The 143,210-nt window shown below is 47.0% G+C and overlaps 3 protein-coding genes across 8 annotated transcripts in view; 1 reads left to right on the forward strand and 2 right to left on the reverse strand.

The window, feature by feature from the left end:
• The first annotated feature begins 9,807 nt into the window (after positions 1–9,807).
• znrf3 (zinc and ring finger 3) lies at positions 9,808–92,469 on the forward strand. 6 transcript variants are annotated; one of them, XM_064353687.1, is made up of 9 exons: positions 9,808–10,343; positions 53,532–53,654; positions 80,018–80,092; positions 82,037–82,168; positions 83,933–84,040; positions 84,868–85,035; positions 87,414–87,516; positions 88,485–90,224; positions 90,932–92,469. In XM_064353687.1, exons 1-9 carry the CDS (start codon positions 10,119–10,121, stop codon positions 90,985–90,987), a joined length of 2,730 nt encoding a protein of 909 aa, XP_064209757.1. In that variant the 5' UTR covers positions 9,808–10,118; the 3' UTR covers positions 90,988–92,469. The 6 variants fall into 6 exon arrangements, with proteins under 6 accessions (XP_064209757.1, XP_064209756.1, XP_064209758.1 ...); XM_064353686.1 differs by having other exon boundaries at positions 9,811–10,343; positions 83,930–84,040; XM_064353688.1 differs by lacking the exons at positions 9,808–10,343; positions 53,532–53,654 and adding exons at positions 75,339–78,728; positions 79,282–79,463 and having other exon boundaries at positions 83,930–84,040.
• A 2,343-nt stretch (positions 92,470–94,812) lies between these two features.
• coq5 (coenzyme Q5, methyltransferase) lies at positions 94,813–100,406 on the reverse strand. The gene is made up of 7 exons (XM_064353692.1): positions 100,157–100,406; positions 99,015–99,164; positions 97,828–98,049; positions 97,352–97,458; positions 96,896–96,984; positions 96,108–96,219; positions 94,813–95,626 (listed from the first exon to the last, which is right to left on the reverse strand). The coding sequence occupies exons 1-7, from the start codon at positions 100,356–100,358 to the stop codon at positions 95,525–95,527; spliced, it is 984 nt and encodes a 327-aa protein (XP_064209762.1). The 5' UTR covers positions 100,359–100,406; the 3' UTR covers positions 94,813–95,524.
• A 4,809-nt stretch (positions 100,407–105,215) lies between these two features.
• Positions 105,216–143,210, reverse strand: part of kremen1 (kringle containing transmembrane protein 1) — a 56,693-nt gene continuing 18,698 nt past the window's right edge. Inside the window, exons 2-9 of the mRNA XM_064353693.1 lie at positions 136,059–136,221; positions 128,889–128,980; positions 112,563–112,687; positions 110,918–111,071; positions 110,105–110,437; positions 107,797–107,985; positions 107,202–107,286; positions 105,216–106,923 (exon numbers count right to left, since the gene is read on the reverse strand). Coding sequence (XP_064209763.1) covers positions 106,767–106,923; positions 107,202–107,286; positions 107,797–107,985; positions 110,105–110,437; positions 110,918–111,071; positions 112,563–112,687; positions 128,889–128,980; positions 136,059–136,221 — 1,298 coding nt within the window. The 3' untranslated portion in view covers positions 105,216–106,766. The remainder of the gene's footprint in view (positions 106,924–107,201; positions 107,287–107,796; positions 107,986–110,104; positions 110,438–110,917; positions 111,072–112,562; positions 112,688–128,888; positions 128,981–136,058; positions 136,222–143,210) is intronic.

Here is a 143,210-nt window from a genome sequence, read left to right on the forward strand (position 1 = left end):
ATCAGAGGAGCGTATAGCAATCACGGAACAATGCAGGTGTATGAAACAGCAGTTCACAGAAACAGCTGCAGTTCTGCTTGCATTTACATACTAGCCCCTCTAGCACTGTTGCCGCTGTTGCCTCGTAAGAAGGGGGCTCCGGGTTCTAGTCCCATCCGGCTGGATCCTCTCCGTCGGATCCTCCCCGTGTTCATGTGGGTTTCCTCCGGGCACTCCGGTGTCCTCCCAAACCCAAAAGCATATCTGTTTGTTTAGGTATACTCCTGCAGTTGCCCTTGACCAAGGCACTGGTCTCAGAAGTGGAGTTGGTGCCTGGAGGCTGCCCCCCTGCTCTTAAGTAGCTAGGATGGGTTTAACACAGAGGACAAATTTCCCCCACGTGGTTCAATAAAGTGTATCTTACCTCTTAAAATTCTGTCTTGACGCTGCTGTCTGGACCTAGTTCACAGCCATGTCTTATGTTGTTGAGGAGAAGCTTGTGAAGTGTCTTGGCCGGCTCCTTGATTCTATGAAGAAAAGGTCTCCTTTCATCAAGCTTCCCCTTCATCTTTTCAGATGGTTGCTATGGTGTTACTGGCCTTCAAATATGACATATTATCTTCCCTTAATGACCAGAAACCATCTTCTCAACTAGACCAGCCGCATTCATTGGAGAATCGGTCTGTTTCCACAGGCCGAAAAAAAAAAACAGCAGGACTGCAACAATACAGTATCTGCTGCCTTCTATGGTTGTAATTACTCAGAGCTGGTTGCAAGCCTCAGATTATATGGAAATTACACAAGGATGAATCGGGGCGTGGAGCGCAAAGCACAGGCATGGCCGTAAATGAAAAGGATGCATTATTGATTCTCAACCCCCCCCCCCCCCACTCCTCCACCCCATGCCATCGATTTCTCTGGAAAAAAAAAAAAGAACGATTTGCCCTGGATAGACCCTGATTGAGTGGAACTAAAAGACCGTACGGCATTTATCAGCGAGCCTATCCTTGTCTATCTGTTATCCGTCTGTCTGCTCCTGGGACTGGGTGTGCAGTCAGACCTGCTGTAAGGACCTGTGTGGAGCGCATGCATTGAGAGTGGGTCCTCCTGGGATGATGAACTGACTGTCTGATGTTAATTCAACTTAAACAAGTCCTGTAGGGATCAAATGTATTAAATCACAGTAAAATTCACTCTATCAATGTATGATTTCAACACCGAACATTTTACCATGTGCCACTCTAAAATAAAACCCAAGATGTAGTCTGTAGTTTTGTGCTTGTGATCTGGTGATCTGTTATCAGAAGTTGTAATATGGTCATTTATATTACCTGACCAGGAGTCTCACAAGCACGCTGGGTCTGGTCTGTCTGGTTTGCTCATTGGCCGAAAACCCTGTGGCCTATATGTACAGTACGTCGTGATTGTATGTTCAATACAACCTGCTATCTCCATAACCGTTTTTCACATGAATTACATGAGCGTGCACTTCAGTGATTCAGGCTGAGTACTTGCAACTCAGAGTTGCAACATCAATGCCGCGCTCAGGATTTGAAGCGAGGAGCTGGGTTTCTTTGATTCGGGTGCTCAGCTCAAGAAACTCGAAATTATTAAAAAGTCTTTTGGGTGCCGGGCGCCTAGGGAACTGCATCGGAAAAGATAAGACCCTGCGCTTGGCCAATTTCAAAAGAATATTAAGCTTATTTCACACTGCTCCGGCACTGTCTGGAAATACCACCTCCATCAGCAGATTTTTATTTGAGTCAGGATTTGAACCTGCACGCTCTCTGTTTATAGAAAGCCTGGTGCTGCAGCCTTACTCATTTGTGGTTCTCAGAATACTCCTGGAACATTGGGGAATTTAGGGTAAACATTCCCAGCACGTAAATTAGCCCAGTTTCCGGGATGTTCCGAGAATGTCGTCTTTAAATCACAAAGACGATCGCATTTCTGCAATTAATACGAAAAGAATCGTTTGAACTATGGACGCTCGTTCATGTTAATTTTAGCAGGAATGTTAAAAATGTTAAACAAGTCTTCTTTTTGGCCATTCCAGGTCCTTAATTTGGAACGTTCTCAAAATGTGCTTAACGCATGTTTTCTGCGATGTTTTTTTCTTTTTCACGGAGAAACGATAACCATCCGAGGATGCTGCCAGTGGGTTTGTACGCGACATGCTTGGAATATCTTTCTGACTTTGACAAAACCTGGCACAGCACAGACACGTTCTGAGACCGCTTAGGTAACGTTCTCATCGTAAATTTATCTCACGACCAAATGGAAATCGAACCGGAACGTCCTTCAACGCTCCTGACCCATTTTAAGTCCTCTGAGAAGCAGTGGGCGTCGCTGCTTCCTTGTGTTCATCCTGCGTTGGTGTTGACAGTTATTTCTGACTGTATTCATTTCGGAATTGGTTCAGTTCACGCACACTGTGCAGTTCTTCTCCAGCCTTATTCCCGTTCCCTTCTTCCACATTTTCCCCTATCTACCCTATATTCCCCATCCCAGAAAAAAATCCTTTCTCTACCTTCCCTTCCACATGTTAATTCTCGTGATGAAAGGATTACCTATTGCTGGGGAGTTGTAGCCTGAGCATCGCGCTCTCAATAATCACTGCTTGGGATGCTGGTGATTTATGAATCTAGGCCTTTTCATCGTTCCCACTCATTGTAATTCCCTGTGGAGAACGGCATCATCTAAAATGTAAATGTAAATATGAGAATGAGGCTTTAAGAAACAAATGATTGGCACAGAGCTATTGTGCCCCATGCAATCGGTGACTCATTGAGGTGAACCATCGGTTGTGGAGAGCAAAACCTTTTGATTGGCTTAAACAAGTCAGTGATTGACAGCTCATTGCAGACCCGCCCATTATGAGGTAATTGAAACTACACTCTTCTATCACTACTGTTCAGCAAATGTTCTATTGCAGGGGTGTCTGGTCTTATCCAAAAAGGGCCAGTGTGGGTGCAGGTTTTTGTTTTAGCCCAGTGCTAACACACCTAAATCTACTTATCAAGGTCTTGGTTGAAGATCATGATTAGTTAATTAGCTGAATCAAGTGTCATAGTGCTAGGCTAAAACAGAAACCTGCACCCACACCGGCCTTTGTTGGACAAGATTAAACAGCCCTGCTTTAGTGGAATAATAGATGTGTGAAACATCAGGCTTATGTAAAGCATTAGCCACAGTGCAGTCACGAAGAGGTCATTGATGCACACACAGAATGTTCAATATCCACCCTTGGGCAGTTTGGCATCTAGCTGATTTCATAAATTTGTCTTTTTGGAAAAATCTAAGTTGTTCAGGAAATGTTTTCCATGGGGGTATTTTCAAATCCAACCTCCCCCCTCCCCCCCCCCACACTTCCCCTCCCCCCTTTTAAGAAATTTCATCCAGAACTGGTGCGATGCATTATTTAACAACATGAATAATGGCTGACCTGGAGATTTTAACCAGGTGGTGAGTTCCGAGAGGTTAAAAGCATGTTTAGTGGGCTGGAATTTTCCTGCATTTCCTGTTGCCTTGTACCAGTATGCTTCGGTGCGGTGTATAAAGGTTAAAACATTTTCCACGTCCTATTTATAAAAAAAAGAAGATTTGCATATGTGTAAACAAAATAGGTTCCATTTTAAAATGCACGTAGCTTTTACTTAGCGGTCTGTCGCTAACAGGATGTGTGCGGACCCTGTGGAATTGGACTGGACGCGGGCACAAACTTTTAAATTCAGAGTGCCTTTTCTTTCTCTCAAACGGTCAATGGGGCAATGTCTGCAGCGGGATGATTTTAGCCCCTTTGGCTGGCCAGCTGAAAAAGCCTTGCCTTGTGTCGAGAAATTTGCCCGAGTGGTCTGTCGTTGATCACAAGGCGGGGCGAGGTCCGTCTGAACGCAGCGGTCTGGTCCGGTCTGGTCTGGTCTGGTCTGGAACGGGACCGGCTTTTCGGACCGCCGCCGTCCCGCGCGACGCCCTGGTCTGGGACCAGGAGGAAGTGCAGCGGGCCCGTCCCGGAGCGAGACGCTGAAACCGAGTCTCGGAGGTGTCCAAGATCAGCATTCCGCACCACCGCTCCGTCGCGGCCTGGAATCCGTTCGGGGGGAGGGGGGGGCCTGGATTACCAGAAACGGGCTGGGGAGGATTTCTATTCATAAGTTCCTTTTCATGTACGCCCACATCAAATGCATTTTTTTATGCGTCATGTGCTTTTGATGATTTTATGAAAAGTGGGCTGGGAGGAGGCTGTTTCACAACTGCTTTTCCTCCCTCTTTCTGTCTTTCTCACTCCTCCCCTCTCTCTCTCTCTCTCTCTCTCCATATATGTATGTACTGAAATGTATGTATCATCTTAGGTTTATCAGATGATCCTTTACTTTGCGTTTGTGTGTGATCGGGGGGGAGTGGAGGACATGCGATGGCCGGCGGCAGTGAGGCTTCGTGCTCGCGCCCCGCAGTGAGCGCGCGTCTCGCGTTGGGCCTCGTGTCGAACAAGTACAAATGTGGGAAAATGAAAATAATTGATTGGATGGGGGGCGGGGGTGGGGGGGGGGTGGGAGAAACTGTACTTTGTAATTATCTGGGCTTTATTTCCCCACCACCCCCTCCCTCTCCCCAGCTGTGATGAACCGGAAAATCTTAACCAGCGACGAACCACATCTGGTGCATACCAATAGGGCGAATCGTGGGGCTTACCTGGAGTGTGTGGCAGTGCATTGTGGGAAACGCACGCGGTCACTTCTCATCATTCTAATGGTTACTGATTGAATGGGAGAGAGAGACTGGGAAATTTCAAAGTTGAATGTCAAGCGGCTTTGGTTTTCTGCGCAGTGGAGTATAGAACTCCTGTCGTCGAGAGCTTTAATGCAGAATGCGCAATTTCCTCGCCAAATCAAAACGCGCAACTTAGCGCTCAATTTCTAGTGATGAAATGGCGGTCACGCTCTGTGTATGTTGTCTGGAACGTGGAAAAGGCCGTTTTTCTTCCAGTATTTAGTTAACTCATTTTTTAAAAACCAAACCCAGCCACCACCACCTTTGGCCTTGTTGATGCGATGACAGATCTTCCAGTTATTGACTTAGTATGTGAACATGTAAAAGACGGAGGTGGCACTGGTAAGAACTGCCTGACGAAGTGAGGTGATCAGTAAGACCTGCGTTTACTACAGTCAACTGCATTGTCAGTAAATCACTGTAAAATACAATGTAACATGAGTGTGAAGCGCCTGGATAAGAGTCTAAATGCCGAATGTAAGTAATAAAAAAATGGCCAAAGATTAACGATGATTCCAAACTAGTCAAATGTAGTGTATCAGAACGGCCTTTGTGGTCGCTTTAAATAAATCAAGGCATTACGCTACTGCTACAATTTAAGATTGCCAGGAAGCCGTTATAATATTAGAATGGATTTGCTAGAGCTCCTTTTAAAAATTAATCGAGCTATCTGGTGGAAAACTCAGCCGCATCCCTAAGACTTTTATGAGATGATTGAAAGTTGAGCCTTCAATAATTTAGTAACTTTGACTAGAACACTGTCGTCTAATGAAAATGTTCAAGACTTCCAAATTTTACAGTTGTCTTCGGTTTTCACACAGTGCAAATAGGAACGCTGTTTATCTGTGCGAGCAGCTTGCTCCTGCTTTTATAAGTCACAGTAAAATAAATACTACATACGACTTTGCTTGGAAACACAGTGTCGGCTGTTAGTGTAATTCCTAATTCAGGCGTGCAGGTTGTGTCGGGTTCGATTTAAAACGGGCTGCTGTATGTGACTTGATGTGCTAAAAGGCCACTTAATTGTAATTTTTCCACGTTCGGTTCCAGAATATGGTTCTCGTACACGTGGGCGTACTTTGAAGTGACGCAGTGTTTTCTCCTCTTCGAGTGGTCACATCCTCGGCAGCACTTCAATGCCACAAAAAAAAAATAAACTGAGGCAGTTACTTTGAATTCTCTACCCCTTGCTTCAGCTGAAAACATTACATATGCATGTCACCTGTCATTTCAGAATTCACTCGTGTGCCAAAATGTATGTGTTGTTTTTTTTATATTCTGCAACTGTCAGTAAGGAAGCAATGGTGCGTATCTTCTGCTGGTAATTTCGTTTGATCTTTTTCTTAGAATGTGCCAGGCTGACAGTTGATGGGCGTCTGTGGTATCGCAGACCAAGCTGTATTTGTCAATCAAAAAGATAACCTGACGTGATACGAATGTTCTGTTTTTACTGGGGCTTTGTGGTCATACACACACACGTGTGTGTGTGTGTGTGTGTGAGCATGTGTGTATGAGCTTGTGTGTGAGTGTGAGGGTGAAGTTCTTCCGCTCTTGCTGTGTTTGAATTACACTCTGGCTTTCCGGGGGGTCTCTGAGATCAACAGTGGATTGGGGGTGGGGGGTTAAGTATGGTTAATTCATCACCATTGTAGTGACCCCCCCCCACCCAAACCTGAGCTTTACTTGCAGTGGAGCTCAGGTCTCTCAGGGGAGCTCAGCTCCCAGTGCCTCCCCCCCCCCCCCCAAATTTGAGCTTGTGCTTTCTGGAGGTCCATCTCCATCACTCAGACTAGATAGCTCTCCTTGTTTTCACTTAGAGACTTCTATAGCGAGAAGTATGGAGGACCCACAATATGGTGGAAAAGAACGAAAACATATGGAGCTGATCAGCATCCAGAACTTGGGGTTGACATCACTGAAACATGACCTGCGAATAATTGATATGCTAGAGGCACACACACACACACACACACACACACACACACGCACACAGATTCCTGCTTGAAATGCAGCTAGCCCTTTTGAATAGTTTCGCCCAAGTTAACATTCTCAATCAGAACATATGGGGACCATTTTCAAGCTCCTCCATTTTTTTTTTTTTTTTTTTAACAGAGCGCCGCATTCTTGGCCTAAAAAGGCCCCGCAGTTGGTTTTCATAATCACCACCCCAGCTGACAGCAGCTCAAATCCACCGATGTTTTCAAGTGCCTGAGAGAGACCCCTCTACATCGCTAATGTACTGTAAGGTGAATTTCAGTTCCCTAACTTGGCTGTATGGTTTTTAAAAAAAAATTTTTTTTTTAAGTTGATAGGGTTCCAATAAATCATACTAAAAGGTGTCCAAAATACCAGGTGAAGTCTACATTTTTTGGAATTTCTCTCAAAGAAAATTTCTATTCGCCCTTCACCCCCCCCCCCCGAAAAAATATTACACGCAAGTGTTGGTTTCATGTCTGAATTGCTTTGTGTGGCACTAATGTTAACAGCTGTTGTCAGTGTGATAGAGTTACTGTAGTTGGGAAGCTGATGGAGAACACCAGTGTCCTGAAATACAGCTTTTACACTGTTGGCCAGTGGGAATCTCTGAACAGTGTGGGAAAAAAAGCATGCATGCATCCATAATTCTCCAGGTACACACAGAATCAGTGATTAATCTTACTGTTTGTCTTACTTAGGAAGTGACAGTGTTTCCCACACCATTCTGTCTCCACGATTTGTTTTTTTTATAGAGTGAACTAAGTAAAACATAACTGACACATATGCAGTGCAGACAAATGATAACTTTCAAAACTTGAAAACTTTTTTCTTTTTTAGATTGTAAGGTTTTGATGTGTCTCAGAAATGATGTGTTAGGGACTGTGAATGATCTATGTTTTTTTTTTGTACTGTGAATGATCTATACCAGTGTATCGCTTTCTGGGGTGGGTGAGGTCCACCCTACCCCAGGCCCAAGGTCACTGCGTGATGCTCATCTTGTAGCATCTTAAGCCTCAAGAGCCTGAAGGACCTTATGCAGTATTCAGGAATCCCAGACACTTAAATAGCCTGTTTATTCTTAGGGTCCGTAAGCATAATCCCTGTACTGGACATGCAGAGCTGCCCATCACAGGACCTGAATCTCCCTGTCACCAATAAGAGCAGGGCGCTATTTTAGTTTATAGAGTCACTCTTTTCATTATTACCCCATTATTTTTATTTTTATTTTTATTTTTAAGGGGTTGGGGAATAATGGCCTCATTTTTCTCAAATTGATATAAAGTGGATTTTTTTCCAGGTGTCCTGATTCCCACTGAAAAAACCGTCCATTTCTGAAAACTTTTCGTGACGACACGTTAGTAAATTCCGGAGTGCAAAAGTAAGTTCAGTATTTCTTCAGCGTGCGGTAGGTGTCCTTGTGTACGTAGCCTACGACACTGCGCCCGACCAGAGTGACTCTGCCACGCAGAGCTGAAGTGTTTGTTTATTTCACCGCGGGGTTGCATCACCCGGGACAATGATGGCATGGTTCGGCCGTTCCAGGCCCCCGCTCCGTGCCAGGACCCGAGAGCACAAATGAGTTCCACATACCGAAGTCTCCGGATGCCTCGCAGGACCTTCAGCCAGACATGCCAGGAACTTCTAATTCCAAAAGGCTTTTATGTTTCGCACAAAAATATCTTTGTTCCGTGAAAAAAAAAAGAGAAAAGATTACAAATACGTGCTTCTTGGACAATGAATATTTGCCCTCCAAAGGCTGAAAAATGAAATTTTACAATATTTTGTTTGCTTGCTTTCTTGCCTCCTCTTATAAAGGTTTTTTTTAAAAAAGAAACTAACAATTGTTTATTTCCAAGACAAATTGCTCCCAGTTTGCATTAGAAAATAAAATCAGGAAAAAAAAAAAAGCGTTTATGTCAGAAAGGCCACAGAGGCGTCAGCTTTGCCAAAACCTGCTGTTCCGAACAATTAACGCCAGTCTGTCAGCGTGCACGTTAAGATATAATTTCTTAAAACCGCAGGACAGCATTACTTGAGAACTGGTGAAATTATGTGAAATTAGGCTGTCAAAGCTCCCGTTGGAAAATGCAAACAGTGTGGCATTGCGGACAACTGCAGATTAAAATGTTAAAATTTGACAGTGAAAATTACTTCAAAAGTAAATTATAATGAGAAAATGTGACAAAAACAAAAGTGCATGTGTGTGTGTGTGCGTGTGCTTAAACATTACATAGATGGTCTTAGTAAGTTACATATTTTACGTTATTGTACTTAAAATATCTACTTTTCATGTTGATATTTATATTGTGTGCGTTCTGTTTCATGGTTTCTGTTTAATATAATGCATATGGCATCTATAAATATATGGGACAAACAGGTTATTCCGATGAAAATTCATTATTCAAGAGATCTCACTTCTGAAAACGTGATGTATTGAATGTTGCGCGGCGTGGATTCTACTTAATTAACTGTTTTGCTCCCCAGCATTAACAAGTCAATGCGTCGGTGCTTTGATGTGAGCTAATTCTTCAGAACTTCAATGATATAATTGTAACTGCGGAAAAAAAAATACTTCGAATCGGGTTTGAAAGTTAGGCTGCCTGACCTGAAGGATGTTTTGAAGAGGGTACGTCTCATTTAAGGTGGTTTACATCCAAATTTGAGAAAATATTTTCACGGTAAAAATAAATAAATAAACAAATAGCGCATGCCAGAGCGTAAACAGGCGGAAATCGTATTCTGAAATGTTTGTTTGTATGTAGCCGATACAACACTGAAGGTTGAAACAATAATGTATAATTAACTGTGGTTGTTGTATGTATAGACCTTGATATACTTACAATTTATGTATACTAATATAATGCATATTACATAAAGCACACGGCAACGAAATCGCTGGCTACTACGACGCAGGAAAACTGTTTTAATTTGTAACTGAGCACGTCTGTTTATCGGAGACACCGTACACATTCGCGCCTCCTTAAATGCGGAATGGCAGCCGAAAACTGGGAGTGGAAAGTAAAGGGTCAGGAAGATCGGTGGGTGGGGATAACCCTTTTGGAAAGAAAAAAAACTAAAAAAAATCACGTGTTTAGAGATCAAAGGAGATCCGCTTTGTAGAGCTGGAACGAGAGAGAGAGAGAGAGAGGGAGAGAGAGCGAGAGCGAGAGCGAGAGCGAGCGAGCGCACACAGCCTTGTAAGTGACAAGGCTGCAATGGTGAAATAAACACGTTCAGTGCTCGCCAGAGTTTTTGTTGCACAATCCAGAAAAGGTTGCGCTTCTTCAACGCCGCGTTTTTCCCCACTGAGATTTAATTCCACAACCAGCCAAGGGCTTATCCCAAAAAAACCTGGAAATTATGTTCCGATCAGCGCTGATCCAGCCGGCAAGATGATTTTACCAAGGAGAGGGTCAGATTGTGTAGCCGATTCGGTGGTCTTGGTGATCCTTGTGGTCACTACTTGGGGAACCGTCTTCGCTAAGGATACTGCCTTTGTGGAAGTGGTGCTATTTGAGTCAAGTCCCACTGGAGAATATAAGACTTACACTACAGGTTTGCAAGGACGATTCTCAAAAGCTGGAGCCACTATCAGTGCGGAGGGCGAGATCGTGCAGGTATGGGAAAATAAGAGCAATCGCAATATTTGAAGTAATTGGGTGGCTTCGGTGTGCGATTACGCTGCAAATGTCGTTGTTACTTTTATCGTTCTCTTTACTACTTTTTTTGGGGGGGGAGGGGAGTAGAGGGGAGGGGGGCACTATTTATGTGAGGATGGTACTAGCTTGCTAGCTATGTGGTCACAAGATGGCTTCTATCTTGTAGAGGCAGCAGTGGACTTCAGTTCACAATAAAACATGCACATTGCGACTTGTTTTGCAACGAAACTTCGGAGTTGAGTTCTGCACTGATAATACAGAGTTATATAAACGTGGGGACATATTTCACCGTCTAGATGTGAACTTTGTTTGAAATTCTGGTTTTACAGTAATAAAAAATCGATGTGGTACTCTCTCACACTCATAACTAAATGATATGCAACTCAAAAAGTAATAGAAACTTGTTCCAAGTGGCTAGATTCAGCAGGTTACCAAAATTCCTTGGTTTTATTAAATATGACAACATAAACATTTTCCATTTAAGTTCACTTGTAAGATGTTGGATTTAATACACTCCCAAGTTTGTAATGTAATGGAACATGTTCGGCAATACTGGAAATCATTCATTTGAAAGATCTGACAGTGGCCTGACACAATGACGAAGGTTTATCTCCCGCTTTGCAGGGCTTGTAGAATACAGAGTATTGCATTTTATAACACTCCTTCTGCGGCGAGTACTTTGAAGTTTGAGCGTAGTCTGGAGACGGAATTTTTCCTTTTTCAAAACTCAGATGGCCCAAGTCTCTGTAGGCTATCGTCTACGCTGTAACACGCGCACTCGTAAATCGAGGTGGTCTTTCGGTCTTTGATTGAATAAATTCGGTTTGATTAGCTAATTCTTCAACAAATTGTTATTATTTTTATCGAAATTACAATACAGATTCCGTAAATATTTATGAAATTGGTTAGTGGCATTAAATGGGCACCTGATATCCGAAGTATTTTTGTTTTTTTTGTTTTACACGTGCACGTTTACAAGTGTTCTGGAAGGCTATCCAGTTCAGCAGCGTTAATGTAGACATTAGGCTACACCCCCTGGCCCCCTCCAATCATTGCACATGAAAACGGAGAATGCGGGTAGATGTGGCGAGCATGATTAAAAGCAATGCCGGGAGGAACAATCTTTCACAAAAGAATTTGCCTGGAAGATAAAAGTTGAATTGTTAACTGGCAAACGTGCACTGCATGCAGTTGGAGAGCTTAGGAGTTGGGAATTTTCAAGGTCAGCTCGTTATCGGAGCGCCAGAAAAGCCCGCTTGTTGTGTATGATCTAGTTAAAGAGTCCGTTCTGTTTCCCTCTGATCTGGAGTATGAAGTTTTAACATAGACTCAATATGGTTTTTTTTTTTTTTTTTACCAACTATGTATTGTACACATCGCTTGGTAACCGTTTCAGTTAAGCCACTTGGCTGATCCGTTTGCGATTAAGAGCACCTTAATGGTGAAGAGATTCAAAATTTAGTCAACTTTAAGTAACGTGTAGTGACTTTTAATGGAGCTAAAATATACCAGACTTATAAGAACACGCATTTCCTATCTATCTTTATGCATAATATTTTAGCAGTATAGGCCTGCCTCCTTTTATCGTCTTATGAATCAATTCAAAACTTGACGGATTTTGATTAACTGCGGTGTTACCTCAGCTGTTTTTTTTAGACCAAGTACATAAATATTTATCAGAAACATGTTTTATTTTTAAGTACATATGATTCATTCAGCTTCAACAGGCTAGTAAATAATATATACTTGGATATTATGCAGAAAAATGCAAAAGCAGGGTGCCTGACGAGCATTGAACTGATGATGTTCTGCACCCTATGTAGAATAGTTGTAAGTTATATTAGTTTGTTACTTTTATTTGTTGAGGTTTATCTCTCACCTTGGACCACATCTGTTTAAGGCATTCTGGGCCAATGCATGGGTTCTGACCCCACGAATTGAGAGCAGGTAAATTATAGATTTGAATGCATTCTGAGTTGTACCTATGGAGTGTGCATCACTTGTGCAAACTTGTGCATCACTTGTGCAAACTTGTGCATCACGTGTGCAAACAGGTTAACTTAATAGTGCCCCTTTCAGTGAACTTTCAATGAAGTAAAGGACAAACTGAGGGGGTTCCCAGGTTGACAGGTGTACGGTTGTAATTATTTGTGTTCACTGATACCTGTAAGCAGACGTGATAAGTTTGTGGGGCTGTGAGACGAGACTTTTATCCTCCATCTTTAATCCCTGGTTTTTTTCAGCACTTCATGGTTTCCCCCCTAAAGACAAGAGTTTATAACCATAAAAGGGACACATGGGTGGGGGGGGGGGGTCACATTATTCCATAATTGACACAAACTAGAGGGCAGGATCTGAACCAAAGGAGAACAGAAATATGTAACCCGGTCTCCGGTCTCGTTTATGTATTTTGTATGCTTAATTCAACTTCTCTTCGTAAACCACACCAGGAATGTCCAGCCTCAGCTGTATGTTGAAGACCACATCTATTTATGTGCGCTTTCCTCAAACTCAGAGGCAGCCTTTTTTAAACATGGCTTCAGCTTTCGGGGACCGAATCACCGGTCGATTGGTTTTCGACGGGACCGTTCCTCTTAAAGTGTTGAGTGGATCTTGTTGCCATTTTCGGTTGGAATTTTTTACAATGTGCTAACTGTGGTTTTGAGTGCCAGTTTGCAGGGTTTACCCATGCCCATTCTTTAAAAAAAATGTTTTTTTAAACAATCTTTTTACTTGCGTCAGCTCCATGGAAACAAAGGAAAAGAGCTTGTGTGTCTCCCTCTGGGAGCTGGGGGGCTTTTGAAGTCTCATGTCCGCAGTGGCACATAGAAAATGCGCTTTTAACTGTCCTCTGTAGAAAAGTTGAGATGAGTAGGCCAGCACAAGCCACAAAGGCACACACCGGATTTGCCTGGTTCTGCTGGGGATCTGCTTCCAGAACTCGTATTTCTTAAAGTGCAGTTTGAGTAGACCTGAAATAAGACCAAACATTGGTAATTCTTCCACTTGCTGATATGTGAGTAGGAACAATTGAATCCACTGGATTCATCCATTTAAGATGATACAAATATAGTGGGGGTTGAGTTAGCAGTGGAGGTTATGTGCTGTTGTAATCCTGGTTTATTATTTTAATAGAACTGCAACAAATAGTGGAAAAATTAGGTTTGCATGTGATAAACAGATCTTTTGCTTACTGCCATGCACACAAATAATGGTAATTTACCTTGCTTAAGAGCACATTCTGTTGCTTATATTTGTGTTCAGTCATTTGTGGAATTTTCTGATGTTTTTCTGCTGTGAATCCCCTCATATCTACGGCACCAAGGCAAACCTTTACCAGATAGTGTGCCTGAAGCATCCATGCTTTTGAAAGGGTGTGTGGCTCCCTGCACAGTCCTGCTTCCTCGCTCACAGAGTGCCAGTCTGTCTCTGGCCACCCATTGGTTTCCGTGTGTATGGGACGGACGTCATGTGACGTGGCCGGGGTCTTTATTGGTATGTTCCTGTCTGCCTTTGGGCATGTGGAGTTATTCTGGGTCTCCAGCTCCTTCATTTCAGTCGCTTCCTTGTTACGCCAGAGCTGGGCAGGTTTTGACCCCCCTGCCGGGCATTGCCCCTAATGTTGTGTTGGGACACCTGAGGGGTTTTGATGGAGGGGCCTGGTAGAATTGCGCCGGGGGGTGGGGGGACTCGCTCTGTATTGGGTGAAAGTGTGGTGATGGCTTTCTTAGGCTAATACACAAAACTTTGTCCTGGCCAGGTCGCTAATTGTTTCTAATCCTGCGGTGTGATGGCCGTGGGAATTGATGTCTGTTTTACATAATCCCGTCATCGAATGAAATTGCCCAACTTGCTGTGGGCTAGTGCCGTTTTACTTCATTACATCATTGAATGTGAAATGAGCGTTTTTTTTTTTCATTTCAGCAAGATTTATCTCGTATTAAAGCGTAGCAGAACATAATTGCTATTGTTGGCTGCACCAGTGCTCTCAAGGTAATACTTGATAAATAAATAATAATACTAATAATATCCTGATAATCATGTTCTTTTATTAAAATTTATTAAGTGCATCATTAATCTAAAATGTAAATTTGAGGGGAACGCTGCCTGTGATCTGATAGGAGACTAATCAGTCAAATTCATTTTGTAATTCATGTGCCAACAAAGCCATCAATTTCCCTGTCAATCAAAAAAAAAAAAGAAAAAAGTACCACACCTGTTTACTTAGGCTATATGGATGGGAAGTTGCTGTTAGCTATGGGAGGACTAGACTGGCTACCTTCAAAACAAGTGAAGCTGAATGCACGTTTATTATCAGGAATGATCGTGTTTCAGTGCAGGCAGAATGTTCTGAACCCCCTTCTGAGGCTAAGATGAGGGCATTTTCGATGTTTCTGTCTAACACCAGAGATAGTCTGCAGTTGGGAACGCGAGGTCCTGTTACTTGGTGTGTCGAAACCGGGCCCCTGTCTGAAGATGGGACGAGCTCGTCCCGTACAACCTGCAGGCCCGTGCGATGTCCCGAACGGGGGGCGGGGGTGGGGGGTGGGGGTTGGGGGTTGGGGGCATTTGAACAATGGCGGCCTTTCATGGGGATACTGTGACGTGGGAGGGGGGATGCTGGTGTTTGCGAAAAGAAGCGTGGAGGGTGCGCGGCTCCACCGCGCCGTGGCCGGCGTGTCGCTGCCGGCGCCCATGCAGAACGCTGCGGGGGTGAGGGTGAGCTTGGGCCCCCGCCAAAACCCACCCCCCCCCACCACCCATCGTCTCCATGGCTAAAGGTGTCAGCGCCAACCAATGAAGGTTGGCGTGGGGTGTTTTTTTTTTCGCGGTGTCCTATGGGATCGGGCGCAGGAACCCCTTGACGACTGACGCCGCGCGCTGCAAACCCCGACCGGAATTGACTTTGATCTTCGGAAGTGTCGGCAAGAGCTTGACGGCTTTTTTCATTTCCAGATTCAACTTTGAACTTTGTCAAAAGCGATGTGCTTAAGCAACCGATACATACGTGTATGTATAAATAATTCTGTTTATTGACATATTATGTTAACAAAGACCGCAGAATAGGAGATGTTGTTTGGTCCTTTGCTGGCTCTGTAATGAGCGACTCTGGTTGCTTTAGGGATTTTGCCTGCTTCCCCCCCCCCCCCCAAAGACTGAAACCTCTGGAGCCCATGACAGGCTTTCCCCAGACTGGAGGCACTGTACTGTGGCGCAAACCCCACACCACTCCCAGGACCGAGCGACAGTAGCAGCGTCGGAGCTCGGGTTTAAAAGGTTAAAAAGGACTGCCTGACAACTTTTTCCATTCATGGGTTTGGTGGTCAGGGCTGTATTTTAAGTACTATCGTTTGAAACCGCCACACCACTTGCCTTTCATATCCCAGCCGGTGTAATTTGAGGCTGCACTTCTCCTTCTTGGATTAGAGCAGACAGCTAAACCCTTTTTCTTCTTCTGTTGCTTTCTTCTTCTTCCCTGCTCTGTTCTTTCTGACGCGCACAAAATGTGTCACGCTTTCTTTAGCTAGCGTGGGTATGACTCAAGGGTAGAACTGCACTTGGCAGGCAAACGTGGATTTAGGTCCTCTCCTTTGTTGTTTGCGCAAACGCGGCACGCAGGAACGCTAACCCCGCGCGCCGCGTTCTCTTCGCACCGAAGGCTTCTGGGAAACGGCCTCCTCTCTCGTGGAGGATTCGCCCGCTAATTTAGAGTGGCGCTTAATTCCAGCTAAATGTCTTGTTTTCTTTCTTGATCTCTCTCTTTTTTTTGGTGCCCCCCCCCCCACGCTTTGCTCTCTGGTGGCTTTGAGGCAGTCGCCACCATCCTTTGTTTTTTTTTTACGGTTTTCTATTGTACCTTGGGAGAGGTGCAGGCTGGGACACGTGGAGGTTTAGGCTAATCCTCAGCGACGGAGTTTTGTGTTGTAACAGGGTCGTTTTGTGTCAGAGATGCTCGTGTTCGGCTTCTGCTCTGCTTGCCCTGTTAGTTGTCCTTTGTCTTTGTAAACGAGCGTGATCACACTTCAAAGGAACTTCGGGGGGGGGGGGCTTGTGGGAATCAAGATGGCTGACTAAGCTGAGTCGAGCTGTGCATGAAATTTCTGTTGATGCTCAGGGGCGCTGTATGTTACTTTCCAAACTTGGGGCGCTGCTACTGCTGCTACCTTCTCTAGACTTTCTTTTTGTTAGAAGAGGACTCTCACACTGTCCCACTATCTCTTTGACGCAGTATCGATTCATCACCAAAGCCAATTTAAATGTTGCAGATGTTTTTTTGTTTGTTTTTGTTTTTAAACTTCTGTGTCTTGCTGACCTATCATAGCTGTGCTGCAGGACTGTGCACTTCCTCGTATGAAACTAATTGATTTTAGATGTATAAATGCTTTGCACTGGATATGTGAATGTTATTGGAATTGGCTTATGTTGGCAATCCTGGTTGTATTGAGAATCCCCTGGATGGAGAGAGAGAGCAGATAACACTGTGCTGAACATTTTGTTTGGAAGTTTTATTGATCTATGAACACATAAAATCTGTGGATTGCACCAGACTCCAGAAAAGCTCAGTTAAATATGAATTATACCAAAACCTGCTGCTATAGTCATCTCTGAGGAAATGTTGTGAGGTGCAAGTCCAGACGCTGTAAACACAGTCTGATATGAGATTTCAGGTTTCCACCTGGATTTAGAAAAAATCTATGTGGGCTCTTCCTTGTATGTTTTAAAAGCAAACAACACCAAAAAGTCATGCTTTGTCTCTCTGTGCTGGGATCTAGAAATGAAATGCTATGAAAGATTTTTTATGGACATATACAAAATGTATACACTGGTTGAGCACTTGCCATTGTAGGCCTCGTCTGTGTATTGCTCAAAATGAGAATCATAATGTTTACCGTGTTATCAGTGTAGAATACGTGAAAAGGGTGTCTAAGGGAAGTGCGTTTGAGTTCAGTTCTTTCTCCCTTTTTTTTTTAAAGCTTTTTCGTTGCGGCTAATTGGCTGTGGCTAGGCAACCGTAGAGACAGTGGAGTCCCCAACTCATTCACTGAGCAGCCTCACTGCCATGACAACGGCACATTTGTCTTACGTGGATGTGGAGAGGGCATCTGCAGGAACATCCTGCGGGGGCGTCTGAGCTCTCAGGGGGATGTGTCTGTGCTTAATATCACAAAAACAAAAAACATTAACATCACAAAAAACACGACCCCAATGTAAGGTTTTATAAGTTATAAATGTGTCTGTTGAGGAAATAAGAGGGTACAGATGGTAACCCCCCTCCTCCCAAAAAAAAAAAACAAAAAACACGAGGCTGTTTATCCCATTTACGTATAATGAAAATGTTTTTGGGATTTGTGACCGTGGTTGGTTCTGTGGCGCGGGGCATGGGGTTCGAAGCATCCTGCCCTGCTGACAGTTTTGTCAGGAAGGGAAGCGGACGCTCCAGCCACTGAATAGTTCTGTCGACTGCACTGATTAAAAAGTGCTGAAACACAAGCCCCTCCCTTCGCTTTCACCCCTACAGAACTGTGTGTGGGGGGGGGGGGGTCCCAGAGAAACAATACTGTGAGAGGAGAGTGATACGAGCTGACAATGGGGGGGTGAGGGAGAGAGGGTGCATGGTTTGCTGTCCCCCAGGAATGTGCTGACCAACGGTGGAAGTCCAAAAACGCCAGCTCCCCCACCCACCCCTTTTGTTTCTCTTTTCTTTTTTGTGACTCAGATGAAAGGTGGTGGGTGGGGGGGGTGGGGGGGGAAGGTAGCTCCGCTTCGCGATGTTGCTGTCCTTTCGTTTCACCCGTGCTAATCCTCGCGCCCGCGCACCCACGTTCCCCCCCCCCCCCCTTACCCACCCCCCCGGCTTTTTTGTGGTGATGAGTGCCCTCATCACCAACCTCTCCCTTTGTAGCGCGTTCTCTCAGCAGGCTCAAAGCGCTTCTGCCCCTTTTGTGCGCGTAATTATATAATTGAGAACGCCATTATGTGTTTAGAGTGAGTTTTGCTCTATTACAGTGTCTTTCATACACACCTCTTCAACTTTTTAGGACGTGCTTTGATGGACGGTCTGATTTTCGGGGGGTGGGGGTGGGGGGGGGGGGGGTTGAGGATAGGGCGGTGGGACATAACTGTTCCGTTTGGAAAGGACATTTGAGGACTGGAACAGGCCACACCCTCTATTTTGCCTAAACAGCTTTTAAAAATAACCTTTTTTTTAGATACCGGGTCTGTTTATGTTTCTGGCCTTTCCCTGTCGAGTTGAGCCAGTTTTCAATTTGTGCAGTTTCCCTGCTGCCCGATCTCATTGAACCTTTCGCTGAAAATGAGCTTGCATGCCTGGGCTGCCTTCTGAAGTGAAGCGAAAGTTGAGCGTGCCGCCTCTGGAACCATCGCCTATATCTAGTTCGGCGGGGCTGAGGTGTTATTCAGTCGCTGTCTCCTCCCGTGCCCAGCGGAATACATCATACCGCCGTTATTAGGCCAATAGCTTGGGCCTGACAGGAAGTCCATTACCCGCGAGTCATTTTTCTCTCACGAGCCGCTGCCCCCCGTCACATGACTCCCGGAGACTGATGACTGGGGTGATGCGGGGGTCTGCCAGATGTGCACAAATTATGTTTTTGACCCCGCCCCTTACTCACTCTCTCTCTCTCTCTCTGTCGCTGTCTCACCCTCTCCTTCTGTGTTTCTCTCTCTCTCTCCTTCTCACTTCTTCTGTTCTCTCTCTCTCTCTGTCTGTCTCTCTCTCTCTTTCTCTTCTCCTCTCTCTCTCTCCCTCTCCCTCTCTGTCCCTCTCCTTCTCCCTCTCTCTCTCTCTCCCTCTCCCTCTCTCTCCCTCTCTTTCTCCCTCTCTCTCCCTCTCCTTCTCATGAAAACGAGCGCCTGTGCGTGGCGGTCGGGGGTCTCCGGTAATGAGGGGACCCCAGGCCCGCGTGTAAATGCGACCGGGCCGTGATGGATTGGGTCTGCCGTTAGGAGGCGGGACTGGTTGTCTTGGCGCCCAATTCCCCCCGTGACGCGCTGGCGGTCTCCCGAGCACGCCTGGCGCATCTCTCCGCCTCCCTCCCTAACCCCCCCCCCCCTCGGGTACCTGGCAGTTTGGTGTCACGGGGCAGTACCCGGGCACGGCGCCCCAGATTTAACGCGCCTGGCACAGCTGAAAAACGAGTGGGGGGGTTGGGGGGTGTGGGTGGGGGGGGGGGGGTGTGTGTGGGGGTGATGAATCGGATCGGAAGCCTGGCGGGCATGGAAAAAAAGATAAACGATCTCGTTTTCAAACGTAAGCACCCGAACGCTCTCTCTCTCATGCGAAGGGCTCCAGTTTCCGCTACTGTTCTGCAGTCCCACAGCAAAGCGGTGGCATTGGACTCAAAAAGACTCCCGCTCAAGCTAAAAAATTTTTATTTTGGGTCTTCAGACATCAGTTGTGCCCCTTCTTTTTGTGGTTTTGAGCTGTTAGGCTCCACCAACGTATCATATGTTTTGACACGAGTGCAGGGGGGTGGGGGTGGAGGGTTTATTTTGAAATGCTAAATATGTTTCAGTACTCCATTTCAAGCAGAATGCGGAAAAGACTCCTGCCATTTTTGTTTGAACTGAGGTTTTAGCGAGTTTAAAACGGATCAGTAAAGCTTTGGGTCCCCACGTATCATTGGTGGCCCACCGAACAGGAGGTTATGGAACTATCTTTGTATACTTTCCCCTGGCCGTGTAGAAACTGCTCTGTCTTTAAAGTGAAGCTTTGATTTCCAAGGGCCTTCTTGGCTCTTCTGCTACCGTACGTGTAGCCTGCCATTGTTTCTTAAAGATCCCCACGCTGCACTGCGGCCTCAAAGCTGTTGTTTTGGCCGACAGTTTTTTTTTTCCCCCCGCCAGCAGGTTTTTCGACTTAAACGCAAACAAGAAAAGGGCCGGAGTTCACCCCCCGGTCACCTGGTCACCCATAAGACACCGGTCCGTGCCGGCTCGAACCCCCTCGGGCCCAATCTTGCGGCAGCTCCCCCAAAAAAAAATCGCCGGGGCGATCAAAAAAAACGGCAGCGGGGCTACCGCCCTTTTTCCCCCCCTTCCCCCGCCCGCCAAAGTGCTCGTTTCCAGTTTTTGGAAACCGTCTGAAGGCAAATAGGGAGGTTCCCCCCCCCCCCCCGAATAGGTGGCGGATTCTCGCCCCGGGCGACTACCTGAACGCCGCTGCCTCGCGAAGATACGATCGCCTGGCCGGGAGCCAGCGCGGCGCGGTGAGATCAAAGGCGGGTCGGGGAGGCGAGCGAGGCTCTTCAAAAAGCCGCGTCGGAGCAACGGCCGATTAGCATGGGCCTCCGCAAACTGCCGATGATGTAATCTTCCGCCTCGGGGCGAAACGCATTCACAACAAAGGCGGCCGGTGTCCCTCCCCCTTCACCCCCCCCTTTGCTCTGCCTCTGGAGAAAAGCTACTTTTGATTTCGGCGTAGGTCGTCGCGCTCCTTTCCCTTCCCTTCCCTCCCACCCCCCCCCCCCTTGCTACCGCCATCGCCGTCGCCGCTCGCTCCCCCCCCCCCGTAACTTTAACTTTCTTTAATCTTCGTTTTATTGTCCCGGTTTTTCCAGAAAGACCTAGGTAGGGAGAAAAGGCGGGAACCTGGTGGAGTTTGACTCAAATTTTTTTTTTATTTTTTATCTGCCGTCAACAGATAGCTTAATCCGCTGGGCGTTTCTAAAGTACACAGCAGGTGGAGCTTGGTTGACTCAGTTGTTCTGTGTAAAGTTTATACAGGTACACTGCGTGTGTGTGTGTGTGTGTGAGAGAGTGACAGAGAGAGAGAGAGAGAGAGAGAGAGAGAGACTGTAAAGCCGTCTTGCCGATAATTCATTGACAACTCCCATGACTGCTTCGAATGCTTTTTGGCTAATCCAAAAAGCCGACGCAGAAATGGTATGGAGCCTGAATTGGTCCCTCCGGACTGTTTAGAGTGGTGCTCAGCGATACCTGCTGTTTGCTTGGCACGGCGGCCATATTTGCATGCTCGTGACTGAAGTCTTTGTTTTTCCCCCTCTGCCCCTGTGAAGAGTCCTTTTCTCGACGGTCTTAAACGAACAGCAAAAAAAAAAAAAAATGAAATGTCAGGACGGTTATTTGCTTTGAGTTTTGAGCTCCGAGTTGGGAATTGATTGATTCAGAGTGACCTTTGGAATCCTGGGTTTATTGTTGTTTAATGAAACATCGGGGGTGGGTGCGGGGGGGTGGGGGGGGGTAAAGTGTGCTCTGTCACTTCGCGTTTGCTCGGTGCGGCGTTCGAGGACGAGGCGTCCGTCAGTCCTTCGGTTCCTCGTCGGTCGCGTTGGAAACGTCACAGCCGCGAACGGCGTCAACCTTTTTGCGCGCCGTTCGGAGTCTTGACGTTTATGGCGGGGGCTTCTGACTTTATGACTTTGGACGCGGATCGCCGTCGGCTCGAGGAGGGCGCGTCCGACGCCCCCGGCGAATCTGACGTTTCAGGCTGGCACGCGCCGATTCGGCTCTTCATCGGACGGAATCTTCCGGCTCCGACGATTCGGGAACGTCGCCGGAATTTTCTGTCCGCGGGTGAATCCGTAACCCCGCTGCCACATCTGGCGCTGCGGGTGTGGGAAGGTCATTTCTGTTACCGTAGCGTAGCGTAGCGTAGCATACCGGCCTGTATTCCGTATTCCCGTGCATTCCTTCGTTTGCTAGCGAAACGGGCGAAAACTGCATCTGCAGAATTTAATTCTATCTAGACACAGATGGGTCCTCTCATGTTCTGCTCGCTGATTGTCTGTGCGTGAGTGATTATGCATGAATGTTGCAGGGCAGAGTGTGAAGCATCTGCCTAGCTCACTGCAAAAACCAAAAAAAAAAAGTCCTGACAAGTATTTTGGTCTCATATTAGACTTTAAATCTTATTTCTGTTACTTTTTTTGCTAAATAAGACATTGCCAATGAGATGACAGTTTTACTCATTTCAACATGTGCCAATGGGGTTTGACATTTTCACTTGTCAAGCAAAACGTAACTTAAAACAAGTTAATATTTTCTACTTGAGGGAAAATAAAGTGATATTTTCTCATTACAAGACTAAAATACTAGTTAAGACAGACTTTTTTTGCAGTGCTTGGCCTGAAGTTTGTGGATTCTGCTCCTCCTTTTTTTGGAAAGTATCGTTGTGTCCCCCCTCGTATGTCAGGTGTCCCTGAATGGGTTTGGAGCGACTTATTTAAGAGGCAGTAAAACTGTTTTTGGAGAAGTCACGAAAGAGGGCTTGGGCGAGACTGGTAGAGCCGCTGTTGAGAGAGAGAGAAAGAGAGAGAGAGAGAGAGAGAGAGAGAACGTGTGAGCGCGGCGGATTGCCGCACCTCGTCGTCGTGCCTGCACTCCGGAAGCTTCCGGCAAAAAAAAAAAAAAAAAAAAAAATCAAACAGTCGCTCCCGAGGTGACACGCATTCCGCGAGCGTTCCAAAAAGAACATTCCCAGAACCCGCGCCTCAGATCTCGCCGCCCGGCCCTTCCTGCGGTTTGAACAACTCCCTCCACCGAGCAGGGCTGGGAAAAGTGCAGACGCGCCAGCCTTGCCTTCGCCCCGTGAGCTCGAAGACAGCGAGCGACGCTCAGGCGCGTACGCTCACTGCACGAGTCCGCAGAAAGCTCGGCGTCCACGGAGCCGACTGGGCTGTGTTAAACTGCGGTCGTGGAGATCGTGAGACGTGTTTGTGCGCGCCTCTCGAACCAAACAGCTGGTCCAGGTTCTGTTGGTTCTGTTGTCCTCCTCTGTTGTTTCATCTCCAAACGCCGTCGAAACAGTAGTACGTACCGTAGGATTCGTTTCAAGATTCTGCGTGACAGCTTTCTTCAGCCTGTATTTTTTTTTTTATGAATCCCCGCCAGATTCCGTGACAGAACCCTGACTGTTTGTTGACTATAGAGCGTCAAAACATGTTTGGAGAATTTGCGCATCTCATTATAATTGATGCCTTCACTCCTGAAACAGAAAGTAAACGAGTAGTCCTCGAAAATATCTCTGCGTTTAAAATGAACTGTCATTTTATTTTTAGTACTATTAATGCGTATGCCATCTGTTCATGGATACGGTGTTTATATATATCCCGTATATATATATATATATATATATGTCCTAATATAACTTAAAAGATACAAACAGAGCTGGGCATAGTTATGAAAAGTGGCACACTTTCTTACTACTAACCTCTGACCTCAGACAGAATGTGTTGGTGCTAGCCTACTTCTTAGACAGAAGTGAGGCGTTTTCCAAGAGCTAAAACACCGCTAAAACTCTTTTACATTTCTGTATTACTGTTCTGTTTTCCACAACATTTTTTTTTTAACGATTTTGGCCCATTTTTGCTCTTCAGTTCACACGTTTTAGCCGCAGGCCGATGTTGGAAGAGGAGGAGGAGTCTTGTGTGAGCCGTGATGGCGGTTGCCGCTCCCCCCCCTAGTTACGGCGGGAAATGAGCCGTGTCCCTTCGCCTGTCCGCGGCGCGGAACGTTGACGCGGTTCTTCTCTGCCACCCGTCCTCACCCTCTGAGCCTCGTCGGCCGCGATAAAAAAAAAATCAAAAAAAGAACAAAACGCCGCCACCGCCAAGTGACACCGGCACGACCCCCGGCGTGCCGATTTAAGCCGGTGCCATCTCTGGCCGGGCGAGCCCTGGTTTTTGGGCGGAGGGGATGGGGGGGGGGGGGGGCGGGTGGGGGGTGCGGGAGGGGTGTCCCGTTCGGGGCTGCCTTTATGGGGGACCCTCTGCTACTAAAGCGGTACAAGCAGGTCTGGAACGCGTAGGGCTGATCCTCTCCACCGCTCCTGCCATCCCAGCCATAGATGACAAATGCCACGAGTAACACAGAGAGTTAAACCTGCTCCGCTGGCTATTCTACCGCTCTGGATTAGAGTGAACGTTGAGCATTGGCGTGATATCCATTCGCTTTCAGTTTCTGCCTGTATAATGGTGAGGAAGATCTGGACAAAGAAGGGGGTGGTTGGAGGTATTTCAGGGACATGAGAAACATGTTTTATGAGATTTATGCGTTGATGTGTAATAGGTTTCGAGGGAATGTTTATATATTAAACCAGGGCAGTGCTGTATAATGATAAAACATCCTGTTTTCTGCCCTTGCAGACAGCGATCAAAGAAGACGCGTTTAAAAGCTTGACCTATGGTAGAGTTTGTATCTCAGACAGCGATCGTCTCTCATATATACGACTGCCTCCCTGCTGCTGTCTCCCAACTTGGTTTGATTTCTGCTTCATCGATTTCTACCCTATTAGAGGGGATATCCAACCGTACTCATGGAAGAGTCTACCCCCCCCCCCCCCCAAAAAAAAAATATCTTCAGCGTTATGCCCTTCCTGATGTTGAGGCATTATTGCGAGGATCCTGGCGATCATAAACGGATTAAGTGAACTTTGGCTTGGCAGCCATGTTAACCCTTTGAAGAGTAGGTTTTTTTGGAATGTTCATTCGAAATTCTAAGTCGATGTTCTAGAACTCTACTGCTTTCAATTGCCCATAGTGAATGTTACATCAGCATTAGAATGTTCTGTTGAAGAGTTAAAGATACTGTCCTCTGGAGCCTACCCTTTCCATTGACCCACTTTAGCCTAGCATGAGCGCTATTCTAACATTATTCTAACTTTTATTCAGCAGCTAGAAGTAGCTCACTGTGTAGATCTATTTTGGCCAAAGCAAAGGAGAAGCTTGATCTTAGGCTAGCATGTGTCCTGTCTGAGCGGAATCTAGCTCTGAGTCTACTAAGAGGTAATACAGAGCCTGGAGAAGTGTGCAGAAGCGTGACCATACAGGACAGGGTGATTGCTTGATCCGCTGGCACAGTGGAGTGTGTGGAAGACATGAGTAGCTCACTGTCTTGTTTTTGGAAACGTTTTCTCTCTCTCATAGACAATAGCCGGGTGAGCTCAATGAGTTTACAGCAGGGTGAAGGTGTGTGCGAAATCCATTTCAAGAAGTTGGGTTGTACTGTGTGTCTTTACCATCAGCCCAGCGCAACCTGGTCGGATCGCTGATCTGGAATATTCTTTTCCGGCGTGACCTTGTGGCCGGAGTGAGGACAGTCGGTTGTCTTTGCTCCTCACGTAGATCCTTAGAAGCGGTCGACCGTTGACTCCGCTGTCAAGCAACTATCGTTTCAAGCTTCTGAAGCTGCTATCCTGAGAACTAGCGAATTGTTTTTTTTCCCTTTACTGATGAAAAGAATGCAGTTACTCATGCAGTAGCTGATCTCCAGTAGCATATCAAAATTAAAGTATGATTCACCGATGAGTTTTTTTTCAAGGAACGTACCGTGACTAGGACAACAACTTTTTTTTTTTTTTTGCATGCCGAGAAATGAAATTGGATCAAAATGGCGCTCTCCGTGCACACACGCCGCGGCCGAGCGGTCTGTCTTTCGCGCGCGCACACACACACCGACGCCCTGTAACCCGACACCGGCACGGACGCGCACGCCTCCCCCGAGCCCGCGGGTGTCGCCGTGCCACCTGTCCTCCCCGGCCTGTCAGTGCGTGCCGTCAGCGGCGCTTCATTTACGGGCGGCTGTTCGCCGTTCCGAAAACGGGGGGGGAGCGCCTTTAATCCCTCGGCTGGCACGAGGGCGAACCGCAAACGTCTTCTCATCCAGGCGTCTGTTTGACTTTTTTTATTTTTATGTTTTAATATAATAATAATAATGATAATTGACCGGTAGGGGTGTGGAAAAAGAAAAACAAACAAACCATGCTTTGATTCCAGTGCAGTGCACACTTGTACCGAGTAGCCTGAAATATTATTTTAGTGCCACCTCTGTATTTTGAGCATCGACCAGTTATGAACAATACGGCAATTAAAATGGCGATTTTTCCCTTCAGGAACAGCCTGCTGGTTAGCCCAGCACTGCTCTGGGTCTTTGTTGTCTTTTTTGTAAGTGCTCTTTTGTTTGTATTACGGTGCTTGATCTCTGTGTGTCCCTATCTTGTTTTGCCTCGGAGCAGAAGTGACCTTTAGAATGATTATTATTTTTATTCCCCCCCCCGCCCCACCACCCCCTCCATGCTCTCCCAACCGTCCTCCTCCGTCTCTCTTTTCCTCTCTCCCCATCCTCTCCTCTGTCCCTCTCTCTTTCCTTCCTCCCTCTGTTCCTCTCTCTTTCTCTCTCTCTGGTCCGGTGTCTGGCGCAGAGCGTTAGCCGCCGCGGCCTGTGTTGGCTCTTATCTGCTCCACCTTTATCAGAACCCGGCACACATGCCCACGAGGGGGGGGGGGGGGCGGGGGGGGCGAACCGATTTTATCGGCTGCTAGGGAATTCGCCACGGAGCTCGCGGAACATCAAAGTGGGGGGGGGTGTTTTGTGTTTCGATGTGTTGGGGGGGGGTTTGCCAGGTCGGGAATATGGCAGTTGGGGTGGGGTGGGGGGCAGGAGTCCTCTGGTTGCTCTGAGTTGTAGCCTGGACAGAATGGCAGCAGCGGGGGTGCAGGAAAAGACAGGAAAATCAATGACCCTGTCCCCCCCCCACCCCCCCCTCAAAAAATAGCCTGTCCACCTTGATCTGAAAGGCCTCCTGTTACACCCTGATATTTCAAAATGCTTCAAGAGAGGGAGAGAAAGAGAGAGGGAGAGAAAGAGAGAGGATAAAAACCAGGCAGCGCAAACGCGAGGGATACAGGGAGCAGGACGACAGGGCGCACAAAAGACTGAAACGGTATCGCTGGCGAATATCTGGATGCCTGGGATGACTCGGATAGCTGCTGTACACTTTGGTCTTTGTCTTTTCGGGCGGCATGAATAGAGTCTTCTGTGGGGGTGACGACAGGGGCGCAGGGCCCGGGGTTTTTGTGCGTGCGTAGGTGCCGTGCGTCTGGCTCCGATGGGGGCGGCGAGCTCGAGCTGAGGGACGACGGCTCCTGCGCAAGCCGCTCTCTCTTTCTCTCTCTCTCTTTTTTGACTTTTTCTTCTTGGCTGCTAAAATTAAATCACGCGAACGCTACCGGCGCGCAAACGCTTCCTTAACCCGCCCGTGCGACAACCGCAAAAAAGCGTCCTCGACACGGGCGCTTCTGAGTTTCCGACTTCAAAGTAAATTTAGTTAACTTTTTTCCGGGATTCGAACAAACCTGACTCGCGTTGGAACCGTTCTCAGGCTCGTAGAGTCCCTAAATCGGTCGCGTGAATCAGATTTGGCGACGATATTGAGTCAAATCGACTCCGAAAACTTCAAAGGAGTACTTCTCCTTAAGGGCTCTGGTATGGTTTGGAATATAATTATCCGGAAAGAACCGTGTAAAACAATTACTAAAATACTTGGGTAGTAGGGAAGCCTGAAGCAGAATCAAGTCTTGAGTGCTGTGTTCATCTGTCAGTGCAGGCACCACTGTGTGGATTCCGGAAGAATCCTTGGTTGCCAACCACATATGCGGGTACCAAATAATAAGCGGTACAGACCAAAACATAGGCTACCTCTCTTGGTTTATTATTTTTCTGAAGAAATTACCCTGGTCTGCCATGTTAAGGGGGGGGCAGTTGTTACAATTCCTCCTGGGAGAATGACCAGTAGTAGGAACTGTTTCTCAGCAGTGCTTCACGTCAGCCAGTGAGTACAGGTAAGAGTCCTGCTCATGCTGGCGTACTTGTGTCTCCTCCCCCTCCTCTCCAGGGGGGGTAAGGTGGATTGGCCGTGGGGCGAGTCTTAGGGCGAGTCGCGCCAGAGAATGAGCAGAGGTGGTCTGGGGGACGTCTCCTCCCTGTCCTGAGCTGGTCTGTCATCCCCCACGGAGTCAAGCGCATGAAGCAGATAAATAATGTAAAAAAAAAAAAACACCCGTACAGTCGTCAGAAGCGGTTCGTCAGGCCGCTGGCCCGTAGCGTGTCCTGAAAGGCGGCACGTTGGCGAACTTTGATGCCACGGGACGCGCTCTTCGTGCGCCTGACACATCGATGAAACGGGGGGGGCGGTGAAAATACCGACAGAACGCGCCCCCCCCCCCCACCCCCCCGATGCGGCCAGGGCGCTGAGAGTGTGCTGCGGCTGCCACGCGTCGTCCTTGGGGGCGCCGTCCTTTCTCTGCCTGGGTCCGTAAAGGTCCTGAACTGTTGTGATGTCATCGCTCGGCCGTGAGTGAACGAAAGTGATTCGACCTAACCCCCCCAAACCTTCATTTAGCTGTTGTGGTTTAATTGCATTGGCCCTTTTATTTACCTGTTGTGGTTTAATTGCATTGGCCCTTTTATTTACCTGTTGTGGTTTAATTGCATTGGCCCTTTTATTTACCTGTTGCGGTTTAATTGCATTGGCCCTTTTATTTACCTGTTGCAGTTTAATTGCATTGGCCCTTTTATTTACCTGTTGCGGTTTAATTGCATTGGCCCTTTTATTTACCTGTTGCGGTGTAATTGCGTCGCTGGAGCCATAAAGTGGAGTCACGCAGCTTGTATCTCTGAAACAGAACGAGAAAAGAATGATCGATTGTGTTTGTCATGCGAGGTTCGATTGATAATTGAGTTTTTGCTCGTTGCAATTTTGAAATCCAAAAAAAAAATCTGAAATGCAGTTTTTTATTTTTGTGAAAATGTCCATACTCATTCATGTGAGCTGGTCCCTCTGAGATGATGGTGACCTGCTGGAGTTGTGTAGAAAACTGGAACAATTCTTGGCACGTCTGCAAGAATTAGTTGAGGATTTGGTTTCACAGAAAGGTCTTTTACACATTGATATGTCTATTTTCACTTTATTTTTGTATCAAAGGAAAAATTCTCTTTGAAGCCGTCTCCTTAAACTAGTTTAGTTAAAATGTGACCAGCTTTCTCTTATCTTCGGCCAAAAAAAGCCAGGGTTTTTTTTTTTTTTCTGCACAGTATGTGATTCTAACTAAAAGCAAGTCGGACAGTGAAAAGCTGCAAACTTTATACAAGATGAATTTTTTCTTTATACTGCTTAAACAAGAAAACCACCTGTTCACCTTGACATACATTTTCCCACTCACAACTTTTAGAGAACCCACACAGCCGACTGAAAGGACGCTCCTGGCAGCCGGCGTCCCTCAGCTTTTACCTGGCTGGCACACACCTTTAAATCGGCCAATGAGGTTCGTGCAGTTCGTGCGAATAAAAGTGGAAAGAGGGTGTCCGTGGGTTAATGTTTAATTCTTCACAGGTTCGGATGTCACAGTTTTCCCTCCTTTTTTTTTTTTTTTTTTTTTTCACGACGCGGTGGGTCGGGAGTGTGTGCTTACCTTCGCCAGCGCGCCGCGCGCGGGGTGGGGGGGCGCGGGGGGCGGGGGGGGCGAACAATGCCGCGTTTGTACGGGGCCCCCGTCAGATAGCCGCTGAACAAATGTCTGGAATTCCGCGGAGTGGCTGTTGTGAGGGCCCCGGTCCCGGCCGCGGCCCCGAGTTTCACAAACACGGCGCGCGGAGCAAAGGAAACAGGGAGACCGGTCTCTACGGAGAAACCCGCACGGCAACGCAATTATTAACACGCCAATCAAAAGCTTACTTTTCTCCTCCATTTCGCCCCACGCACTTGCTGCATTGTTTTCATTTTATTTTATTTTTGTTGTTGTTGTTGTTGTTTTTCCCAGCGTACCGCTGAAAATAGCCGTGCGTGTTTCTCAGCGCTCGAGGCCTACAGGGGCCTCCGCCAGACATTTTGGGGGGAGGGGTCTGTTTGCGGTTAGGGTTACGTCGGTCCGGTCTTGTCGGGGAGTCGGTTTACACTTTATTACAAATTTAGTGACTGGAGTGTGCGTGGTTGCATGTGTAGATGGGGGAAGGGGGAGGGTGGTTGTGTAGAAGGGGGGGTGGGGGGGGGGGGTGTGGTTGCATGTCTAGATGGGGGTGGGGGGGCTGTAGGGTGGTTGTGTGGAAGGGGGGGTGGTTGCATGTCTAGATGGGGGTGGGGGGGCGAAGGGTGCTTGTGTGTAGGTGATTCTCCTCGAAGGTTCAGCAGAAACCAGGCATGTCGACATCTGTTAACCGTACGCCTGCTTGTTATTTGCATGTCATTTGTAATGCAGATGGCTTGCAAACATATTCATTGTTGCGATCAAAATTAATTGTCTACGTCTTCAAAGCCTGTATTAACAGAATGCCTCCTGTTAGAAACGTCCACGTTGGAAAACGTATCTAATTTAAATCTCGGAAGGAAAACGCAGCTTAGCATAAAGCTAAATTTAACGTGAAATGACACATTTGGAATTGTCTTCACAGGTAGATTCTTTAATGCACAAATATTCACATTAATTCAGGTTACTATAGGAATGCAATGGCCAGTTAATTTTAATCCCCCTCCTCTAGGTCTTGTGCAGTGTTTTTTCTAGACTTACCTAGTGCTAACATCACATTGTCATCATTGACGTACTGCAGACACTAAGACGCTACGATAATGTTCAGAGGACTTGATAGGTATAGAGCTAGTTCCGCAGTCTTGGTATTGTGCTGCTGTGATTTTTGGACCACTAAATGGTTTGACAGTGAAGGTCATGCAGCCATTTTCCATTTAACACATACACAGGACAGCGTAGTGGTACTGTATGTGTCACTGTGTTAATCTTTATTTTCCTTTGCTGTTAGTTCAGACTGGGTGTATTCATGACTGTGAGCTTTTATCCACCCACATCTCTAACTCTACCGCTATCTTTAATTTCTGGAGCCAATCTGGTCGTCGGAATGCCATCAGTGACTTGATTCTGTTAATAGATTTTCTTTATATGTGTAGGTAGTTGTTGTTGCTTTCCAAGAACTTGGAAGTATTTCTGAATTTGGAGAAATAATCATCATAGGAAAAACTTCTTTTTTTTTTTGGCTTTGAAACCTTTTCGCGAAAGTGTAACCTTCCCGACTTGCACGTTTTAATGGCTTCCTCAGATCTGTGGGTCTGAATCGAAGCCGTCGAGGACGAAGATGATTGAATAACTTGTCACAGATTCACCGGGGTTCTGACACACAATCTGTTTTGTTCCACCAAACAGGAGAACTTTGACCCTGCGGCTTGGAACGTAGTGTGAAATGGATCTAGAGGTCCCACAAAGAGAGGTTTTCCAGGAGGAGGAGGAGGAGTCTCTGATGAGTGGGGGGGTTGGGGCTGGGGGGGCTGTGGAAATACCGTTTCCCTTCTTTGCGAAAAGTATATCTGTGAAAGGTGTCCATAGGATCAATTTCAAACTTTTTTTTTAAACTTTTTTTTTGAGAGCTAGATGAAGGTGTAGCTCAGTTCTTGGCTGAATGTGAGTTGGCTCTTGCTCAGCCATGCTGAATGAGTAGCATTAATGCCCCCCCCCCATACTCTTCTGCAGCACCTCCTGGAGCACCTTTCTGCCTTGTGTGTGACAGTGGTGGAAGCGGCCATTGTTGTGCCCTTTTGTGAGGGGTTGGCACACAATAGTCTCCCTTGGCAGAGTTGCAAGAACAGTATTTGTTAGATCACCCTGCCCCCGCCCCCCACGCACCCAACCCCCCTTTTATTACTGTGTGTGTGTGTGTGTGTGTGCATATTTTTCTGTGTGTGTGTTTGTGCATGTGTGTCTGTTTTTGTAGTTTGTGTGCGCGTGTGTGCGTGTGTGTGTGTGTATAGTTTGTGTGTGCGAGTATTTGAGTTAGTATGCATGTGTGCACGCGCGTGTGTGCATGTGAGCGCATACGCGCGCGTGTGGATGATGAGTTGAGTAGGAGCAGGGGGACGGGTTGTTTTGATGAGGTTTGGTTCGTAGTCTATCCTTCCTCTTTCAGTCCCCCCCCTCCTCCCCCCCACCCCCCCATCCTCTCCTCTCCTCTTTTCTGAATTCAGAGTCCCCTCACTCATTTTCCCGGCCAGCTGCTTCGCTCAGCCTCTCCCCATTATCCACCGGCTGACCCCCAGGCAGCGCCAAAAAAAACCCCAAAACCCGCACCTCCGCCGCGCGCTCCCCCTGCGGTCCGCCGCTTGATGTGGACATTGTTGCTCCCGCGGGCCCCCCTCTCCCAGGCAACGGGGGCCTTTTGTCCTCCTACCCCTCCCTGTTTGCCCGCAGCCTCTCTTTCTACCCCCCAAACCCCCCTACCCCCCCCCTTTTTCCCCGGCGTTATGGATGAGACGCAGTGTTTGCCCCCTGTCGCTGGCCGGCTCCCCCCTGTGCGAGGGTTCTGTCCCGTTCCCCCTTCATTCAGGGCCCGGGCTACCCCTCCCCGCCCCCCGCCCCCCACCCAAGGGGGACGTCCCGTTTGATCACTGCGGGGAGAAAGTATTGTGGCTCGGAGCTTTTGATATGGTCCATTTGGTGCTGCCGGAGCTGTCCAACCTCCAATGGTGTTGTTTGAAATAAGTGCCCTATTCATCCTGGGCTTTTAGATTTACCTCCCCCCCCCTCCCCCCCTCCCAAAAAACACCCATCCCCCCATCCCCACACACACCACACTACCAAATCTTCTCCTCAGGACCCTTCTTATTTACCCCCCCTCTTTTTAAATCTCCTCCTCCTTTCAATAGAGCAAGTGTTGTAAAGTTTCCTCGTTTCCCCTCGCTGTAAATAATAACTTCTTCTCCGAGGAGCGCATGGAAGCCAGGCTTTGCCACCACACCCGCAAGTCCAAGGTTTCGGAGCTGGATACGATCGTAGTGGAACATTTTTGCAAAATTGCATTAACTGTAGGTTTTTTTTTTTTGATAATAAAAAAAAAGGAATTTTAAGCGTAAGGTCAGCTTCCTCCGGCACATAAGATAAGCTCTGGTTCATGTGTAATTATTGGAAAAATAGTAGACCTGAGTTTGCCCGCAGTAATCTGTATTATTGTATTTTCAGACTCTAAGCTCCATCAGTTCATTTGGATAATCCTTCCCATCCAAATAAACCCATTTTGTTTATTCGCTACCACTCCTGATACTGAGCATGCAGTGTGCCGTGAGTAACCATAAAATACCCCGTTTCTTTGGTTAAAAAATATATTTCTAGTATATCCTTTTGGACTGATCTCTGCTAACTATTGTGTGGCAAAGGGATACTTGATGATCTGTTTATTACACAAAATCTTTATTGTCGCCATATAAATTCATCATATTTGCTTTTTTGCGACTTATTGGAATCAAAAAGCTCTTTTGTGAAGTCAAAAGATGAAGATGTGTAGTGTAGAGCACCAGGATGCTAGGCCCCTAACTCGAGTATCTTAGATAACAGAGTGGTTTGGCGTGTGCAGCCAGTGCGTGCACTGTGCGCGATTCTCTCCTTCAGATTGTAAGCTGGAGTAAAAACACTCCAGTGTCGGTTTCCCTGATTTGATTGGTGGCTTTTCCGCCTGTGACCTCTGCGGCGTCGGCCAATGGGAGAAGGGCCCCGTTCGTCGCGCGGAGAAAGGAAAAGGGCCGTCCAGGTCAACAGCCGAAGATCAAAGCGGTGCCATCCCCGCCATTCTTCCTTGATATGTTTCCATAACAATGACTCCCATCTTATTGGCCTCGTTCGAATGTTGCCAGGCTTGATTTTGGGGGTGGATGAGAGAACAAGCCAAAAAAAAAAAAAGAGAAAAGAAAGAAAGAACAGTGGGGTGGTCAGAATCTCTGCACCGTAGGGTACGTGGAGCTCATTGTGGATTCGGTTTGAAGCTTCTCAGCTTCTCAGCCCTCTGAGAAAAAAAAAAAAAAAAAAAAAAACTCTTATTTTGGAATAAGTTCCTTATTGGCTTTGAATGTTGTGGTGGTTGAAGTTCTGAGGAAAGAAGAACTCTTTCATTTGCGTCTTCGTCCGCGGTTGCTTTTGAGAGTCGAGTTTTGCGATGATTTCACCAAGTTTTCCGGGTTCACCGTTCCCTCTCCGGCGTGCCGGAGTTTGCTTAGCCCAGGTTAATTAGTTTATTCACTTTGCAGTAATTGTAGCTCTAGTTTTGATTCATTAAGAAAGCGTGGATGAGCCCACCCACGCTTTGCCCTCTGGGTTTCATTTTTTAAATATTTTTATTCAGCCCTTCAATGCTGCAGAGAAGAAAAGCTTTTGATTGTCATAAATATAGCTTTGTAAATAAAGATTAAGGTTATTGTACTTAATTATGTTGATTTTGGATTTTCCCAGTGCTCAAACCTGCCAAGAGAAAGAACAAAAATAACAAGCAACCGTTAACATGAAAAGTGTCCTAATGTTGAAATGCTGCTATTGCCTGGACTTTTCCTTTCAGCATCTGCTTAAACCTGATATGCAGCTGTTGAATTTGAGTGATATGCACCTTACGGGACCTTTCCGTTGTTAAAATGATGGCGTGCTCAGGACTAGTAGAACCTCAACCCTCAACGTGATCATGGCCCAGTTTGCTTTTTTCATGAAAGCTTTTGTATGATCATCAGAATGCTACAGAGGGTCTCTGTTGGTACAGGAGCCAGTGTTTGATGCTGTGCATATGTTTGATACTATATACCAGTTATTTTTTAAAATTCTTTTTAAAAATAACTGGTGATTTAACATTATCTAGATTTAGATTTAGCATATTTAAGCAAAGCTTTACTGGTTTGATGTTACCCTTGCGTTTTTATTGTTTCATGGACTACACTGGGATGGTTGTGTTTAAAAAATCTTCCAGCTCAGTTAAATGGGCTCATAAAACTCCCCCAGTGATCTTGTTTTACTTTTGAAAATCATCCCAACCACAGGCACGCACCAGGTCGGGAAGAAGACCATTCTGAATGTCAATTTAGGTCATTTTCTGGCTTCACAAAAGCTTGCGCCTCAGAATCCATCAAGCATAAACAAGCTGATGTAATGGGCTTACCAACATCTCCAAGGGGAGGCAAGAACCCCCCCGCCCCCTCCTTTTCCCCTCACCAAAGCCACCCGGCCCCAACCCCCACCCAACCCCACCCCACCCCACAAACCTCAAATATGGATGTTTTAGATGTGATGGAAGAGGACATTGTGTATATTTCTGCTTCACAGTCATTTTCACGAACACTGTAAGCAGATACGGAAGACTAAATGCGTAAAGTTTTGAAATGGTTTTTAAAAAAAATATCATCCGTTAGTTGTGGAGTTTATTTTTACTTTTTCTCTTTTTTTTTTTTTGGAGGGGGTGGTGGTGGGGGGGGGTTGAAAGAGAGTGAACGAGGGGGGGGGAGAAAAAAATCCCAGCCTTGGCACCCATGCGTGAGTCTCAGTGCAGGAAAAAAAAAGTACAAAAGAAACCTGTAACGCCTCCGGATTCCTGCTCGTCTGGTATCAAAGACATGCTTTGCCTCGGAACAAGGGGCTGCTGGCTCACATGGAGCAGGGGGAACCAGCGATCCCCGCACGGGCTCGGCTGGGTGCTTTGAGCTAATCTCTCAGATAGGATTTTTTTTTCTTCTTCTTCTCTCCCCTCCTCCTTTTTAAAGGGTCGGGACGCTGGCATTGCTGTTTAGCTTTGAATAAAGCGGCTTGTCTAACCTGATCACTTAGCTGCATGAAAAGATGGCGGCCGGCGAAAGCGGAATGGGTCGTCGTCCTCATGGATTCTGCGGGAAAGGACACGTTGCCCTGCACGTTTCTTCCTCTTTTTTCCCCATCCCCCTCTTTTGCCGTCTGAACCGGTTCCCTCGTTTATTCTCGCGAGAAGCCATTGCGATCGTGGCTGCGCCGTCTCTTGGATTAGCCGTAGAACGGAGCGTTGCTTTTCCATTTCAGTAAGGGCTGCCTGTGTGGGTTCCCCATTTCCAGTCCTCTCCCGAAACAGAGACTCTCACACCTACTACAAAATACATTCCAAAATATATTCCAAAATACATTCCAAAATATATTCCAAAATATATTCCAAAATACATTCCAAAATATATTCACCGTGGCAGGGTTGCGCGGTACGCTCGGAGCATGATGAAGCCACGCCTCCTTCCCCCGGCACAAGAGCTGCAGTCCCAGGTTTGAAGTGCTTCCAAGAAGCTTCCGGAAGGTCTCGCTCGTGTCGTCCAAGGTCCTCCCTGAAGGAATATAACCCGGAGACCCTGGAGCCGCTCGGAGCTGCTCCCGGTCTTCCCTGACCCCGACGTGTAATTCCAGGAAGTGCTCTTCCTTTGTTTATTCCCATTCTCGTTTCCTCTTCCCAAAACGATCGCTAGCCCCGCGGAGCTCCTGGCCCCCTGGCTCGAAGACGACGCCTTCCAGGTTTCCTTGAAAGGTGATCGCCCCCGACCCGCCTGGGGTAAAATCTGCTCGCGCGAAAACGATCTCGGAGCCAGGGGAGATCGTCCTTGTGTAAATTCGGAAAGGCGCGAGGCCCCTAAATGTAGCGATGGGACTCCAGCCCGTTTTACGATGCCGGGGGGGGGGGGGCCTCGGACCCAGACAACGCCAAAGGAAATAATTTCAGCTGAACAGTTTGCTTTAACTGTCGGTGTCTTCATGGTTCACGGCAACTTCACGGTCAGATTTTAGATGCTATGTTTGGATTAATAATTCGTCGTTTGATAGGTCTTTAATCGGTGAGAGAGTGCTACGAAGGATTTGGCCGAACGCGATGTGGGAGTATCGACAGCCTAGTAATCCAGGAAGGCTTTTTTTTTTTTTTTTTTTTAACCACCAGAAGAGTTAAGATCTCGGTCAAATTAACTGGAAATGACATTAATGACTTCCACATGTCGCCCAGTCCTTTCCAAGGAGTGCTGCGTGACCCTTGCCGGCCGACCTGGAAGTGATGCAGGTGACCGCTTCCTCCCGTGTAACACCAGAACCAGTTAGTGTTTCCTAAAGAAAACAGGGCTGGGCTCGGTGAAACCTGAGCCGGGCGCTAATAGGCCTGCCTGTCGTCCTCCCAGACCTGCCCCCCGGGGGTAAACCCAGAGGAAAGAGGGGGGGGTGGGGAGTCAAAAATGGCCGACCCCAAGCGCATTCCGGGCGGAACATTAGGATGTTGATCGAGTCTGAACATTCCAACTGCCATCGGAAAGATTCTGAAATTCAGTTTTTTTTGGTACTTGGTCTATAGACAATGTTTGTGGAGCAAGCAAGGGAGAGCATGAATGGGGGAAATAAAAGCTATTTTTGGGGACTCGCCCGCATATTGGGGACTCTACCCAAGTGGAGCTGGCAGTGGCAGCTTATGACACTGATACACGAGTCATTTCCAGCCAAATCATAATTCAATTCCGTCCTTTAGTATGTCTTTTACTCCCAGTTGTATATCATTAGGCACTTGTTCATTCAAGTCCCGAATGTAAGGGGTATGTTAAATGTAAAAGTGGCAGTTAATTTTCTTAGTTCTCTTTGGTTAATCAGTTGCCTTTTTCAAACCGCCTCAGTGTGTTCGAAAATGAAGAATTATGCCGGTTGATTAGAGTGAATGTGGACAGTATCTTCATGCTGCAACAGCAACTCTCAGTAATAAATACTGACCTACCTTCTAAGGACAGTGTGATTGATATACACCATTCTTGCATAAAATGTGTACGCGATAAATATTCTTTCACATATTAACCTTTAATCACCAACCTCCATGATGGAGTACCTCTATGAAGAACTTCAAAGTCATACATTCGGAACATGGCATTAAAGGGGCATCAATCAGAAGTGGTTACATGGCTGAAAAGAAATGTGTGCATGTCAGTTTGTAATGCTTGTTATGGTATCCAAGTATTTTTGGAAAAGGCCACCAAAGTTCAGGCCACATATTGCAACCATGATTTTGTTTATTGTCTGTCCTTTGATTTTGAGCAAGGCAGTGCTGCTCCCACAAACCCCCCCCTCCCCCCACCCCCCTCATCCAGCCCACGGTGAGGGGGGGGGGTCCGTGTGTCCGTGCCGTCCAGGAGCCCCCGAGCCCACGGAGAGAGAGAGAGAGAGAGAGAGAGAGGGGCTCTCCTCCAATCGCATTCCAGCGGGCTCGACGGCGGCCTGCGCCGCATTCCGAAATTCTGGGGGCTTTCCAAGTGGAGAGCGGATGGATTTCTCCCCTCGCCGAAACCTTCAAAGGCCAGTGGGGGTGTGGTGGGGTGGGGTGGGGGGGCGGCGGGGGGGACTTCAAAGGGACGGTTCGGAGGCGAGGTGTTGATGACTACGGTCCCCCGGGGGGTACCGATTTATCGCGTTCTGGACTTCCGAAGCGGGTTCTGGAATTTGAGAGCGGGTTCTGGACTTCGAGAGCGGGTTCTGGACTTCGAGAGCGCGTTCTGGACTTCCAGAGCGGGTTCTGGACTTTGAGAGCGGGTTCTGGACTTTGAGAGCGGGTTCTGGACTTCGAGAGCGCGTTCTGGACTTCCAGAGCGGGTTCTGGACTTTGAGAGCGGGTTCTGGACTTCGAGAGCGCGTTCTGGACTTCCAGAGCGGGTTCTGGACTTCGAGAGCGGGTTCTGGACTTCGAGAGCGGGTTCTGGAGGACTTTTCAGCCGGGGAACCGCTCGCCCCCTTCCTCCGGCATTAATCATATCCTATTAACTCCGACATTAACTTTGTTTTACAGTGCGGGATTATCGCTTCTGAAATGACGGGGAGCCTCTGTTGCCGTGGCGAGCCACCCCCCCCCCCCCCCCACGCCCCAGCTAACCAGGGCCTCAGTGTTTAGACTGGAATAAATTAACAAAATCAAAAAGGACCCCAGAGCAGAATGTCAATTTAGGGAAAAACATGACTAAGCAGCTGAAGATGGCCGCCTTCAGAAGCTCTGGCCGCTTTGGAGGAGCATGCTGTGCTTTTAAAACCTTGTTTTTAAAAAAAAAAAAGAAGAAGAAGAAGAAAAAAACTGTGCGGAATGTCTTTGGAAGTCTTTTTGAATGCCTCTTTTGTTGGCGCCTGTCTAAAGTTTTTTTGCCGCGTTTGTTGTTATTTTTCCTGTAATCGTGCAATCCCATCTGCGCGAGCTGCGCAGAAATGCTGCCAGATCAGAGATATTTGCGGTATTCTGGCTCAGTGATTGTCTTGGTCATTTTGGGTGTGTGTTTTTTTTTTTTTTTCCTTCTTCTCCTTTCCTTATCCGAGTGTTATCAGATTATATCTTTGGGATAATTAGTGGAAGCGTGATTATACCCTAAATAAAGTAGATATGTCTTATCTGTGGGTATTGTTTTAGATTTTCATACGGTCACACAGTTCATGCCTTAATTATAGCCGTACATTAAGTTTTGTAAATGAAGTGTGGGTGAAACGGTTAATGGCAGTTTTACATACATGTACAGTATTTTCGACTACTTTGGTTGGCCGCTCATGGGGCTTCGACCCCGCCCGTCTCTCCCAAGACGCCGTGTCCCGTTCGAAGGGGACAGCGACACGAACGCAAGAGACACCGCTAGGGCGCTTTTTCGTTTTTTTTCGGTGTCGTTTGAAGCCGTTTGACCGCTTGACTTTGGTGGGTCGTTGTTTGTTGTGGGTTGTGGGCCACTCCGTTCAGAAGGACCTGGAAACGACGCCAGGAGGAGTTGTACGCACCTTTGATGGTTTTAGCGCTGGGCCTCTGCGGGGGGCTAATAGAGTTGCCGGCTCTGTGGGACCCTGGCCTTGTCTTTAAAGCTGTCAGCTCCGGGGCTGCCCGGTACATATCGGAATATTTGCATGATATCCAGTGTCCGGTCGCTGTGTCCCCTTCCTGCTCTGAAATGGCGACACTTGTTTGCTTATGCGGTTGCCATGGGGACAGTTTGTGGAGGTGATTTCATGGAGGGCCTTAGTGGTGTTGGTTGGGGGATTGGGGGGGGGGGTGGGGGTGCACTTTTCCATTGATGCGTAACTCATAAACCCCCCCCCACCCCCATCACCCCATCGAGATGGAAGATATCACTTTGTCTCTCTCTCTCTCTCTCCATTACTCCCTCTCTCTCTTTCTCCTCTTTACCCCTCTCTTGTTCACCCTCTCTCGCTCACTCACTCACTCATTCACACACACATGCACTCACTCACACACGCGCACACACACACACACACACACACACACACACACACACACACACAACAGAGCGCTATAACACGATTTCCAGTGACTGAACGAGTCTTTGATGCTCCAGTCGTTTAGCTGGAAATGGAGGTTTTAAAAAAAATCCCAGGCTACACGTGGAGAGGCCAGAGGAATGCTCTGTAATTTCAGTGCCTATATATAACGCCAGATTACCCAGCTGAAAAGACTACGAGGCCCGCACTTGACTCCCCAGCTCACACCTTCTGCATGCATACCGTTCTCTCCTTCTCTCTTTCTCTTTCTTTCTCTCTATCCGTCTCTCTTTCTCCCTCTCTCTAATGCCTTGTTTACGCAGGGCGACGCACCACCTCTTTGCTTTTACTGATTTATTTAAATTCGGGAAAAAGGGGGGCATTCCTTCGCCCTGCATGGTTTCGTTTTTTTTTCTCCCCCCTCCGCCACTGTTTTGTCCCTTCTTTTCTGTCAAAGGGACAAAGGGGAGGAAGTTTTCTTTAAAAAAAAAAAAAAAAAAAAAAGAGAGAAAAAAGAAAGAAAGAAAAAAAAAAAACTCAACGGAACCTTTATGAGATAATATTACACAGTGAATATAGACCCCACCTGTGAAGCCTGCCCAGCTGCCCCAGTGTAATTATATCCCCCCCCACGCCCCCCCAGCCCCCTCCCCCCCAAAGGATACCATCCTCTTTGAAGTTATTTCCAGCACTTGGGAAACTGGGAGACACAGATGATCGGAAAGTCCTGCTCCACCCAGATTCGTCTCTCTCTCTCTCTCTCTCTCTCTTTCTCACTCTGTCTCTTCTGTTCTCTCTCTGTCCTGCTCTATCTCTCTCTCTCTCTCTCACTCTGTCCATCTCTCTCTCTCTCTCTCTCTCTCTCTCTCTCTCTCCCCTCTTATTTTTCTGTGCTTGGTCTAAGAAGCTAAGTCATACCTTTTTTCCCCTCTAATTTACATTTTCCATCCCTGATCCAATCTCTGATCGGCTTTTCCACGGTGGGTGCGGTTCAGTTTTTTTTTTTTTAAATCTGTAAACACTGGTAGGTGACAGAGAGCCTCTCATGGCAGAGAATGAGGGGGGGGGGAGGGGGTTTAAAAAAAAAAAAAGATCCCCCGTCGCACTCGCGGGAATTTCGAACGGATTACAGGCGACTGGCGTGAGCGTCTGGCGATTCGCTGAAATCCGTCGCCTAGCGCGGTGGCGCGGACTTCAAAGGGCGGCGCGGGGAGGAGGCCCGGCCCGGGCGCTCGATCAGGTTCTCCCCACTATGTGGGGGCCGGTGGACCCCCCCCATCCCCCCCCCCCCGTTTCTGCGGATGAGGTAGCGCTGGAGGCATGCAGCAGCTGAGGTGGCGGTTGGAGGGTGGGGGGGAGGGTGGCGAAGGGGGAGGTCCCCCGGTGGTTGAGTTCTACGAGTTCTAAGCTCGGTCTTTACTTCCCTCTCTCTCTCTCTCTCTCAGCAAAGGGTAAATGGCGATCAGCGATCTGTGCCGCGACTCGTGCTAAAACCTCCATCCTCTCACGGCGCTTCTGAGCCTGGGGGGGGGGGGGGGGTGCGAGGTCGCCGCAGGCCGGGGCTCTCAGGCGAGGGCTTTAATTGGTTAAAGCATGTGCTGCTGCTGGTGCAGCCCTCTGAGGATTACATGGTGGAGCTGAGCCTGTTCTGCCTGCTCTTCTGTGTGCTCTTCTACGTAGCCTAGCGGGATCTCGGCACTTAAACTCCGCGGCGAAGCAGATCGCGGGGTGTCCGCCTGACCTGTGAAGACCTTTCAGAACTCATCCTGCTGAATTATTTAATGGTTTGTGAATTCATGTGAATCGGTGAACATTCGTGACCTTTCTCGATTTTCCTTATGCGCATTTGGATTTATCATACGATGTGCAGAATCACTTGATCCACCTGAAGGAAGTATATGAATGCTAGTTGTAATGGCAAACATTAAACCAGCCATTGGTTTTAGATGCTCACGCAGATACCGGTGTTGGTGCGAATGGTCGTATGGAAGAATCACTTTTGTCAACGATGCTTGCTGGCCTTGTGGCCCAGTCCCGTAGTCCTTCCACTGCAGTGCCATTATCGGTGTGATTGTCATTGGAGAGATGACATTTCTCATGGAAAGACACCCGTGTTTGGTTCTGTATTCTCCTGCCATTGCCCTTGACCATGGCACTGGACTTGGTCCCTGGGCTGTTCACTGCTCCCAAGTAGCTAAGATGGGTTAAATACAGAGAACAAGTTACCCAATGGGGTTCTGGGAAGTTTATCTTATCTTATGAAAGATGCATTAGCTTGCATGTGATGCTTCCTCAACACTTAACAGCAGTCTTCAATGTTCAGATGCATTTGAACATCACTGATGTTCAAACACAACTTTTTTTTCCCCCTCGTTCTTTATAAATTAACAAAACATTTTTTGAGTGCTTCTGCTTGGATTATTTCCCGATGAAGGCCACTTTAATCGTGTTTAGACTACGTTAGTGTTTAAAAGTTCGTATTTCAATATCTTTAATATCTTCAGAGTCTTTAATATCCATGTCCAAGATATTTCGCTGAACTTCAAAGTGTTTCTAATTTATTTTATCCTCCAGAAACTGTAGTAGCTATTATCTGCTTATGACATAGATCAGGACACTTTAAAGGGTCCTAACGGAGGACAAGGTGTTCTATGCAGAGTTCTTAAATAGAAGAACACGTTTTCCCATGATGCAGTTTGAGCGTGTTCGCTGATTGATGTCCTCTCCTCTGTCCTTCTCCCTGAGAAGAGTTCACGCTCAAGAGATGGTGTCACAGGGGGACCGTACGGCATCCATAGTACCACCGACACTCAAACCGTAAACAACCCCCCCCCCCCCACTCCCGCCCTTTGTAGCTGTTGGTATGATTCCCCAACACAAAGCTTTCTGTACTATAATTCGAATAAAGTCGAGAAAAAATCGCCCTCCAGTGCAGACTGCCCCCTCTTCTTTAAAAAAGAAAAAACGTTGTCACATCCACATCTTCCCAGAGAAAATCTGGCATGGGGGGAAGCGTGAGGAGAACATGGCGCCTGGCCCCGCGTTTCGGTGAGGTGAGGAGACCGTTCTCTGTTGCTCTGTTTTTTAAAAAAACTCCCAGGTGCTCTCAGCAGTTTGGGAAGGTCACAAGTTGAAAGAGTAATTACTGAAAGTGGCCTGGAGGGGGGCTGCTGGGTCTCATTGGTGCCCAAATGCAGCTGGCGAGCGCTTCGGGGGGCTTAAAGCCCGGGGGACCCTGGGGGGGCCACGTCCCGTTAAGTGGCCCAGGCCTCAGGGAGGTGGGGGGACATGGGGGGGGGGCTCTCTCGCGGCTTTGATCAAACATGGCCTTACCGTTCCTGGCAGGGCGGTTTGTTATTTCAGGAACGCTGCCGTTTTTCCGGCCTGGGCTCGGGTCCGAGGCGCGGGATTAGGGATTAGGGCCCGGGATCTCAAACTTCCATCCTGGAGCGGGGCGGCATCTGCAGGGTTTTAGCCTGGGGTTCCTTTTGATTGACAGGCCGGTTTAGGCCGCGGAAACTAAGGTGTCTGAGACCCGTGGGCCAAAAGATGACTTAAATTCAGCGATTCGGTGCCGAAAACGTGCAGGAAGCAGACGCTTACTGCCCTGCTGGAATGGTGTTTGAGGTTCTGTTTTAAACAAGATCAGCAAAGCACAATGAGACACAGTGGCTGGACAGGCATAAATTAACAGAGAGCTTGTGCCTCCTCTCTTGCCCACATTCAGGTGTGGTCTATTGTATTCTCACAACATTATGGCGTAGACAGGTGGTCATGTGAGGAGACTGCCTGGCAGTTTGTGGTCTGCTTTTTTTTTGTTGTTGCTGTTTTTTAAAAATGTTTCAGCAATCTCCAAAACCACAGAAACCCTCAAAGCATTCTGGCTTAATTCGAATGCAGTTAGTTATTCAGAGCCCCCACCCCCCTGCCCCCCTCCCCCCGCCTTTGCCCCGCCCCGCAGCGGAGTGGCTGGCCTTTCAGGGAGCAGAGATGGCTTTTCTGTCACGTTGCGCCCCCCCCCCCCCTTCCCACCCACTCTGCCCCTTACAAAGAAGCCTGTGGCTGTAACTGATACGGGGCTCGACCTAAATGCCACCGGCCGAGCTGAAAGCCATATCTGCTGCACGCCCTGCGCTCCCCGAAATCCCGCGCGCCCCCACCCCCACCCCAACCCCCCCCAGGGACAGTTACTACTCCTCTTTTTTTAGCCCGACTTTATCTGGCACTCGCGGCTCGCGGCTTGTTTGAAGTTGCCGTGGCAGAATGTTTACAATCCCCCCCCCCCCCCCCCCCATGATTCTTTAGACCCTCGACAGAAGGCCCTGGCTTTCACGAAGCCGGGTCGGGAGGGCCACGCATTTAGGATTCTGGGAAGCAGGTCCGTTTCCCATTTCAATCGCGCGACCGACAGGTCGCCTCGCGTCAAGGGGGAGGGGGGGTGGGGGGGTAACGATTTTTCGGCCTCGGCTTTGATCCCCCCCTTCGAACGGCTCGGCTCGTCGTTCCCCCGAGACCCGAAATTTAAAAATAGTTTTGGTAGCTTTTTTTTGTTGTTTTTATTCTTGCATCACAGCCGAATCTTCCTGCCTTTTTTGTCCCGTTCCCGCCCCCCCGTCGTTAGCGTTAGCATTAGCGTTAGCATTAGCGCGGGAGTCCCGCGGCGTTTTCCAGGCTCCGCCTTCGCGCTTTGTGGCATTCGGCGAATGCGCCATTTTTAATTTTTTTTTTTTTTGTTGCGCTCCTCCCAGTTGCTTTGAGAGACCGGGGCCCTTGTGCCTTTTCCCGCTATTCCGCCGCGGCCGCGTTTGATATGCGAATGCAAATGCCCCGGCCCGGCGCGGCTTCCCAGCGCGGCTTCCCAGCCTGCCAAGGATCCTGGCAGCCTCCCGTGGGGATGCTTTGAGCGTTCCCCCCCCGTTCCCCCCCGTTCCCCCCCCCCCGTTCCCCCAGCGCATGTCAGACTCGCGTGCGGGCGAAGAATACGCGAAGAGCTTCTGAAGGGGAACGTCTCTCCCCGCCGCCCGCTCGCGTTTCTGCGGAAAATAATGATTTTTTTTACGGTCGTACGAACGCTCGCGTATTCCAACAACCGCCTCGCAGGGGCGGGGGGAGAAGGAAAACGCTTACATTTCTGTGCCTCGCACGTCTGGGTTTTTTTTTTTTTTTTTGACAGGCTGTTTAACTTAAAAAAAAAAAAAAAAAAAAAGACTTGAAGGGGAAAACGGGAGCTGTAGCTGCGGTTTCATTTGTAACGCGAAAAGATGGCGTGCTGTCGCAACTTAACGGCGCGATAGTCTGGAGAACGGGGGGGCTACGTGCAGTCACCCTTCAAGTGCGGCTCGCTGCTCAGGAGTCTGTTTGCTCTTGCAGAATTGTCTGAGTGCCTGTGGTTTTTAAAAAAAAAAAGTATTTATTTATTTTTATTTTTTGAGAGCGAGCTCGAACAAGAGCAAATATGGCAAGTGGTGAGTGCAAGAGGTCAGAAACACAGGGAGGGGTTTTTGGGTGGTGGGTGGTGGTGGTGGGTGGTGGGGGGGCGGGGTGTGTTCTGTATCCAGGGGTGGGGGGTAGAAGGGGACATGTGAGGGGGTGGAGGGGGGGGGGGTGGGGGGTTTGAAGTAGTTGTTATTGAGAATGATCAAAGGCCCAGTGAATTGTGTCTGTGACAAAGAAGAATGGCGGGGATGGTGTGACTCGCATTCTGATTTCCTCTGAGAGGGGAACCAGAAAGAGTTTCCAAAAGTAGGTCTGTTTTGATCCCATTACAAACCCGAATCAGGTCACTCCTTCGGGGTGGGGGCGGGGTTCGGGGGGGGGGGAGGCGCGCCTAGGCCTGCAGTCGCTCTCTGGTTTGTCAGAAATCCAAGGGGGCTGTACGTTCATTATTCGAAACCATCCAGAAACAAAACGCCAGAGACTGGGAATCCATTGAACCAAACTATTTACGGAGAATCAAAGTTGAATCTATTTTTATTTGATTTTTTTTTTCCCTTCCCTTATCCCGTTCCTGGTGAATATCATCCTGTCGTGCTTTCAGTCCTTTTATCACAATGGTCTGAGATTAAATAACAAACTGAAATTTATTAAAATCAATAAAAAATTTTGAACTATTTTAAAACTAAATATGAAGTGACAGTTTAAACAAGAGACGGAATGAAACACGGCTTTGAACTTCAGGCCTGTGTTCTTTCTTGCTGTGGTTGTGGGGCAGCAGAGATAGTTGATTGGCCAGCGGAGTTCAGATCGCCGTGGCGATTTCATTGAGTTTGCAGCCTGTGTAAGGAGATACCCATGTGAAACGCTGCAAAGCGGGCTCTGACACCCAGAGCATGCTGGGATAGGAGGGAAGGGCGATGGAGGAACACCTCTGCTGGTGGCAGGCCAAAGCCGAGGGGAACAGAGGACAACACGACGGGTGGGGACACGGCTTCATTTGGGGCCTAGTGGGGGACTCGATCATAAAGAATAAAACAAAGGCAACCCAATTCCTCAAATAACCTTGGGGAGGGGCAAATCACTTAGCACCTCTTGGCATCTCCGCACCTCTTGTTTGTCTCATGATGGGTGCACACCCCCATCCCCCCCCACCCCCCATCCCTATCCTACTGCTGCTTCTGGGCACCTCTCCAAATCCCCCCATGACTGACCTTAAAACAACAGCAACAACAACAACAACAGCAACGATCAGAATCCCCTTTGGTCTAAGGGGGAAGCCCAACTGGCCAGTGTTAGCCAGCCGTTGATTCACGCTGCGTCCTACAACCATCTGTTACAGACTCTGTCTGTTAAAGCCAGACATCGCCTCACCGTTCACTTCCTGTCTAGGTTATCATTAGCCGGTAGGCCTCCATAACTTTTTACACCCCAAATCGCCCCACCCCCCACCTGCCTAGCACCACTTCTGCTAGCACCATCCAAGCTCTCTCACCCTCTGCCCCGATACGCCCAGTTCTCCACAACGCGATTAATCTTCGGCGCATTAAGCGTTCTCCTGTTCACCCCCTGAGTGCGCCCGGCCCCCACAATGCCGTGCGACACAGCCCAGTTGAGAGTTTTTCTCAGATCTGTTCCCTCTGTGGCTGAGCCCTCGGACGTAGCGCGGGGGGCGTTAGCGCCACTCCCGTATAAATTAGGCCTCGGAGACGGGGACGGCGGCGGGGATGACGGCGGGGGCTCGGACGAGCGTCGCTCTCACCTCCGGCTTCGCTAACGGTCTGCGCCGCCGGACGGCAGTTACCGGGCAGCGGGGGCTTTGTAAATTAGCGTCCGAGTGAGAGGGGCTCTGCGGCCCTCAGCTTCCCCCTCTCCGCGAAGCGAACGCGCACCTCTGAAGTGATTACCTGAGCTGAAGGCTCTCTGTGTTATACGAGGGCAACTGGAGGAACATTTTGTTCTCCCCTCTTAAAGCATGAAGAAATGAAGAAGCAGTGGTTTGAAAATTATAGAAAATTATGCATCGAGCGTGGCTTTTCCTTTTTAATGCGATTATGCATCTAATTTGAGTGATTCAATTTTCATTTATATTGCCTGGTATTAATGTGCGCAATGTTTGCTGTGAATCTTGATGCTTACATAATTTACCAAAATTTGGCTGGAACACAATTTTAATTTGATTGCTTGTAGTCTTTGTAGCTTGTAATCTGTGCTGCTCTGCTTTAGTTTGATCAGTTAAAGTTTCTTCATGGTGTAGGATCTTCTTCAAGTCACCTCCTTTGAAGCAGCTTTTGGAACTCTTGAGGTACTTGGTTTTATCCATCACTGTGGACGAGCGTAGATGACGAAGTTTGAATTTCAGTTGTGAGTGCGCGTGCGCGTGTCTGTGTACTTGCGTGTATGCGCATGTGTACACGCGTGTGCGCTAATGGTATACAGCTCATTGAGAAATGGGATTTACCTCGAAGGTTGTGGGTTTGATTTTGTGCTCACGGCTATCGTTAGACCCTTGAGTGAGCTACTCAAGCTTAATTGCATCTGTGAAATATCCAGCTTCATTAATGGATTCTGTGTGAAAATGTCATCTGCGTAAGTCGTTCTTGATAAGATCTGTTAAATGCCAATAATGTAATGTAATGTTGAGTTACTCTGTGTCAAGGGGAAGTCGAGTAGATGATCGGTTCTGGAGGACTGAACCATTTGCTTGGCCTGGTGTTGGCTCATGAATGTAAAAGTCAGAATAGTTGTGTCTCTCCAGCAAATTTGGCTTATCCAAAAGCAAACGTTTCTCCTTCATTGTTGTTGGATGCTCTTAGTTTATTTATTAATTTGAATTAACTTGAATTTTCCGGTTAGATGCGGTGAAACGTACTCCGAATCGTTTGTGCCCCAGTTCCTAAGCGTTCCCCGGCCCACATCTCCCCTTGGTCCCGGGTTTAGGAAAACAACAGCTGTCCCTACATTTGGGAAGCAGGGAGTCCCCCCTACATAAGTGATACCGCTTGGCCTTGAATGAGCGCTCCTCAAACACTCTAGGCTGGCCTACATCCCCCCCCAAAGATCAAACTGTTCTCACTGAGACATACCATTCCTGCCTACAGGGTTTTATGAATGTTTTTGGCACTGTGACACATAACACGTGTAATGGGTACCCATAAAGTGCACCTAGGACTGGAAAAAAAATTGTCACGTGCTTAAATCCAGGCTTAAATTATTTAACGCATCTGTGCAATTGGGGCTTGAAAAATCGGCTTGAAGCTTTCTGGAGAAAAAAAATTATATTGGAAAATGACACACATCAAGGCAACTTTCCAGGCTCATTTGTAAATACTTGGTAGCTATGTCCAGCTAAATATTTTCCTGGGAATTTATTTTTTGTGGTACCATCCTGGGTTCTTTTTAACCAAGTTTAACAAAGTGAGGGAAGAAACCAATCCAGAATTGATTCATTTTACTAAAAGTCCCAATGGCATGCATGGCTTCCCCAAAATACCAGCTGTCGACACAAGTGTTCTCATTAAAAATGTTAAAGTCACTGCATCGCTCTGATTAGACATCTTGTACTAATTAATTCTTTTGTATCCGTGAGGGCCTGCTGTTTTTCCTTCGAAGACACTCGAATTTCAAATGAATATTTAAATCGTTAAACAATCACTTTTCCGAAGGAAGAGAGCGCAGCCGGCTTAGCGCTCTTAAAAAAAGGATTAGCTGTACCATCACGACGTGTGGAAAACGAATGTGTTTCTGCTGTTATGTTATTTATACTTTGAAATGAAGGGACCACTTGAATATTGAATCGAAGCTGACGCGTCAGTGCTCTGATCTAAAAATGGGATAGTTTGATGTCTGAGGGACATGGGCTCGATTCCCAAGGTTGGAAATATTTGATGATGATGATGATGATGATGATGGGGGGGGGGATTAAATTCCTCGTACATTAATGGTGCTCAACATTTTCACTGTACCAGGAGGGCGTGCGATCCAGTCGCTTGCACACGCATGAGGTGGGCAAAAGCACTCTCTCCCCCCCCCTTGTCCCCTCCCCTCCCCCACCCCACTCTCTCTCTCTCGCCCAGTCTTCCCCCCTCTTGCCTTTGGGCCGGTGGAGATGAGAAGGCAAATTGTGAATGCCTTTTCAATTGGCTTGTTGCTCGCCCAGAAAACCTCCAAAGTGATGGAGTGGGGTTCGGGGGGGGTCAGAGTGGGAAAGGTCATCGGGGGTCACCCCTGGTCCTAAGGCCAGGAGGGGGAGGGGGGGGGGGACCATGGCGCCACAAAGCTGGTTTATTGGGAGGGAGGGGGCTTTTGCGTGGTCAGTGGGCTAATAGGATAAATGCCAGTGGGTCAATTCGGCAACGTTTAATGCAAAATAACGGGGAACCCCAGCGCCCCCCAGCCCCACTGTGGGAAGGGACTGCCCTGAAACAGGACGCCCGGATTCAGCCATTGAGCTGCTTTCAGTGGGGCTAATCCAATTTGGGCTATTAGAGGGGGGAAAGTACCCACTTCTTTCTCTACCCGATGCTGGCGGCTGGTTTTAAGCCTTACTTAATCTTCCAGATTTTATTTATTTATTTATTTATTTATTTATTTATTTATTTATTTATTTATTTATTTATTTATTTTGTTTGTTTATGAGTAGCCTCATTGCTGGTTTTATGTGCCAGAATTGTAGCTTTCCGGTCCAATCCTGGTGTAAGCAGATCGCTTCAGAGCAGTAAACCCGCCAAACTTCTTGGGACCTAACCAGTCTTTTTCTGACCAATCGGATCTACTCGGTGAATGCAGGTCAAGCCTGTTCACGATTGTGATTCCAACATAAACTGTGTGGCTCTGTGTGTGTGTGTGTGTGCGCACGTGTGCATGTGCGTCTGTCTCTGTGTGTGTGTGTGTGTGTGTGTGTGTGTGTGTGTGAAATACGTCACTCCTCTAAGCTGGCAGGGCCCTACAGGAAGGGCTGTTCCTAGAATACAAGTGGAGAGCAGGTGTATTGAGACCTCTCCATCTGACTGGAAAGCCATACTTCTAGCTGTTTCTTTCACCTGCTGCCCTATCGGTCCCTGCCAATGAAGTCTCCATTCAGTCGTTGATCTAAAGGGCCGTGGTTTTCAAAGCCAGACATGCGTCCCAAGCAGTGGGGCTCTTCAGTGACAGGGTTTGCTGTATTTCGGTTTTCCACAGTCTTGCTGTATGACAGGCGCCAGCATTGTACGTTCAGCAGAATCGCTCACAGAGTCCGAGCTGAACTTCTCATTTCGGGAAAACGAAACGGTAATCGACCGCACTGATAAAGAAAGATGCAGCGCTTCTCCAAACGGCTCAGAGAGCATTTAAAGTGTGATTCCTCACGAAGGAAAATGGACTCTGTCGCCTCATCCGTTCAGCAGCTAATTAAAACACTTCTCTTTTTTCAATGCCTGAACTTTCACTAGGGGAAAAAAAATTAAGAAAATGAGGAGAGGGAAGTTGTAGGCTAGGCATACGTTAGCCTTAATTACAGTCTGGTCACTTCTCTTGGGCCCGCGGGGTGAGTCAGCATTTGTCATGTCTGCCTTCTTTGCTGGTAATTGGCTCTCTCTCTCTCTTTTTCTGTTGCCGTCTCTCTTTCTCACTCTCTCCCTCCCTCTTTCTTTCGCTCGCTCTTTCTCACTCTCTCCCTCTCTCGCTGTCTCTCTCCCTCTCTCTTTCTCTTGCTTGCTCTCTCTCCCTCCCTCTCTCTCTTGCACTCGCTTGCTCTCTCTCTCTCGCTCTCTCGCTCTTGCTCTGTGTGCTTTGTGGTGAGATGGAGGGTAATTTTGTGGCCTGAAGGAAAAGGGGTCACTTGAGATATTATGATAGACTATGACTGGTATGTGTTTGAAGAGGGAGCCTCAAAGCTTCCCTCTGCCTTTTTTTTTTCCCTTCCTGCATTTTTCTTCTGAAGTTCTAACGCTTTAAGTCGACCAGACGAGAACCTTGTGCGAAATGAGACAAGTCCGTGCTGGACGTTATTATCGGCAGAAGGGCAGTTTAAGTCTCTTACACACACTCTTCGCCTAATTGAACAGTTTTTTTTATTTTTATTGATATGGCTTTGAGGTCTGACGGGTTTCAAATGGTGTTGAACGGATTCAGTTCTGACCTCACAAAGGTGCCTTCACACAACTGCTATGAGTGATCTAGAGGTGGTTATAGTATCTGTTCATAAGGTATACGCTTATATTCTTCGTTTTTTATGTGTAAGGTTTTTTATGTATGTATTTCGTCATTCATTAGGTAGGTATTGGTCATTTCATAAAATTTCTTAGAATGGAACATGGAATTATGTTCTGGTTGTATGTTCAGTAGCCACTGTGCTACCTCCTCCACAGACAGAGGTGTGGATGGGCCCAGGTAGTGAGGTGGTTTAACCTGTTGAATATGAATCCTGGTGAGAGAGAAACAGAAAGCAGCTGCCATGTACAAGAGAAAAACACACCGCCACTTACCATCTGGGGTGTCCACATCCAGCACTTTCTGTTTCGCGTCCTTGTAACCTGGAGCTATCATCGTGCTCCATGTTGCTGACGTCTGAAACGTCAGTCGTGGCGTGAGCATTGGCCGCGAAAGAAAGCCGCAGCAGTGACACCAGCAAAACAACACGCTGTCAGTCACCCCATCTGTGCTGTTCACAGCGGGCTGTTACCCAACCTGAAAAACACACATCGTCAACGCCATGTCACCGAACATCGTCAGGCCACCATCTTGACGGTGCTTCTGTTCCAGGTCTGGGGTAGAGTCGAGCGCGTAGAGAAACGAACCGTTCCTAGAGGCCGACGCACTTGTCACATGCCCTTCCCCCCCCCCCCCTTGTGGTGTTCACAACCAGCTATTACCTAACAGGGAAAAACATGCTGTCATGCGCCATCTTGATGGTTTTCGCACCCTGGCTCACACCGTGTCGCAAAACCAGATTCGCAGCGGCCCACAGATCAGCCGGCCGAACGCTAATTACCCATAAGGCCACACGACCGTGTTCGTCTGAGGATGGGGGGGGGCCGGGCTAACGCTTGGCTTGAAGGCAGTAGCGTGTTTGACGAAGTCGCTGTGAGAACAAGCTAACTCAGCCGGAAGGAACGTGCGATAGCTAGTTAGCACAAATTAGCAAGTGGGAAAATGAGAAAATGGGAATGTGCTTCTCGCAACGTGTTCTCGCTGTGGGGAAAGTTCAGTGAGTTTGTCGAACACGTCACACTTAGCTTGAAGGCTAGTTAGTTAGCACAGTTGAGCAAATGGGAATATGTTTCTCTGTGTCCTAGAATGGAAACAAGACCACATCTACAACCAGGTGCAAAGCATGCCTTACAGGTGTTCAACTTGTGTTTTTGCCATTTGTGACATATGTTAGCAGCATGGGATACTTGTATCATGGTCAGTAAGACTTCCACTGGCTACAAATGTGTTTTTTCTCCATTTTCTTTTGAAAGTTGTGGGTATATGTGACACCTTTCTTGTGTTTTTCTGAATGTATATTTGGCATAATTAACCTGTTACATTACATTAGTTCTCTGAAGAGGTGACAGTACTTTCTCTGAGCTAGCAGTGCTGTTAACTAGTCCCTGGGTTTTTAACGGGGGATCTGTGCCAGACTTCATATTCAATGACTTTATGTACATATGGGAAAATGTTTAAAAATATAAAAACTTTTAAGAAATGTAACCCTTTTTAACATATGATGGGGGCCCCTGGGTAGCTTAGAGCCTGGGCGGAGGTCCCTGGATCAGTAAAGACTTTAAACCCCCCTGGCCTAGTCTGTGTTTGTGGAGCGTCTGCTAGAGCAGAGGTAACTGTAACGCGGTGGCCTGTCTGTCCTCGGTGACGTCGCTGCTCTGCGTCGGCCTGACCGCCCTCTCCGTGGTTTCAGATGCACCCTCTCGGACTGTGCAACAACAACGATGAGGAGGACCTGTACGAGTACGGCTGGGTGGGGGTGGTGAAGCTGGAGCAGCCCGCGCTGGACCCCAGCTGCCTCACTGTACTGGGCAAGGTAAGCGGCCCCCCCCCCGTTTCTTTACCAAAATCCCCGGGATTACCGTCTCTCCGCTTTGGACCTACATCACACGGGGGTTTTATTTTTGGTTTTCCAGCGGGGCAGGAAATGCGGGGGGTGGGATGGGGTGCACTGAGCTAGCCAAGAGTGAAGTAACCCCCCGAAAGCGTTGGGGTCACTCTGAAAGATCCAGGGGTGGATTTCAGAAAGTTGGCTTGAAAGAGCACTGGGTAAGAACGGTAAGTATGGACAACTGGGAACAGCGTGTCTCCAGAAGGGAGCAATGGGATGGGAGCTGATGAAGGATGGGAAGAGGTTGATCTCAGTCTGGCAAGATTGAGGGGGGGTGGGGAGGAGGGAGGGGTGGGTGTCGGCTGGCTAAAAGTCGGCCGGGACAAAGGGGGAGAAATTTGTTCTCTCGCACTGGCTTCCTTAATCACATTATCCCTGAAATGTTCTCTAAGCAAACAACCCACGCGATTGGCTGGTTTGGGGCATCGGAATGCCGCGCCTGTGGAATTTTCGGGGCATATTTTGGGCTGGGAGTCTGGAGTGGAATTCCTCCGCCATCTTCATCTGTGACCGTGGCCTGGACGGACCTTCAGAGCAAGGCAGCGAGGGAGAGGCCAAGAGAAAGGGGGAGAGGGACCCAGCGGTTGTACCTGCTGAACTAAGAGCTGAGGAATGAGAGGGACACAGTCACATGGGAGGTGCCAGAACAGAGCAGGTGGCTTGTTTTTTTTTTTTACTTGGTTCAATCAAGGCATCGCTAGTCGTGCTGAAGTCCCAACCTTGGTTGCCGTGGGAACAGATTTACGATGTGAGGCTTTTTGCACTATATTTCTTTTTTGGTTGAGAAAAATGATAAGAGCATAACCTTCCCTCCCCCAACTCATCTTCCTTCCAGGAGCATTTTATCATTCTTTAATTAACTCTTCTTTTATGGTATATTTCCCCTTGTCCCCAGACAATAACAGAACTACCATCTAATCTATTGTGAGGGTGTTTGGTGACAGAAAGAGGCCAACTATTAATAATTGAAGGAGCCCATGCAGAGTGCAGAAATGCTAATGGTGCACTTTCTCTTAAGTGCACGGATGCTGGAATCTGGCTCTCGAATCCAAATCCGGCCCTGGTTTTTACCTTTCTCCCGGGTAATTAGCTGAACCATTAGTGTTACTGATTGGCCAGACTGTCTTCACGCGTGACTCCCAGGTAAATGGAGGGTGGAGAACCAGCAGGATCGTGCTTTGAGTAGCAGGTGACTGCGTACTGCGTGCTAACTGGAGTGAACGCGGCCCTGGCGCTAGATGTTTCGAAAAGCTCCATCTTTTGCTGCCGGAAGCCCTCGCCCAATCGGGACGGTGCACTCATTTAAGATGTGTACCCTCTTAGGGGGGCTGGGATGAGGACCGGGTCGTTTTTGGGAAGTTTTTTTTTTTTTTTTTCTTTTCTTTTGGACTGGCATCAGTGATCTCATTATAACAGAGAAAATGATTTCCATTTTTAGGAGCGGTGTTATAATTAGAGGAGTGGGGGTGGTGGGGGGGGTTGTGGGGCGGTGGGGCGGGGGCTTTGTTTAATCTTCCCGAACCCCCGGCTGAGACAGTCGCAGCTGGAGGCCTGTTTCCCAGCCTCCTCTGCCAGACAACCTGAAATGCCCCTTCCAGCCGGGTGCCGCGGGGACCGAGTCACGCCGCCCCGCGCCGCGTATCCTTCCGCCCCGCGCCGCGCCGCGTATCCCTCCGCCCGCCCGGGTCTGCCTGCCTGCCTGCCGCCGTGCCCGCTGGCCTCTGTCTGAACCTGAGCTGGCACTTCCTCCCTGGCTCTGTCTTCTTTAAAAGAAGAGGGGGGGGGGGAGCGGTCGCTCCTGTGTCCCCAGATTGGGGTGAGGGGTGGGAGTGGTGGGGGGGGGCTGGTCTGTAGCAGAGCGGGGGTTGGGTGAGACGGTTGGCATGGAGACGCGGGCTGAGCTGATGATGGCATGGTGGGGGGGGGGTGGGGAGGGTGGGGGGCGTGGGTGATTGGGGGGTGGGGGTTTGGGGGTTGGGAAGCGGGCCGCCTGCCCGCCCCTGCTTCCTGTAACAGCCCCGGATTGGCGGCGGCGGCGGCGGCGGTGGCGGCCGGGTCGCGTACACGCGCGCTGTTATTTCCCCAGCGTCCTGTTGGGCCTCCTTGGAGAGCTGAGCCGTCATTAACCTTCCACCCCTCCTACCGGCTGCGCTCGGGAAGCGGAGCTGCTCTCCAGAGGGCCGCCGCCGCACTTCAAACGCCGCGCTGCTGCGTGACTCTGCTCTGAGAACCTTCCGGATGCCGAACTGCGCGCAGTTTGCAGTTTCATGTGAACTCTTTTTTTTTTTTTTTTTTTTTTCCAAGAAGCTATTTGTGTTCACATGCACCTTCTGCTTATCGTTGCATTTTTCATAACTACTTAGCCCGAAGAACTTATAAAACAACACAAATTATTATCATTATTTCTCCTTCGGCTGAAAGTATTCAGATAAACAAGACATAATAATTATTAATAATTTGTTATTAATAATAATGATAATAATAATAGTAATAACAATCCATCTTACATGTCTGCATTTATTTGTCCTTATCTAGAGACAGGACCAGTACAGCACTGGCACTGGTTCAGAAATGGTTTTATTATGTTGTCTAAAAGCCAAATGGGACAAACCGTGCTATATCGTCGTTATTTTACAGGCCTTTGAGTTTACGGCCCTTTCTCTGCACGTGGGACTGTTCTGACAGGCCGGGGGGCAAATGCCACCGCCGGGCCCCTCCCCCTGTGAGAATCGGCGGCGGGATCGGAACATGAAACCCTCAACCCCCCTTCCCCCCCCCCTCCTCCGTGTCCTTTGTCGTCTTGCCAGCGTGATATCCACTCTCTCAGGCGATGCGCTAGCCCAACTGACACATCGGCGAGCGCAGATGGGCTTTCATCTCGCTGCCATTTCGGGTCTTCCAATTACATCAGCCTCTGACGACGGAGGCGGGAAAATGGGGGGGGGGGAGGGGCCTGGGCCTTATTTTCCCTGTTCCCCCACAGAGGGGGCTGAGGACGTCAGGGTTCTCTGTGCCCCAAGACTGGCACAAACCGGTATGGGGACCGAGGGGGCGGCTGTGTGGCATAATGGGTAAGGAGCTGGTCTTGTTACCTAAAGGTCACACGTTCGACACTGCCCTGGTACCCTTGAGCGAGGTACTAAACCTGCATTGCTTCAGTATACATCCAGCTGCATAAGTGGATGGCATGTAAATGCTGTGTAAAAAGTTGTGTCAGTCGCTCTGGATAAGTACGTCATGTAGGCTACCCGCCTGGGTTTTTCCCCGCTTAATCGGAGCCTGTATGCCGTGACGTTGCTAGGGCTAAGGACAGAACAAAGCCAGCGGCTTCTCCTTCTCGGCTCGGAGAAGGCTTTGGGGTCGGGATGGGGTCCGGAAGGGAAGCCAGGGAAGAGGGCCAGATGTTAAAAGGAGGAGCGCTGTGAGAAACGAGGGCAAGGGGGGAAAGGGACTGGCCACAAGCCTGGAGCCCAAAAGTCAGCCCTCCTTCACCACAGTTCAGAAAGAGTTGGCCAACCGGAACTTACTTTATAATGTACGGCGGTGTGATTCTCAATCCTGGTCCTGGAGAGCCAAAGTGTCTGCTGGTTTTTTTTTGTTTTTTTTTTTGCATTAAGACCAGAAACCGATTCAGACCCAAGAAACCGGGTGACCCGAGTTAGCCTTGCAATCGGCGGTTTTAACTGATCGATTGCTGTGCTGCTCGAAGTGCTGAGTAACAGCCAAAAGCCAGCAGACCCCGCGGCTCTCCGGGACCAGGACCGTGGACCACTGATGTACAGCCTGAGGGCATGTGCCCTTGGGAATGCTCAAATCTCATTGGGCATGAGGAGGGCTGTTCGGAACATGAACCGGCATTAGCCTTCCACACCCCCGAAAGGCAGCACAACTTTTGGAAGCGCTCTCATTGGCTGTTCAGAAACCTTCTCCGCCCGATCTCCTGTAGGCCAGGAAGCGAGAGACACAGGTGTGTCAGAAACCGGGGTGGGTTATCCTACTTGCTCTCGCCATCTAAAGAGCGTTTTCATTTAAAAGGATGTCCCTCCGCCCCTCCCCCCCCCACCCCGTTTATCCGTCCAGACGAGATTAATCAAAGACGCTTCGAGATTAAATGACCTGCCATCGAACGCTCGGAGGGCTGCTGATGTGCCTGTGGCTGGGTCTGAGAAGTAATGACCCCCCCGTCTGCCGTTTTAGCGCCAAAGCGGGGCTAGCACCCAAGGTGTTCCCATCCTGCACCTCTGTGTGCTCTGTCATTCTGGAGTGAATGAGCGTGTAGTCTGGGGTCCGATTTAATTACCGTCAGCGGGTAGGGGAGGGATGTGTGTGGGGTGGTGGTGGGTGGAGGGGTGACTGTCGAGTTTAGAATAAGCAGAGATATGATCTCTCTCCGCAATTAAACAGAGACATGCCAGTCCATCCTACTCTTATTTTCTATTAAGAGCTGATGCCGCCTTTCTTTGATGTTTTCCCCATATATTTGACATTTTAAGAGTTTTTTTTTAGCCTTTTTTTTTGCTTGGCTGGGTTATCTTTGGATCCTCGACAGAACCCCGCGTTTTCAGAGGGCAAACAGTCCGCTGCTCCAGTGTATCTGCAGCCGCGAACAGGTGCACAGCGATAGCGCTAATCCCCAGTTAATAAACCGAGTTTCTCTGCTAGATCAAAGTAAGCGTGATGGACGTTTCATTTGAACTTAAATATTACGGGGGGGCTTTAAAGATGGAAGACAAGGCGTCTTTGTTCGCAGGCCTCTCAGGCGTTCTGCAGTCGTAGTCGACGGACGCACACCTCGAGCGTTATGAAGCGTGCGTTGCGTACGGCGGGGAATGGAGAAGGACTCCAAGGGAAAGTTTCGATGTTTTCATAACGTCGGTGTCAAGGGTCGGGGATGTTTCACAGCAAATGGCGGACTGCTGATGTTCTCTTATCACTTCCTTTGAGGGCCGACATTTCTCTGAAAGCAGAAGAAAAGCTGGTAATTTACCTCAGAATTATCCAGAATTATCATCAACTGACGCAAGCATTTTAAAAAAAGGTGTGATGTTTTTGAAACAAGTCAACGTGTATTTTTGAAAAAAAAGGAACCAAAGAGAAAACTTTGTGTTTGTTTGGGCATACCACGCTCATTCCTTGGGTTTAATCGTATTTTTAGTCTCATGCCTTGTGCAACTTGTTTTTTGAGTTTTTTTTCGTTTTGAATAATGGGTCTCGGAATCTTTTTTTTTTTTCTTCTGTCTGGGAACAGACCGCAAAGTAAAAAACTACGGTCGAGGAGCATTTGTTTTCCCGCCATTCCGCTGGTCTTCTCGAGCTGGTGAAGGCTGTTCGCTGAGCGGTTGGCTGCTGGACACCATAATTAACCAAAGTCTGCTTTTGGAGTCCAATCTCGTGCTTCATCCATGGAGTCTTATGAAAAACGCACCAAGAAAACATGACTCTGTAAGGGCTCTTAAAAAGCTGCCAGACACAATTTTGCGTAAAACGAAAATGAATTAATTTGGCCGATAAGAGCGGTAGCACTCATAAAGTTTTTTTTTTTTTTTTTTTTTCCCCGAACGTGGAATGTTTTCCCCTGAGAAGGTTCCCATGTGGGAGGGGAAATCACCTGGTTGCCGGCAAGAACAGCACATTCCCCCATTAGGGCATGGTGGGAACGATGGGAGCCATCAATCACATGCAAAAACCTGTTTGATTGGCTGCTATCAACTTTTTTTTTTCTTCCTGAAAGAGAATTATTTTTCAGCTCTCCAGCCCCAGTTGGAATTCGCTGTAATGCCTGTAATTGCCACGTTGGTGGCACTGCAGACGCAGCAGTCGCTCGTACTCGACTGTAGTGTAGACAGAATTACCGCCGCGCGACTTCGACTCAAAGAAGGGGGAGGGTTTGGGCGTGAAGTCGTTTCGGCGCTCTCTGGATTGATGTGCGGAGCGTCCTGCGGACGGTTCGCTGAAGGGACGGTTTGTCATATCGACGGTCCCGGTCTCGTCTCTGAGTGTCGTCGCCCTACTGTGGGCGAGAGAGAGAGAGAGAGAGATAATGGCGGTTTTCAGATCGATAGAGCCGCCTCCGTCTGAGAGAGAGGTGCCGCTCTGCTTTGAAACCAGAAGAGCTGCTTTGCATCGGTGATCCGTCTTTTGGATCCAGTCAAGTTTTCATTAAACAAAAATTTATACGATTTTCTTTGCAGGGATTATAATTTTGCATGTAGTGTCTACATTTTCCAGACTAGTATCTGCCTCGGAGGGTCAAACATCGCCCTAAACACGCTCGCAGTCAGCAGTTTCCTTTGTACAGATTAAAAGCAGCTATTTCTGTACCATTCTGTTTCTTTTTTTTATGGACACACAATATTTATGGTTTTATCTGTTATAAAGAGGTCAAACTGAGAAAGAGGTCAAAGATTCTTTCCCAGGCATAGCAAAACCGCACATGGCTGCTGTTTACATTCATTATGCTACTCGGTTTTTTTTCCCAATATGCACTGGGTGTGTTGAATGGGAGACACCCTATATCCGTAGCCGCCGTTGGTGTAGGCTCACCCCAGCTCCCCCAGTTCATCTGCGTGGTGCTTCACTCTAGTTTGGTCATTGTAGTTGTAGCTGATCGACCCCAGTATTTGTTTATTTGATGAGCCACTGAGTGGGTTGATAGGTCATGGTTTACAAACCCCCCAACCCACCCGCATCCACCCACACCCCCCCCCCCCCCCCCCCTCACCATACAAATACACTCCCCCCTCCAATCCCATTCCTCACACTGGGAAAACAAGCGGGGGAACTTTTGAAGCTTTTTTTTTTTTTTTTTAACGTGGAGCCTCGCCTCTCTGGTTCCATTTTTCATGTTTGCGTTCGCCTCGATATGCCGAAATTTTTGCGGCGGATTTTCATAGCGGGGAGCCAAAGCGTTGTTTTTTTTTTTTTTTTTTTTTTTTTTCTTCGCCGGCAGAGCTTCTCCCTGTGGGCCGTGTTTTTGTCCGCCCGGCCCAGGGTATGAAATCACAGCTTCACAGGGCTGGGAGCCCACTGAGCCTGTTGCCATGGTCACTGGGAAGCTCCCTGTGTCATGTGGCTCAAAGTGAGCCGTCCCTGGGCGGCATTGCCCCGGCTTTCAATGGGGAGGCAAAATGACCATTATTATACTTCACACCGCCTGGGCCCCTATTAAAAAAGGGAGGAGAAGGAGAAGAAGAAGTAGAGAGGAAGAAGAAAGAAAGGAAGAAAGAAAGGAACCACAGGGACTTAAGAAGAAAGAGAAAAGAGAGAGAGGGGGGAAATGAAAAGGAGAGAAACCACAGTGCATCACCGTAGAGGTGGACTTTTTTTTTTCTGGAAAGGGAAATAAATGATTAATCTTCAAACGGACTGCGTCTTTGCATGAGTGTGGGTGAACTGGAGCTCTTAAATTCCCAAAACCCTCTCTCAACTCAGATTTATGACTTTTTTTTTCTTTAATTCCTATTAAATCGGATACTGTGTTTGGGGGGAGGGGAGAAAATCCTCTTTCATTTGTGGAGGTAATTAGGGGAAAGTTTGCCATGTGCGTGTGTGGTAGGCGGGAGGAAAAAAAAAACTATGTGCAGAAACGCTGTGTGTGGTGATGTCAGAAGGCTGTGTATATGGTAGCAGATGTCAAACCTTTATGGACATTAGTGTCTAGGGGTTTGGTTGGGGGGGGTTAGTGACTAGAGGGTTGTCGGAGGGCAGTGTTAGTGACTCGAGGGTTTGGGGGGGGTTAGTGACTAGGGGATAGGGGCAGGGGATATTTGGTCAGAGGGTTTGTGGGGGGAAGAGTTAGTGACTAGGGTGTTTGGGTCTAGCTGTGACCTATGAGGTTGAGCTAATGGTGGGAAGAGGTCAGGCCTTCAACAGGTGGGAGAGAGTTGGCAAAGGGGGATGTGGCGGGCGCACCTGGCAACCCAACTAGACTAGACTAGATTCTATATTCTAAACCTCAGGATCAATAAGACCCTTGAGCGATTGTATCACAGCGTAATGTTCTCCTGTAAAACGTTTCTTACGAGATGTGTAGGATCCAGCCCTCCTCAAAACTTCTCCAACCAATCTGTAAACGCCTCCTTTACCACTCCCTCCCTTCTTCTTCTTCCTCCTCATCCTCCTCCTCCTCAATTCTGATTGGAATCCGTCCACACGAACGCTTGCGTGTGGAATACTAACTAGGGCCTCGGGGGTCGCCCGATCGCGGTTTTGGCAGCTCCTCGTTACGTTTATCGCTCGGTGATACGGAACACGGCTTGCTTGAGGGCAATTTTTTACTACCCCCCCCGGAGGGGTATCTGAAAGGTAGCACTATAACCTCGCCGTAGCGAGCCGCCAAGGCGCGGGACTGGGCGAAGGGTATGAACGGGCGCTAAAAGCGGCGGTATGTCCGCCCAGCACGTCGACGAGACAGTCTTTTTGTGCGCCCGCCGTCGGGTGTGCCCGGGGTGCATCGCGCTAGGCTAACGCGAAAAGAGGCTTCGCCTGGAACAGACAGGCGCTGGTGTGTCGCACACAGGGTTAGGTAATGACTGGGGCACGTCTCCAAAAAAGCCTCACTTTAATGAACTTGGATGTCCTTCTAGCAACGTGACGCGGTTTCGCTGCGGATGACTCATCGCAGAAGCAGGCTGCGTTTCTGAGGGCGCTTTCAAAAGCTGGGGTGTAATTATGTTTCCTCTCCTTAATTGGAAGGCAAACCAGCAGTTCCTAGTTGAACTTGTTCTCCCACCTGACGACAGAACAAATGTTTTTGATCTGCGCCTCCTGTACGCATGCCGCTTGTTATTTTGCTTCGCCTTTAATTAAAAATGCGCTCATACGTACTTTTAATCAGGAGATCTGGTTTCCTTTAATACGCCGTTCCCCTTCAACCAGTGGGCCTGCGAAAATTACACGGGGCTTAAAACAAAGGGAGGCTTCTGCCTGAGTCAAGGGTTTAGAATTTATGGGAGAATTCTGGGATAGCATCACACCAGGTAGCAACATGAACGCAGTCGTTATTATTACAAAGTTGGCTAGTAATGAAACGTGATGTATCGATTAAGAACTGGCATTTATGAAGATGAAAGCAGGCTTTTTCGGTCGTGTATTGATTAAGGATCGCTGTCTATGAAGACAAAATGAGGGTTTCTCATTCATGTATTCATTAAGGACTGCTGGTTATGAAGACAGCGTTATGCTTTTTCATTCATGGATTGATTAAAGATTTTTGTTTATTAAGACAAAATTAACCCAGATACAATGGGTTTCAATCGAGCACACGATTTCAGACAGCTTAGTAAAAGGCACTGCAGACAGCCTGGGACTCCCAACTGGTCTTTTGCTGGTGTAGGGTTGGGTTCATTCAGTTTGCAGTTGGGGTCTAATGTTCAGAGTGCTGGCAAGGCTAGCCTGGGCCTCCCTACTATATTTGAATAAGATGAAAAGATGAAAAGTGTTTTAAAATGACCCAGTTCCACACTGATTTGTCAGGTAATGCTGAGTATGTTTGTTTGTGCAATCTGACTGGTTAGCCAGCTCACAGGGCTAGGTCGAAACTAGTTTCGTTTAGAGTATGACAATTATTTGTCATTTGCATTTTAATGAAGGTCTTAAAAGGTGTCTGGGTGCAGTAGCACCGTATAATTACTTGAGCTTATTCACTCTTCAGTTCTTAGGTAACTTTGAACACAGTCCATGGTGCACTTCTTCATTTTCCAGGCATTTACCCGGCAAAAACAAATTTGTTTCGAGACCTGAATTGTACTCGTAAAACCATCTGACAAATGCTTTGCGTGCTGTATAAATACGTTAAGATTTGATTCGATTTGACGAGATTTAAATTTAAGCCCTTTTTTCTCCCTGCTTAATTTCGCTGTAGTTCGAGACTTCTGCAGGCACGTAAAGGGTTAAGCGCTCTCGCGGAAAAGGGGAGGGGGGGCTCTGAAGTTTGAAGGCCGAGTCCTGACCTGCTGCGGTGTTTGCCCAGAGAGAAACGCTCCTTTTCCGAGCGAGGATACCATTACACAGCGAGACGAAAGCCCTTTCATGCAAGCAGAGACACGGTCCCTGGGGCGGCTTCAAGGGAGGGCGAGATTAGAAAAATAAGACGGTAGAATGCGCGGTCCTTTAATTAGAGCCGTTGAAATTACCTGCCGAATTACTGCAGCCAGATCTCGCCCTTCTCCCTCCCTTCTGTAAACCGTATTAAAGTGCGCTACTTTAAAAAAAAAAAGAAAAAAAAAATTTAACCGTCAATGACAATATTAATTTTTTATTTATTTACCCGTGGTTTGATTTCATGTGGAAAGAAGCAGGCCTGTATGTGTCGGAGTAGATAAGGAGGGCCCAGCATGAACCCTTTTAGGTGTGAGATCACAAATGTGATTAGAATGTTCTTAACTGAACATTCTAGTGCTGGTGTAACCGTCACTACTGGTAATTTTAAGGAGTGTTCTAGAACACTGACTTTTGAAAAAAAAAAAAAAACATTCCAAAAACACTACTCTTCAAAGGGTTGAACTATCCATAATTCTCTCTTATTAGGAATGCTGGGTAGCTTGATAATCTTGTTAGGAATTCATACTGTTACTATGCTAATCATTATATACCTAAAATGATTTCTGGAATTCTACATACAGGCCTATGCTATTCATAGCAAAACCATAGCAACAGATCAAAACCGTAAGTAGCACTATACAGTATGTGCTCTTTGCTGTTCTTCACTGCGAATGTTTTAATTTACGCCCCCCAACCTAAGAAAAACTGCTGTTTTAACATCTTAATAACTTTAATGTCAAATGTCCTGGGTACATTTTTTTTCCATCAGTAAATATTAAAAGCCTTCAAAATTGTAATTAACGGCATTCAGCTGTACTTCCGAACAGGCCAGGAAGGAGACGAGTCCGTAGGCACCGCTGCACACTGACATTACATTACGTGTCAGCAATGCTTTCATCTTATCGTAATCTTTGCCGTAGATGTCAGGGACTATTTTAAACTCTTCAAAGCTATCGGCTGGTGTGGCGAAAGACATCCAGCCCTGCTTCCTGTTTTTGCTCATTTCCTCACTTCCATCTCTGTCTCTGAAGTGGTGGCACTGGAGTCGTGGATGACTTTGGGGGGGTTGAATTTTTTAATACCAAACATCAAATGCCAGTCCTGCCCCTGCCCTACATGGATATTGACTGAGCGGTGGGGTGGGGGGATTTCTCATTAACAGAGCACAGGCTGTTTGTTAATCAGTAAGCCACGTAGAGATGGAGGCCTCTCGTGTGTTTTTGTTTGAAAGTGAAAATGCAAAGAGGCGTGGCTTCGCACGTTCAGATCTTAAGATCCACGTTATTGACTATTTCTTATCATGGATATTTATTTACCCTTAATTACCCTCTCATAACAGAAATATGATTAGTGAGGAGCTTCAAGCCAAGTTAAGTCCAAGACACTCATTCTCAAATTTACACTGTCGATTTTTAATGTTTTTTTTTTATTATTATTTTTTACATCTAAGAATTGGGGGTGTAAAAGTCCCTGCTGCTATTTCCGAGGAGAGGAAAAAAGGGAAGACCTGGAACAACAGGAAGTGTTTTCTTTTTCCCTGCCTGTGGATTACAAAGGCTGGAAAAGTGGACCCCTCAGAACAACAAAATCAAGCGAAGGAGAAGAGAGAGGAAATTTAATTAGTGGTTTTCCATTCCTGACCCCCTGATTGGGCCTTTCCGTAGGGCCCAATCGATGGTCATCTGATGGGCTGCGATTGGCCAGATTAGCAGCTGCTGGCTGCTGTCAGGTCTTGAGCGTGGCGCAGTAGCTAGGCTAACTTCCTGTGTTCAAGGCATGGAATTCATGATTGACACATTACGCAAAATCATCAAAGGGAACCAAAGAAGAACTGTGTGTGCGTGCGTGTGTGTGCATTTGTGCATGCATGTGTGCGCTTGTGTGTGTGTATGTATGCATGTATGTATTGTGTGCGCGTGCATGTGTGCGTTTGCGTGCGTATGCATCGTGTATGCGTGCACGTGTTTGAGTGCAGGCACATTTGTATGTTTGCATGTGCGTGTTTTGTGTTTGCGTTGCTCTGTGAACGAATGCGCGCACGTCCGTGCGAGAATCTTTCGTGATTCTCTCTCTCCGCGCGTGCGGTAGATCGGAGCGCGGCCACCAGCGCTGGGCGTGTCACACCGAACGGCCCGGTGGACTTGACGACGCTGTGTGACCAGGATGCAGGTGCTTTATCAATCTTCGGCGAGACCAGACGCCCGCACCGACAGCGAGAGCACGCTCGGCGAAGCTCGACCGCTAAACGCGAGATTCCTTCATTGTTCTTCGAGGTGCGATGATGGGTCGGGCCTAACTTTCCCATGCTCTTAATGAAGTGGAGCTTCCCGGAGACCACGGGACGTGTTTGAAGGGGAATGAGTTAAAAGATAGCGGCCTGTTTCCAGAGAAATGTTCCTCGCACAGTCACGTTTGCAGTTCTCAGTGCATCGCTTTCCATTTTGGGAAATGCCGCACATGCTTTTTGACATCTCATAAGACTGTTTTTAAAAAAATAAATTCTTCTCATAAATTCTTGTTCCTGCATTCTTATTTATGTAAATTGAGCCCACCCTTGTCCTTAAACACCAGCCTGAATGTTCCTCACTTTAAGGTTCCTTTTCTTGTGTTTGGAATGACAAGCATTTGCCTCATTGAATTAGCATGCTGATGTCCCATTTGCTTTGTCTGTTTTTCATTTAAAGCATCTTGTATTTGATTCAGTCCGCACATGACTGCGTAATCTAAAGTGCGTTTGTTATCACTTAAACCCCTGTGTTCTGTTTACTTATTAGCACCTGTGAAACTGGGATAATATCAAACATACTCAGGTTATTATTGGGGTTTCAATGCAATACGGAAATAAAATTTCTGCAAAATTACCTGATATACATTACATTTATATCAATTGATATTTGTGATTTATACAATTTACAAGTAAAAACACATCGGGGCATAAATCATATCTGTGAAAAATTAAAATGAAACAAGGTTTTCATACAGTAGATTATTGACATTCATTGTTTTGAAATGATATTCTCAATTATTTTTCATCTTTAGCTTATTATATTCAGAGAAACCATATAGGTGATAAGTCATCAAGCAAATGCAGAGGGTGTTCAACAAGTATAAACACAAAACAAGATCCGAATCTACACTTGGTTTAGTCACCGGGGTTACGAAACGCGCCTCTCGGAAGTGTCGTGCCTCTTCTTTGCCGAAAGTTTAAAAGGGGTCAGTCTGACCCAAACTGAACACGGGCGGTTAAGGCTGGACCCGGTGTTGACGTGGGCCGGCGCTGCCTCCCTCGCCCACTTGCCAAGTGGCACTGCCGGGTCTCCTGGAGGTGCTCCCTCGCAACACATTCATGGTGCAACTCAATTGTATAACTTTTGGTTACGCAACGCTGGCTTGAATAGCCACACCACATTGTGAACTGGGGCAGAGAGAGAGAGAGAGAGAGAGAGAGAGGAGTAGGGATGGAGAGAGAGAGAGAGGAGGGAGGGGGAGAGAGGTAGGGAGAGGGGGGTGGTGGGAGAGAAGTTGGGAGGGAGGGAGGGAGGGGGAGAGAGAGAGAGGTAGGGAGGCAGAGAGAGTGTGAGGGAGAGGGAGGTATGAGGGAGGGAGTGAGTGAAAGAGGGAGAGAGAGAGAGAGGTAGGGAGGAGGGGAGGGAGTGAGTGAAAGAGAGAGAGGGAGAGAGAAAGGTAGGGGAGAGTGAGTGAAAGCGAGACAGGGAGAGAGAGAGAGAGGGGCGACAGGGATAGAGAGAAGGGGCTGGGAGAGTGGTGAGAGAGCTTGCCAAACTCGTGAACAGCCCCGAGCCGTCCCGAGGCTGAGCATGGGGCGATACCGTCTCCTGCCACTGTCTCCAAAAATGTGACAGGGGCTGGAAGCAGAGGAGGAGCTGAATTCTTGTTCTCTCTCTGTTCATGCGCCACTTGAATATGTTTGCAATGCGATTATATGTCAATTAATAGCGTATGCAGTGCACCATATAAACATTGGTGTGTAGATGAAAAAGAAAAAAGCTTTTTGCATTTAAACTTATTTCCCTGCATGAAAGCAATTGCATGGAATCAGGGCGATAGATCAACTCATTGAAAACTGTATGAGATCTTAAGAGATTCTCTATGGGTGCAAATATGGTCTGTATTCCAGGCTCAACCTAATGCGGTGTTAATTAAATTTAGTTTCCAATCAGAAGCTCAGATATGAACAGAAATTAAGGGGGCAGCCTTCATTGCTGATGTTTGCTTGAACATTTTCTTTTTCTGAAAAATAGTTTCCTATTACCCTAGAAGGAATTAAAAATGGATCACCATTAGAATCTTGAGCCTTACTTGCACAATTAAAGTTGGTTGAAGAGCTTAAGATTTTGTTGACTCGGGAAGAAGGAGTATTATTTCGCAGAATCAAGGATCTCGTTGACTGTCATATTGCAGTTAATTAAACCACAGCCCGCCTAGGCCCTTACCTCTGTGTGGCTATTCAGATAGAGACAGAGCTGATATAGAGACAACAATGCTGATTTCAGACTAGGACTAAAGTTCAGTTTTTGGTGAATGACATCATTATGTCGGGCACACACCCCCCCTTCCCCCCAAAGAAGGAGGAAGATGAGAATTCATATTTCCCACAAGATACCACCTGTGCCCCCCCCTCCATTTAGCTGTCAAAAACACAGCATTCACACTCCTAAAAGCCTGTGACAAGGTCAACTGGCCTATACATAATGGTCACTACATCCATATTCCTCACTCACAGTTTTTATTTTTTATTTATTTCCTTCTCTTTGAAGTTCAAATGTCTCCCGCTCGGAGATAATGGGAAATCCATGTACTGCTTCCACTGCAGGGGAAAGTGGCACTGGGCTTGCCGGTGGCTACGAACGTGTGCTGGTTTCAGATACCGTGTGTTTTAGGCCTCGCTCTGCCCAAACAGATAAGGATTCCAATCGCGAGGTCTGTTGATTTGTTTTTCTCTCCTTCGACAACTTTGGGGGAAAAAAAATGTGCCCCGAGCATGATTCCGGACTTTCGGAACGAGAACCAGACCTGTGTGGCACAAACCCCTCCTGAAGCCCGGACTGAAATTATTGAACATTAATTCTGCACTATTTCACAAGGCCACCAACGTGATTGACACCTCATTTGTGGCACTCCGCTCCGGAGCTGAGCTGTGGGGATGGAGAGAAGTATAAATAACTTTCGTAAATGTCAGGCCCTGTTTCAGACAAAACAAAACAAAACAAAAACTCTAACTTTGTCTAGTATGCTTTGGAGACATGCCACTATCTAAATACAACTCTTTGGTGTGTTTTTTTATTTTATTTTTGAATCCATATATACTTGTTTTTGTTGTTTATTCTACAGTGAAGACTTTGCATAATTGTTTGAGGTGATTTACCTGTCCACAGGTGTTATCCCCCAATTCCTGTAAAATCTTAATTGCCCAGGACGGGCAGTTTGCAGAGTTGTTACCCCACAGAAATGGCGAGTCGTTCTGCCGAGATACGCAGATTAGGGAGAGTGTTCTTCAAAGTAGGTCATAGCTTTTGCCTTTTAGAGCTTTTTAAAGAGCCAGCAACCAATTTGCATTCAGTTTTCAGTTTTAGAATGGCAAACTAAACTTCGATGAGCAGGAGTTACTCAGATAAGGTTCATCTACTCAATCTCACATTTTTGCTACCTAGAGTGGACCAAATATGGAAGAAATGATGTAAAATATAATACAGTAGTTCTCCTTTAATGGAGGGAGTTTTCTTCACCCACGTTTCCACTGATGTGAAACAACCTTGACATAAACAATGGAAATTAAGTGCACTACTAACAGATTTAGTGCTGTTCTGTGGCTGTCGTTCTGCAAGTGCACTCCCGTTCAAGTGCAGGTACCGACTCGAGAAAATTCTACCGCTTTGTGTGGTTAATAAACATTTCTCACGTCTATAAAAAATAACTTTTAAAATTGTAAAATTACGACCCCTTGGCTCCAGTGAAATGTGTCTGTCAATTCTTAACAGCCTCTGAAGCAATATTAAACCGTCGAAAGCGGTTACTCTTTTTAAAAAGAATGTTTTCTCCCTCAAACTCAAGGGCACACGAAGTCCACTCATTAGGTAAACCTTTTCCGCAGCTGAAAGCATAGCGACTGCTGTTCGGCACGCTAAATACAGACAGGAAGGGACGGCAGGATAAGTGGGACGTTTTCATGGCATAAATCAAAAAGCTCTCAAAGATAATCATACACAATGTTTTTATAATTCTTTTATTTTTATATATATATATTTCTTTCTTTTTTTTCGGCTCCAAGTGGCTTGGAAGGAAGTGAGAGAGCTGGTTGGTCAGTGGAGTACTACTTTAGCTATCGGTCTTTTCCCTGGTTCCCTCTACATTTGGCCTTTGAATTCCCAGCCTGATGGAGTTTATAATAAATATGACAAAGTGTTTATCGTGTTTATTTTTATCATGTTTCAGTTGCATAGGTGACTTTCATCTATGGGCGGAGCTTACCGTTTGACCTTAGGGCTGTTCAAGTGTTTCAAGGCTGTTCAAGGCTTGCATTTTCAATGAGATCCTAAAGATACTGTATATCATATACTGCACTATAGAAACCGTCAACTGCCTCTATGTAGTGGCAAAAATGTTCACTTAATGAATATCTTGGCTGTTTTTTTCTGCCAACAAATTCATTTTTTGGGCACTAATAATATTGCTGCCTGGATTGATCTAAATAAAACAATTATCCAGTTGTGCACTTTAGTATGGGCTGACAAGCAAATGTGTTAAATATGATAATTTTTGTTTAAAAGTTATCAGAAGATACCAGAAAAGATACCTTTCTATAAGGGCTAGCCGCCACCAGCTTAATCTAGTTTGTGCTTCCCAACAAAGGTAGCTAAACTTGGGAATCTGGCTCACCTATTGCTGAATGTCATTCAGCTGCTGATTCTGCATTATAGCTCTTGCAAAACCATGTAAGTACATAACTACATAAGTAGTTGTCTGGGTCTGTAAAATCTAACACTCTCCCTCACTAGCTCTCCCCAAAGAGCAATTTTTTTGAAGTTTCTCCTTGGACTGAGCTATTCTCTGGAAATGATACCAAACAATGCGTTCTCTCCCGGCTCGTTCTTAGAGATTTAACTTGTTGGGAGAGGGGAATGTAGTTCTCAGAGGAGAGATTTCCAAAGCGAGAGAATTACGTCACCTGATCAGGTTTCTTGGCGCGGTATTACACCAAGATCAGTTGCTAAACTGAATGTGTAGCCCTGCTCCATTGTTTTCCACTGAGTTAGGTTGGTGCTGCGGTATCACAATAATCAATTCTGGCTTGGCTGCTCGATTGGTATCACTCAAATAAAAAATGTTTTCTCAAACAAACACATTCCTCAGTTTCACACATCTCTGATATACCTGCTGCTGCTGTTTGATAGTTGCATTTTTGTGTCTGTGTTCTGTTTTTAGATGCAGAAAAATAAATAAACATTGAACCTGAAAAAGAATGAATGACTATGCATTTCTGACTTTCCACATTATTTTACTAACTCCCAACTCCGATGAGAGTTTTATCTGTTATCTCAAGTTTCTGTTCGCGAGCCAAACTTGAATTATAGTTAACTCTAGTTAAGTTTGTCGGCAATAAAACAACACGCGGTTAGCATTCGAGCGCAGTTCACCTATAAACCTGCATTTAAATTGGCTCATTTTGGGGAACGTGCCCACGCTGAAAGCTAATGCAAGCCCGGCGCTACTCAGCACTCAACAGCATGAGTCACGAGAGGTTGCTAGGGAGGACGCGTGTAGCTAGCTGCTGAAACTGACACCTCCGTGAGCCGACGTGAATAGAGGCTGCTCTGTTTAGCACAGTGTGTTCTGATGTGGTTGGGGGGATATACTATAATATAGTATAATAGCTGTAACATATACAATTGTTTCCCAATTGGGGGTGGGTTTTTCCTCATGAAAACACAACAAAATCAAAAGTGCCATACTTCACTTTGCTGTTTAGTGATTGGAAAGCATGTACGACTGAACCTGGGGCATACCTGTGTATACCTGTGGTATATAATACAACAGGAACTCCACCCATATTGAGGCATGTCATATATTTCATATATGTTCCTCATATATATGAGGCTAAATCAAGTGTCTGAGTTTTAAAAAAAAAAAATGTATTCATGTGTGTAATCTTGAAGCTTTTTTTCTTTTTTTCAACTTCCATAAACATGTTTTGTGCCAAAGAACGTTTGGTCATTATAAATATTTATTTTAGGAGGAGAGACCTTTGAGTGCAAAAAAAAAAAAAAGAGAGAGAAAAAGTTTTGCTTTTAAGTTCTGATGGGCTGGGATTTATACAGCCTGAAGCTCTGTAATTCTTCTAAGTGTTCAGTGTAAACAGAGGATAAGTGTGTCATCTAAATAGGTGCTAATGGTGTAGCCTAAACAAACCCTGTCACTGTTTCGACGTGGGAAACGTCTTGCGCGCCGTTTGTGTCCTCGCGATGTTATTTCTTTCGTCTTATTCTTTTTTTTTTAAATAAGCGAAAGTGGGCTAGCTGTCAGATCAAAGTGGTGGTTTTGGTACAGAAGTCCTGGCTCTGTACGCGCAGTTCCAGTTTAGCAGCATTCCTCCGCTCCGGCTTTGCTCTGCCGTCGGAGCGTTCGAAACACTATATGACCCCAATACCGCCGATCTGTTTCTCCCTCCGGGAGATTGGTATTTTCCACCCGAATCCCATTTGCCTGCGATGCATTGAGTGACATGTTGTTTCCAAGAAACTATGAGGCGGTAGTACAGGCGGCTAGGAGAGGGTATGTATACAAAAACCACTAGCAACTATACGGTTAATGTCGTGATGGAAATCTTTTGATTATTTTCATTCAGGGAATCTAAATAATGTCTTGGCACCCTCTCTCTCTTGAGGAAAAAAAAAGAGGTGGAAAAAAAACCTACCACAGATAAGCAAAACACCGAGGGAAGAAAAATATGCCTTTATCTTTTAATATACTGAAAAGCCAGGAGGCAACATAAAATTACTGTATAATGGTAGTTGAGAGCCTTCTGAAGACTTAATTGCCTTAATTATACCAGTGCAGAAAGAGAGGGAGTGAGAGCGAGAGAGGGTTCAGTTTTATTAGCAGTCCTCTTTGAGGCAAAGTGGAGGGGGTGGACTATCCGATTTATAATGGTGTGAAAAGAATGTGGAGCACAGAAGCTGGGTTAGGCAACCCCCCCCCCCCCCCATCCCCCCCTTGCCCCACACGCACACACACCTCCCCTGTTGTCTGTGCAGGTGTAACACTGCTCAGATTAAAAAGTGCGCACACACACACACACACACACACAGGGAGAGTGGGGCAGGCATTAAAAAGAAGCTCAGTAATATTAGCAGGTTTGTGGTCTTGATGGGATTTGTGAAGATGAGGTGGGGTTTCTTTAGCAGAGGTCACAGAGTACATCATGTAATACACGTGCGTGTGTGTGTGCGCGTGTGAGCGCGCAGGGGTGTGTGTGTGTGTGTGTGTGTGTGCGCATGTGTAGGGGGTGGGTGCTTTTGAGGGGGTGAAAATCGGGTACTCAGTCTTTCGGCTCCAGGCCTTTGATGTAGCAAAGCCAGCGAGCAGCCAGTGGAAAAGCCAGGATCTAGTTTTCATTACTCTGAGGTAACCCTGTCGGATGGGCGGTCCTCCAGCTGTCCTCCTAAACAACTACGTGTCCCCGGCACACAATCTGTCCTGAATGTCACCCGGAACACCTTACACCACTGCCAGCACTTTCCGTCAGGGCCCTACTCCCGGGCGCGCATTTTTAGCAGTGTAACTTTATAACTTGTTAGAAAACTTTACGAAACATTACGAAATAACTTGCATTTGGGTATAATTTAGCTTGTGTCTGTAAATCGTTGTTGTTTACAGCTTTAAAAAAAATTTTTTTTGTATTTTATTCTATACTATTTGGATGGCATGTATGTAACTTGGTGAGGTGTGCCCCATACCTAATACAGCACCAAGAGTTTGGAACTTTTCAGGGCTGTATAATCTTTGTGGAAAGCTCATTTATATTTCCGAAATGCATCTTCTATCATTTCACATGCAAACCCCACACAATATTGTTTTATTACTAGGAATGGGTACCATTGCCATATTTTAGACAGTTTTGCTGTTTGCATTTTGAATTTTGAGTTTAATGTTAGCTATCTGGCTAATGCTACCTGCTGTCACTGACTTCGTCGACCGAGTATTAGTGAAGTTAGTAACTTTAGTCAAGGCGGCGCTGAAATTAAGCACCAAACGTGGAACTGGGGCCATAGTGTTACCGGGTTTGGGTGCCCATTATTTGAGTCTCAGTAGCACCTATAAACCCACATATTTCCATTGTAATAAAGCATGAGTCTTACAAATGCCTGTGCAGCGGGACCTCAGAATGGCCTTAATCTACAGTAGGGATCAGTGTGGAACCGAACTGAGAAAATGTGTGTATCGGGTCCTGTTACGTGTCTGTCCGTTGTGGCATTTTTAAAGTACATGTTTGAGTGTATAAGCTCAAGCTTTGGCAACAGGCTAACAAGCTTTGAGTTTAGTCTTGTTTTTTTTTTTTTTTTTGCCCCAAGCTCTGTCATTGCATCAGCTTTTGATCAGAGTTTTGATCTTTTTTGGGGAGGCTTCAGTGGAAATAAGCTGTGTGGAATTTGTTTTTATTCACCCCTTAGGTCTGCAGGCTTGCGGAATGAATTACAACTTTGAGAACCATGCCGGTGTTCTTCTTGTTTTTCCACTCTTTCTCCTGATTGGCCCTCAGAGTCGTCACTCTTATCCCGTTGCCGAGCTGATAGGCTATATCCAGCACTCGTATGGAAGCTTAAGGGGCAGGGCTGTTCCCATCTGGGACTGGGATGTGTTTTCCTCAGTAAGCACAGCAAGCAAGACCCAGTATTCCTATGTGGCTGAAAGCTAGATGGATGAATGTGATCGAAATTGACAATTAAAAAAAGATTATTGTTATTATTATTATTATTATTATTAGCAAATCTGGCAGGTGTCCTAATTGAAGTCTGCAGTGCATTAGTTGGTGTCTGTCAGGCCTTTATTAAAGACAGGGGACCATTTTCATAAGCCTGTTTGAAAATTTCCTAACGATAACGACCTCTCTTCCACTCACGTGTTTGATATTCTGTTTCGGCTGAGGTACAGCACAAGCACAGCACTGCCAAAGTGCAATGCAAACTTTGCACTTGGACTCTATGGAAAACCAGAGGCCTACTCAAAATGTAGAGGCACGAGGCAATTAAGTGAATCCCGAATTACATCATGTGTTGTTTATATATGTTTTAATTTTTTTGGGGGGGGATAAAACCATTCCTGTCACAAATGAACAAAGTTGGAACTTAACACAAGCAAGATATGTTGAGCTTCTTGCTTTCACGTAGGAGTGGGTTGGGTTTAAAAGAGTTGGGGTGGGGGTGGGAGTGAGGGGGGGGGTGGGATGGGGGGGTTGTGATTTGTGGCCGGGAGCTTGCCTGCAGGTGCATTTTTGCTGTCGCAAGGCAAGTCGCTGCATTGCAGCGCATGCCTGAAATGCGGATTCCTTCTTTCTTTTTGAAGGCTGTTTTACCCAGAGCTATTAATTATTAACTGGGATTGCAAACATCAAAGAGGCAGACTCAGACAAAACTAAATGGGCTACAAGCCTAGCATAATGTAACAAGCGGAGAGATATGGGAGAGCCAGTTCTCTCTGCTTATTTTTGATCAAGAACTATATCATATTAGACATTGCAAACATTTGAACTGTGATTCAAAAAAAATTTGAGGCTACTGATTGATCTCGGAAATATAGGGCTACATCAAAGCCAAAAGGGTTTAGTAGAATTATTTAGCCTATATTTTTCTTAATTTTTTTGGCTTTGCCTTCTTTCTGGACAGACTGAACAGGGCACTTTTGCAAATCTGTCATTTGGCAGTGTCACATTAGTCATTGATCTGCTGCAATGTTATTTTAGGCGATTTTAAGAGAAATTGCCGCCACGTACGAAAGTGAGGTCCATCGTCTCAAATAAACAGGCAGTTGTCAAAGGCCTTGGTTCATTCCGCAAGAGCGTTTGTTTGCCATCAGGAAAGTCGCTATGTGTCATTCTGGAATTTGCTCGTCATAACAGATGGGAACGGTGTCTCTCAAATTCATTCATTTCTGATTATTACACACACCATGTGTTCTGCTAAAGTCGACGAGATCGCCACGTCAATTCAAAGTGTTTGGATTTGAATCAGGAGACGCAGAGCTCCACATCCACTACAAATACATTTCATTACATTTATTTGGCAGACGCTTTTATCCGACACGACGTTCAGTAAGTGCACACCGAAGGTCATTCCCTTGACTGGTGCAAGGACACATGGATATTGTAGAGTAACCCCAAGCATTTGTAATTATCTTGGAAATGCACTAAATTGGCGGTGTTCGACCTCACAATTTTCATGAAGACTTCTGCAAATATTTGCCTCTGAGGAGATGGTGTTACAGTGCTGTTGTGGCTGGGCCTCAAGGATTTCTATGATATTTTTAGATTTTTCTATCTAAAAATATTATTTCTTTGTAAAACAATATTATTTCTGCATTAGGAAAAAAAAAACTCCTCTATCATCACTTGGAGGTAGGAAATATGACCTTTCTTTGATTTGAATTCCCATTCTCGTTCTTGTGCATCTGCTTAAATATGCCCAGTGGAACTGTTCATATTCCAAGTATTTTTTCCCCCTAACAGCAGTTTAAAATATCAGGAACTGAATTTGTTCTTGCAATGTTCAGCTGATACTTGGCATTCAAATGCATGCTGTAGCCTACCTTCATTAATGAGAAACATTACATTTGCAGGAAATCCTAACAAGGCTGTAGGCTAGAGCATATGTAAAAAAAAATAATAATAAAGAAAAAGTGTTTAGATAGCTGGAACAAAATGTCAAAATATTTGCATTTAAGAGAACCCATCCTGTTAATGAGCTTAAAATATTACTGAAATCGTGAGCATATAGAATAACCACAGGGTTTCTCAAAGGAGTACAATTATAAAATGTATTTTGGATGTCAAGAGTGGGTGGAGTCAGACAGTAGGCCTATAAAGTTATTTTCCTTTAAAAGTGTCATCTGATTAGATTCTTGACTGGATTTTAAAATATTGGCCACACTTTGAAGTCTAGACTTCTGAGACATGGCATACAGAAGAACGTACGATTTGTGGGTCTGATATGGTTGATGAATCAACGGTCATTATGAAATGAAAGATATGAAATGGGGGGAAATTGCTTTTAATTTTATTTCAAATCCGATAATTCACTGTATGTTAAATATTTCAGAGTTCAAGAGGAGTGTTTGAATTTGTGAGATTTCTTGCCATGCCAGATTCACTGGGCTCCTAATTGTAGCATAGCGGCCGTAATAAACAGCTGATCGGACACCTTGCATTATCCAAGCGATTTAATTTATGTGAAACGGGGGGAGCGGTCATTATAATAAATGTAAATTTCTAAGGCTATAATGGAATTCAAAAGTGTGACGTATTAGGTTTTGTACAAATAAGTACATTTACATTACCGCGTTTGTCCCAAAAGTCCACGTAATTTTTTGCCACGTTGTTTTCCAACGCGTCATCTAGTAAACGGCGTTCTGAAGTGTCGGAATGGCCTTTTTTCCTCATGAGTGGAACTTATCCGAGGCGCCGTAACGAAACGTGACCAATGGAAATGATTGATTCGATATGCGTCCTGACAGCGAGCGAGGTCCATTGTGACGCGTAAGTCCTCCCGCGAGCCAATGCACAGAGATACGCGGGAGCTGCCCCCCCCCCTCTCTTCCGCCGTTTAACTGGCAGCTCATTTAAACCTGTCCGTACAGTCGCGGGGGAAAAAAAGGGTTCCTACGCACAAATTGCTTCCTCTCCGAACCCTGTAATAACACAGCCTCTGTGCTGTGTTTTCAGACCACAGGCTTCCTTTTGCCAATATTGAGGTGGGAGTAGATGGAAGATGGCCAGCAGGCTAATAAATGGGAATCTGCATCAAACATGGCGCAAACTATTTGTTTTATCCCATCTTTTTTCTGTCTTTCCCTGGTGGAGCGATTGTGGATTTATTTCCCCCCCCTCCTCCTCCTCCTCCATTTCCCAACCTGTTTGTGAGAGACTTGTACTGAGAGTTGTGTATCAGTTTCACAGAGCCAGCTTCAGGTCGTTTAAGTGCAGGCCCTGCGTTTTCTTCAGCCACACCCATACGCGGGATATATAGGCCTACGCTCACGCTATATTAAAGTTAAGTACAGCCTAAAGCTGTAGTCTCCTATGCAATCCAAATTCAAGTCATTTCCTGTGAGGTTGCCGTGTATCCAAATACTTTTTTTGGTTGTTGGACCAAGAAAAAAAGAAATGAAACTTGCATATGATAATTAGGCATTGCTTGCAATCATTACCTGGCGTTAAAAAGGCCTCATAAGCCCTCATTATTTCCCGAATAAACTTTTCTGTCTTCCTGTAATGGAAACGTGGATATAAAAGGGGTAAAGCCCAGAGAGGTGCATGCTGGGATTTTTTCAGTGACGCTATCAGGGTGCTGGTGTACACGACTGCAGAACTATGAACCTTTTTGTATCGCGGTGCAGATTAAATAGCAGCGTAGCGCGCGGGTGTTTCTCTACCATGTCAGGGAAGCGTCCTTGATTGGGCCTGCTCAATTTCTCATGAGCACGCTAGCATGATTATGCAGAGCCATTGCATTGGCCCCTTTGATCTTGCTTTTTAAAATAACAATTGGTGGGATGAGACCAGGAAGCCCAGTAATTCCAGAATGAACTTGATCCAGACCGCCTATCGCACGCTTCCAAAAAAGCAATATGGCCGACGGAGGGGAAGAAAACAGCTGAGTGCGGGTTTATAAGCTGTCGACACGGAAGCCGGGTGCTCTGAGGCACTGTATAAAATATATTACTCACTTGGTAAAACTCATTTGGCTTTCATTTGTAGATATTTTTGTTCTGCCGATTCTAGCATTTTCTGTCTGTAGTTTAAAGTAGAAACCAAGCGATCAAAACTATGCCATTGTGTATTTTTTTTTCCTTCATGAACTGAATGATCCTTGTAGTGTTTTGGCGAAGATAAAGGTTTCACGCTTCAAACATATTTTCATTTGTATGTTTTCTAACAGACTAGCATCCTTATTAGTATCAAGGGAATGGGTACATAACAGACGCCGATGTAGTCTACTTTTGAAGTAAAATTTGACAGTAAGATTTCATTTGATAAAATGCACAAATGGCCCTAGGCTTGACACGCGTAATGAGTTTATTGTTCAACCATTGCATGAAGTGCCTTCTTTAAAATTGTTTTGCAATATGTCATTAAATGTAATGGACCAATGCGTTACTTTATGTGCTGTTGACCAGAATGTCTTTCTTCAAGCGTGAAGTGATGTTAACAGATTTGAAGGAACCTGCTGCGACATAGTTGGGGTTTTCCTGAAAGTGATGTTTTATACGGTTGTTTACTTAGCAGGGACTATATTAAACCTGCGCCAAAGTTCCTCTGGTTGAAAGAATCGGGCGGTTGACCACTCTGAAGTTTTTGTCTGTGATATGAGAAGGCCCTCTAGTGGGAAAGGAGTGAAGTGGCAGACTTCTGGAGAGGGATCACGCTGTACTGTGCTAATGATTACACAACCGCACTCAGAACCTGTAAGCATTCAAAAAATCAGCAAGATTATTTTAATAATTCGTTTGCTACTCGTTTTTAAATGGACTGCTGTGCTGGTTTATCAGTGCAGTGAGTTTTAGGCTTTTGCGACAAACAGTTTGGGCTGATAGTGTTTACTTTACATTAAATGCAACTCAGTGAGAACTTATTTGACACCTTAAGTATTTTTTTTTTTTAAACATAATGCAAGCATCTTGGATGACAAAAACATGTTACAGTGAAAATATTTTCCAAAATGTTATGCTGTGTTTACTGAATGTCCCTTGTAGTGTAGGTTCCAGCACAGTAAATATATGGTTCTTGAGGTTATGACCAGAGACTCACGCCCCCTACAGGGGACATAAATGAATTACAGGCACTTAGGAGTGCAGACTGAAGGGTATTCCATGTATTTGACAGAGATGTGCATTTAAAAAATGTGAATTATGTTTGACCTGTTTGTTTTCTGTCTTTATGTTCCAAATTTGAATTGAATAATCGGCCAGCTAACTGGTCAGTAGTTTACCGGGTCTCTAAACTCAACTCTTTCTTCCAGGCTAAGAGAGCGGTTCAGAGGGGTGCAACTGCGGTCATCTTCGACGTGTCCGAAAACCCGGATGCCATCGATCAGGTCAGTGCGCTTTCCGATTCGGTTCTTATTTTCAGTGACTGCAGATCCAGGCTTTCTCAACTCTCCTAAAAATGGCCGAGGCATCCACGGTGTCTGGTGCTTACCCGCCCCGGGACAAGTTTTTTTTTTTTGTGGAAGTGGAATAGTGTTTTTGCTTTATCGCGTCCAACTTAGCAGCATTGCTGCGGTTCGAGAGAAAATCTGTATTCACGGCGGTTCCCTTTGAATTTCCTCCCGCTGTACTAAATCCGTCTCCCTGCGGAACAGAACGTGAAAGGGGGGGAAAGCTTTTCCTCCGCTAACACGCGAGACGGTATTTTAGAGACAAAACGGCGGACCTAAAACAACATCTTCCGTTTCTGCAGATTTGGGTCTCTCGGGCCTTGTGGGCAAGAACCGGTCCAATCAAGGTCTGCATTTTGGCTGTGGTTCCGCTACAGGAATGAATAACAAGACCCAAAAAAAAAAAAAAAAAAAAAAAAAAAAACCTCTCCTCGTGAAACCGTTGCTAAATCTCCCTGACAACTTAATAGATGTTGTAGAGCGGGGAGCTGTGTGCGTCGGTAATCACCAGCTGGCTCCATGAGTGGGCCGACGTCCTTTGAGCGTTCGTATTCTGTCGAGCCCTCTGCAGCTTCTGTCAAACAAACGGGGGGTTAGCTTTTTTTTTTTAATCGCGGAGCTTTGTCGCGAGCAGGCCGCATTCTTTTTGGGGTGTTTCTACACCTAGAGCAGCGCCAGGCCCAGACTTGTGGAGTCCTCCCTCCCTCCCTCCCTCCCTCCTTCCTTCCCTCCCCAGCCCTAAATCGTAAAGCTAGTTGAGAAGATGAAACGCTACTGCAAAAAAAAGCCACATGAAAGGGGCTTGTTTTACCGCCCTCAGATACTCCCTTTCCGAAAAAACCTTCGACCCGCGTCGTGCGTTCTTCTGAAACGTCTGCGGGGACTCGATCCAGAGGGGCTTCTCAGGGCTTCTCATGATCGACAGAACGAGCGAGAACAAGGGTGCGGTGAAGGGAAGGGGGGGGGGGTGGAAAAGAAGGGGTATTTAAAATTACTGGGCAAGAACAAAAAATATGCAGATAATGGAAGATGCTGTATCTATTCTAAACAGCTGCTCAGCCTAAAATGGAGGGATCTGGTTGTTCCCACAGGCTCGTGGGAGTAACAGGCTGGGTGTGCTGCTTGCGCTGGTGCTCGTGGAGGATTATCCTCAGTACGGCTGTAATGCCTTTCATGCACAGCACAGGTTTTGCCCTTAACACAAAATTCTGAAAATATATTCACAATATATTCACAATATATGTGAATATGAAAAATTATTGCCAGTGTGTCAGATATTGCTGTATTTGAAATTCACTGCTGTGAAATATTTATCTGTATATTTTCAATATGTTTAATACATTTTTTGCAATATATTTCAGTAAGAGAAAGTCAGTTTTACAGAAGTTGGAGACCTCGGTAAAGGAAAAAAAAGAAAAAATCAAACTCTAGTATATTTCTGTTGGGAACGTGACGTTAAAAAAAGAAACAGAAGTATGCATTTCGCTGGCATTTCCCGTGGTTTTGTCAAATTACAGACTCCGGCAGCAGACTCCAAAGAGAGACGGGACGAGGGGAGAGGTTGACTGCGTCCAAATTCAGAACATGCAATTCGTCCCCCCCCTCTCTCTGTCCCTCTCTCTCTCGCCCTCTCCCTCTCCCTCTCCCTCCCTCTCTCTCATGCTCCAAACCTGGGGGTAATTTCCAAGCCTTCGGGTTTTTTTCGTTTCCCATGACCCTCTGCGGTTGGCGCGGGCCTCGTCCGTCCGCGGGCGGTATCGACCCGGGCGGATTTTTTGCGCGCGCTGAGCACTGTGTGATGTCGGAGGGAGGAGAGCGGGGGGGGGGGGAGGGCGGATGAACGGGCCGCTTCCAATGCGTTTTTTCTCTCCCCCCCCCCAGCTGAACCAGGTCGCGGAGGACCCCCTGAAGAGGCCGGTGGTGTATGTGAAGGGCGGGGACGCCATGAGGCTGATGAACATCGTCAACAAGCAGAAGGTCGCCCGGGCCAGGATACAGCACAAGCCGCCGAGGGTAAGAGTTCACCGAAAACCTGAAGGGAGGGGTGTGTGTGTGTGTGTGTGTGTGTGTGTGCATGTGTGTGTGTGTGTGCATGTGCGTGATCATGTTCGTGCATGTATATGTGGGCGTGTAAGTGTGTGTGTGTGTGCATGTGCGTGATCATGTTCGTGCATGTATATGTGGTTGTGTAAGTGTGCGTGTGTGTGTTTCTGTGCCTGCTTATATTTTTGTAAATCTCTCTCTCCCTCTCTCTCTGTCTCTATCACTCTGTGTGTGTGTGTGTGTGTGTGTGTGTGTGTGTGTGTGGCTTGTTCTTTCTTACATAAATACATTTTGCATTTCATATACATGCATTCCCTGTAAATGCTTCTCCATTGTTATACAGGACATAAACAGGCCCTACATAAATAAATAGCCCCAATAAGAACATGAATAATTCAAAGCTATTCATTTTGTATTTATAATTTTTTGCTGTTTGTTTTATGAACTTTATACATCATTAGACTTTATCCATTTCCCACGGCTGCCAGGCTGCAGGCCTGTCTCTTCCTGGTGAGATGAGCCTTTTCCAGCGCAGTGGAGGCAGATTCACTATCAGAGCTCACTCCCGAGTCATCACTTTAGAGCCAGATATGCTCTGCAGCACAGGCTAAGCACCGTGCCCCCCCCCTCCCAATCACAGAATACGCCCAAAATGACTTTCATCTAGTACAACATGAATAAAATCACAATTACTTTACAGAACTAAGTAATATTGAAGAAAACGGTTTTGAGCCTAGCTGTCTCGCCGCTGCGCAGGACTGGTTCAGCTGTCAGCCCCTCTGTCGTTCAAAGGGGTAACTTTCATTTAACCTTTTAAAGTGTAAAATCGCAAATGTGTGATCACAGTGCTCTTTGCTGAACGCTCTAATCCTGATGCAAGTCACCGCTGGTAACTGAAAGCAACAGAGTTCTAGAACACTTTGACTTAGAATTTTGAGAAAACGTTACAAAAAAACCTACTCTTTCTAAGGGCTAATTCTGATCAGCCTTGAAACATTCTCTACGTGGACTGAATTGTTGAGGGAAAGAATGCAAGGAAGTTTAACAACAAAGAAGACTTCATTCCAGGCATTTAATGCATTGATTGAAATTTTGGGTCGAGGGTTCAAACCTGCAACCTCCCCTTAGCTACATCGCTGATCCTGTATGTACCAGAAATCCCACAGCTCATCGCAGAAGAAACAAGGCTGCAGACACAAGCGCCAAAACAAACATTTGCTCTGAATTGCAGTGTTTCTGACGGTCTGTCACAGCTTGTTCAATTCGGGATTGATTTCCCTGCGAAGCTAGCGGCTATGGCGGGATAAGAGCTGCCACATGGCTAGCGTCTAATCGTTATTATTGAGGGAAAAGGCATCTCTTCTACTGACAGCACTCTGCTGAAAACGCCCGTCTTAATTAGACGATGACACTCACAGCAGGCTTCAGTTCACGGTTGCTAGAATACCGGGACTATTTTAAGCATTTAAAAAAAAACATTTTGAAGAATTACATATATTTTTTTGGTATAGTGCCCCATTAGCTGGCTTTACCTCCAGTTTAGATCATATCGCTACCATGCAGAAGCATTGACTACTAATCCGTTGCCCACACGATGGGGCATTTTTTCTGTTTATTGCCTTAAACTGTGTGTGTGTACTTCTTTAAGTCTTTCTGGATAAGTGCTTAAAGTGCGATGTTAACTAACGCCCCCTTTGTGTGTTCGATTGCTGTGTCCCCCTCTCCCAACAGCAGCCCACGGAGTACTTTGACATGGGCATCTTCCTGGCCTTCTTCGTGGTGGTCTCCCTCGTCTGCCTCGTCCTGCTCATCAAGATCAAGCTGAAGCAGCGGCGGAGCCAGGTGCGTCTCGTTCTCTCGCCCGAGGAGCGCTGTTTCCCCGGGAAACGGGCCGTCCCAAAAACATTGAGCCGGGTCCTGGAGAAGTGCGCCAGGGTCCCGGCTTTCGGCTCCAGGGGCCAAAGTAGCGCGAAACGATCGCGTCGCTCCGCTGGTTTCTCTTCGGGTTCACGAGTCTCCGGGTAGCGACGTCATAAGTACACGGCACACGGTTGGTCGAACGTTGACCGGTGCCCTAGGTTGATTGGTGGGAACAGCTCAGTTGGCTGATGTCACATGCAGATGCGGAGGAAGTCCGTGGCTTACAAAACCAGGAAGTGAACTGGGTTAGTAATGCTCTGTGGGGGGTGAATTGCAGGGTTTTGTCAGCAGATAATATGAACAGTTTTCAGTTCTCTAGGTGTTCAAGGTATAGGATTTTCAAGTCACGTGACCTAGCAGTGCATTGTGATGTCATCCATTAATGCTGCCGCATGCAGCTCTCTGCAGTGAAGTGCTCCAGCTTCCTAAGTGCTCTGTTAGAGCTCCACTTCAGTAAGGCCTGCCTGCACGTGCTGCCATTCATTCCACGGAAGACCTCTTAAGAGGGAACTTCCTGAGTGTAAACAGTGCCTGCTGTGCAGGCGAGCGTGTGTGTGTGTGGGATGTGTATGTACTGTGTGTGTGTGGGTGGGTGAGTGTGTGTGTGGGATGTGTATGTACTGTGTGTGGGTGCGTGTGTGTGGAGGGGGTGTGTGTACAGTATGTGGGTGTGTTTGTGTGTGTGCGCGCGCGTATGCGTGTGAATGTGCGTTAATATAACTCCTGTGCGTTTCCTCCCGGTCCCTCAGAGCTCCATGAACAGGATGGCGATCCAGGCGCTGGAGAAGATGGAGACGCGCAAGTTCAAGGCCAAGAGCAAGGGCCACCGCGAGAGCAGCTGCGCCGCCTCCGACTCGCTGAGCTGCAGCTCCTCCTCCGACTGCGCCATCTGCCTGGAGAAGTACATCGACGGGGAGGTGAGCGCCGCCCCGCCCGTCCTCTATGCTCCCGGGGTCCTCCCTGTCCTCTCTGTCCTCTCTGCCGCTCTGCCTCTCTACCTGCCCGTCCTCTACGCTCCCGGCTCCTCCTGTCCTCTCTGCTCTGCTCTGCACTGCCCGTCCCTCTACGCTCCCGGGGTCCTCTTCCTCTCTGCCGCTCTCCTCTCTACCTGCCCGTCCTCTACGCTCCCGTCCTCCTGTCCTCTTTGCTCTCTACTGCCCGTCTCTACGCTCCGGGGTCCCTCCTGTCCTCTCTGCCGCCTGACACTCTACCTGCCCATCCTCTACTCTCCCGCGGTCCTCTCTGTCCTCTCTGCCGCTCTACCACTCTACCTGCCCATCCTCTACGCTCCCGGGGTCCTCCCTGTCCTCTCTGCCGCTCTACCTCTCTTCCTGCCCGTCCTCTACGCTCCCGCGGTCCTTCCTGTCCTCTTTGCTTCTCTATCTGCCCGTTCTGTATGCTCCCGAGTTCTTGTCCGCTACGCTTCTTCACTTGTGTTTCTTTTTTGGATCCCTGTGGATCTTCATCAGGTACTCACACACATACACACACACACACACACACGGGTATATAGAGGTCGCACACACTTCAGACTTTATAGCTCTTGCGTCTGTTTATGCTGGTAGATATTTGCAGAAGCCATTCGGTTTGAGTGCCCTGTTAAAGGCTCCAGTGGGATTTGAGCCTGCAAACCTTCTGTGACCTCGGCAGCCGGTAGTAAAGCACCGTGCAGTGCATCACGTTAATACAGGTCTCTGTGTCAGACCTCCTTTGATATTACTTGGGGATTTGAATGGCGTTTTCCTGAAGAAGGCTCTACCATATCCCACACGGTCTCAGGAGCTGCCGGAGGTCCCAGCGTACATTTTGTGTGACGCCTTCTGGTGGACAACCGATGGTGCTTCAGAGACACGATTCTTTTTTTCTTTTTCTTTTACTGTAATATGTTGGCATTTTTTTGGGGGGTGGGGGGGGTGGGTCTCGCTCGCCCACCCAACCTTTCGAGACGTCTCGGGATTTGCTCTTCGTCAGGCCTAAGCAGGTTTTTCCCAAAGGGTCATGGGGCCAATGATCAGCAATATTAATATATTTATATAAAAACATTTCAAGTGCATATATTTGAAATTTATATTAGCGTGCATTTACGTATATATGTGTGTGTCTGTCTACATACATTTATGCATTTACTTTTAAAATATTTTTATTTATTTATTTATTTGTTTGTTTTTGAAGGGAAAAAGTAACCTACTCTTATGCCTTTGTGACTGTAGCCTGTGCATACATTTATTTGAAAAGTATTTATAAAACAATGTATTTTTGCCCATGTCTGGCTTTGGTGTTACCCCCCTGGCCACACCATACTTCTGTTTCTTCCCCATCTGAACTCCAACCACTGACCGGCCTGCGTGGTGCTTTGAAGTGCCTAGCCGCACTCCCGCAGCTCTGCTGCCACCTGCAGGACGCCGGCGGAAGCGCACCGCATTCCCCGCATTGGTGTTTTCACACACTGCTGCTTGAGCTGTGCAATTCCGACTGCACCGCAGAGCTGAGCGCCTTAGCCGCAAGTCCACGGTCCTGACAGGTCCTGTTAAGCCCTACATGTTTCAGGACTTTATTTATGGGGCAGCGCAACATTTACTTTTCTTCAGGGCAGGACGAGGAGTCTAAAAATTCTGTGTAATGAGCGGAGACGGGACGGAACGGAGAGAACTTTTGGAACGCGATGCGAGAAATGCCTGAGATTTGAAAAGCCTGGAAGTCCCCCTGGCTTTTATAGAGAAAACAAGCCACGCGCACTGACAAATTCACTCATTCAAACGGACAGTTCTAAGCACACTGACCGCACAGCACTTTCAGACTTTTCCCTCAAGACTACCAGTATTAACTGGATACTTGACCCCATTTATTCTAGACTGTCCTGTCAAAGAATACTACATTTATATTTGTTGAATAACTTCAAAATTTGTGTGTGTTTGTAGAGATGTAACTATAAAGTACTAAGTACTAAGACAACTCATTAAGTTGTCTATTTAATGGGGTTTACGATTAAATAACCAAGTTTGTAATCCCCTGGAGTTTTTACCCGTAGAGGAGAAAGTTTTGTCCTTGCCTTTGCGAATGGGACAATCACGACATGCTTCACTGTCCTCCTCCTCCTCCACACAGCGAGGGCTGGAGTAGAACGATTCTCAGTAAAAGCCCGCTCTTCTTCTCACGGCCTGCTCTGTCAGACAGGCGTCTGCACGCTGGCTTCCCCACCCTTGACCCCCGACCCCCCCACCCCTCAGCCTGGAGTTTCAGGGATGTGACTGTCGCCCTCTCTCTCTCTCTCTCTCTCTCTCTCTCTCTCTCTCAGGAGCTGAGGGTCATCCCGTGTGCCCACCGGTTCCATAAGAAGTGTGTGGATCCCTGGCTGCTCCAGCACCACACCTGCCCCCACTGCAGACACAACATCATCGGTGAGCCCCGCGTGTGAGCTGTAAATGAGCAGGACTGTACATAGTTACTGAATTGGACTTTCCAAATTTGGGTGGGATTGGAGATGCCAAATTTTTTTATAAAAATTTTAAAAAACTACAGTACCCAAGAACTGCTGTGTCTGCTGTGCATTTCGGCATTTCAGTGACTAATTTACATCATTAATTTATGAGAGACGTGCAAGAGTGACGTGCACCTTGTTTCCAGGGCTTAAACTACCTGAAATCAAATCAAAAGGCACTGCTGCCCTCCAGGACTGGAGTTTGATTTCCGCGTTTCAGACAGGCGGCTCCTGCTGCATGCAGTCCCCGCGTTTGAAACCGAACGTCAGGGGAAAATGTTTCGTTTGAAGTACCAATCGAGCGCCAGGAACTGGCTCTTGGAAGCCTCGCAAACGATTGATGTGTTCAGCCGTGCACTTCTAATCTGGGCTTTGATTCGGTTGCTTTATGTGAGGAAGAAGAAGCGATTGAACTGTCCCTCTTTGCACTGCCTCTGCAAAATCGTTTGAGAGAGAGGATCTCGCTGGGTTCTTGACAAGTCAATTTTAAAAGTGGTCTGTAGTGCTGAACAGTGCAGCCTATAGCAGGATCCGACGTAGAGCTTCTCGCGTCTTCATTTGGAGCAGCTTCTCCTGTTTCAAAGCCCTGCTGTAGTAGGGAGAGGATCAGCGCAAAGCCTTCGAAACTGCTCTGTTTGTTTAATTATATGCTGTATTACAGGACGTTCAGTTCTCCGTTTTAATTCATTCTTCATTGTGTTACATCACAGTCGCTTAGCAGAAGCTCCTATATAGAGTGACTTACAAACGAGGAGAACAGCAGTGTTAGCCCGTAGTCAATTAGTGTTACCATGCATAGTGTTGCAATCAAAAGTAAATTTTAAGCAAAACTCTGTATGGTTAACGTCCTTATTTTTCACTCTCTTCCCCCCTCCACCTCCCCCACAGAGCAAAAGAAGGGGAACCCCGGTCCGGTCTGCATGGACCCGGGGAACCCGGTCCACAGCCGGCAGCAGCGGGTGGTCCTGCCCGTCCACTACCCGGGACGGGTGCACCGGGCGGGGCCGGTGACGGCGTACCCCACCCGCACCAGCATGGACCCCCACGGCAACCCCATCACCGTGCTGACGGTGGACCAGCACCCCGAGCCGGGCCTCTACCCGCCGCAGTCCTCGGCCTTCATCCGCGGCTACCCGCCCATCCACCTGGACCACGCCCTCAACCCCGCCCACCACTGCGGCCTGGAGCACCGCGGCCCCGCCTACCCCCAGCCCCACGGCTTCAAGCGGCCCAAGTTCCACGGGGGGCGGAGCTTCTCCCGGGCCGCCTGCTTCTCCCAGTACGAGACCATGTACCAGCACTACTACTTCCAGGGCCTGACCTTCCCGCAGGCTCCCGAGGGCCAGCCGGGGGCCGGGCCCCACAAGGGCCACCACGGCGGGCGGACTTTCCAGCAGGGCCTGCTGTACCCGGCCGTGGTGCACATGGCGCCCGCCTCCTCGTCCCGCCTGGGCGAGGCGGGCAGCGCGTCCGGGTTCAGCTGTTACCACGGACACCGGTCGGTGTGCAGCGGCTACCTGGCGGACTGCCCCGGCAGCGACAGCAGCAGCAGCAGCAGCTCGGGCCAGTGCCACTGCTCGTCCAGCGACTCCATGCTGGACTGCACCGAGGTCAGCAACCAGGGCGTCTACGGCAGCTGCTCCACCTTCCGCAGCTCGCTGAGCAGCGACTACGACCCCTACGTCTACCGCAGCCGCAGCCCCTGCCGGGGGTCCGGCGGCGAGGGGGCGGGGGCGGGGTCCGGCTGCCCCACCGCCCCAGGCCCCGCCCCCGGCCCCGCCCCCTCGGCGGACGACCTGCCCCCCTCGGGGGCGCCCACCCCCGGCCAGGACTGCCTCCAGGCCTCGGGGGACCAGCTGTCCGGCTGCGGCCTGGAGCCCGGGTGCAGCGGCTGCCCTTCGCTGGAAGCCAGGGAAACCAGCACCACTACCTCACCCGGGCCCCTAGAGGGCGCCGGAGCGGACCTCCGGAGCCGGGGCAGGGCGCAGGAGGAGGGGGCAGCGGCGGCGGCCGACCAGCAGGGGGCAGCGTCCTACAGCTGCTGCTTCGAGGTCCCGCCCGCCTCCTCGGAGGGCGTGGCCCAGGGGCAGGATTTGGGCGGGGCCTCCTTCCTGGCGGGACGTCGCTGCGCGCGGGGGGCGGAGGCGCGGTCGCCGGGCTCGCGGAACTCGTACGGCGCGGGCGCGGACCACGCGGCCTGCCCCCCGGAGGCGGCGGGAGGCTACGACGCCCTGCCCTGCTGCTTCTACAAGGAGCTGCGCGTGCGCAGGGGGAGCGGGGCGCGCTACCCGGAGGACTGCGCAGTCAACGTGCAGTATGCGCAGACGGACGCCGCCGAGCCGCAGGGCCGCTGCGAGCTCGGCCAGCGCATACCCATAATCCCCGAGGACACGGACTGCGAGATGGGCCTGGGCCCCGGGCCTGGCCCGCAGGCAAGCCTGCTGCCGGCGGGGGGCGGCGGAGACGAGGGGGGGCGGACTGGGGAGAGGGAGGAGCCCCGAGAGCTGCGCTTCCCCCCGGGGCAGTTCAGAGGTCAAACGTTTCTGCACGAGGAGGAGGAGGTGCACGCGCTCTTCCGCGCCCAGTGCCCCAGTTTCCACGAAGCACAGGGAAACGGCAAAGCTGCAGGTGAGGGTTTGAGCCGGAATGTCCCCACGTGAGGTCTTGCTGAAACAAAATGGTGTCCGCCGGCCTATCGTCAAATGGGAATGCTTTAGGCACTGGTAAAATGTGACAGACACTCCTGCAGATCCTGAGAATTTTCACTAAAATGCAATGCTAACGGTGTGATTTTATGATCATGTGAAAGATGTGAATATAGGTAAAAATGGATATTTATTTTAATACTGGCCTATAATATGCAGGAATTCGACCGGCTTCTGACAGGTTGAAATATTTAAAAGAATTAGTTTATCCATGTCTAATCTGTAGTGCCTCTCCTTACCTTAACCTACCAGCCTGACAGAAGTTATCTTTGAGCGTTGAGTTTCCACTGAAATTCTCCTGAAATTCTCATGTGCAAATGCTGCTGTTGGGGGTGGGGGCGGGGGCAGAATTGCACCACAGACCCTATTTGGGTCTAAAAGCATAGCAGCCCAGGAAGAAAAGTGTGTTCATGCACACACATTTGCTTGTTCAACTTCACGCTCCCAGTCCTCCTCAACCCCCAACCAGATAGCTTTTGATGACATCATCCCCTTTGGTGTGAGGTTTTATTGCCACCACAGTTATTCACACAGTTATTTCTTAAGTTATAGAACTGCCTTGTTCCAGGTTTCTGTCATGCTAATAAATACCCAGCTGGCATTGCTCTAAAGCGTATCTCTGTCTTGCAGGGTCAGGACCATTGCAACCTATGGAGAAAGACTGTGTAGCAAAGCCCAGCTTGTGATCTTCTCATGTTCGGATATACGGGAATTGCTGATTTTTTTTTTTGTTGTTGTTTATTTTAATATTATTAAGACTCCAATTTGAGCAAGACTTTTGAGGGTGTTTTTATAATATATTCTTATTTAAAAAAAAAGGATGCATGTGTGTACATGCATATGTATGTGTGTATGGAATATTAAGCTTCAACAAACAGAAAAAAGTGGTCATTTGGAGAGCTACCAAAACGCATTTTTCATTTTACAACCACCCAACTCCCCGCCCCCCTCACTGTGACCGCCATTGATCTTGCCAACCGGAGAACCAACTTTACCTGTTCTCTTCTTTTCGGCCGGATCTAGCCCACACCTGACTCTGCTCTGTGGGTGGTCTCTACCTGGCCACACCCCTCCCCCCCACCCCCCCCACTCTCAGGACAAATCTGCTTTTTAAGATGGTGGCTCTCTTGTGTTCTCGGCACTCTGGGAGTTGAGCTATTTGGGTTGAAGTGAGGTTTGAGTGAACTTGGCTCATTTACAAGTTTAGACCATCCTCTTTGCATGGAAAAGCTTCTCCTTCAACCCGCAATACCTCCTCTTATTAACGTATGTACTTACACAGTCAATTCAACAGCCCCTAACCACTTCTTGTGTACGGTGCACTTGTTCTCACATAAGCAGTTTCTCGAAGGCAATTTTTACACTCTTGTGTGTCAGGAAAAGGCCAAAGTAAAGTTTGTCGGGAGAGATCTGAATTCAACCTAATCTCCCCCAACAGTGTGTTTTGGAGTGAAAAGAAGCAAAATAATGCTCCGATTTTGTACTCTCACAAATCTGATGTTGTCAATATGCCTTTTGTTTGTTTTACAGACGGTTTTATACTGTTTCTATGAAATGTTTCCATACTGCTAAGAGTCTACAGTTTTAAAATAACCCTATTTATATGTGGACAATAACCCAGAGGTGTATATCATGAACATGAGAATCTAATCTGCCTTTACATAGAGATCTATACCCCGGATGGCATTTTTGGGGTACTTGAGTCACTATTTAATTTTTTTTATCATTTGTAGCACTTAAAAAGGATTGTATAAAAAGAAAACTCGGTGTACAAAAATTAATATTTTTTAATTTTCTAAATATAATTATCCATCATTACCATTCTACAATGTTTAAAAGGCTAGAAATCAATCTGTGTATATTTCTGTATCTGTATAACAGCACATTTCATTTATGGAAATATGTTCTCTGAATATTTATTTACTAATATATTTATCTCTAAGCCATGTCTTATGTTCAGAGTGTATGAATGTTTGAGGTTTTTTTTGTTTTGTTTTTTTTTTTCAGAAATCACTAACATGAGACTTTGTAAATACATGGTAATTGCACACAAAGATTAAATATACTCTGACCAAAAACTGATTTAAAAATTTTAGTACCATACAGTTTTGTAACAAAGTGTACAAAGTTCTGTAAAAAATATACAGTTTTATTCAAGTATATCAAAAGTGTGGTGTGTTTTTTGTCTACGTCTTTCTGCATCTTTAACATGTTCACCTAACATACGTGAATTTTACAAGTAAAGACATTATTTCTGATGCACTGTATAAATTTAATTAGTGATGGTGAGAAGGTTGGCACAATCGGTAAAATTGTTCTCAAGTCATGTACAAGTCCCCCTTGTGTGGTTGGGGGCTCCATCCCCATTTGGTGGGTTGAACAAGCAATGCTGGTCCCCTTTTTAATCTGGAAGTGCTTCTTGCTAAATGCTCAGGACTTCACCCACATTCCAGATTACCTGAGCATTTGGTAGATCTTATGTTGAAAAAGTAAAAAACTATAGGAAAATGAAATGATAATCTATCCATTTGGAATTTAAAAATGTCATGTAGATATAACATTCACAGTGAAATAAATTATAGAAACATGTTTTAAGAAATTTAGGATGCAAAATGTTTTTCAATGAAAAATGGCAAAAAATAAAATTACATTTTTTAAAATTCAAATGGATAGATAATCATGTTGATATGCCATCCACAGATAAATTAATAGAAACATGCTTTATGAAATTTATGATGAAAAATATGTTTCAATGGAAAACTGAAAAATACATAAGACTATAGTCTTATGCCATAAAAGTAAAAAGCACAATAAAATAAAATTACATTTTTTAAAAATTAAAATGAATAATCGTGTTGATATGACATCCACAGAGAAATAATTAATAGAAACATGCTTATGAAATCTATGATGAAAATATTTTCAATGGAAAACTGAAAAATACATAAGACTATAGTCTTATGCCATAAAAGTAAGCACAATAAAATAAATTAATTTTTAAATTAAATGAATAATCGTGTTGATTGACATCCACAGAGAAATAAATTAATAGAAACATGCTTTATGAAATCTATGATGAAAAATATTTTTCAATGGAAAACTGAAAAATACATAAGACTATAGTCTTATGCCATAAAAGTAAAAAGCACAATAAAATAAAATTACATTTTTTAAAAATTAAAATGAATAATCGTGTTGATATGACATCCACAGAGAAATAAATTAATAGAAACATGCTTTATGAAATCTATGATGAAAAATATTTTTCAATGGAAAACTGAAAAATACATAAGACTATAGTCTTATGCCATAAAAGTAAAAAGCACAATAAAATAAAATTACATTTTAAATTAAATAATATGTGTGATATGACATCAAGAAATAAATTAATAGAAACATCTTTATAAATCTATGATGAAAATATTTTCAATGGAAACTGAAAAACATAGATATAGCTTATGCCATAAAGTAAAGCGCAATAAAATACAATTACATTTTTTTATTCAAATGAATAGATAATCATGTTGATATATGATCCACAAGGAAATAAATGAATAGAAACATGCTTTATGAAATTTATGATGAAAAATGTCTTTCCATGGAAAACGGCAAAATACAAAAGACCATAGTCTTATGACCCAGATGTGAAAACGCAAACAATTTAAAACTTTTTTTATGAGGATCTTTTTACATTACCTTTTAATGTAACAACCAGTGAAATTAATAGAAATTGAAGAAATTTATGATAAAAAATTTCTTTCAGAGTAAACGTGAATATAGACAAAAACATTTTAAATGTCGTTTTTTTAATGCTGATAAAATGGTTAATTTAACACCCATGGTGAAATAAGCAAACTGGTTTGAGGAATTTTATCATGAAATGTCTTTGTGGAAAAGTACAAAATACATAATCCAATAGTCTTCATGTCCAAAATGTGGTCTTTTTAAAAAAAAAAATGTTTTTGTTAAGATAAAAGATAAAATATAAAATCAATTAACAACCGTGGTGGGGAAGAAAGTGAATACAACTGTTTCAAGAAATGTATGATGAAAAATATTTTTCTGTGCAAAACAACAAAATACATGACTATATTCTAATTTTAAAAAATGCAAAGATTTTATAAATGTAATTTTTTTATTCAGATGGATAGGTAGTAAATGAAAGCGAGTCACATTTTAAGAATATAATTATCTTTTATTGAAAAGCAAGTGAGCAGAAGGACTTGACAACATAGCCTTTCATTTTCATCACTGTGAACCCCCCAGTACTGACCGCAGAGCACTACACCTTCCTGTTTCCATTGTTGGTCCATATGGGAAACTGCACTATCGTTTCAATCAGTTCGGACCACTGATCCACTTGCCACAGGCTACTATACATTAATCAACCCATCCAGGCGATCTTGCACATACCTTTGGTTCTACATTTCACAATTTTACACCAGGTCTACTAATTAGCAGCTCAACAAGATCCTGAGCTGTTGAATGTAGTGTACATTGCTGGTATTGGAATGAAAGCCTACAGGATGGAAGATCTCAAGGAACACGGTTGGTTGCCACTGCACTAGATTAATATAAATCGACAAATACTTTTTTTTGTATTTATTTTTGTCCTCCAGTGTATTTCATACACACAAAGAAAAAAGGATTCTCAATAACCTCCATCGTGACTCCAGTCCTGAAGGGCCAGTGTGTTTTTATGCCAACCAATTATTCTGGCTTCATTTCTGAATGTGTAGCCTGCCAAAACCAGTGCTGGTTCACGCTCACGTGAGAGTACAGCGATACATTTCCGTCAGGGATGAATGTTCACCCTGTGGCTTTATCTTATAACTTTATGCTACAGCATCAGCTGAAATAAATGTTATACAGTAAAGAGAAGGAACTCTAGCGAGCTCCCAAAACACACCAGACCTGTCTGCGCAGCCCTGACCTTTCAGAACAACAGTTAAATATTTTTATTGAGCACCAAAATCCCACACGTTACTACAGAACGAAAGTGCATGCTCCTGGCTGAACTTCGTAGTTCCCGCACTTTTCTTCTTCGTGGGCCACTACAGGTTCCCCAGGAAATTCTACTCTGTCACACGATTGGTGGGTTGGCGCTCCTCCCCTCTGAGGGCGGAGACAGTCTGTTCCCAGGCTACAGGTAGGCCTTGTCAGCTGATCCTCATTCTGCCAACGGATTGTAGGAAAGGGGGTGGGGGTTTGTGGGGGCACCGTTCAGAGTTTGAAGCCAGAGTGGATGGCCACCACTCCACCTGTTAGGTTAAAGTACTGGACCCGGAAGAATCCAGCATCCTCAATCATTCCTTTGAATGTTTCCTGAAAAGGCAAATAAAGAATCGGTACAGGATCAAGATATATTAAAATTTACTCGTGTGAATTAAAATGTACTCATATAACGATAAAATGCTTGAGGACATGTTTAGGATACTTCTAAATCCAAGGGCCCTAAACACAACTTAACCCTCCTGTTATGTTGCGGGTCAAATTGACCCTTTTTAAAGTTTGAAAATCTAGGAAAAATAGAAATTTTTTCAGTATGAAACTTCTTCTACTGGCCTTAATTAGTGTAATCAACATTTTAAATGAAAATGGTTCATTTCATGTATTTGCAAACCCCCCCTGTATGGGGATTGACCCGGGAACATTTTTGCTGTACCTAAAAAATGAACAGAACAGGAGGGTTAAACACTTACACTTTTTACAGGCAATATTTTTGGGGGCCTATCCTAAAGATATTGGCTTGATTCAATTCAGGTAAAGGGGAGAAGGGGAAGTGTTGGTTTCCCTCTGTTTTTACCTGGTCTGGAAAGCGCCGGATGCTCTCCACCAGGTACTGGTAGGACTTCCAGTCTCCCGCGATGACCTCGCCGAGCACCGGGATCACCTGGAAGCTGTAGGCATCGTAGAGACTGTGGGAGGGGGGGGGAAGAGCGTTACTGCCACAGCCTGAACCAGCAGTATGGATCTCTACTGTGTAATGTAATGTAATGTATTGCTGCGCCACTCAAAAGCACCCCGAGCACAAAGTTCCTGCAGGTCATACAATGTCAGACCAGTGATTTTATGGTTGCACCATCTACCTTGTTACACTTTATCACACTCCGACCCTCATTAAATAAAAAATTTTTAATAATCACCACCATTTATTCTAGGCAAAAACTATATGCAAACTAAGCAAATTGTAACATCCACTTTTGTCATTAGAAGAAGTTGTTTTAGTTAAATAAATCTGTGTTGCCCATACTGTGTTGTGTTTTCTCCAAAAAGATTTTTCAATGACAAATATGGACCAATGGAAACCCCATTTCAATTCCATTTATTTTGTATAGCTTTTCACATAGAACACTTTACAGAAAGAAACTTTACAGAAAATCAGACCCACAAAAAAAGCAGGTGGGGTAAAAACTGCCCGATGGGAAAAAAACACTAAAGAGACTGTGATGTCAAATTCCGACACAGAACTTCTTGTGGTTTTCTTCACGAATGCTATGGTAAATGGCAGGTTAATTATGTTGATTCCTCCACCACAGAAAGGTTAATTATGTTAATTATTCCACCACAGAAATGAAGTCTCCTGCGTCTCACCTGGACAGCAGGGGGTTCGAAACTCTGCTGAACTCCAGACACATGAACCTGCCGCCCGGCTTAAGGACCCGATGGGCTTCCTGCAGAGCCTGAAACACACACACACACACACACACACACACACACACCAACACACAGAGTCAGGATACTCAGGATCTTTATCTAAAAAAACCTCCCTCCCTCTGGGGGTTTGAGGGGAGACTCCCCCCCTTTCACTGTCCACTGCTTTGAAATAATAAAATCAAAGGGATGATATAAAAGCAGTCTGTATTTTTAATATGAGATAAAACTATGCCAATCTATGAAACGACATTGAACAGTCACAGACTGATCTTTAAACTAAAGGTCAGCGATTAGCTGGGTGTCTAAAAAGCTAGATAACAGACTGCAGTGATATTGGACACATTTATAGGACAGGGATGGGGAATTTTAACAAGGGGGGGAGGGGGGGCATACCTGTTCGATGTGAGTGACGTTGCGGATCCCGAAAGCTATGGTGTACACGTCAAATAGGTCGTCATCAAAAGGCAGTTCCTCTGCGTCCCCCACAACCCAGGACAAATCTGCCACGGACACACCAGACCTCAGTAAAATACTTCAGTATTTACATGCAATTCCTGCAGATTACCTACAATTTAAAAGGAAATATACATTTTCAACAGTATTAAGAATAAACATTTTCTTTCATATGATTGCAGATGGCACAGGTACAGCATCGGCACCACAGCCAATCAGCAGCAAGGAAGTACAGCTTAAGGACAGACTCTGCTGTGCTGTAGCATCTGTGCTGTGGTACCTGTTCTGTACCTGTGCAGTGAAACCTGTGCTATGTTACCTTAGCTGTGGTGTGGTACCAGTGCTGTGAAACCTGTGCTGTAGCTGTGCTGTGAAACCTGTGCTGTGGTACCTGTGCTGTACCACCTGTGCAGTACCTGTGCCGTAGCCCAGCTCCTCCGCTTTCTGTTTCCCCACTTTCAGCATCTCCTTGTTGATGTCGCACACCACCGCCCTCGACTCCCCCTGTCCCGGCTCGGCGGACGCGTAGCTGTCAGTGATCTGCTGCCAGGAGAGCGTCTGATTGGACCGCGCCGCGTGCCGGTCCTGCCGGCCACGCTGGGAGCGCACGTAGTCCAGGAAACGGAAGGAGATGTCACCTGGGGAGATGGAGACGGCCCGGATTCATTCGCTGACTCACTGATGCACGAGATTCCACAGACAGTGCTGACACAGAAAGGAGACTCGCTGACAAAGGCCTGATGTCTACAGACTACACAGCAGCAGAGAGAACACGAGCAGACAGACAGTAACTGACATCTCTCGCACAAACACAGAGCCGAGCACCAAACAGGAAATAAAACATCGACACAGACAGAGCAGACAGGACCACACAGGAGGTGTACTCAGAGAGTCTCAGCGTCAACACGCAGAAGACAGCGCAAGGACAAGACAGGAAATAAGCTGGCCACGGATATAAACTGGCAAAACTGGACTGAAACTGGACACAAATTACCGCAGATAAACAAATCAAAGTGCTCTGGGGAAGTAAACAGGCTATTAATTCACGAACAAAAGGAGATATTAACTCCTTGTGACACTGCCCGAATCTAACGTCTGCCAGGCTGGCAAACGCAGCTTTCTGTTGGCATGTAATGGAGTCGCGCCTGCCAACTCTTTAACATTCAAATTGAGTTGGACGCTTTAGTCCAACACACCACATTTTCAATTTAGCATCGAGAACTCAATGATTTAGCACTTCAAAAAAAAAAAAAACACACACAGAAACAATACAGCTTGTAGCTAATGTTGCACAAGAGTGCCACCCTTGACAACTATATCCCATAATTCACACTCTGTAGCTACACATTTCAACATGATCCAAGGTTTCATTACAAGCTGTTGTGGGCATTTGTCATTTTTTAATATTGAGTGATGCACAGAGCAGGAACACCTTAACTCTTTCCTTTCCTCTAGGACACCTCAGTGCATTTACACAATAAACACAAAGTTTGTATGCACATAATATTAAATCTGAGTTCAGGTGTTGATTACTGAGAGAGCAGTTAGTCTCTCTATGTTAGGCATTGCAAAGGGCAGTGAATGGAAAATGCTAGTAGCATACCTGTACCCCCAGCAGTGTCCAGCAAGCAAGCTCCCGGCTGGGGGTTCATGATGTGCAAAAGGGAGTCCTTCCATAGTCGGTGGATCCCCAAGCTCATGGCGTCGTTCATTACGTCATATTTCTGAGCCACGCTCTCGAAAACTTTGTATACTGAGAGATATGAAGGGGCAGTTCAGCTTCAACAACTCCCGCACACACAATCCCCAAGACAGACGAGTTTAAATTGGAGGCTACAGAGATGTGTCGTTAAAAGACAAATGAAAGGCAAACTCACACGACTGTGCCGGTGTCGTCATTATTAATCGTCCACAACTTCAAACGCATTAGTAATATGTGCGCTAGCTATCCATTCTGTAGCTCCATTAACGGCACACCAGTGGTCTGTAAATTAAGTTACCTAATGGGTATTCAGGAAGTGTTTTCTATTTTTTAACACTTCAAAGTCACGTAAATTAGTTATCATCTCTTTGAATCAATGATATATCTGAGTACACCACACCCATGGTTCTGTGACTGGCTAACGGAAACAACTCTGATGTGGTTGCGCAAATATTGTTTACCAACAATGTTTTCCCATGTATTTAGGATACTGGCTTAAGGGCAGTGTTTTATATGGTCTGTGTGATGTCATCAACGTGCACGTCTATAACTGCCGGACAGCTCGAACCAAAAATAATATCTATAATCAACTCGGTATCAAAACGTGGACACACCCCTTCACATGCTGCCTGTTTTGACAGCACCAAGACATGCCTCTGGCTAATTCATGTAGCATTTAGTGAACTCTTCTACAACACCACGAACCTAACAGTTAACACCAGTATTACAATGATCGAGAAATGATCAACAATCTGTGGACCCTGAAGATATGATTTAACGTTACACGAGCTCATCAGACAAAATACAATTTTCTATCCACGCATAATAACGCGCTTTTCAATCAACCATCTGTGGGCGTTAAAGACAATGACAAACACAGCCAAATCAGGGCTAGACTCCAGCCTATTGTTTAAAATGAAAATTACACTATTATTGAAAGCTATGTACCTAGCTGGCAATATTAATGTTGCATGGCTGGCTGGCTGGCCGATGACCTAGCCAGCCGACTAGCACGTTTGGTTGCTAGCTAATCATTACATTACCTCTCTCCGCTTTCTGTCCTTCGGGAACTGTCTCGAACCCAAAATGCGTACTTTTGTCCTCGGAACCATCGCTATAGGTACGCTGGAGTGAAATTGCACAACTTGGACTCGACACAACAATTCGGCTTCTCAGTCTTGCATGAAGTAAACGACAAGGACCGCACAATAACGTGCTAGCAACTACCCTGAAGGGGGCCGCCATCTTGCTGTGGCCTCACGTTACTTAATGACGTGACGTTTAAATCCGTCATTTCTCTGCGACTGTATAAACTGTCCTGGTGCCATTTTGTAGTTCTATTTTATCAATGGGATGCAGAAATAATCAGACACAGGTGAATTAAATTCAATTCGCTAATGCTTTGTAGGCATGAGTTTACATAAACAACATCAGTCATTTAATTAATACAGTGCAATACAATAAATAAATAAATAACCAAGATTTATTATTATTATTATTATTATTATTATTATTATTATAGTGTTGTGGATCATACTAGCATGTTGTATATGCGGTTTCCAAGTTTATGTATATTACATGTGTTGCTTTGGCAATATGACTGTAGCTTTCCTGCCAATAAAGCAAACTGAAATGAAAAAATTTAAACTGAGAGACAGAAACAGAGAGAGATGAAGAGAGAGAGGGAGAGGGTGAGAGGGAAAGAGAGAGGGCTTGGGAACACTGGGATTCTCACCAGTACGGACTTGTTTTCCCTGAGCACTGAAAGTGACAGGTTTTGTCTTCCAGCTTGTCCATTGATTGGAAAGCTCTCATCCCCTTAGTGACACCAGAAACCCAGCACATTGTCACCATTGTCAGGCTAATCACACAGTAGTTTGGTCTTAGAAGGATAACCTTGCACCAACCTTTTCTCATGGTCTCTCCTGTGGGGTGGGAGCAAATGGGGGGGGGGGGGGGGGGGAGGAAAGAAAGGGAGAAGGAGACAGACAGAGAGAGAGAGAGGGGGGGAGAGAGAGAGAGATCCCCCACAATTCCAATGGGAACCTGCGGTACCAGTTTGGCTCAGCAAAGTGGAGGACGCGAAAAAGGTCCCACCATTCTCCGTGTCACCGAGAGCGCGGAGCCAAATCTCAAGGACTTATATTACAGCGGCAATAATGGCAGCAGGCCCCAGCGGACATGTGTGAGAGAGTCAGCCGGGCCCCAGTGAAAGGGAGGGTGTAGTCTGCTGCTCTCTGACTGGCCCTGTGTTTCCATCTGTACCGCTGGAGGTATCGGTCCTCCGCCACCACCGTGCCTTGCCGGATTAATAGGACCTGAAGTGCGTTTGTTCCCACGTCGACTTTCATCAGACCAGAATAGCAGATCTGGTAACTGCAGAGCTGGCTGTTCCTGGGAGCGGGTGGTTGGGGGCGGAGTATGGGGCTGTGGCCAGCAGGGGCATAATGTCTGTGTGTGAGTGCAGAACCAATACAGCGCTGATTGCGCTAACGTCATCGCCTGCGATAATCGCTTTTACAAAATACGAGCTGATTGGTACCTTGCATGGCAGCCTTTCACCGTGTGTGTGTGAATGGGTGAATGAGAGGCATCAATTGTAAAGCACTTTGGATAAAAGCGCTATATAAATGCAGTCCATTTACTATTAAATAAACAGCCTAGCTTCTGTCTAAGCTTCTGCCAGCTGAGTTTACCGTAAAAAGGATAAGCATTCGGCAAGGACGCCTCGATTATTTGCATCTGCTGCATCGGATTTTCACGTCGTGCGCACGGTACCCAGCATAGTAATCTGTATGGAGCAGACGTTGGTGCACTAAAAACATGTGGCCTAGAAGTTGTGCAACCGTGCCACCAGTAGAGGGCAACAAAGCATTGGGTTTCACAGTTGAGTTTCTCCCCCCCCTTTCGCAACTCAGGAAGATACAAAATGTTTGCGGGATTTCCTTTGGCATATTCATCATTAGCGTAATCACATCCATAATAAATATTCAAAATGACGTTTTGACATTCTGTGTGAACTGCGTATTTTGGATCGGAGTTGCGTGGCGGTGATGTAATTTTTTGTTATGAATATTGCCTTTATCGGACTATCCATTCATGTGGACATCAAAGATGCAAGACGCAGAAAATTAGACTCATGTGTTGTATGAAAAGGGTGTATGTGTGTGTGTGCGTGTGTGCGTGCGTGCGCGCAAACATCTCGTTGATAAGTTTCCGCATACAAGTGTTTCATATTATGACACAACCTACCCAGGTTTTTTTCCCCCATGTTGTTTCAATTGAAACCCTGACCACATGTTCCATGCTTCTGCCTGGCCCCAAGTCTGCAGGTTACCCAACTGACCTCAGCCCAAAAGGAAGCAATAGGTTGCACATGGAGCTTCTCAAATAGCCTGATTGTTAGTGCATCCAAGGCAAACCTGGTAGTGATTAATGGATATCTGATAAGCATTTCTGAAGAAGAATAAAACAGTTCTAAATGTCCAACTATTTTCTCTATATTAAAGGGATATTCCACCCATGCATCTAGTCTTGGCTCTACTTTGATATACATGTTTTGTATGTATTCATCCAATGTCTAATTACTACGACTAGATGCTACTACAGCAAAATACTGCACCCACATTCAGTATAATTAGTGTACAACAATATATACTTTTTGCGTTACACAATAGCTTAAAAACTACAAAGTGTATAGCCTATGCTCATCTGCAGTGGTTCTTGAACTTGGTCTCAGAGCTCCCTGTTCACACTAATCTACTGATGAAGGCCATTGAAAATATGAGCTGAATTTCCATAATTTTTTACTGAATTTTTTGTTTGGCTCATTGCGATTGACTTTGTCTTTGAGGTCTTTTTTCCCACAAATTACTTAGTTTCGATGACCAGGTGCCCACACTTCCAGCATTTACAACTTTATTTCAAACATTTGCCATAGCACATTGCCAAACATAAAAGCATTAGTTGTCCTCATATTACAATGGCATATTACTTCTTTGCAAGGTAAACATATGTTGCTGACATAGGCCTGTATCAATCAACATCTGTCCATAACTTACAAGTAAATGCAAGCATTCCACTTTGCATTTCCAAGCTCAGTTTCACAAGTTAGTGATCACTGAACTTGCCCAACTGTATTTGTGAAGCAAAAATTATTCTTATTTTTGTTTGTCAGTCAAATACATTAAAATGACCAATTAAAAACACTGAACCGTTCTTCATATTGCAGACATCATAATTAAAGTTATAAGGAAAACCATGGGGTATTCCCGGGCCAAGGCCAAGGTTGTCCTGATAGATTTATATTATCACCATTTACCACAATAAGTTGTAAATGTTTAGTGTTTTAAACTGTGTGTTGTAACTGTTGGAAGTGTAATACTGTCAACTCTTTGCAATAAAACAGAAGAAACAAATGATTAAAGAAAATACATTTCTATTGTGGACACCATCCACAGTTTGTTTGAGTTTGTGCACCCTCCAAAGTTTTGGGTACTGTACACACACACACACACACACACACACACACAAAGCAATGACACCAGCATAAGAAACATGCATATTTATTTTACAGGACACATTAAATAAGACTACAAATACACTTCACTTATACAAAAGATAGATTATATCCCATTCACATCCAAAATAACAATAATTTACTGTATAAATTAAAATTTCACTATTTTATGTACAATTTCATGAAAACAATATTTTACGATCTCATATTCTCCCAATCATTGCATTTCTCATCTTGGCATTTGCACAACCTAACTGGCAATATAAGCACTTCCAGGTCACACATACAGAACACACTGCACTTTGATTGGTCAGAGTACCATGGCTTTCTCAGTTTGGGATAACCAAGGGACCGGAGCTGTCGCTATAGATTCCTAAAAAGTCATAGCCAAATTAAATGTTTTGCATTGTGAGTTTTTCCTCATTTGAAATGGTAACTTTTTGTCAACCTCATTCCAAAAAAGACAACTACAGTACTTATGCATGGTCTGTTCTAAATGCCAAATTCAAACATTTTTTTTAAAGGTATTTGAATCGACTTGCAATCATTATCGTAGATTACAGCAGATCAGGTTGCCAAAGTAAGACATTAGTCTACATCACCCAGACACCCAGACAAGTTGGACGCACAAAATGAATCCTGCAATAAGCATATTGGGTAGGCTATATTTTACAGATCAATCTGAACATGAGGTTATTGTTGTTGTTGCTGCTGTTGTTCAAATGTCTTTTTTGCATAAAGGTGTCTGTCTTTATTACAAGTGCACATGGACTCTGTATTTATAGCAGTATGCTTCATGCATTTTACATTTGTCTCAGTCTTTCTCTGAATATTTATTTTCTTTATAGAGGGTATAAATTACTTGATTCGAAGAGACACATGCAAACTGAATAAGTACCGCTAACAGACGTGTAAATGGTATTTAAGTGCACATTTTTCCTCTTTGATCTTTATTTAACTTGCATGAAAGTTCAAAAACAATACAAGTACATATAAAGAACTTTCAGCAGTATGATTGCTTACAATTTACATTTTAATGTTTGACTGTATAATTCCGTTTTTGCCGTTAAGGTTAATCGCAGCGTCTGCCATTACCCTCACCACGCGCTCAAACTCCCGTGTTCTCCTTCATGCAATCGTCAGGAAAGGGTGGTTTGGAAAAAAAGAAAAAAAAACGGATTTGCGAATAAGCTCGAGTAAGTGTTCCACCGGCGTTTCTCATAAACACGTCAAATCTGACAGTTCACCACTCCGTCGCTTTGCAGCAGGCGGTGACGTGCTCGCTAATATGGACCTAGTAATTAATTGGAACGGCCAAAAGTTCACAAGTCCATTAATTCCAGTGCTGTCTGTCAGCGACCTTGAAGCCAAATGTTGGCGTCTGCGGGGAGCTTAGCGTGTTTTGCTCCGGCAAGCTTTTGAAATCAGGAAAATCAGGTTGCTGGTGATAGAAGTGCTTTGACACCCTAAGCTACAGTAAAAGAGCATCTAAAGAACACACATTTTTTTTACGTGTGAACATGTGACAATTCCATTATCAGTGTGCCAATGCCTTTACAGTGAAATTGTTTTTTAAAAGATGGTTGTTTTTTTTTTTTTTTTAATTACATTTAAAATTTTTTTTTATGTAACACATTCAGGCCTTGCGCAAGTTCATTCATGGCTACGCTGCCAGTACAATGAAATGCAAGGCTTGCCCTTCTAATTAGTAACAAAGTCGGCCAATTGAGCAAAAAAGGTTTTGCCTGTACCAATATGGCATCAGTATGAACAGCATAATTTAGCAGCCTAACTTTCCTGGATAGCATTTTCAAATTTAAGACCACAGGGTAAAAATATACATATATAAGGAAGCAGATTTCGTCACCAGCCACTCTTCCATGAACATATTTTTGCTTCTTTTTTTTTTTTTTTTGTAAGCGCTGTCATACAGATGAGTTCTGAAAGAAATAAATTAAATTTCCACGACGATTTAAAAAAGAAAAAAGAAAAAGCCCACGTTTGCTTTTTAATTCTTAAGGCACTTGAACGCGGTTCAACCAGAAAGATCAGAGCCGCTAGCAGACAAAAAAAAAACAAAAAACAAAACAGACAGTTTAGCGACATCTGAGGGGAGTTTAAATGGCAATTATTTAAGTAGACTGCACACCCGCTGGCACTGGGGCTGACTCAGATTCTCCGATAGAGGTGAACTCTTTAACCCACGCAAGTCTTTTCAATTTGGTTATTCGCTCCGAGATCGCAATCTCTCTCTCTCTGTCTCCCGCCTTTATTTATTAACGAGTCCTCGTCCAAGTAGGTGTTTGTTCCACCTAGGGAGCGCGGCAGTCTGCAGAGGAAGCAAGACCTGACCTACATAAGAAAAAGCTTTTCAAAATGGCCCCCGCTTTTTCCCGCTCTTCCTCACAGGGCGGGGTTTCCAGTAGTCGGTCTGATTGGTCGGATTGGCCTTCGGAGAGGTATGTGAACCGTTCGCGTGTGACATGTGACAGGGGACCGTTTCCCCTCGCCAGAGCATGAAGCCGCCGCGTGGGCCGCGTTCGGTGTGACGGCGGCTGCCGAAGGAGGATCATGGGAAGGCGTTTCATACGCGTGATGCCGCGGGCCCACGTCCCTCGCCTTCCGTACCTCTGCGGTACGAAGCGAGCATTTTTGTGTTTTAGTTTTATTAGTGAACAGAGGGAAGCCCCTTGGAAGCTGAAGCAGAACCTCCATCGGTACACTTGGGAGGGGGGGCGCATTTGGGAGGGCGGGGGGGTGGGGGTGGGGTACCCAGTTCCGGCCAGTCTAAGGCACCCACACTGATGGGAAGGCAAACGGGGGCAGCCGAAAACGTTGGCGTCTCCTCTTCAGACTGCCTTCTCCGCCCTCCCCCGCCCCTGCCCACCCCCCCTCTATGCCGGGTGCGGTTGCGGTCCTGACTGGTGTCGTAGCCGTAGTCCAGACCAGGCCTTACCACCTCCCTCACCCCCCCCCCCCCACCCATGGCAGTTAGCTGTTCAGTCGTTTGTGTTAGCTTGGTTTTAGCTCCTCCCCTCTCCCTCACCCTCTACCCCAAGAAAGTTTGAAGTAACGGGCCAGCGCAGCCTGGAAACTGGCTTCCTGCTGAGGACGCCTGGTGGGGAGGTGGCTTCCTAGTTGCCCACCAGGGGGCTGAGGTCGCCGTGGTGATTCTTTAGCTTCTTCTTGAAGAAGGATATGGTGGACGGCCGGTAGAAGATGATCCAGGGCTCCGAAGCGGGGCTCTGGCCGCAGGCCTCCGAGCCGCTGATGGAGGGTATGGTTGGAGACCTGAACGAGTCATGAAAAAAAAAGAGAGAGGTGAACAAGAAAGCAAGGGATAAAGGAAAGAATGAAGAAACAAAAGGAGATGGTGAAGGAATGGTAGGGAGAGAGGGGCAAAAACCAAAACACATTAGAGCATAACGAAAACCCTCGCACACCAGTGTACACCACAAGAGGGCGAGCCAGAAAATCTTTCAGGGATCTTTTTGGAGCTCCTGTGGTCCAAAATCACTGCACAAAATCTCAGTCAGGTAGGTTACCTTAAGGAAAGCCTGTGCACTTACTTTACTGTGATGTGCAAGAGCAGTTTCGCCACCATGGCGATGACGGTGAGCGTCAAGAGAGCGGCTAGGACGTAGATGGTCCAAACTGTGGGAAGAGGAGACGCAACATTAGGAAAAACCCAACCGCACGCCCCACGCTGTCCCCCGGCTCCCCCCGTCACACGCCCGTAATTGCCAGAGAACTGAAGATGAAAGCGAAGGGACAGAAAAGGCGGGATGGGGGGGGGATAAGTGGATTGTGGGAGTGATCTGAACATCCCGTGGTGGGCCGAATGAAGTCACGGCGACCGCAGACGCCAGGGTATTTAACTTTTTCACTTAAGCGTTCAGCACGCACTCTTATCCAGAGGGAACGGCACAGCTGGCTGTTCTGTCGGCACACAGGCGAAAGTCATACAGCTGGTTCGGGTTAAGCACCTTGCTGAGGGGCACAATGGCAGTGCCCCCACCTGGGAATTGAACCCGCAACCTCTTAGTCACAAGTCTTAAATCATTACAGTACACTGCCCCCTAGTGGTGGGGCAGAGGAACGGTCTGATGCGGAAGCACATACTAGAGCTGGGGCCACAGGTCCAGCTCCGGCTGAGCCACTGACCTGGCATGTTGTGGTCCGGCTTGCCGGGGCTGGACGTGATGACGTACAGGATCTGGGAGGAGCGGCTGTCGTTGGACTTCTCCGTCACGCCCTCGTACGGGGGCTCCACCGTGCCGCCGACGTCCTCCTCCTCCTCTTCCTCGTCCATCATGTCTTCCTCGCCCGTCCGCCGCCCCGGTCCTTTCAGCGCTGCGGGGGGAGAGAGAGAGAGAGAGCGAGAGAGAGAGTGAGAGCGTAAAAATGTCAGTGCTGTTGTTATGATGAATTTAAAACATGTAACGACACAAAAAAAGAAGTCATGGCAGTCAATGCTTCTGTCAGGCCCGCCTTCTCGCTTGTAAAGATTTTATTGACAGAAGAAACGTTCTTAAACAGATTCTGAATGACTGACAATAAAAATAAGGAATTTTTACATAGTAATCAGTAGCATTTTGCATTATTGTTTAACATGATATGATAATTGTTACTTCCTGTGTGTATGTGTGTGTGTGTGTGTACATTAGGGGAGGGAGTACGCTGTTAATATCTGCAATATGAAAATTTGTGATGGGGAGGTCAGTTAACAATTTCACTCATTTCAGTTTTGTTTCAGATTGTGTATAAACTTGGCTGGGAATTTGACTACGAAGAGGCTAAATTAATTTATTTTTAATAGTCAGTCACTTTCAAATAAATAAATAAAAAGTTGAAAAATGGATGAAGCATTCACAGATGTTCAGCATACACAAATAACACTGGCGGATTTCTGAACCAGCGATTTCCACACACGTCATCTGAAAGCGTTTATCTTCGCTGAAAATACCACCGAGCAACTCAGCATCGCAAGAATACATCCACGCCATCTGGTGTTTGCATCTGGGGCGGGCCGGAGAAAACCACGCCGGAGGAACGTCTCCTCCGAGGTGGAGCTTACGTGAAACGAATTTCGGAAGCGAACTGTTTGTTTAGTCGTTAAGGAGAGCGACAGTAAGAGCGACAGCAAACTGCAGGTCTGAGGGGCCGAAGCCTTGCTAACTGCACGTCTGACCGAGCAACAAGGACTCCAAATGTTCAAACAGTAGGAAGCCACGCCCCCCCTCGCGCCACGACTGGCTTGTTTTAGCATCCAACCGTACATCGTCCAATCAAAGGAAGGACGCTCAGAGACATTCAAGTAAGAGTGTGTGGAGCTGACAAAAAAGTGACCAGTGGGCGGGCTAGCTGGTTATCAAAGCCTCACAACACAGACCCAGAAATCTAGTGACAAAGTATGAGCACATATAACTGTATGACACATATGTATATGTGGGGCTTCCATAAATGTGGACAAAGTGGTGGTGCTGGGGGGGTTTTGACATAAAGGCCATAATGTATCGCCCACGCGCACACACAAAGAGAATGGAACGTTCCTCGGGACCCGTCGGGGGGCCGTAAATGGTGCGATTTTAAAAGCACGAGCGCCGGCAGCTCGGTAAAAGCATTTTAAATATTTCAGTTGCAGCCGACCGCAGATAGGACTGTCGCAGACGATTTCATCAGGGGATCACGCGGCCAGGCAAACAAATATGTCAGCTGAAACCCAAAACCGTTTCAAGATGTACCTTTAGGTAATTTAAGACCCGCATTTAAAAAAAAAAAAAAATATATGAAGAACTTGTTTTGTGGCGTTCCTTCCCATTAATCCGTGCTTTGAAAGGGCCAGAGATTTATTTACATATTTGCTCATTCAAATGCTTGGCTACACTTACTTTATACGATTACAGGACATACCCATTTAACTGCATGGTTTCAGTAAAGGACAAACAGTACTCCCTGAAACAACCTGATCCTTTTCTTAAAGGCCTTAGAGACATTGTTCTGTAGAAACCCTTTTGCCTTGGGAGGAGACTTTGTGAGCTACTACATTTAGATACTATTCGGGTGACATTCTCCAAAAAAAACACATTTGCAAGGGGTATTAAGAATGTAAAATGTGAACCGCAATATGATTTTAAGCTCCGAACATCAAGTTCGGGATTTAAAAAACGATCGCAGCGTGTGGTACGCCTGTCTCCTCTTACCAGAGGGTCAGATATGGGGAAATGTGTAAACAATTTTGCTTGAGCTCAGCTGGAGTGCTGATCAGCGAAACCCAGGGAAGCTCATTTTCCAGCCAAACCGTCACCAGCTTGATTCAGGGAACTGCAGCGCAAGGAACCAGTCCAAAGGGGACGTCGATATCATTCACCCCAACTTTTTTCAAGGAATGTTCCGGAAACTCAAAGACCGTTTGCCAGTTGGGGGGGCCAAAGAGCCGAAACGATGCGAGGCAGAGACGGGGTCGTCCTACCTTGGTAATGGACTGCGAATCCCTGCGCCTGATTGGTCCTGTCCGAGTAGAAGTACAGGATGACGAAGTCGGCGGTGACGTTGATGGTCTCCCGGGGCGGGTGCCGGCCGTCGAAGCGCGCCACCACCTGGTTGGTGTGGCCGTCCAGCAGCTCCACCATGTCCGTCTGGTCCACGATGTCGAAGAAGGTGAAGTTGAAGAGAATGACGGAGGCGCCGGGCACCTGGATGGTCCAGTAGCAGACGCGGCCCGTCCCGTAGTTGTCCGGGAAGTCCGGGGAGTACACCACGGCGGACGGCTGCGTGTAGTTTCCCCCACAGGCCCCCACCCTAGCTGCAGGTGCAGCGTGAAAACAAGCCAAAAAAAAATCGTTAAAAAAAAAAAAGTTAGTGAACTGCAAACCTGATCACAAACAACAGTCACGTAAGATCTAGAAAACGGCAGAACACAACAACAAGGTAAGATTTACTCTCCCTTCATGATATAGAACATAATCTATATCTATATCTCCTGCCACTTCATAGTGATCTGTCCTCAAAAGTTTCGGTAAAATAAAGTTTCCCTCCTCTGCCAGCGCACTCAGCATCAACATTTATCACGACAGCAGCGTCTGGACACTTGTGCGGGGGGAATCGATATCTCCCAGCTAGGCTGAGCATCAGGAGAGATTAGCGTCAGAGCTCTGGCTCGGCAGCGCAGGCTGTCAGGGAAGATGAAGCCTGGGTGAGCCCGAATGCGCAAAAAGTGTCCGTTGGTTTTTGAAATTTTTGTAGAATTTTTGAATAATCCCCCCCCCCCCCGCCCCCAACTCACTGTCGAAGATGATGACGCGCCCGTCTCCGCCGCAGGGCTGGGTGTGGTCGCCGAAGCACACGTGGTTGCACTCGGTGCTGGCCGCCTCTCCGTGGCGACGGTAGTCGGGGTCGTTGCCGCAGAAACAGGCGTATCCCGACTCCATCCCCGCGAGCTGCGGCGAAGGGAGGAGAAAAACGTTAGCGGCGGCGGCGGCGGCGTCAGGAACGAGGCCTTCTTTCGTGACTCAGAACGCAATCTCGCTCTTGCCCTCCAGTTTACCTCAACCGCTCTTTCCCCCTTCTACAATGGCAAGGAAACAGACACAACCCCCCCGACTCTCCCGCCCTCCCCCATCCTAAAACGCTAAATTTCAAATGGCGCTCATGGGAAGTGATTGCCGACAGCCAAGCGAACGTTTGTAGCTACTTCACTACACTGCCCCTGAGAGAAGGCAGCCTCTTGTTGGTTTACTTGTATTATAATTCATTAAAATAAAGGTTGCCTGCACATGAATGATTGATGACTCAAAAGCGAGTGTTTAAATATTAAATTAATGGGGAGGGTGTGGGCTTTTCAGTCCAGACATATTATCTAGGTTAATCCAGCCACCCTGTTTCATGTGTTTTGGGAGGGAAATATCTGTCTGCACAAACTGTGCAGATGATCTTAAGCCGATGACATTTGACACATTTTTTCAATAGTTTTCGCTGAAAGCCATCAAAGGGTTTATGGGTCTGCGGCTTTCGAAGCTGCTCGAGACACAAAGTCCTCGTTGTCGAGGATGATTAGTGACATGCTGTTTACACATTGGAGATATCAGCTGAAGATACTGTACAATGGCTGTTACGTTTTTTTCCTCAGAAATTGGTCCAAAAATCTGGACCAAAATATGATGTGAGCAGTTCACACTGCCTCTCTCATCTTCTACTGCATGAGATAGAGAACAGGCTCGGAGGGTGTTTCCAACAAACAAACCAACCTTTAAAATCATAGTTTTGTAGTCAAATTCACTACAGTGCGCTATACCGTAACATTTCAATTCCCCAGAAACTTCATATTTAAGGTATTATATTTAACCCAAGGTGTAATATTTATGCAAATGCAAATGTAACCTATGAGGTATGTTTTAAAAAAATATATATATTACAAAGATGAATGTTGTCACGGAAAGATTTGTGAATGGTTGTGCTGATTTTTTAAATAAGTAATGTACTGCAAAACAGATTATGGTCAATGATAGTTAGATGAAAAGTTAAATACACTGCACAATATCAGCTACACAATGCTACTTGTGCTAAGCTACCAATGCACATTATGAAGAATAACTGTTCCGTATTCACATCCAGGGGGAATTATCTACAGACAGGTGAAACTGTTTGGGGTTCTAACTGCTGAAAGCCTGGGCAGCTGGTCACTGAAACATACACAGCTGAGAAAAAATGAAGAGTCGACAAAGACAAATGAGCCAAACTCTGCACTGTGTTGAAATAAGTGAAAGTACAAAATTATATACAAGAGTAAGAGCTGATGTGATCCAAAACTGAACAAGAAAAAAAACAGTTAAAAAAAAAAAACACAGGAAACACGGTGGACCTTGTTTGAAGACCACATTGCAGTACAGCGGGTTTGTTTTTCCCGTTTTTCCCTGGGGAGCCACGCTTACCTTGTACCTCTGCCGGCGGCATAAGCTGATGCAGTTCTGGATGGTGAGCTTGTTGGAGGTCTCGCTGCTCCCGGTCAGCGTGGGGGGGTCGCCGCTGTCCTTGAAGCAGCCCAGGTTTCCAGGCACTGTGGAGAGAGGAGGAGGGAGGGAGGGGGGGTTAAAAAAACAGGTTTTGGGTGCAGGTACCTGGTGTCAGCAGGTAGGGCGGTTCTCCAGGTAAGGGGGACGAGATTAGCAACCAACAGAAGGAAACACCTGTCCGAGGCAGAGTGCGATTTTCTGGGGGTCCGCGTACTCTCTCTAGAGCAGGGGTTTTCAACCATTTCTGATCCAGGGACCCCCTCCTCCCGCCCCCCCAAGCAGACTCAAAGGCATCCAGGGAACCCCCCATCATAACTTCAAAAGGGTTATGTTTAAAAACAGTCACTGCATATCAAGTCTGGCCAGGGACTCCCTTCAAGGACCCCCTTCCCTGTAGAAAACCCAGGCTCTGGGGTTCCTTTCAGTGAGTTTTGTGGAGGTTTTTTTCATGTCATGACTGCGTGTTCCTCCACTGGCCAGGTTCCAGGGCTCCTCCCATTCATGCTTTTCAAAGGGGGTTGGGGTTGAGGGGGGTGATACCAGCTGACTGGGACGCGAGAGTGGATCTACAACCCCCCCAGCCCCAGTCGAAAATCCTGTTAATTGTCACCAGACAAAGGGAGGTCCCAATGCGTGCGTATGTGCGTGCGTGTGTGTATACACACGTGTGCGAGTGTGTGTGGTGTGTGTGTGTTTGTGGGGGGAGGGGGGGGGGAAGAGGGAGAGGGTGCTGGAATCTGGAAAATCTGCACTGCTTGTGGAGAATCTTCCCTCTTTTCCCGAAAGCTGTGTAGTGTGAATGGAAGACAGACCTCATCCCCCTGCCCTCCCTCTTGTGAGGTCTGTGCTGTGTGAAAGGGAGCGAGCGAGCTCATATCCTTCAGCTGCAGATGGCGGCTGTGGGTTCGAGTGTGTTGCATCAGTACCCCCCCCCACCCCCCCCACCCCACCCTCATGCCCACTTTCTCCAGCTGGAGGGGAGACAGATGGGTTCCATGGACGAAATAGGTTCCCGTGGCGATGCCCGAGGTGAGACGGATATTAATGGGGGGACAGAGCAGACACCCTCTGGTTGCTCAGCCGGGCACACGCATGGAGAGGAGTCGTCTGCAACCCGGACCGAGGCTGAGGACAGACCCGAGCATCGACTCCGCCTTGACCCGCGAGTTTGACGGCCTTGCACTTACCGCTTGGCGGGTTCGCCCGCGCGCGGAGGGCAGCCGTCTCCAAGCCGTCGGTGGAGGGGTGGGGTGGGGGGTTGGGGGGAGGACGAAACGCGAGTGCCGCGGTAAACAGGAGGTTCAGACAGCCTGTTTCTGAATCACCGCAGTTTTTCATAAGGAAGCCCGGCACACACCCGGCACGGATCACGATCAATGGAGCGTGTGTATGATGCGAAGGAAAAAAAAACGACCAAAGAAAGCGTCGCTTTGTTCCCGAACCGTTGTCAGTTGAAAGGGTGAGGGGGGTGGGATGGTGAGGGGGGTGGGGGGGGGGGAGGCTGAGGGAACATGGAGAACCTCGTCTGGAATCCCAAGCAACCCATTAATATGACTTCCACAACGTTACCTTGATTATGTTTTCATATCTCGGTGCGCTTGACTGACATGAAATAAAAGCGGGAGAATCACACCTACTTTCTATTCTCTGCCAGTGCGTGCCACCTCAAGCTATTCTCCTGAAAATTAGCATTTCTGCAGAGCTCGCGCAGTCAGTGAGCTGGGCTTGCGGACGCGTGACTGAAAAAGAGCGGGAAATCAATGAGGACTGCCCCAAAGTGCTAACGGCGGATTTCCAGAACGACTGTGATTTCGTTCGCTACATCTTAAAAGGCGTCCAGGGTTACCGGGGGAGGAGGAGGTGAAGGGGAGAGCCTACAAATTTCAAAAGACGACTAGAAAAAATGTGTCAAGCGCTAAGCTTCAAAAACATCCCCGTGAAGGAGGAACATCGGTTCCCGGATCAAAAATGGTACGGAGGCAAAACCTCAAATACCCGAGGTGAACCGGTAGTCTGTGAGGCGGGTGACTGTCCCGCCTCGAGCGTTTTTCGGAGAGCTGGAGCGCTCCCAGGCGGCCGTCGTGCCTGCACTCGCGCTCGTTCCTCTCCTCTCCTCTCCTCTCCGCGCGTCGGACGCAGACGGCGCTCGCCGTCTCGTCTGGACGATCTCCGCGGAGCGCGATGAAGACCACACGTGCGCTCGCCGGTCTCTGCCAGCACAAACATCTGCCTGATACAACGTTGCAAAAACCAAAAAAAAAAAAAGCCAATCTTTGTATGTAAGACTTTTAGTCATATATTTACACCTAAAATCCTATTTCTCACGCTTTTGTTGGCAAATATGAAAAAGATTGCCAGAAAGGTGAGGCAGTTTGACTCATTTCAAGAGCTGCCAATGAGGTAAGACCAGTTTCACTTGCCAAGCAAAAAGGAAACTTAAAACACGCTAATATTTTCTACTTGAGAGAAAGAAATAAGATGCTAAGTCTCATTATAAGACACAAACCCTTGTTAAGGCGGACTTTTATTTTTTTCTCTGCGCAGACACCCCGGCGTACCGCTAACCGGAGCGTTAGCGCCTGGCACAGCCGCCAGCTGAGCGGGGCGCGATGGCAAATCCGCGCGGTTCGAAAGGTCAACGCCAAGAGATCGGGGAAAGCCTCCAAGACAGACGGACGGCATCGAGTCAAGTCGCGGGAGATCACCCGCTCGCGGATTTATTTACGAGGGGCACACGCATTCAAACGATCTCGATTATGTCGTCCATCACGGCCGCGGCCGACGGCCCGCTCGGCTCGGTCGTAAATCACCGCGGTTACCGTTTTTATGGCAGCGTTAAACGCGGACGCTTTATGGGGGATTAATGGACTGCAGCACTTCCAGGGGGGCGACGACCGTTTGCTGCGGTAAGGCTTTTCCCGGAGAACCAAGCGGCGTGCGGCGTGCGGCACACGAACGACGGCACTGACGGCGGAGATCTGGAGCCCTTTAACGCCAGGCTTGTGTGAGAGCGCGAGCCAGATGTTCCCGAACGGCCCTCTGGGTGCTGCACGGGCGTGAGCCGTTAAAGAGGGTGTATATTGTTTTTGGACTGATACAGACAAACACCTGGCTGTGCTGTGAGTTAGCCCCCCCTCCTCCCTGTCCCCCGCCGACCCCCCCCCCACCAAACCCCACCCCCTCCACCTCCACCGCACCGCAGCCCCGGGCCATGCAGGTACTTCTTCAAAAGCATTTCCCCAGTGCTTTCAAAGCGAGGGGAAGTGTTTCTCTGCAGGGCTATGGCGAGATTAAAGGCACCAGGATATTTTTTTTCCCTTCTTGACAGGAAGACTTATGACATATCGCTGTCAACTGACCTGCCTTCATCCTCCTGGACCTCCTCCTCCTCCTCCGCTTTAAAACGGGGCGCTCTGTGGCTGCCCCGTGGACACGTGGGTAATGCGAGCGGAGCGGACGCATTCGGCTTTTGAATCAACAGAAATCAGGACTTGTTTGTTGCACAAACACGGCGTTCGCTGAACATCTGCGGCACAGGTGCGAAAAAAAAACGTCCATATTTTCAGCCACTTGCATAAGAAAATTCCTCTTTCAGCGAGTCCGAAAATCTTAACAAGCTGAGGGGTCTGTGATTGGGTGCGTGTGAGTGTGCGTGTGTTTGTGCGTGTGTGCACCTGTGTGTGTGCGTGTGCATGTGTGTGTGTGTGCGTGTGTGTGTGCACCTGTGTGTGTGCATGTGCATGTGCGTGCGCGTGCATGAGTGTGTGCTTTGTGTGTGTGTGTGTGTGTGTATGTGTGTGTGTGCATGTGCATGTGTGTGGTTGCAGTATGACAGAAGGCGCTGGAATGCACCAGCCTGGTTCTGTGGACACCCAAGAACCCCCAAACCCCTGAAAAAAGTCACAGAGCAGAGTTCGGGTCTCGTGCTCGACCAGCGGAGGGCAAGGTGACGTCCGCACTCAGGTGCAACATTGAGGGGGCGGGGGGGAGGGCAAGGACTATAGAGCCAAAAGGGGCTCAGAAACTTCTGGAAAACATAAATAAAGCATGTAGGCTTGCTAAACAGATCACAAGGGGGTGGGAGGGAGAGGCAGAGGAGGAAGAAAAAACAGAACGAGAGAGAGAGAGAGAGAGAGCGGAGATAACAAACACGACAACTTCAAACGGCGTGGTCTTGGCGAGCGCGCCTGGCAGAGCTGGCGGTTGGAGGCGTCTGCCCTAGGCCTCTCCTCCTCAGCATTATTAAAGAAGGTAAATTACAGACATAAATTGCGCTTGACATCCGGAGAGAGAGAGAGAGAGTTTTTCACGGAAGGCCCGTGGGGCGTGGCCTCGCTTTCGAAAACACGTTCGCGCTGAGCGGGCGGCCTTCTCCGCGCCACGCCCCTGACTGCTCCGATGCGGCCGATTTTAGTCGAAAGGGGAGAGAAGAGGGGGGAAAAAAAAAAGAGGGAGGGGGAGAGGGAGGGAGGGAGGGAGGGAGGGAGGGAGGGGGATGTGTACGAGGAAAGAGAGGATGACTTGTCATGGTTAATAAGGAGGCCCATCCCCTGGATCTTTCCAGACAATATGTGTCCCTCTTGGCGAAGTACTGTGGCTACCTACCGATAATGAACCTCAGGTTCATTCAAGCGTAGCAGCAACAACAAAAAAAAAAAGATAAATTCTGTCTCTGCAGAATACAGGCAACATCATAAAACCTCTCTCTGACAGAGAATAAGGAAGCTTGCGTTCTGGTCGTTCTCAGTCCTCCTCTCCCCAGTCGGAAGTCAGAACCCATTACAAGAGAACAAATAAAGGTCAGCTAACAAGCAGCGATGCGACAGGGAATAAAGCGTGTGTGGATTACAACATTTGTGCCGTTGTATTGTTTGTGTGGGTTCAAAGCCTAGCGTGGGGGGGGGGGGGGTTTCTCCCGCCTCCGGTTCACACACACACACATAGCTTTTAAATTTTGTTATTTATTCTTTACTAAAAACATTTCATCATTAACGGAGGCCAATCATCTGAATGCTAATTTCACATGAAAGGCCTTCAAAATTCCGTCGTCATAAAAAATCGTGTCATTTAACACAATCAATGACCCACCAAGGCATAACACACAAAAAAAGCTACACTACAATACTGAGAATTAGTCTCTGTTGCATTATTAAAAGGATGAATGGTTTGTTCCTGGCAATAGTTAACAAGAGTCAAAAGCATCAATAACTTTAAAAGTGGCTGTGTTTACCGTTGTGTGTGTGTGTGCAAAATTATTTTGAATTTCGAGTAATACATGGAACTGACATATTTATGAGCCATAATTCCCCTCGGAGAATTTTATGTTTGGTGTAAAAGCGAGGGCTGTTTTATGTGCCCGCATTTGCTTTTATTATCTAAAAATCAAAAGACGCTTTGCACTTGTCTCTTTACCACAGGCTTATGAAAGCGGCTCGTCGATTTCATTATTGTGAGTTCAGCCACCATAACAAGTTCTCTTAAATTATAAATGAGAGCATATGTTTGTGTCTGAGTGTGTGTGTGTGTGTGTGTGTATGTGCGGGTGTATGAGTGTGCGTGTACGCGTGCGCATGCATGTGTGTGCGTGCATGCAAATGTGTGCATGTGTGTGGGTGTGTGTGCATGCAAGCGTGCGTGTGTGTGTGTGTGTTTTCAGGGAATAAGCAAACAGCGCATCCTTTATCTTCATGGTGCTCTAAAATAAATATTAGCTTGAAGGAATATTATTTTTTACAAGAGTACTTTTCACTGGCATGAACTCCTTTGTAAACAGAATGTTACTAAATACATTATTACTGATACAAATGATTTGTATAATTAACATAACTTAACCATTATTTTTATACCTGCTCATTGCAAACACCAGATTAAAACTGAAATAATGTCACATTACAAATTACCTGACAATTTTTTTTTTCTTCACGTGGCTGAACTTAAACACATTCTTTCTTTTTTTTTACTCTACTTACAAATCACTGGTCTTTGTTACCGTTAAGGAAAAGAAAAAAAAGAAAAAAAAAAAAAAAAAAGCAGGGCTAGACTTCAGAGCTGTCCACTCCTCTTACAGGATAAAATTTCAAAAGAAGTTTGGAGTCGTCCGTGCCCTTGCGGGGACCGTGTTGCAACACGACCGAGCGGGAGCTGATCAATGCCTTCGCCCCGGGCTCCCGGCGAATGACTAACTGCCTAATTAAAGGAAGGGAGGAAATTTTACTTTGAATGAATAATTAGAAGCTTTCCAGAGCTTCTGGGCCCTGCAATAAAGGCGGTTGAGAAATTGTCGCTGGTGCGCGGGGGGGGGTGGAGGCGGGGGGGGGTGGAGGGGGGGGGGGGGGGGGGGGGGGGGGGGGGGGAGATCCCATGTTCCCCCAGCGGTATCAGCGCGGGGTCAGGGGGAGAGCGCGGTCCCGGGCTCATCCAGATGGAAAGCTCCTGGCTTGACTATTTTTTTTTGTTTTTCTATAGCGCCCTGATCCAAAGCGCTTTACAATTGATGCCTCTCATTCACCCATTCGCGCACACACACACACTCACACACCAACGGTGAAAGGCTGCCATGCAAGGTACCAATCAGCTCGTTGGGAGCAATTAGGGGTTAGAAGTCTTGCTCGGGGACACTTCGACACGCCCAGGGTGGGGGATCGAACCGGCAACCCTCCGACTGCCAGACAACCACTCCTGAGCTAGGTCGCCCCACTCTCATCCCACTGGAGTTAACAGCTCCTTAAAAAGTCACGTCCATCCCTCACCACCTGCTCTCAAAACTGAAGATATACACATTTGCAGTTTTTTTCCCCCCACCCCCTTCCCTTCACCCACCCTTCCCACCCCACTCAACAGCAAAAAAAAAAAGAAAGAAAAAAAAGGGGAAAAAATGATAAGGTTTTGGTAGCGCTGTCATGTTTTAGGGTGAAGCGGAGGAACACGGGTTTGGGGGTTGGGATACGGTAGGAACCTCGCCCTCGCTCGACAGGCGCCCGACCCGGCGGGGTAGAGCTAATTCGTTTAAATGTTCGTCCCACGGACGCACAGCCTCGTGGACGCCCCAGCACTTTCCCTGACAATGGAAATGGGGGGGTGGGGGTGCAAACAAACAGCTCTGTGCCACCGCTGTGATCGAAAGGCTGCCTGGTTCCTCAGCTGGCCCACTGCTTGGTACGGTCATCCAGATATCGCAAGCGATCCCGTTAGCCAGATCTGTGCCGATTCTGGTCAGAAGTCAGCTCAGCCGGGTGAAAACTGGCCCAGATCTGGTCCGGAGTCGCTTCCTATCTGGGATACTCTCCTTCATGCTTCAAAGCTCCAGTATGGACCAACACAGACGCCGTAGACAGTAGATCCTGTGTCCTCTCAGTTTTCTACAGTCAACCCTCCTCCCTCAACACTGTTGTGAAAATATGGCAAAGACAATCCCCCTTGTAAGGATTTGAGTAGGTAAGTAGTGACAAGCAACCTATGCGCAACCCTGCAACAGCTCACTTCCAATTATAGCTAACTATCAAAAACTACATTTCCGCAGGGCCAATTGGTTCTTATAAGCACAATGCTCCAAATGGGTCCACACTGATCATAATTCTCCTTAAGGAGTTAAGGATTACCAGAAGAAGAATTGGGAGTAAACTATACCATATTTTTTTCTGTTATTGCTTCCAGCAGAGGTCCGAATTCTTGCCTCCATTGATGCCATTTAACAGGCATACTTGCCTGCCACTGTCATAGCACGGCACTTCAGCCTCGCAGTAAACTTGCGCAAGAATGTCGGACGTGGCAGGAATCCAGAGCCTTCTGCGAAAACACGCGCGCAGAGTGCGCCCGGAGAGAGGAGGCCCTCGCCGATGCTCGCGTTCACGTGGCCAATCGCAACTCGCGAGCGGCAAGGTTCACCGTCGCACACGACAACAGCCCGAAACGTGACAGGGCCCTTTTCCCAGCATCCCTCTGGTGTCCCCCCCCCCCCCCGATCCGCCTTCCCCTTCGAGGGGACCTCACCGTACCGCCCGCTTGTACCCGCGCGTAAACAGGAGGAGGAATTCCTCCCTCGGGGCAGGGAGCTAAAGGTCACGGAGGTCTGACAGAAACCAGCTCAGATCACCTGCACAGGGGGCGGGGCCTTTGACAGGTGAGTGAGACTTGTTAAAAAGGGATCAGATTCAGGGCCTGTGCTCAACCCCCCCACCCCCCCCTCCCCAACACGGCCGACGCCCCTTGGGAGGCCCAAAACCTGTTCTGCCGTGCTGAGTCTACGTGCGACCCACAGCGCAATACATCCAGCAGTCTGGACTGCCGGAGAAAAACAACCAGGGACAGCCGTTATGTGACCATACTTACGCACACAGAACACTAGAAGTATGGAAGGTTGAGTATGCATGGGGAAACTCAAATATTTGTACTTTTTATTTTGGCAAATTTCAACTTTTACATTAGTTTTCACTTACAAATAAGAGGTTTAGATAAACAGGACTTGTGTGAGGTAAATTTAACGTGCATCTTGACATGCCCCATAGACACTGTTGTGAAGCTACTGACATGGAGAAAAAAAGAAACCTTTGAAAAACCAAAAAAAACTCAACAAAGAAGCAGGTATGTAAAATACTACCAGAACCACCAAGGAATAATGCAAAATAAGAGCCAGGTTGAAAAAAGAAAAACAGAATTATTCTTCAGGTTTGAGAGAATCACTGGTCAACATGTTAGGCTTTGTGCCAAAGTTACTTAACCAGAAAAACCTCAGAAACTGTGTCTTGTTTTACAGAGCAGCAAACAAAGAGGTGTACTTCTCCAAGATACTGCCAGGAATAAGAACCACCACCCAATTTCAAAACCGTAAGCCAGAGAATCTAACTGCTAGTCAACTGGCACTGACTTTGTGTCAACACGGCTGGACCAGAATCCCATGGGGGGAACTGTACCATGTTTCACAAAGAGAGAGGGCCAAAGTAAGGAATGCGACTCCCTGTTGTTCTGCATGGCCTGAGCGATACCCTCGCATTCGTTTACTTCCCTTCAGACCCTGAGAAAAAAAAACTCTGCGTAGTGGGAGTGTGGGAGACATCTTAGAACAATGGCTCCCTGATTACCTTCACCACAGATTTTCCACACTCACCAAATTCCCAGCTCTGCATTCTTCGTATTTAAAGGCCTTTCTACTGACCACTTAACCTGAAATATTCCATGTTTAAGAATCTTCTGAAAAGTCATGAACCTTCTAAAGCCTTGCAATTTATTTTGTCCCCTGTAGGGGACATCAGCAGCGGGTCTCAATGTGAAGAACCATATATTATCCTGTGCAGAAACCTAGACTACAATCAATAAAGACAGTCAATAAAAATAAATGATATTTTTGAAAATATATTCACTGTGACATGTTTTTGTCACCCAAGACATCAGTGCTACATCAAAAAGAAAATTTCAAATATTTCAAACAATTTTCTGCTGTTCTCAAGGGATGTGTGTCATGTGACCAAGCACCATATTTAGGTAATGGATGCCCTGCACTGAGACACAGCACCAGAAACTCACGTTAACAAGCAGAGCGTCCCGCAGCTAAGAGGGCAAGCAGATGAAAGGAGCTCAGGAGCTGAGCATCTGTCCAGCCTGAGGGTCTGCGCCTTTAGCCCCCCCCCCCCAAACGCCCCAAACGCCCCAAACGCCCCCCTCGGTCACTGGGAGTTATCATATGTCACATGCGGTGAGATTTAATGCTCCCCCCCGTGATACAGGGAATGGTTCCACTCGCAAGGAGAGGACTTTCCGTGGTGCGAAGTGACCCCCCCCCACCCCCACCCCACAACCGCCCCTCTGGGGGACCGAGCTTGGCACGCTCAACCGATACCCCCTGTAATTCAGTTTCTTGCAGAAGAAATGCCTTGTCTTGTCTGCATACAGCCCAGTAATGGAAATGAGTTCGCGTCTAGAGACTAACCTCACCCCCCTGTAAATCAATCCACATTCAACCTTGACGGTTTTGGTCCTTGTACCTCGATGGCAGTTGTGACAGGGTATTTATTTCAATAGTTATCGTTTCCCCGCGCTTTTTGCATGAACGGCCTCTGAGCGGGCCGGGTCCTCTAAAGTTTGTGTGTTCGAGTTTTGAGCCCCTTGTTGGGTCCGCCTCACACCCTCTTATGTCCATTTCTGTCCATTTAAAATGGGCTCAGTCGGTAAAATGAAAAATGGCTGACGTGTCGAATTAATGAATCTAATTAATGGTCATATAAAGTGGTAACGAGATACTCAGAGTTAAGCTCAGTTACGCTTACAATTTTTATCCATCACTAGGATTACTGTTACTTTACAGAGTGCTTTTCAAATTTATCCACCAGATAACTAATCTACAAGACAACAGATTATGTTACTGTCTTAACTGTCTCAACACGGCAGTAAGATAACATTACAGCGACAACACAACTACTGCACTACTACTATGACTATTATTGTTACTACTACTACTACTACTACTACTACTGTTACTTCTTCAAGCATTATTGTTCTACATATTCTATTAATTGTGTATAAATACATACATAAAATATATTGTTGAGAAATTTTCAACTTAAAATATACCATCGTTGTCACATTCAAACTTAATGTATTAGGCTAACCAGGATAAAATAGAACACTCTGCTCCCGGTAGAACAGCAGCATTTGACCTTTGACCCTGAGACAGAAAGTCTGGTGCTCTGAGCATCACATCACATGATGCCCCCCCCCACCTCCTGCCCCCCAACAGACACAGAATGTCTTCTGCCTCCAGGACCCCTGGGAAAAGGTTAGGGAAGCCACATGCTCCTGAAACAGCAACACAGATGTGCTTTTTTTTTTTCCTGACTGCCAATCGGCGACAAAGAACGTTCTGGAAAAGAAAGAAAACAACGAGGCGTCCCGGCGGCTGTAGCTGGGGTCCCGGGCACACGTCGCACACAGGGTGTGTCACAGTGAAAAGAGGTCAGGTGCGCACGCAAAAAGGAATGTAACAGCGGGGGGAAATGTTCAGGTTTGGAAAGTAAAACTCCTCCTCAGTATTTTGTTCCAATCTCTTGGATTTGATAATTAGCACAATTCTTCAGCCAGGAGGGAGAACTAATTAATGAAATCAGCTGGTTGAGTTCACGGGTGGAAGAAACACATGGCAGGACTTCTACTTTCTGACCCCTAGACTTTCCAGCTCTGGAGGATAACCCAGTTGATCGATACAACATGGTGTTAGCATTATAGGTATGTTTGACCAGAAATTAGTCCATTAAAGCCACAACAGCCTATTAAATGCACAATAAACAGAAAAAAACAGACAGTCTAATGAAAATATACTTTCAACCTGTCTGAACCGTAAAAATAATGGATGGATATGTGGATGGACAACCCTTATGGTTCACTGAACGGAAGACATGTAGATTGGAGTAGGGGGCTTGTCAAGAGGACTTCACTTTTTGGGACAGGACTGAGAAAGAGAGGGCTGCTTTCCTGACGTCTTGGAGCTCTGGGAAGGTACTGATGAGACACCCTGAAAACAGACCACACTTTACCCTAGTGTGGAATGTGCCGGAGGCGTCTCTGCCTCCCCCTCCCTCAATCTCTCTCACTCCTACTCGCAGCCTTTCTCTCTCACTCTCTCTCCATCACTCTCTCGATCTTTCCCTCTCACTCACTCACTCTTTCTCTCCCAATCTCTCTCCATTCTCCCCCTCCCACATTTCTATCTCAGCCTTTCTCTCTCTCTCTCAATCTTTCTCTCGCTCTCTCCCTCACCCTTTCTCTCAATCTCTTTCCACTTCCCTCGCCCCCACTCCCCCCCCCCCCCCTCTCTCTCTCTCCATAAATATACAGTTGGAGAGTTGTAATTTAGTGGTGCAGAGACCTTAAAAGACTCCACGGGGATGGAATGCCCCGAACTAGCGCGGCAGGTTTTCCCGCCGTATTTGGCGGAGAGAGAGAGGGAGAGAGAGGGAGAGACGGCTCCTCGTTCACCTGCCCCCGGGGGCCCCTCGTGCCCAGCTGCTCGTCTGATTCGCCCTCGCAGGGTTCACTCAGAGGTGCGCCTGACAGCCGCCAATCAGGCGTCGGCTTCTGGAGAACCCAGCGGTTTAGACCGGGGCTGCCCGGCCCTCCTGTCCCGCCCTGCGGGTTTTCACTTCAACCCCGAAATTTGGCACACCTGATTTTGCCAATTGGCAGCTCGACGAGATCTCTGGCTGTTGAATGAGGTGTGCTTTGTTGAATGAGGGCTGGAGTGAAAACCCGCAGGATGTCAAATCTTCAGGAACAGGGTTTGGGCAGCCCTAGTTTAGACCCTGTGTTTACAACATGGGGTCCTTGAAGGCACTGTAGGGGGTTTCTTTGACCAGACTTGATAGATGTAAATATCGCATAAAACCTTTAAAAATCCCTGTTTTTAACTTTATGGGGAGGGGAGGAGACTTTTGAGGAAGTTGTAATTTCAGTTACAGGCCATTTTAATATCATCGCGGACCGATATGCTAAACAACACACACACAGACAGACACACACAGGCACGCGCATGCGCGCACACACACACACAGCAGAAAGCAGGCAGTCCAGGGCGATCCTGGTGTAAATTCTGTGCCGGGTGTTGACGAGGCCCTTTGGTAATTTTGGGCGAAGTGGAGTGGGGAGGGTACAGTGATTTATCGGATGCATTCTTCACGCCCCATTACCCGCCGGTGCCTGGTGGGGAGACAATCCAGCACCCTTCAAAGGGAGACAAAGAGTGGGGGACTGCGTCCCAATAAATCAGCCTGGCGAACTGAAACGTCCCTCGTGGGGTGCCTGTCCGCCCTCGACGGGCCGAGAACACCAGCAGCGAATTTCCGGCCGCGATAAAAACCCGCTCCGAACGCGGGGCGCCGCGCGTACGGCCACGGCGGGGCGAGCAAGGCGCGCGTTTCGCGTTGGAATGTGCGATGTTGGCGGTTGAGATTTGTGGCGAGGGGACATGGGTCTGTTTTTCTTGCTGGAGCCGTGACATGCTACAGCGGGTGCCCAAAGCCAGCGGAAACTACTGTTGCCGTGCCGTTGCTAAGGCGATAAAGCGACAGGGGGAACACCGCGACAGCAGAGGGATCCCCCCCCATGCTCTGGAGGAGGGAGCCAGACACAGCACCATTAACGCTTTAAGGTGTGAGATCACAGATACGTAATTAGAATGTTCTTAGCTGAACATTCTAACGCTGATGTAACAATCAGCATTAGAATGGAAACTGAAAGTAAAGGAGTTCTAGAACACTGACTTTCCGAAAAAAAAAAAAAAAAACCTGCTCTTCAAAGGGTTAAAGGCAGCACAGGGCCATAGAGCCAATGGCCTTGGGACATGGAGGAACCTAGGAATGATGGGACAGACCAGCCAAAACTGACCAATGAGAGACAACCCAGTAAAGCGAGACCATTGCTAACCAATGGAACTTTCCTTAGCTCATGGGAGCAGAAGCTTGAGAAGCCACAGCAGAACAAAAACAAACATACAAAGACAGGAGGGAGGGAGGAAGAGAAGGAGGGAGGAGGGGGAGTACAGGAAAAAGGGGGGAGAGACAGAGAGAGAGAGACGAACTTAAGAGCTGAACTCAACATAAAATGTTTTCAATTGTTGCCTGTTCTTGGGACAACGCCTTGAATAAACGTGATCACCTTGACCCCGCCCTCTTTTCTTCCTCAGCCTCGTCCTGCCCTATTCTGTAACAGTGAAAGGATGACCTGAAATGACAGGCCTCTGAAGGTTGTCTTTTCAGGAGGCGCACCGGGCCCGAGAGCAAACTAAAGGCGTCCCTCATTACCAGACAGGTCTGGGTGTGCACCTCCTGTCGCAAGCACGAAATTCAAAGGCGCGAGGCATAATCCAGGCTTGGCAACGGCTTCCAGCGAGCTGATAGAAAATCAAAACCCCCCAAAAAAAAAGAACGGTTAGAAGGCGAGCTTTCACAGTTGTGTGTTCTGGATATCTCGCTCAGGGGGGGTTTTTAGCTATCGCAGTACACTCCCGATTGTGGGGGACGAAACAGGAGCATGCTGGCTGCATTGTGTGGGGAAGGAAGGAACGCTCAAAGCGTTTAGAACCGGGACACACGACCACGGGACGAGTTAACCCTCTGAAGAGTTCATGTTTTTTTCTTCGCCGGAATTGGGTGTTTTTTTCTTTCTCCCCTTCAAAAATTCAGGTTGCCGCTGTATCTAGAACGACCCTTTACATAGTTCGACTTTAGCGAATTTGGCTCGGTAGAATGCTCAACGGTCACGATAGAGACCGACTTCGTAAGTTAAATACATTCCGATCTCTAACACAAACCTTTAGACTAAGTTTGAACGTGGGCGGGGGGTCACACTGCGGAGGCAGACGACCACGACGACGAGCGCACAGCAGCCAGGGGCCTGACAATGGGATGGCGCACATGCGCCGCCGGTTACGATCTTCAGGCTCAAAGCAGAGGCGACAGGGGGCGGCTGGAGCTAACCTCCGCGATTCAGACGAGCTCCACGGACGCAGAGGCGACGTGAAAAGGCCATTTGTGCGAAGTAGGTCACTCGCAACTCCGGTTACAGACAGTGTGGGAGTTGGAGTGTGTGTGTGTGGGGGCTGACCAGCAGGGAGCCTCATTAACACTCTGGCTGACGTCCAGATGGGTACTGACCAGCCCACCGAGGCTCTGCTCTGGCCTGCCATTGGTAGAGCATCGTGTGTGGGTAAGACATGTGACCTAACAAAAGGTCATGTGACCCGCCCAAGGCAGTGGTTCCAATGCTGTGGACCAGGGCTCGTCAGGGGACTGTGGGAGGGGCTGAGCCAGGTCATGAGACGCATGATGCGCGAAAAAACACAAGGCGCTTTATTTTGACATCCACAGATGTCTCACACGCTTATACACTGGCCCCTCTATACTCACAGTGTAGAGTCACAGTACGCAAGAAATTGTTTTGTGTTTGCTGATACACTTTGGTGTCATGTTTTTTTCAGATTTTTAGATTCAGATTAGAAAACTTTATTATCCACTTCTGGAAATTTGTCTTTGGCTTTACCGTGGTTGCATTAAAAACAACAATCATTAAGTCTAAATACAGCACAAGACACTAAAATAGCACAAGACACAACATAACTGCAAGGGACACCAATTATCAAAGTGCAGATTTGAGGAGGTAGGGATTTTAACACATATCCAGCCAAGTTTTAATAAGAAAACTTAATCATAGAAAAACATATTCGGTCATTAAGAGCACCGTGGCTGTCAAAGTTCCAGAACAACTAACTGCTGATGGGATACACTTCCCAGAATGCTGTGTGTGACCGTGTCTACTGTGCCCCTCCCTACTGTTTCCCTGTTTTCTTGTAATTTACAGGTGTGTTGGATAGCGGCAGTGCTCAACATGATTTGTTTGCCAACACCTGGCCTGCCTGCATTTAGAAGACTCCTACCATGTCATGTGACCCCATTCTGCCCCAATCACATTTCAGAATCCACTCCCTGGTTTCTCTTACAGCCCTTAATTTGCAGGGCACTGGATCACTCCAGTAGGTGAGCGCAACCTGCGCCTGCTCTGCCCAATGCTCCGGATGAACAACCAAACATCCAGAGGAGTAACTCAGGCGCAGAGTTGAGCGTGAGCCTCAGGCGATGCCACTTGATCCGATTACCGAAAGTGGGATCGCAATCCAAGCCCTTTCCGAAACCAGACGGCAATTAAACACGACTGGAAAACCAAAACAGGACCTTTTTTTTTAAGGATGGAGGGGGCTAGAAGAAAGTGCTTCTGACACACACACTCGCACACACACACAGACCCACACACACACACATACACGCACACGGACACACATACACACAGATGCACACACAGACACACACACACACACACACACACACGCACATGCACACACAAACACACACACGGGTCCACCCAGACACATGCACACACCTACAGCGCACGCACACACAGACACGAATACGCGCGAGTATCGCTTTTCATGGAAACAGCACACCCCGACAGCTGATGTGTGGCTCAGGCACGTCCGGACACATCAGGAAGCCTAATTGCAATTGTGATAGACTCCTCTCCTCCGTGTAACAGCCCGGTGACATTCCAGCACCGGCATATAAAGGAACCGTAATTCACCCAAAGACAACTCCGCATGAGAAACACCAGCGGACTTCCATTTTTTAAATGAAGATGTAGTGGGCCTGGCCACCCCGGCGTTTCGGCTGAGGTTGTGTGTTGCAGGTAAAAGAAAAGAGGAGCGACACTCACTCTGGCAGGTGGGAATGTCGCAGTACTTCCAGTAGATGCCGTCGTCGTGGTCTGTGATGTAGCACCAAGGCCGAACGTCACCGTCTGGGTTCCTGAGGATGGGGGGGGGGGTTTGGGGAAAGATGGGAGATAAGAGAAAGAAAACACCAAAGACATTATTACCCAATAAAAACAATGGCAAAGATTAAAGGTTCTTTCTGTGCTGTCAGTCTCATACAAACCCCTCCCCCATTCCCACAAACCCTTGCTCTAAACAGGGACCTCCTCCCAGCTCTTCAGGGGCTCATTGAGCCAGAGCCACCACGGGACCTGGGTGGTGGGGGGGGGGGGGGGGCAGAGAAAGACTAGCCGCATCAAGCTGGGAGACGCTTTGTTCTGCTGCGGGGGGGTGGGGGGGGGGGGGGGGCCTGGGAAGAACAATGCGTCTGTCAAACAGGGACGCCTTTGACCTCACCCGCTCCGTTTAACCCCTGAAGATCTGAGAGTCCCGCCAGCGGCTCCCCGTTTCAGTTAGGGGGGGCGGGTATGGGCGGGGGGACTGGCAGAGGTAAGCCGCAAAAACCGCCAGAAACGATCTTCCCTTGGACCGTCTACCGGTCGGTTATTAAAGTCTACAGGAATTCATTACATCCGCCCGCCCCACCTCTCTGCCGAGCCGCGATATAATGTAGCACCTCCATACTTCCCCGCGGCCTCTCCAGATCCCATTTCGCCCCTTTTGTCGCGAAGAATTTGATGGGTGTTTCCATCTCTTTTCTTCTCCTTTCAAAAAACACTTTCCAGATTCTCTCCCTCGCTCTTTCTAAATAGAAAGGGTCATTGATCCAGATGTCTTTTTTAAGAATGGCCTTTTTTGCAAAAGCGAAACATAATCCCGGAATGAATGAAGCTAAGCGTGAACATTTCGCTGTTTCTCTGCCCCGGCAAACCTTCAGCGCGAATCATTTTATGCTGTATAATATTTTAATTTCAGGGGCACATTCTGTAAAAGTTCAACACACTGCAGTCATTGCAGACAAGCATTGTCTTTCACAAAGTAAAAAAAAAAAAAAAAAAAAAAAACTGACTGAATACTCCAGGCAAACTGTTTGGAAACTGAGAGGGAACGAGGGAATACAATCTGCTCTTACATGCCAAAGAACTTTCCAGAAGGGGTCCGTCCACCCGTTCACTCAACACTGGGTAGCCCCTGTAAGTTGTGTAAGTGTGTACACTAGGGCAAAGTGATGATTTCTGAACGTTACTCAACATGCACGCATTACAAGACACTTTGGGGGGGGGGATGGCCCGGCTATATTTGACACCGGTACCTGGAGGGCGTTCACCTCGAGCCCCTGTGTTCATTTATCTCCTCATTACAGCAATAATTACCCCCCGGGAGGGGGGGGAAACAAAAAAACCAAAAAAAAAAAAAAAAACCTGAACATAGAATGGAAGTTGAATGACTGCAATCTAATAGAGAGAAAAGACTTTGATCACTAAATGGTTCCTCTCTTTCCCCTCTAGCCCGTCAATGACGGGTTTTGGGTGACAATGGGGGCTTGGCTTTCACGCGCTACTGTAACCGGCGGAACACCGCATAATGGCGGAGCGGAGAGGCACGCACGGATGAAAGGGGAGGCAGCCCCTAAAAAAAATAAAAAGGAAAGGGTGTTGGGAGACGTTTTGTATCAGGGGAACGACAGGAGCAGGTTCAGGTTAACGGGGAGATTTAACGTGAGCGCTACCGGAGAAGACAATCTTTTTTTGGGGGGGGGGTGGGGGGGGCGGTCTGTTAATACAGGTTGGAGGAAGAGGAGGACTGGGAGCAATTGCGAGGCCATCTCTGGAGGTGCGTGAGAGAGAGGACAGACAGTAGCGAGAGCGAGCAGAGACAACCGCGGGAGCGAGCGGATTTGTGGACCGTCGAGGTCCGAAACGCGGTCGCCGTGGGAACGTTCCCGCGTCGTCGTCGCCCGCTGGCCCCGTTCGCCCCCCTTTCACCTCCCGGGCGCGTACGCCGGCGAGCTCGACGATCGACATCGGCATGTCTGCGCGAGGAACAGCAGACTCCCTGAGTCTACATCAGACAAAAGCATCTGTCCAACTGGCTCTTTCCAACATCTTAAATAAGCCATTTTCAGACTGGCCTAATCATAAAATTTATGATTAAATTAAAAGATTCTGGCACGGAAGAAGCTACAAAAGTCCCAGATTATGAAATCTTAAAATGTACACAGAAGAGAAAAAACAAGCAGCCAATCCTGTGCTTTCCAAAGACTTGCACATAGGCCTTCTGACTTTCATTAAGAGGACCCTGAATGGGACATTTAAAAAAACACCCCGGCCAAAATGAGCTGAGCCAGATGACAGTGTGATCATTTTCAAAATCTTGCCCAGAATTCAGACTCTGGGGCCAGTAGAGAATGAAATGATCACATCATCCATTAGAGAAGAGTGAACCCTTATCAAAGTTTCACTACAGACTATGCGGATTAGGAGAACTGAAACCTTAGTGCAACATTAATTAAATGAAGATTAGTATGGATAATATACCTGTCCATTTTGGAGACAGAACGTTAATGACTATAAGCTTCATACAGCAGGCCTGATATTAAAGAACGTCAACCAGAATAACATATGTCAGTCACATGGAACAAAATAAGATTGAAAGATACGGTTCAATTTTGAATAAACAGAAATAATGAGTTCACAAATATTGGCCAGCTGACAATTACATATGAAGTTCAACTGAAAACCGGAATTGCTTAGACGCAAATGAATTCCCCCACAAACAACAACGCGAATGAAACATAGTGGCATTCGTCTACCCAAGCACTGCTGAAATGACTGAAATCCAATATCATTTCTCCTGCTTCCCCCCCCCCCACTGCTTAATTTTACATTTATATGTGACAACAGAGCCACAGGATCACATTACAGCAAACGTGCCATGCATTATTAGGCTTACCTATATGTGTCACCAGCAATCACTGGAGGTGTTTGAAGAATGTGAATGGTATCTGTCTGTCAATCAAATCAATCAAACCTATCCTTTGAAGGCAGACACAATTCAGTCACACTGCCCAAAAATAGGAAACTATTGAATACACTTTATGTTAAGTTCAACTCTCTCTCTCTCTCTGTCTCTCTCTCCCTCAACTGATCCATGTTAACCTTGGTCCTGACTACATTGCCAATAAACACACGGGGATTTTTTTCACTCGCTGTTACTGCCTCTGTGGTTTTCCAGTGATCCGTAATTAAAAATGTCACTCATGTCATTACCTTTGTGGCTTCTGGTGGTGTTTTTTTTTTTTTTGTAATTTAAAAATGTAATTCGAAACTGGTAAAAAAAAAAAAAGAAAATAAAAAAAAAGAAGAAGTAGAAAATCCCACACGGTAGCAGTATGTTGCCCTTTCAGAATGCTGCAGGTCATATTTCAGGTGAGGCGCACGAGGAAGACGGTGCAGTTTAATTGGGGGTCGAGGTCCCCTGCCTCTACAGAAAGCTCGGCTTCCTATCTGGGGGTTTAATGCGATCTTTACTCCCCCCAACCCCCGCTCCCCCACTGAGCCACAATTCCTCCATGCTTTTCAGTGGAGTATTTTATTGGGCGTAATAAAGATGAAATATGAAGGCTATTAGGCCTTTCTGCATACTGCCAGTCTTTCCTTTAAAGTGAGACAGCGCATGGAAAACCAACAATGGGGACACGGAGTTTAATAACCCCTCCTCTGGCCCGAAAAACACCCCTCCCTCCACCCCTCCATCTCTCCCTCCCTCCGTCTCTCCCTCCCTCCCTCTCCTCCACATCCGATCCTGGCAGTAAACGGCTGTAAAGGCACTGCAGGCTTCTGGCCTGAAAAGCGTCCACCTGCGCCTGGATCCAGGCCAATTCCCGGGTTCGAAAATCCCCGCTGACCGCCTGAATCGGAACGGGGTGGGGGTGGGGGGGGGGGGGGGGGAATAAGCTCTGCACTAATGCTTGTGATTCCCCGCTGACCGTTCACACCAGGCTGGAAAAAAAGGGCCTCTTCAGATTTAACTAAGATCCAGCAGCTCTCTGTTACTGCACTGATCCAGCGCTGCGGGGATGTCAGGTATTACACACTAACAGGTGTCTTCTGATCATATACCCACAGAACATTATGAGCAGTGCCCCAGAGCAGAAGTACAGGCCTTGAGGGGGGTGTGCTGTTTCACTGGTGACTGCAGAAGGCCTGACAGTCCTAACAGAATGGAATATACTCTAAAGATGTGTGTGTGTGTGCGTGCGTGTGAATACACGGGCAAATATGTACTGTATTTACCCTTTTATGTATTGCAACACATTGCACTGCTGTGAAATACTGCACATTTTTGATATATTTAAAACATATTGCAGCGTATTCCATTTCTTCTGGAGATCCCCAAAACGACCCACAGGTGGCAGATTTACACTGGGTACATCCGACTTTCTCCGGGCTCTCTGGGCTCCCACACAAATCAAATCAAATCCAGGCTCAAAGATAACGCTCATCTACAGGAGCAGAGGGGCGCAGTTTAAAAAGGCGGGGATCGCACTGTAAGTCCCACAGGGGGGAAAGGCCATCCTTCCAACAAATCCAGCCAGATTAGGCAAACTAGCCGTCTCCTGCACGGTGAGCTCCTGTCCTTGTTCTGTTTTAAACGTACACTCTGTTTCTGTGTACGACCAGCTTATGTTCCAGCCCCATACATCTTAAGCTCTGCAAGGCACTATGAGCTACAAATGATACAATTATTACTATTATTATTATCATTATTACTATTTTTATTAGGATTGGTTTGAGCGACGTAAGACGCTGGAGAGACGGCAGAACGGCGGGCAGCTCTGCGGGGGTGAGGGGGCGGAGTAACCTGCGGTGGGAACGCTCAGCGGGGCGGTCCCAGGCCGTATATCAGCGCGCGGGGGTCCCGTCTCCTGACCTTCCCGAGCGGAAGGTCAACACGGCCCGGCTCCGCCAGGCTAAGCCAGCGATTCGGCCCGACCGCATTGTCTGCGGAGCAGACCCCTCTGCGCTCCCCAAAACATCCATTCTGCGCAGTGCACACGGACACAGGCGGGGCGGAGGGAGACACGCACGCATGCACACACAAACACACATACACACATGCAAATGCACACATACACATGCATGCAAACATGCAGAACACATGCACACACACACACACACATACACACAGACACATACACACACACACACACATGCAGGCACGCACACACACACACACATACAGACACACACACACCCATATGCATGCAGGCGCACACACACACACACACATGCACTCACACACACGCACACACATACACACACACACACACACACATACTCACACACACACACACACGCACACACATACATACACACACGCACACACATACTCACACACACACGCACACAAAAACAACTCCGCCCATCACCACCCCCTCCTCTGAACAGCATGGAAAATACCAGGCAGGAAGAATCAAGGTAATGATAACAAAGCGTAAGAGGTACACACAGACGGCATCTCTCATCTTCGCATTCCCTCCCGCCAAGAAGCTGACAGACACCGCACTTATGCTGATGAGCGAGCAAGGCACAGGATCAATCAAACCGCACTGCGCTTTTATCCCCGGCCCCCAGAAAAAAATGTTTCACATATTTTTATTTTCGAAAAAACCTCACATTCATTTTAATGTCAGTGTCGCAGTCTGTCCCGCTCAGCAGTGTAACCAAACAAAAATCGAACGATAAATTCATTTTTAAAAATTTACTTCGTTGAATATCAACAAGCTTCTTGGTTAGTCTCTAATTTGCTCAGGTAAATTTAGTTGTGCACCTATTAAGTTTAATATTTATGCAGTTAGGAAACCTGATAGAGGCATCCACAGAACATACTCCCTAAATCACCGGCTCTTAAACTTTTTAATATTGAGACCCAAATCGGAAACACTTTATTTACTGGGACCCAAATGAGAAATTTAGTACCTTTCAGCGACCCATCAAATACACACACCAGCACAGGCTAGTGGACCACAGATTCATCCTGGGACCGACCTCATATACTCCCGCAACTCGTTTTGGGTCCCGACCCACAGTTCAAGAAACGTTGCCCTAAACTGTTAACATCCCCAAGCATGTTTTTTTTTGCACAGAACCCTTTGGATTAAGATAACCCCTAAAAGGAATTGTAGAGGAACAGTTCTGTATCGCTTCCCTTCCTGTGAATCACAATTTTTATTAGCATTGTGGTCCCCAGTCAAGGTTTCCCTGCTTTATCAACTGTGGCAGGACAGTCATCCAAGAAGGCCACATCTTCAAAGCGCTCTTTCTCAAATTTACGACAGAGTCTTCAGAAATTTATGCTAAGGGGGACAAACTTTGTGGAGGAGCAATAATGAACATTTTGGTTATTAATGTGTTCGTGTCATAACTTTGGCAGTTACTCCTGGTGACTCCCCCGAACTTAATTGCTGTGACACCGTGTGTTTAAATCCGCACTGCCGAAGCAGAAAGATTGAGGGGGTAAAAGTTCAGGACGCGGAAAGTCATCTCTCCTGGCAAGTGCGGTGGCAAGACAAGTCTTGGGGTTTAATAGGAATTGGGAGGAAGTGACATGGAAGAGTTTGGCTCCAGGAAAACTTTCACGCGTAACTAGTTTCTCATCACGAGTGGCTGAGCAGCAAGGAACAGAGGGATGAAATGAAAGTGCATGTCTGTACTTCAAAACTTCAAGCCTAAAGAATCTCCAACCTCCAACCTGACAAAAAAAAACTTTTTCTACAAGTCTAGACAGTCTTTATGAGGAAGCCTCGTCAAATATTGACATTTAAATCACCCTCCATGTTTTCTACAGCGAACAGCGCCACACTACTTGCAACAGTAAACATTTCTCATCACCATGATCTTCTGTTTCGGTCAGTGTAAAAAAAAGTCAGATAATTGTACATATATAAATTCATATGTACATTAATGTCCTCTTAGTAATGAATCACAGGTACGTATATGGTATTGGGGATGCAATGATGCCCAATCGATGATTTACACTGTCGCAAGATGTACAATTGCATGTTGATACAACTGCCCGTGGGAAGGACATTAGTTACACATTTGGGATTCCCACCACCCAGCAAGCCCTCCATTAACACAGAAAACGGCAGAGTAGGGCTGTATTCTAACCTGCAGTAGTTGTGGGAGCCCAGTCCTCCTTCTCCATTAGGGTACTTGAGGGTGTTGTACGGGTGCTGGAAGGTTTCGTTCCAGAAAAGGCAGGGCTTCCCGCCCAGAAGACAGGTCTGGTTCTGGCGGCCTCTGTAATCCTTCCCATTGGCTGTGTAACATTCTGAAGAAAAAAAAAAAAAGAATCGCTCAGTAATCTGGGAATGAGGGGGGGGAGGGGCTCTAATATTGTTACTGACTAAACAAGAACATTTCCAACAGTTCCAAGAATGGTCCCGTGAGGAACGCCAAAACATTCTGAAAAACAGCTTTGTCGAGAAAACCTTTGTAAAAGCAACAGAGTGATCTGGGGACTTTGCAACCACAAGGATTACAGAAAACAGCCACATTAATATATCAACATCAAATATTCACTATTTAATATATTCACACTGTCTGCCAGTGCCTAAATTCTTGGTGATGCTGCACATGACAAAGGAAATGATCAGCACTGCTTCAATTCCTGTCCACCGGCGTTGTCGCTTGATTTCACAAAAAGAAAAACACCAGGCGAAGAACAAAACAAAAAAAAGGGAACAATTTGCATTTGCCATGAATATTAACCATGCGAATGACCGCCATCCGCAGAACCGACAGCCTTCCCCCCGGGGTTCCTCAAACAAAATGAAAAAGCAAAAACAAAAGAAAACCAATTTTGATAAGTCGAGACAGAAGAGAATTAAACAGTTCAGGGCAGCATCTGAAGAGCACGCTCAGTATCTTCCAAATAACTTCAGCGGGGGGTATGTGTTTTTTTTTGAGTAGGGCAAAGAATGGCTTTGAGCCCTGTCAGAGGTCTCTGCTCAGCAGAGGGTTCTCCTTATCCAAAAACGGGCCTGTCTTCTATCTCCCACAATCAGATTACAGGTTAGCCTGTCGAGTAACTGTATATCCCGAAGCCTCTCAGCTGCCTCCCCCCTTTGAAGAATCCCAAAACTTAATCAGGAAGAGATAGGCCCGTATTTTTTTTTCCACAACACAAAAAGCAACATATTGTACGCTAAATCAAAAACAGTTCGTCTCTCTCTCGCGGATTCCAACGTCTCATTACATTCCTCTGCGAAACAAAAAAAAACAAAAAAATAGTCGTTTCAAGTGTCAAAAACAACCGAAGCCGGCTGATATACGCTGTTCGGCTCAGACGAGGCCACAGCAGACACGGTCTGGTCGCGGTCGCCCTCGCTCTGCCGGAGATCAGCTTTCACAAAGCAGAACTACCTGCTCGAAAAAAAAAACCGTGACCCTTTTCATAATGCGTACTTTTCAGGAAGCAGGTCCGTACACGGTCGAGTCGTCCTAAACGGAAACTTCTGGTTTTTAACCCCGGCGCTAAAGCCGCGAATATTTACTCAAATTTACTTTTCGTCCGGTTAAAGCCGTTAATATAAAAAGCGAGGGGTTTACTCAAGGCCATTCTTTGAATTCCCCCTTCGAGTAACCGCCGCTTACCTGCGCAGCGCCCTTTCTCACCGCACCAGGCCGGCGTTAATTCGGCAGTTTCGCACACCTGAGCACGCGTGCTCGCGCCGGGGCGGATTCATCCCGCCGTTTTCTCGCGTGCGAGTCCTCGGAAGGGAAACATTCGGCTCCTCCGGGAGCCCGCCAGCCCGCCAGCCCGTGTCCGGGGGGGAGGCTGACTCAAACCTGCTTTGCGTCTAAGCCCCCCCATGCCTCAGAAGAAAAAGCCCTTTTAAACTTCGCCCCCCGGGGACCGGCTACCGCGGCGACAGCTTCGAGCCGCTCGTTAGCGGGAAGCCTTTGGGCGCTAGAAGGGAGCAGCGGCCGCGTCGCGGTTCAGGCGGCGTACGCAGTCGCGCGACCGCCAATTAGCCTTCCCGGCTTAAAAAGGACCCGGAGCTGCCTGTATTCTCCAAACCCTTATCCTCCAGTCCGTGAAAAACTACTGCGAAACAGACAAGGACAACAATTACTGGGCGGACCTTAGGATAAATAAATAAAAATAGTGATTTATCTGTGAGTGCTCGGTTGTTGGGTACAGGGGACAGGGCCACATGCCTGGCACCGATGCCTGCCTGGTCTCTGCCATGTCCAAACAGGGGAGGAGGAGAAAATGAAAGCCAAGCGGACTCAAAGGAAGCCGCAGTTAAATCTAATTAAGCAAGGCTTCCAGGCCTTCCCATACGATTCCCCATGCCTCTTACAACTCCAGATTTTTCTTGGGGGAGGGGAAGTACCTTTGGTAGAGTACACTCTGTTTTCACTTCCCAGCCTTCATTACAACATAAATCAGAAACTCACCGAAATTTCGGACTGGGACGAGAGACACTGTCTCTGTCTCTACCAGGCTCTCTGCAAATTTTCTGACAGACTGGCAGTTGTGTTTTTCTTGTTTTTTATATGTCTTATATTTCCTTCACCATGAGCCATGAGGACAGTGTCTTTAACATCCAGCACATCTCAGTACCAGCCTTTGTCAGAGTCAGGCAGACCTGTTATCTTGGTGGCAGGTCAATCCTGATTTTCTTGAGACGTTCATTTTCACGTCTGCTAAACACATGGATGTGCCCTGTTATTGACAAAGAAGAAAATAGCGCACGATAGTTTCTGAAATGTTGCCCAATAGATTATTCTGCCAGTTTTACGATGATGCTTTTGTTTTTACTGAAGAGGGAATTCCAGTTCTTACTTGTGTTTGAAAGGAAGTAGCCCCCCCTACCCACAATGCTTTAAAAATAACCACAGAGCTCTTTACCTGACCCTGTGAGGTAACCACTCTGACTCCCTTTGGGGCTCTATGGTACTAACATTTCATTTTACTCAGTACCTTTAGCGGTTTTGACCGCTCAATCAATTTCCCGCCAAGAGAGAGAGTCCTTTAAGATTTTAATGAAAGTCACTTAGGCATTCTTCTTCTCTGTTTTTTTTCTTCTTCCCCTGAGCCGTTCCTCACTGACACCGCTGGGGACACCGCTGGTGAGGAGGCGGTATTGAATTCCCGTGATTACGGTGGCGCTCGGCTTCACTTTAAAAAACGGCTCTTCTCTTTTAGCGATTTAAGTCCGCCACAACGCTGAAAGGCACGTCGGGGGAGCGGTGATGGGCGCGCTCAAAATGCGACTCTGCGAAGGAGCGATGCGGACTAATGGCACTGCGAAGCGTGTCGGGCGCTCTCCGAGGTCGCTCAGCCTGCCCTGCGTGCAAAACCCAAACGCCGCTCTTCGGGGCAGAGCCATTTTGAATAATGCAAACACGCTTGTTGTGTCACGGTACACTCAGGACAATTGAAGGGCAGTCATGCATCAAAAGAGAATGTTTAATCGGGACGTTTGGGGGGGGGGCAGAAAGTCACGATGCGGCCTATGACTCACACCGCTCCTTGAGCAATCGCGGGGGTGTTCTGGGTAACCTCAGACTGCTCTGTTTGCTGTGCCAAACGCTCGTGACGCGAGTGGAACTCGTGTCCTTCACAGAGAACTGTGGTTGCCTGCTTTCTGAAATTATAAATACCCTCCCTTACACATGCCCAGTAGCACAAACGAACGCTTTGTTATTTTGTGCTCGGTTTTTACGGAAAACCGGTAAGTTCAGAATCGCTTGTAAACGGACTGCAGGAAAAAAAAAAGGTTCGGCCGAAAGGAGAAGCAATAAGCACGCGCTACGGAAATGGCCCCCGCGCGTGACCCAATCATAAATGCCCGCCACTGTTTTCGCCTGTTTTTATTTTCTCGCAGAACAGCCCTCGCGACACGGCACTCGAAAAAACGCGCAGGGCCACCGCGCAGAAGAAGCAGATCGGGTGACTTCCGCGCGGGTCGCTCCGGCTCAGCGCAACAGATCACAGATCAAAAGGACGGCTCCGCGACTTTCGGCAAATGTTTACTCATCCCTAAATACTGCAAAGCGCTCTGTTATGGCTTGCGCACACACCGCGTTCTGGCAGCCTCCTCTGCCCTGTGGCACAGTTAGGCAACGGGGCTTGTGGCGAAGAGGAAGTTGAGGTAAAAGAAGAAGAAGAAGAAAAAGAAAAAAAAGGAAAAATAGAAAAAGAAGGGGGTTATGGGCCGCCTGTGTTTTGCTAAAGCCGAAAACAGATGTGGTCCGAGAAATTTTTAAAAAAGCAAAAGGAAAAAATGTTCTTGTGGTGTGGCAGTGGTTGGAAGTCTTAGATGGTGGGGGGGGGTGTGTGGTTGTGATGACCACGATGACAAAGACCCATTAAAAGATCAGCAGATCTCGGGGGTTTCCCCTCAAAGGGTCGCTCGCAGGGAGGGGTGCTGAGGCGCTGCCAGTCAGGTGCCAGGTGCTTTTGCGCTGTTCGCCGATCACTCCACTCCGTCGCCACGGCAGGGCCAATCAGAAACCCTGATTTGAAACACAACTGCCACCGCATTACAGCCCCGGGAAGTCCCGATCCAAAAATAGGAGGCATGAGGGCAAGCTTCCACCCTCCAGCCACCCCCCAATCGCACATTTTTAAGAAACGCTAAAAAAAGAAGAAAGAAAAAAGAAGCAAAGTGGTTTATTCACCAAGACTTCCTAACCCTGGTAATTACACGAGCCGGGACTGCTGTTAATTGTTTCCACGTTACAGCTTCAAACGTTCCCGCGTAGCATGGAAATCGGGAGAAGAGGCCTGTGGTCATGTGATCCCTACAGAACAAAAACAAACAAGCAAGCAAACAAAAGGCTACTGCCCAGAGTCGTGTCATGCTACCCTACGGCACTTTCAACAGACAGTTTCGCCAGGAAGCCAAAACTAAGTACTTGCTCACACTCTCTTAAGAAAGGTCTCCAAACGGCTCCTTACTGTCTCCTAGTTCAAGCGTTCTTTATCGGGCAAAATGGATAAATCTGAGAGCTTTGACACTTTTCACACCTAACCACAGTGGGTTAAATATCCACAATGAACTTTAGAAAACTTCCCCAATAGAGACAAGCTACAGAGCCCTTTTCTTCTGGGAGCGCATGCATTTGGGGGTAACAGCAAAAAGGTTTCTTGATGCCGAACTACCTTGTGGGTAGTTTTCATGCTCAAAACTATTACGTGCAGAGACTGGCTCGGAGAAGAACCGACTGAGGCTCAACTGTTTTGGTCCCAGTTCCTTTCATCTCCTGTCAAAATAGCAAAAAATAGTTTCTGACAGGGAATAGATATGGAAAGCATGTTCAAAAAGCAAAACATGATAGATTTCTTCTTTTCCCACTGCCAGGCCCCATCTTTTGCGGTGCTGTGATTGTAAAAATTCAAAAGCTCTCAGGAAGAAAACACAGAGGCACTCATTTTTGCCAGTTCCACCAAACTCAGCGCGCACTGAGCTACTTTCGAAGGGCGCTAATTGGGTAAGGGTTGTGCGCATGTTCAGCAATTAAATATCACATAGACAAAATGTGTGGCTGAGTTTATGCCAATTAAACGTGTTTACAAGTCTCTTGATTAAAAAAAACTATCCAGACAACCAACAAATGAAGGCCAGGGAATGTCCTGTTTTGTTATTTTTTTCCTGACAAACAATAACATCTGCATCAAACAAAGATAGTGCCTTTGAACCTAATTTGCAGTCAATGTAAACGACCTTGCTTTAAAAATCCCCTTCAGATAAGCTAATGTTTCCCATGCTTTTACAGGAACCTAATGGAGCGAAGCCATAAAACCGGTGGAAGAGAAGCCAGAAAAAAAAATCGATGAGAAGTTGAGGGGGTGACAGCAAACGTGTGTTTCGCTCATTGTGCTGCACCTCATTAACGGCACCAGTCCTGTATAAACAGTCAGGTCTTTGCCTCTAGGGCACAAGAGATCCTTTGTTTGTACAGCTGATCAAGAGTTACTCAAGTTGCTGTTGAGTTTTTAACAAACATATTTTTGTAATTTTTTTTTTTTTTAACTTTTTTTTTTTTTTTTACCTCCTTCACTGGTGGTGGAGTTTTACCAACCCCTCAGGTAGTGGACGTGGGGTAAATAAGCACCATTTGAGTTTGATAACTGGCTAAAACTCGAGACTCGTTCTATTTTCAAAAGACTTTCTCCATATATTGTCTCCGTGCAACGCTTTGCTTGGACAAAAGTGAGCAAAAGTGAGAATCATTACACATCTCCACACAGAAAACTCAGTCTAGGAGTTCTAAATCTCATGAAGCGTTAAATTTCTTAAACGGGCACTTAATAAGATAATAACAGAGATAATGACAGCTTAAGCCGCCACGTCCCCTACGGTGGCCTGGCTCGGCGCCAACAAGAGCCGATACGTCCGAAACGATTACGTCTTCACTTCGGGGACCGCAAACCGGTCCGGTCCGGATCGTTCCGGTTTCTCGTTCACCTGTGCGAAAGGCCCCCCACCCCAACCCCACCCCCACCATCCCCCAGGCTACCGGAACAAACGGCTGGCACTGGACGCGAAAAGTGATAGTGGCACAAAATGGCCTCCGTCGGCGTGGCACGCAGCAATCAACGTGTCAGTTGCTCCTTTCTCAGCCGCATCCCCCTCCGAGGCTAATCGCGCTGAATTAGTCACGCTACGCGCCGCGACGCCAAGCACCGGATTCCAGTTGCTGTTAGCTGCGAAGGTGCCACCCGCTAATGCTAAGCGATAGCTAAGCCTCCAGGCAAGACAGGGGAGATGACAATTGAGAACTGAAGGCTTCCAATGCTGAAGCCCTGAGCGATTCTGGCGATAGACCCAGATGAACCACCTGCCCCCACCCCCCACCCCCCCCGCCCTCCCCCCATCTCATTTCAGCAGTCTTTGGTGCCTTCATCATCCTCCTCCTCTTGTGTCAGTTGCCCCAGTCAGTTGCCCCATGCTTCCTTGCAGTAGCCCAACTGACACCAAAGTATCGGCAGGGAGTCCATCGGAGCCTAAAAATAAAAAATAACACCTAACCACCCATGCCCCTGCCCCCGCCAAAACACCTTCCAGTCTGGGCGACTCCTCGCCAAACCGTTCAGTAGCACCCATAATGCACGGCTGTTTCTCGTTTTACCGTCATTCCAGTGAATTTCATTCCGGTATTAATTTTTTTTTTTCTCACATTAACAAAAAGAGACTTAAGTAGTCATGCTGCCAAAAAAACAAGTGAACGCATGTTGCCAAAATGTTGTACTTCTGATGTCTTTCCTCTTTAAGTAAGATTACAGGACAAAACAAAAGAAAT

The sequence above is a fragment of the Anguilla rostrata genome, chromosome 10 (assembly GCF_018555375.3).
Source record: "Anguilla rostrata isolate EN2019 chromosome 10, ASM1855537v3, whole genome shotgun sequence".
In the NCBI taxonomy this organism is placed as follows: domain Eukaryota; kingdom Metazoa; phylum Chordata; class Actinopteri; order Anguilliformes; family Anguillidae; genus Anguilla; species Anguilla rostrata.

Excerpts from the sequence above, each read along its gene's own strand:
- znrf3 (XM_064353686.1), top strand. The coding sequence starts at position 10,119 with ATGATTTTACCAAGGAGAGGGTCAGATTGTGTAGCCGATTCGGTGGTC. Across the intron at positions 10,344-53,531 it reads CGGAGGGCGAGATCGTGCAG|ATGCACCCTCTCGGACTGTG; the intron begins GTATGGGAAAAT and ends CCGTGGTTTCAG. Across the intron at positions 53,655-80,017 it reads GCCTCACTGTACTGGGCAAG|GCTAAGAGAGCGGTTCAGAG; the intron begins GTAAGCGGCCCC and ends TCTTTCTTCCAG.
- coq5 (XM_064353692.1), bottom strand. The coding sequence starts at position 100,358 with ATGGCGGCCCCCTTCAGGGTAGTTGCTAGCACGTTATTGTGCGGTCCT. Across the intron at positions 99,165-100,156 it reads AGGACAGAAAGCGGAGAGAG|TATACAAAGTTTTCGAGAGC; the intron begins GTAATGTAATGA and ends CATATCTCTCAG. Across the intron at positions 96,220-96,895 it reads TCGAACCCCCTGCTGTCCAG|TCTCTACGATGCCTACAGCT; the intron begins GTGAGACGCAGG and ends CCCCTCCCACAG.